The sequence below is a fragment of the Scomber japonicus genome, chromosome 5 (assembly GCF_027409825.1).
Source record: "Scomber japonicus isolate fScoJap1 chromosome 5, fScoJap1.pri, whole genome shotgun sequence".
Classification (NCBI taxonomy): Eukaryota; Metazoa; Chordata; class Actinopteri; order Scombriformes; family Scombridae; genus Scomber; species Scomber japonicus.
The window spans coordinates 12,863,470-13,007,648 of NC_070582.1; the positions used below are offsets into that span (position 1 = coordinate 12,863,470).

Sequence of the window (144,179 nt, forward strand, 5' to 3'; positions counted from 1 at the left end):
ATCAGATTGCATGCTCAGCTATAGCACATATAAGTAAATGAGTGATCCTTACAGTATATTTAAGTTATAGGAGGAGTTAACAAGGAGGAGTACACATGATTCAATTTTTAGCTGGCTTTTCAGAAGGCCACATGTCATCAGCCTGTTTACAATTAAAGCAGTCTATCCTAAATCACTTCTGGTATGAGCTCCTGAATCATCAGCCAATCACTGGAGTAAGTTAATTATGGACCAGAGTTCCAAAAATGAGATACAAGATGGGGATTTTCCAACAGGGCCTGTGTAGATAAATAAGTACCAGCAGTTAATACATCTCCCAGTCAGGGAAGACCAACCAACCTTTTAATATATAATCCAGTGGTGAGTGTTGTAATTACCTCCAGTAATGAACCTGAGAACAGGATGGTAAACCAAATGTCAGGGCCTAAATGCGGAGGCGGCTTCATATGTTTAAAATTACATCAATTACAATATTACAGACTTCTTTTGTTTATAAAAGGAAAGGGTTTTATTGAAGTGTACCAACAAGATGTTTATATAAAATGTAAACTTCTCATCAGCTCAGTTTTTTTTTTTTAGACCTTCATAATCATATTAATTGAAAACCCTCCTGTTGAAGCACATTGGACTTTACTTAGTCTCATGTTACCATATTTTTGCGTCTAGTGAGTGGCTTAACCTTTTCAAATGAAATACAAAATTGCTAAATACATTTGCCAATGCATCGCTAAATCAAGCATGTACAAAGAAGAGTTGGAAAATAACATGATTTCATTGGCTGCAGCCCAACTTCCCTCTGAATGACGGACACTGACACCAACCTCACGCTATTTTTTGTCATACTAAAACTATATATATACATATACTGTATATGTGTGTGTGTGTGTGTGTGTATACATACACACTGAATACCTGCGTATAGGTTGTACTACACCCTTGGCCATGAATTTTAAAGGCTTACCTTGGGTTCAACCCAAAGTCAGTGAATGAAATCACATGATGTCAATGTCTCCTACAGAGCACACTACACAGCAAGTGTGTTTCTCCTTCTGCGTGCAATGGAAACTCCATACAGCTTCTTTGCCAGTCATCATGGATCAGCAGAATATCCAGCCAAGGAAACTTGAAAATACTGAGTATGTTCTTCCCAGATGGTGTGCCGGCTGTATCAGCCAAACATGATGTGCTTGTGCCCTCAGCTGCACATACTAACAAATAGAAAATGCTCTCATACACATGCAAATGTAGCTGCAGGCTGGATTTGTCACGCACACTCAGCCATGGTTACATGCTCATACATCCATCCACAGGCAACCGTTGGCTTAACAGACTTTATCTTTGGATTCCTGAGTGGTTAGTTAGTCTGTAGCCTTATCTGGCTGCTGAGGCGCATGTGTAGAGGAAGGAGCACTTTCCTCATGCACTAGAGTAATAACAAGCCCTGCTGGGTTTTCTTGCCCAGGACAGATTAGATCAGAGCCAGGGCCCGATGGTTTGGTCTGTCTGAGAGCTCCAAGTCTTTGGCTTTTACCACTTGGACTACATGGAGGCCCTCTCCCCAGGGAACAGTACAGTGGAGGCCAAGCGGAGTGGAGTGCTGCAGGAAAAGTCCAAGTCCAACACACACTGGCCTGAGCACCAGGAAGTACAGACAGGAAATGGCCTGGGCCTTTGGAAGTCATTAAACCCTTAATCTGATACCACAGGGATAGGACACGCTTCAGCGGCTCCCATCGCCTCTCCTGTGGATACTTTATTCAGTCTTTCCAGTGCATTTTTCAGTTCGTAATGTTAGTTTTCTTTGCTTCACAGGGGACAGTATTTGTTTGATTATTGCTGATGGCTGAGCTAAACTATTAAATCCATGTGTTTTATCTTAATATTTTAAAATCCAACATATCGTAACACAGGCAGGTAAATATGTTGGCAAAGACACATTTCCAATGGAGAATTTATCATTATTATTATTATTATTATTATTATTATTATTATTATTACTTAGACAGTCAAATATCGATCAAATAGAATTTTTGAAAATTTAAATTACACCATAGTTCAAAATCTTAGACTAGATTTTCTTTTACTCGTTTTTTTTATTGTACTTTTTTTTAAATCTCATTTTTGGGTTTTTTTTGTGTGAGGGCAATGTTTTTGTATCCTCTTTAAGTCTCTATATGACACATCCTCCATGAACATCAAACTGGTAGGATAGTGAGAGGAACCGTGCAGTGCACAAGTCTGGCAAAAGGGGGTGTTTAAATTTTTAAACATATGCCATTTTAGCACTTTAATTATTGAAAGCTCCCACTGAGCCGTGAATAACTTGTGCATAATGCAGACCCAGAGAAACGTTTCTGCACCATATATTCTGCAGAATTTGGCTCGTGTCTGTACTCAGCGTAGTTACCATTTACTGAAAGAGAAAGGCAGGGGAAAAAAAGAAAAAAGAGACAGGTCAGGTGTTTGTTGCATCACAGCACTCCGCCCTCAGCAAGAATGTTTTGTCAACAGAAAAACAAAATATAGAAGATGACTTAAAGCTTAATAATTTATTCATCAGGGCTGGTTAGGTGAGTGAATACCATTGTAAATGTATTGGTACTGATAAGAAAGCATGTCGGCACAGATTACAGGGTGACACAGAGGAGAGTCCCACTGATGTCCTTTGCTTCACCTTAGACCCACAGAATCAAGCAAACATACACAGTGTGATATAACATAGTGTGTAAGAAGTACATGATGGCAAAGTTATTACTTTTCTTGTTAAGTATGCTGATAATTTCATTATCAAAGTTCAGGTCGGGGCAACTCAGACCAAACATGTGTGACCCCCCCTCCCCCACCCCCCCTATCCTCAATCATTATTTAAACAATAACATGTATTACTGCTCGCTTTGCCTTTAAAGGCCAAGAGGGATCTGCTGGTACAGAGTGTCTGTGTATGTACCCAGCTCTTATAAACACTCCTGACACACGGTAATGTTCAGTGTATCCTGGGGCACAAGTGCCTTCTGTAAATTGAACCAAATCTCTTTAGCTCTAAACAACAGAGGAGTCAGGAAAAAAAGCTTAACATCCAGTAACAGATGAATATAACAACTTTGACTCATGAAATTTAATTTGTCTAATTTTATGCTTTAAAATACGTCGATGAAATCTCGAGTTTTGTGGTAAATTAAACACACGTCCGCTCTCTGTGCCAACTCTGAATATCCGTTTAAACAACATCAATCAGAGCAATCCTGTTACCAACAAAGCACTGCATTTATAGATTAATCCATGCAAATGCTTCTGCTAAGGGTATTATATTTGTGTCAATTTCCATGGAGATAAAATAAACATATTTGGAATTTGAGTACTTGACCAACTGACAGAAAGTGACTTGACACTTGAAGAAAACACATTCAGGAAAAAATTAAGTACTTCAACAAACATGAGAAATTTTTGCAACCATAAGTTTGGCCGAAACTTCTTAAATCTTAAATTCTTTTCTCTGCAGCAACTTGTGGGTTTTTTGGTGATGCTTAGATTGCAAAAAAAAAAATGGAATATGGGATAATTACATTTGTAAAAGAAGCTTTGTTTTCTGTTCTACACTACACATGTGAATTTAATTCCAAACTGTGAGTGGTGTCCTCACATTTTCTCTTCCTTCAACCCAGTTCTACAGCACATCTGGATTTGCAAAGCTGGTCTTTTCTTCTGGGATCAGACTTTCACTTATCAATGACATGTTTTAGGCCATGTTGTTAAGGCATTAAGTAAGACGAATGTCATGCCAGTGTTATCAGGTCAATAATTAATAGCCTGTAAAATTCTGCTGTTAAAACTTAACTTATAGCACATATTGTACTCTGCAGAGGCTCATGAGCGGCAAGGATCATGCACGATTTTTTCCCTGATGTTTACAGTGATCAGGCTTAACCACATGACAACTGTAAGCTGTTAGAGAGGTTTCTCATTTTTGTCAGTTTACTTAAGACTGCCTTTGCTCCATTAAATGACGTCAAACAGCCACTGCAAAAGACTAAATAGGGCTTTTTAAGTCCATTGCAGTCTACACAACTGTCCTTATGCTGTTCTTAATGGGAGATTTTTATGCCAACCACCCCCCTCCCTCCCCGCCTCAGTTGATGAAAGGAGAAAAGTGAAGGGGCGGGGATGCTTTATATTCTCAATTTAAGAGCCAAAGACTTTGCCTTAAAAGTCTCTGTTTAGGGTATCAACTGTGTAGGTGTTTCCCATAAAATGTTATTGATAGAGGAGGGAACAAGGGAGAGTGAGAGTTTGTGTATGGAGGCCTCAATTCTCCTGCTTCCTCTTCAGGGACCACACACTTTATAGATCACTTCCTCCTTTTCTCTAATCCAAGAACGGCCTGATGTCTGCCGGCGCCATGCACTGTGATGGCAACCAGGATAAACGGTACAAACAGCGGGGGATACATGGCAGCTTAAAAGCTTCTCCCCAAATAAAAGTTACAAAGAAACAGAAGGGGAGAAAGGCTGTCAGAATGAGGAGATGAAGACCAGCCATGTGAGATGTGACCTGATTGGACAGAGCTGGGACAAGGCTGAGTCTGCTGCTGTTTCTTTCTTAGGGACAGGAAGTCTGCTGTGGTGTCCTGTCTTCCCTCTCCTCTCTTTCTGTTAAGGTGCCAGTTTGCCCATCTGCTCTCTTTGTCTGTCTGCTTCTTCTTTTTTCTTTTTTTTTTAAGCGCCAACACTCTACAGGTCAGCCAACATTGCTCTAAAACCTCATCTTTCCCTTTTCATCACAGACCGAAATCGTGTTTTACAGTAAATCACCTGACAAGTGATTCAGAAAAACTGACTTTTATGAACGTTTGCTGAAGTTTTGGAGGATTTGGCTTTGAGAGAGGAAAGTTGACTTGCATGCTTCACTGAAAGCCCACAGCTGTTGGCTGATTCTGAGTGGTACCCTAAATTGTTCCGTAGGTTTTAATCTTTGATGGTTGTTTGTGTCTGGCATTTGAAAGACCAATAGCATGCACTTCAGATTCTTCTGTGTATGAAATCCTCCATATGCAGCCAGACACATTCTCCAATAGCATATTTACACCCCAGGAGGATAAAGTGGATAGCCAACCTGGCAATATCACCAAATTATTACTGTATGCAGTTTGGATAAGCTGATAGTTTAGCCCTTTATTCATGGATGTAGTCAGTCCAAATTCTTCTCTCCTGATTCCAAATCCTAAACTCAGACTATCTGCTGATACAGAGTACTGAATCAGTACCAGTGCTCTCTTTTCCTCAAATATAAAATCTGTAATCCTTACTGCCTGGAACTTATTTTGATCTTTCATGTAAGGTAACATGAGGCTCTAACATCACATCTCTCCTTAACAAGTGGAGACATTCATACACCGACAGCCTTGTTTGTCTTTTTTTGGTCTCCAACAGCTTCTGAGGAAAATATATGGCTCCACTATATTCACCAGCTAGCTGCTACTTTTGTCTGTCTGCTGTTTGGGTGCTGGACAGGTAGTTTATAGTGGGTTTTGTCAAATATTTCTTTTTTCACAGAAATTGTCTGCCTGCTGCAGCCAAAAACAATGCTGATGAGAGTTATAAAGCTCTGCAGAGATGAGGGGACCTTCAGAGTCAGATAATAATTATCTGTGGGCTCACATAAAGCAGTACCTTTCACATACAAGTAGTTATCTGATCCACTGGTAATATAAAAGTATTGGTTATAGGAAGTTTATGGCATTACATCAACCTCTTTTAAGTTTGTTTTCACTCACCAAAACCAGCCAGCTAGATATTGTAGCTCCTCCACTGTGTTTTTTACTACAACTGCTCAAACTTTAACTTATGTAAGATGAAACTTCAGTCGTTTTTTCTGAGCCAATCTCTTTTATCTCATTTACCTGTTAAACATATACTAAAAAATATGTGTCTTAATGTCTTAATACATAAACTCTTAGAAAAACTACATTGAACCACACTGAGTGATCTTTTGGTAATGTTAGCTGTTCCTAAACGGCACTGTCGACACATTTGGTTTTAACAGTGAAGGCCTACTACTTTCTTCACATTTAAAAGCATTGTTAGTGACTAGCATGCAGACATTGATGAGTTGATATCCACTGCAGCTGTAAGTTGGTCAGTGGCCTGCTGTGATTGAATGAATGTAACTAAAAAAGCTGGAACACTGAAGTTTATAATGACATTGACAAAAAAATGTGGATCGGATCTACTTAATAAGGTCATTATCATATTTGTGCATCCCTACCACTGCTATCATATGTCCCCAGATAAACTGAGAAAGCTGGGAACAAAGAACCACAGAGATCACTGCATTGGCAAAATTTGATATTTAAAATTCCACTTGTGTGCTCATCAGTCAGATTTTGATGGTGCAAAGTGAAAACTTGGTTCTCCAAAATGTCAGCTGCTCAAAGCCTGAAAAACAGGCTTGTTTTTAGGTCGAGACTCATGCATTTTTGAGCTCATCCAGTTGGCTCGGAGAGAGTTTCATCAGCCCAAGTATCATGGGATTTTGTCATCCCACAAAGATCCTTGTGATCCTTCAGTTAAAGAAAATCAACGAGTTCCACAGTTTTCCTCCCGACGACAATAATTCCTTTTGAAGGTTGTTCCAGGTACTTAGAGAACAAGGCTGAAGTATGCTCCAGTCAATAAGAATTTGTCTGATTGTTGTTTGTGATTATGCTTTTGGAAAAGGCTGTCCATTACCCTCATCCTTTTTCCTGACTGGAAAGTTGCCGTGAAGCACTTTATCCATGACCCCCTGTTTCCCTAACAAGTGAATAGAGCCTAAGGATCTGTTTCTGGGCCTGAGCTCCCAACAGCATTCCTCATGTTTAGGAAAACATGTAAACTGACGTAGAAAAAGTAAAAGTGAGCAGTCAGCTCCCTTGGCCTTTCTCGCTTGCCCCAGATGCCCATATGAAAGCTGACTTTTGTGTGCTGGACAACTCTCATACAAGGTGGATGGCGGGTGTTTTTCCTGGCATGTCTTGAACAAACATAGACCAATTACACTGGGCTGCCTGGTGTGACAAGCCATGATCTACAGTTTTATTTTGCATTATTTGAGAAGGCTTAGGAAGTAAATCTGCACTCCGCAGAACAAGAGAGACAGAGATATATAACACAAGTTCCTGCAGTTTCCCTGGGTTAGCATAAATCCCAGGCTCAAGCAGATATCTAGTGTCTAAGACAAGCACCATGTCCCATGCCAGCTAACTGCCACATGGTCTGAGCGTGCTGCGGTGGCAGAACAGCTTTGAAAACTTTGATCTGAAGTATTCCAAACTCATACATGCAACTTTCCTAACTCTCCTGAATATATATGCAATAAAATGTGTGGCTCCTTTCCCACTCAAACCTTGGAATTGCATTATTCATCTGAGGCAGTGTTTCAACTTTCTCTCTTTCTCTGCCCGCAGCTCTCCCACCCACACCAGTGAATTAAGTACCCGTCTTCTAATTCAATCTCAATATTCTTCCCCATCGTTCTCCAAAAAATGAGCCCTGCTAGTGTGCACATGTTCTGTCTGGATGTGCATGGTGGAGACACATAAAGCTCTTTTACCTGAATATGCCAGAGTCTTGAGGCAGATTGAGATTATATGATAAATGGAGGAGTGACTCAGTCTAAAACTTTTTTCATGTGTTAGACAGATATGCAGCGAATATGACCTACAAGTCAAGTACCAGCAGTATGATAAAGATTTCTCCTGAATTGTTTTGTTGAACATTTTATTCATTTAAATTGTTGATTTTTTTTTCTCCCTACACACTAATTTTTGATTTTACTGTAAGTCAATAAAGTTTGAAGAAATTAATTAGCATGGGTTTTGATTGAAACTTCAATTGTCCCTCTGGTTTAAATGTAATTTCAGAGGAAATATGCAGGTGGTAACACTTTTTCTGCCATTAAAATAAGCAACAACTAAGACACTGGATATCAAAACCAAAACAGCTATTGGCAGTCGTAGTACAAACTTATTTTTATTGGCATCAGCTTTCAAAAATTCATCTGCTAAACCACTTTTTTCTGTTTGTGTTAGTTCGCATGTCCATGTACCGTAAATAGAAACCTGTTTTGATGTGATATATTACAACCGTTCTGTTAAAGTCATGTCTGGAGAGTCAGCAGTGTTATTTATCAACAAGCACAGAAGGAAGGTGACAGACAGAGCATGTCCTCATCCACAGTTCACTGCAATGACTTGCAACCAGTGGTTTACATATTTTTGTATATTTTTTATGAAAATGTAAATGGAGTATGATCGGTATCAACAGTATTGCTTTGTCTCTTCATATTTGGCCCGGACATTTTAAGTCAGCATATTTAAGATTTATAAGCTTGTATCTAGACACCTAAATCCTATAGCTCTTGTGTGCCTATGAATCACTTGATTCTACTTGATTTAAATGGTATTGATGAGAATAGTTTGGCAGATGTTGATATCATTGACCCAGACTTATGCATAATGTAGTCAGCTCTTGCTGCAGGTTCCTGCTCCAATTTTTGTCTGATCGTGTAATACAAGATTGCATGGAGTAATTACAGTTTGGTTGTCAGGTCACATGCATGTTTCTAAAGAGAAAGGACGCTTGTTGATTCCTCTGCTGCTCAGTGTGTGAAGCCTCTGTTCTGCAGGCACTCGCGCAACTGTATGAACATGCAAATGAACAGATGAATGACTGTGCCAACAAGTGTGTGCACATGCATATCTGTGTGTATGATGCTGCTGGCATGTGTGTGTGTGTGTGTGTGTGTGTTTGTGTGTGTGTGTGTGTGTGTGTGTGTGTGTGTGTGTGTGTGTGTGTGTGTGTATAAGTGTCCACAGCACCTCAGTGGAAACTTGGCCTTGCGCCGACCGTTGCCAATGAGGGCTGGTAAACACGCAGGATGGATCTCACTCTCTGCACACACAAGTGCCAAACACAATGTAAACTTGTTTCCATCACTTCATTCAGCTACTCCTTCTTCTTTTTTCTTCCCTCCCACCGTCTTTCAACTCTGAGATGTTCTGTATTTCATGCATAATGTATACAATAATGCATGTCATGTATGGCTATTTGAACATTTGATGACTCCATCTGCCTTTTTGTTGTCACTTACAATTTTTGCCAGCGTGTAATCAAACAGACAGCTGTTTGTGATTGTTGTCAAGATCATTGGAAGCTATTTACATCCAGATTTGCCTAAGGTGTAAATCAAGTGAAAGGTTTATGTCATCAGTTAATTTTCATATTGGATATGAACAGAGCATAGGGGCTGTAGGGTGATTCAGTGGTAAACAACTCTGTAGGAAACTGGACCTCAGATCTTCACACTTCCTCCGTATACATCAGATCTGTCAGCCGCAGCCCCAGAGGCCAGCGTAGGTCTGAGTGAGGTCACATCAGATGACTGCCCCCCATGCAACATCCAAACCAGATGTCTGATGAATTGCTCCTCATAAAAGATTCCTCTTTTACAATGGACCGTGGCATTGCCAAATAGGGTAAGACGGTTACATGTGCTTTCCCCAGTCGTTAAAATTCTTACGGGTAATTCAGAATGGCCTCTGGACATGTTTGTAGAGACAAGCAAAAGGAAATTTCGCAATGATCCCTGTTTTCTGGATAACTTCATCTCTTTTCTCTTTTGTCTTGCTCTTATCTTTAGTTTGTGAAGAGGTAATGTTTCTGTTTCTGTCATCATGAAATAAACCAGTCAGATGAAGCAGTATTGTTTCAACTCCCTCCCAAAAAATGTCAAAAAACAGGCTCTGATAAGCTGAAAAAACAGATGTTGTCGCAAAAATCTGCTCACACTTGGAGCCGGCAGCTGTCCTGTGTGATACACTGCATTGAAAGGGCGGTCTGGCACTCAGTGAATATGTGCTAAGAGGTGATGGACAGGACCTGGCCTCCTCCTGTTCCTATCGTTCCCTGTTAGCGCTTCTTCTCCTCCCCTGCTCCCTGCTAATCACAACTGACAAGTGATACACAGGACTGTCTACACAGATGGGTAGAATAAGTCGTGCTGACCTATCTGGGTCTGGGAAAATGAGCACAGGTATGGAGAGGACTGAGGGTGAAAAAGCCAAAGACTTAACAGGCATGAGTTCTGCTAAATATGCTTCTTCTCAGTTTTGACGGCTACAGTATTTTCCATAAATTAATAAAGAGCGTGGGGTTGCAGAAACAAGAGCGTGGCATGACCGAGCGTTGTCTGTTAGAAAGCTCTGTCTTCATTTAGATGCTGCTGTGAGAGGACCAGATGTTGAAAAGCTTCAGGGTTAAATGTACAATATAAAAATGTGTGTGTGTGTGTGTGAGGGACAGAGAGAGAGAGAGAGAGAGAGAGAAAAGGAGAGATGTAAGAGACAGAAAGTCTGACTACACAGTATGTACGTCAGCTTCTCTGTATGTGCATCAGCAAACGTGAGTGAGCCTACATGTGCTTGCTTGGCATTTGCATATGGTGCATATATTCACCTTATGTGAGAGGCTGCAATCCCCTGAGAGCGTTACATGGACATCTGAGGAAACACACGTGTGCCCCCTGAACTGTGAACACATGTACTTATGCACACAGAAGATCTGCGTGCTGAAACCTTGATGGAAACGGTCCACTGTGATGCAACACATCATCAGTGACACTTAAAGTGAGATGAATATTTCAATGACCTGGTGGAGTGGGGACATTTGGAGTCAAGCTGAAGGGCAACCACAGAACTATTCTGGGAATTTTTCAGCAAAACAGAGCTCCCATTCCTCACGTCAGCATCCACACACTTCTCCCCAATTAAAAATGAATTTATGTCAAGGCAGTTTAAAGCCCTCAGCTTGGCTTGGTAACCTTGCAAAAACATATTATACCAAAACCACAAATCAAAATGCACCCTCTGAGATTGAATATGGCCTGAAATGTTTGTTTCTCAAAACACCATCACATTTAGAGAGAAAGCCATTAAAATAGGTCAGCCCCATTTTATACAAGAACAGGGTTTTTGCAGTTTAAAATTAAAACAAAAATGTAATATATCTTATTCCTTTTTCAGGGGAAAAAAATCTAAACATAAGTTAGATCTTGTGAGGACAACGCCTGCTGGGTTGGCTGAGGAAGGATTTGGGGGTTTCTCTGCTACTGCAGTATCTTGCTCCCAGTGTGGAGTCGGAACTCGGGGGTGTGAATGAACTGAGACTCACGGCTGGTTGGAGAGCTGGTGACAAACACTCCGGATTTGCCCCTCAAAACGCCGAGTTACACCCTTACGGACACTCACTCAATCAGCTTAAATTCCTGAGCAGCGTTTATCCTGGAAAGTATCGGGAGCCTCTACCATTTCGGGAGAGACCGGGAAGTGGCTAAACAATGAACACAGTGAGCGCGTTTTATCGCTGAATGTTCACAGGACGGGACTGATGTTATGCAGAGACTCCTGCTGCTGCTGCACGGACCGGGCCGTGGAGCCACAAAGCAAAGAGGATGACAGCAGAAGTCAAAGAGACGGTGCGCCACAAAGGAGGGCAAAGCAGGACGCGTTTGTGCAGAGAAGCAGTGCCCTAGATCTGTACAACATCTGAGTTACTTTGTCATTCAGGCTCCTCTCATGCTATTAGGGCAGCAGTTCCTTCACTCGCACCTGGGAAAACAAAGAGAATGCACCCAGTGGCAGCACATCTCCATGCGTAAATGGAGACGTATCTGTGCGTATTCGCTGTACTTTTTCATTATGCGTACAGTAAATTATGTTTGTTTTGTCACTAACTTCTGTCCTGTCCCATGACCACACTGGTATAGATGCATTATAGACTTCCTCATACTTCATATCTGCCATGAGTGATGGCGATGCCTGCAGAATCTGACAGTACCAGTGCGCAGAGCAGCACTCATGACAAAAGCCTCAGCGCACCAGATCGCAATGGTTATGTGAAAACATGTGTCATCCCACTGTGCCGTGACCGAGAGTACGAGTCGTGGGTGAGGCTGATGTTCACAAAAATATGGAGTTCCCAGAGACTCCGGAGTGCGGTGTGTGTGGGGTCGCTTTCGGTTTTTCTCGCTCTGTTGGTCAAATGTGCAGACTGGAAAGCTGAAGCCAGCAGCAGCAGCAGCAGCAGCAGCTCTGACAACAGACTCTCACATTCATCGTCTCCCCTTCACTTCGTTTCAGGCTGCGCGGCGGAGCTGTTGCAAACTTGCTGGAATGTGGTTTCGCCATTGTTCACCCTTGTATGTGCCTTCTTTTGGGTTGGTGTGTACTTAATCCGCTGTGGGGTACTTATCCAGACCGCCCTCTCCCTCCTAACCTTGTGCCACCTGGGCGAGGCAGCGGCGTGGTCTCTCCTGGACGGGACAGATGAGCAGCTGTTTTCATTCAGTACAGCGGCCGTGGTCGTGCTCATCTGCGTGGCCACCGGCGCACTCATGGTAGCACGGCTGAATCAGGGCATATCTGTGATCGTTTTCATCAGCGTAGTCAGGACTATATCACTATTCTCGCTGCACAAAGTACGGGCTACTTGGAGACCGTACGTAGCGTACCTCGTTGGAGTGCTGGGCATCCTGCTGGCGAGGTATGCTGACAAGCTCCTTCCCAACCAAGGGAGACACAAGGAGGGCTGCACCCCCGTGACTGGAGCCAGGGAAGAGATCCCTGTATTTAAAAGGCGCAGGAGGTCCAGTTCTGCGATAGCCTCAGACATGGCACACAGTCAGTCCAACAGTAAGTCACATCGCCGGACCTCTCTGCCATGCATCCAGAGGGACCAGGTAAGACGTTTCTGTCCCATTCAAGTTTTCTATTTGTTGTTTTTCTCTTCCGCTGTCGAGTTTAGTGTTTGAGGCGCAGGGATGACAGGATGGAGCAGCTCAGTGGCAATACAAATAAGAACTATTGGCCTTTTATGACTGAGGTTAGAATTTTCAGGTATATTTATTTATTATTATAGCTGACATTAATATTAAAGGTTATATAATTAAAATAGTAATGTATGTCATTTATAGTACACCCTCACAACAATAGCAATGACAACCATTTATTATTATTATTATTGTTATTATTATTATTTATATCTTTTATTATTTCGAATTATAAGAATAATGATAATAATAATAATATGTTATTATACATTATATATTATAATAGTTGTGTTTTACATTGCAGTTTAGATATTACACTTGCTTAGATGTGCTTGATGTTCTGATCTTTGACCAGATCTTATTATTGCTCTGATCTATTTTGGACTGATATCTTGTCATTGTAAAGAGAAGAGCTATCCTTGCAGATATTGGCAGGCAAACAGGCCATAGCAATTCACTTTTATTTTTCTAATTATAATGTCTTATAATGTCTTATTACAAACATATACTTTTTAGATAAAAATGACACATTATTTACTATTAAAATAGTCAATTAAATCTAGATTTTCCATGTTTTCCTCTGAAATGTTGCGTCTTTTGGAGCAAGTTGATGCTTCTAATTTATGTACACAGGAATTGTTGCAAGTGTAGCTCTCTTCTCTTCATTGGAAAATAAAGTACCAAATTTGGTATTTTGTCGCTGAGGGGTTACTATTTTAGAAACAGTGCTTTCAAGTGCTGATGAAAAAGCAAAGCCGAGGATATGATGTCAGTGATTCATTTCATCCCTAATTATTCATGTCAAACATTTTCCCAAGATCACCTCTGAGCCACTGCCACAAAACTGACAAATGCCTTTTTATCTTTGTGTCCTAGACATTTAAGCCACTTGCCCTTCACCACTTACTGGGGCTTTCTGTCTTTAAACCTCAGGAACGTAGCAGCTTTTAAACCTCCGCTTGACACTCATACACATACATACCTGTGCAGACTCATATCAGCTCCTCAGCCCTCCTTATGGAAAATCAATGAGCATGCTGAGCATGTGAATGAGAAACAGATTTTTGGAGTGGTCAAAGCTCTCGTTGTGACCCAGGAGTGCGGTTAGGTTGGGAGATGAGAGGGTGCACTGTCAGCTCGGCCACTTGAAAGGTGCCCTCAGCTCTCAGGGCTAGTTAGCGTTGTAATGTGCTTGTTTGTTTTTCTTTGTGGTCACACACACACACACACACACACACACACACACACACACACACACACAAACACATATAGATGCATACATACACATATACATAAATCAAATATGAAAGGACTTTTACAAATATTTTACAGATTTGACACTTTATTCTGATTGAAGTTCGATGTCTCAGCCGCCTATTAGAGTGCCAATCATTATTAATTTGATATGCAGTAGTTGAACTGCTGTGGTAATGGAATGAGGATGTATCTTTGTTTTAGATTGACTGGTGAACTGAAAAATGTCTGCCCATATAATGTACATTTAATATTTACCGTGTGACTATAAGCACGCATTTGTAGGCTAATTATTTTACACTCTGCTGTGTTTTAACTGGCAGCGCTCCAAATTATTGAAAGAATACCTTAACAGTTCACTTTAATATTTATTATATATATGAATATAATTATGCATTTAGTGTATTGTACAATTTTTGCTTTTATTCATTTATAAAAAATAAAGTTAGAATCACAAGGCATACTCTATACACATGCATTAATGCAAAAATAAATACATTTGCTGAAAGTTATTTTTAAAGGAAATGCAAATATGATTTTTTTCCTACTTCATCAAAGTTGTTTTTGTAACTGAATTTTACCGAGCTGTGATAAATTAACTTTTTTTCACTTGAAGCCATATTTGAAAGACATTAACTGTGTGCAAAACAAAAAGGCAGGATATCATTGTGTTTGGATTCAGACTCTATTACTGTAAGGGGTTCAAGATGGAGGTACTTAGGGAACAATAAAAATAGTCCTAAAATCAAGACATTAGTCATAAACAGGTCTCATTGATGCAACTATGGCAATGAACCCATTTTGTTCTGCTTTAGAATTTTGTTCTTTCAACAATGTCCCAATAAAAGCTGAACAGGATAAAACTGCCAGGTGAACAAAGTGGGCAATATCATGCAAAGATGCTAACATTTACAATATCCCTGACTCTCCTCTGCTCTGTCACCTCGGCCATGCTGGAGCCCTCTGCTGAGAGATGATCCCTACTGCATGCTTTTGTTCTGAGACAGCAGTGCTCACGCTGTCTTCATAGTGTGTTAAAGTGAAGTTAACAATACACCAGATTTTCTGTAACAAAACCTGAGTGATCCACCATTCCCTCTCATCTCTGGCGGTGGTGCTAAGCAGTTGACCAGTTGTGGCTTGCCTGTAATTGAGACACACATGGCGTACATATGCTGTCTTAACTGTGTCTTGTCTGTGTGGTCTGTAATGTGTAAACAAGCCCATGCTGACCCACACTAGTCATCACCTTGCTCACACAGGGATCTGGCCTCCCTAAGGGGGGTCAGACGCACGTTTGGGGGCTACAGTGCAACTGCCACATGGTGACGGGAAGAGGAGAGATGCCAGACGGCTAATTGACTCTGCCTGGAAGAACAAAATATAGACTAACTGCACAGCCGCGACATGGTCATAACTTTCCAGGTAGAGTCTCTCAGTTACAATAGATGACTTAAAGAGGCTGAGTGAGGGTTTAACAGTTCTGCTCTTTTATTGTTTTCAATAGAGTTATGATGTTTAAAGGAGCAGAAAGAGAGCCATGACAAGGAGTAGATCTGCACTTTATTGACCCGATGATGTTTGCATTAGTGCTATGTGTCTGAAGTGTTTGAAGAATTGTGTGGAGTTGGACGACACTTAACTCTGTTTTTCTCAGGAAGCTTCTCCCACAGACCTCAGAGTCTTATATAAAAGCCCTTCAGATTGATAGTCACTGTGTTAAAAACAGTTTATTCAGAAAATAAATAGAGCAAAGAGGAATCCCTCTGTCTCTTCGTCCTCACAAGCCTTAAAGCTGCCATGTTGCCCTCCTCCGCTTTGCCAAATCCATGCTCCGAGGCTATTCTTCAATCTGCACAACTGTAGATTTAATAAACAGCCATTTTCCCTAACCCTCCTTTTGATTACAAATTGGCTGCCAGCATCTATCAGCTCACTAAGTAGGTGCATTTCACAACGCTGGGGTCATCCTCCCCATCACGAGCGTAATAAAAGAAAGTCATTATCAGCTGATCTGATAGCGGTTAGCGGGTGCCTCTGCGGGATAGTTCTTCTTCTTGGTTTAATACAAAATGACAGGCCAGTCTTCTGTGTTTCAGCTGGGGATATTGAACTGGAGGAAGAGGTGTGGTGTGGATCGCTTTTCACAGCGTGTAAGGAAATTTGAGCTCAAAGTTCCCCTGCTGCAGACATCAGTGCTGTCATAGAACTTTCTCTCCTTGCGAGCAGAGCAGTGTGCCGTGCTGCCAGTCTAGTACATCAAATGTTTGAGCAGAAGCTGATTAAGCAGGGGGGTGGGGGGGGGGGGGCTGCAAGGGGGGACTGCAAGCATTAGCAAGGTGCCTCTGCTTTACAGACAATCATCTTTATGAGGCATTGAAAGCCACTCCCTTTTCTGTCAGTAACCCCCCCCCCCCCCCCCCCCCAGCCTCCCACCCCTTCTTACTGTGCTCTGCTCTCTGTCCTCCCACTGACACCAACGCAAATATTATCCCAACCAGAAGAGGAAATTCTTTCTTAACTTGGATGATAAAGATATTCTTGAAATCTATGATAATGACTTCCTGTGGAATGGGATCCAAACACAATTACTGTTGCTGTTGTAAATGTTTCCTGTTACTCTATTTTTGCTGCACCGTCCATAATTGAATTGCGTTTTGGATGAGGGAGGTTGTTGATAGCCTGTAGGGCAGTGATTTACCACTGGGCCACTGCGCACTCTCATCCCAAACAGCTTGTTTGTATTCTAAACACATAGCCTCGTGGGATATGATGTTTTTTGTTTTTTTGTGTAACTTTCTCTTTTTGACTGGACTAGTCTCTGGGTTAGAAACGGTCTCATTGAAAGCCTCTCCCTGCATTTGGAGAGGAAGCTGATATCAGCATGGGGTTGTGTGTCTTGTGATTGGGCAATCCACTTCACACTTTCAATCCCCATTCAGTCCCAGTGTATTAGCTGCACTGTGCGTGTGTAAGGAGGCAAGGGGTGGAGGAATTGGGGTAGGAAAGAAAGTAGGTCATTCGAGGTTTTGTTTAGTAGCCAGGCAAAACAGCAGGCTTACTCCTACCCCCCTGAATGGTGGAAGAGTCTTGCATTTGACCGATGCAGAGTAGCAACTTTTAGCGTGCTTGTGCTTCAGATTTGTATGTGTTACCTCTGCCATGTTGGCTACCCAGCATGAAGCCACATTACACAGGGCTTTGGTCTGCGGCCATGTAAACAGAGGCTCCTTGCCCACATTTCTTTGTCTCACCAAACAGACAGGTTCTGGACAAAGTGCTGCAATGGCCAGCTCCCAGCTGTTTAAAGGATAATACTGGTTTATTACAACTTGGATCCTGTTTTTATAGTTTTGGCCATCATGTCTATCAGTTGTGATAACACTGTACTTAATAGAGAAATTGCTAAGATCTGGAAACGTGCTGTACAACAAAGTCTGATGCAGCAAGAAGCAGAGCAGACAGATAATACGACAGGTTATAAACAACAGATTAGCCAACTTATCTGAACCACTTTATGTGGAGGTAAAATGTCAGTGAGTTCAGCTGAAATCTAGGTAATAATCCCTCTTTGCACAATGAAACTACGGAAAGTATGCTAGGTCAAATATGAACCAACAAGTTGGTCTTATAAACTGTGGTGGAGGTGTACAAAGGACAGTTTGATAGTTCTCAGCTTCCAAAAACTGACTAACCTTGTCTGACATTTTGGGAAATTAACTTATTTATTTCTTGCAGAGAGTCAGATGAGAAGATTTGTAACACTTTCTTGTCTGCTAAATATGAAGTTCGAGTCAGTGCACCATAAAGACTGGAAACAGGGGGAAAGAGCTTGCCTGGCTCTGTCCAAAAGGTTAAGAAAATCCACTTGTTAAATAATGAGATATACCTTTGGACAGAGCCCGACTAGCTGTTTCTTCCTGCTGTAAGAGCCAGTTTAGTAAACGGAATTGTCCTTTAAACTCTACATTACATGGTTGTCCCATCTGTGTCCAATTCTTTCATTACCTTAATTTAGAGTAGCTCATATCCTGAATGTTGCCCCATGTCTCTGATCACCTAAGCCAACTAAACCAGAGGTCCAGGACTCAGTTGACCCGTCTTCCCTCTTGTCCCAACCCCTGGCAAGACCATGATCTGGCTCCCTACTGATTACCATGGAAATTATGGAAGGACGTCTGTGTGTGCATGTAAGCGAGAGTGTGAGTGTGAGTGATGTGCGTGTGTTTGTGTGTGTGTGTGTGTGTGTGTGTGTGTGTGTGTGTGTGTGTGTGTGTGTATATGTGTGTTGCCAGCAGCTTGATGGCTGCCAGCTGCTGCAGGCTGAGAGGTTGAATCGCTCGGAGAAACACGGAGGGCCTCAAACCACAGACACAACCCAACGCAGCTGGAACTGCTAGACAGACACAGGCCTCCAGTCCTGACACACAGCACACTTATTAACACCTCAGGATCCTAATAAGTGCCTCACATTTGAATTGAATAGCCGAATTCTAAGAGAATTATGGATTTTTGTGCGTGTGTGTTGAGCGGTAGATTACTTGCTGTACTTTCTTATGCTGTCTGTTCAAGACTAAAGTAATTATGTCACTCAAGTTTTCTGTGTTACCATAAGAGACCGACTATTTCAGCGATGGAGGTGAACAGAATGTTCCTGGCACCAATGTGTGTATTCGTGCAGTACGGGTGTGTGTGTGTGTGTGTGATGCAAAAAGAGAAAGAGAGCGTATTTGCATGTTTGTGAAGAACCCGGTGCGCTTGTACTTATAGGTGTATGCATGAAAAGGGTTAGGTACTGTTTGAAGTTTTTTTCTGATATGATATCTGACACCTTACCGTTACCTCATGCTGATAATTCACTTTGAGAAATACAATATAAACATGTTTTCTACAGAAACTTCTCAAATCTTAGCTGCTTCCAAAAGACAAGCAGCCACAAAAACAGCGCCAGAGATTTTTGTCTTACTGGGGCAAGTTTTGGGCTTAATCATTTATTAGAGAACTATGGAATTTGTTGTAAATACATGAATATACAAGGAGAAGTGCAGATGTGCGGCATTTAAAAGTCAATGTTAAGTATCCTATGCTGATTAGTTCTGATTCTACTAAAAGCACTACTAAAGCCTTTTACTAATTTTACTGTACGTAAAAAAAGTTTTAAAAATATTGATAGCATTCAACACTCTGAGACAAGTGGTTGATAGGATACAAGTCAACATTTTAAAAAATCCAAAAAACAGAAATTCAGAAATTAAAAAAACAGGCAGAATAACTTCCACACATCCACATCTCACAATTCTGCAAACAAGCAACACAGACAGGAGTAGTAAAATTGTGAAATGGTTGCAGGGGTTTCATTTTCAAGGCTGGGCACTGGGGCCCTTCCTATGGCTGCCAGTCAGCTAACAGCTAACTAACAGCTCTGCCAAGAGTTAGCAGCACCAGAAGGACTACTGTAGCCTGTCACAGGTGGTCTCCTCCTACTTTTCTAACTATCTGTTATATGTTTTATCTATCTGAAGTGTCTGATCTGATTCAACGCCATCTTTCTTGGTCAGAACCAAAAAGAACTGAGGTTTGATTTCTAGCTTTAAGTGTAAAACAAGTATTCGTGTGTGCAATACTAAAGAAATGTTTTTGTCCATTAAAGGATGGGCAGGTTAATGGGTGCCAGTATGCATCCGGTACGGCAGCACATCACTTTGGGGAACTGAATGCAACACGTTTGCCTTTCATCTCTATTTATCCTCCTGAAGGACCTTTTCAATCACACGAGGAGCCCACCTTTAAGACAGTGATCCCTTACATGAGGGGACATTCCTGCGCTTGCCCCGGTGCTAAATGAACTGGAATGTGCAGGTTGAGCAGGCCCTGAAGGACAGGCCTGTGGGCCCATTCACCCAACCCTCCCCTCCCTGGCCCTCCTCTCCCACACACCCTGACCTGAGCCAACACCACCATCCTGGGCTGTCACCAGGTGTGCAGCTGGCCTCTGCCGAATGAATAGACACTCTCACATCGCCCTGGGAAGTGTGCTCGAGTGTGTATGTGTGCATGTTTATGAGAGGGAGGCAGAAGCAGAGGGGGGAGGTGGGTGTAGTGGTGTAGTCCTAGACGTAAATAGCTGCAGTCAGTCAGTAGAATGTGTGAAAAACAAATGGAAGAAACAACTGTTAATTTCCCCTTTTAAAATGTGCATGTGCATATTTGGGACAGCAGTGCCCCAAAAATTGATCTCATGGCCTTTGATTGGTGTGTGGGTTCAGAGAGGAAGTGCAGCTAATCCCTCAGGTCCAGCCTGGCCATTGTGTCTCCGCTGGAAACAGTGCAGGCCGCAGTCACTGCTGCTGCTGCTGCTGCCATGATTCATTTAACAAGCAGGAACATTTTGAACTCCTCTGACTGAGGCTGTCCAATAAATCCAAACATGGTCAGCTATTAATTGATTATTTATTTCAAGAGTATGACAAGGAAGGTTGTTTTTACTGATGGATGATTGTATTTAGGTATCCATTACCTGCTTGTTTTTGTATGACTACAACTGGATAGCCTATTGCATGTTTTTTCTATTCATATTGTTTATGTAAAATACATTTTTCCCTCAAACATCACAGTCACAGGAACGTTGCACATTATTTCCAAACTACACACAGTTTTATTATTTCTTACACTATACTTTTAAGAGCAAATTGTCTGAGATATTTGATTATTTTTCCCCTTATGAGCTTCTCTAGATAAATTGAGTTATCATAGAGATGTAACTTGCTCAAGCTCCTACTTTGAAATGAAATCCTTTGTACCCAAGTATGACTTTCAGCTAGTAGGCTGCATGTCTGTCTAGCTCAGTGGCGTGGTGCGAGGAAATGTGTTATTGTAACCTCTGCCTGGTGAGCCCTCCCCGTCCGTCCAGCCCGCTGCCTCACTGGCTCGCCATGAGCATGTCTGTCCCTGCAGCCAACAAGGCTTCTGCTGTTCCCTGCTCAATGCTATGTTTTACTCTCTAAATATGTTAGAGAAAAAAAAACTCTGTCTGTACAGCTGTCTGTCAGTTGGGTTATTTCGCCCCATGCAGGGGCCGGAGTCTTAGGGTTTGGGTTGAGGGCTGTTTTCTCATAGTCACTTTCAATTAGTCAGACATTAAAAGCACAATCTATAGCTGTAGTTCTGTGCTGGATTTACATGACGTATGAAGTGTCTATATGATTTAGACTTTTATGGACACACCGTATACTTGCAAATACCGAAATAAATGCTGGTTATGATGTTCAGTTTAAAAGTGTGGAGCCGTTTTGGTACCACTTTGGTCACATTTCTGAATCCACTCTGCAAACAGAAACCCCTAACGGTGTGCTCAAGGAAATTTGTTATTTTTATTAATTAAAAATAGCAATATTTGTCGAGGGAAGTGAAAAATAAAAAAGTATTCAGCTGATTTAAAAAAAAAAAAGTTTTAGAAACATTTTTACTCAGTGATTCTAGTGTTGCCTATTTGTCTGAACATCATTCCTTGTAAAAAAAAAAAAAAATAAGACTAGTGTCTGAAGTGTGAGGAAGTTTGCACATTATTACTTATTAATGTAGGACACTAGAAGAATTCTTTTTTACTTCAATGTGCTAAGTGCAATAAATATTTGATTTTGTTTTTAAAGAAAATGTCATCTCAAGTTGACATTCACTTGTTATGTACATTATCGGCCTCAAGTTATTCCCACATACTGTATGCAAGAGTTTAACCACACTGTATTATTCAGTTTGAAAGTGCAAGTCTCTAAGAATTGGTGAGACAAAGGGGCTAAGGCTTATCCGCAGCCGGCTCTCCCAAATCCTTGTTCAGGCTTTTCTCTTTTTGTCCGTGAGGATTATAATAAAGTGGTGACCAACAAAAGTGGTCCAATGCTGCATACTGCTTTAACCACCTGCAAACACACACACACATGCTCCAGCAGACAAGCTAGGCAATGTCTCATTGATTTGTTTCTGCTATGCTCTGCCTGGAGACACTAAACGATGTCAGGGCTGACGTGTACTTTTGTAGGTGACATCCGTTTATACTCGGCCACAATCGATGGCTATGAAGAGCTGGCTTTTCTGTGCGCGCATGTGTGTATGTGGTCAGACAAGTCCTGTGTCGTGGAGATAGTGGGATGTTGGTTCCGAGCGCCCCTTCCTGCCCAAGATAGCCGAGCTCACCAGCTAAATGCTTTATGGAGCACGATCCAACCCTGATCCACCGACACCAGTTCAGGTCACTTCTTTGCCTGGATACAGGCAATACAAAAAGTGAGAATGTGTTAGCCTTGTTGATAAGATGCATGGCATTGTCTTAGAAAATTGCAAATGAGTCCCCACCCACAGCCCACGCAGCCACACAGATAACATGTACCCTTATGCCCTGTGTGGTTCTGAAAAGTCTTCTCATGTTGTAAAGAGGGGGTGAAAATTGATTGGGGTTGGAATAGGCATGCAGGGCCTTTATTTTAATGGTTAGGTGCCCCGGGCTGCCTCAAGTTTCTCTCTCCATAATGTTTTCCATTAGCTGCTGTTCCATTCATACTCTCGCTGATCCCTGCGTCGTCTCCTCTGGGGCTGGACAGCTTAAATGAAATCTCCATACCTACTGTAGCAGACACCTTACCTCTCTTCTCTTCTCTTCTCTTCTCTTCTCTTCTCTTCTCTTCTCTTCTCTTCTCTTCTCTTCTCTCCTCTCCTCTCCTCTCCTCTCCTCTCCTCTCCTCTCCTCTCCTCTCCTCTCCTCTCCTCTCCTCTCCTCTCCTCTCCTCTCCTCTCCTCTCCTCTTCTCTTCTCTTCTCTTCTCTTCTCTTCTCTTCTCTTCTCTGCCTTTTTCTTGCTGTCTGATCTGTCCCCTCCTTTTGTCAGTGGAAAGAGTTAAGAGTCAGGTCCTCAGGCTCAAGGCAGTTTAGCAGCCTCAGATCCTGGATTACAATGATGGCTCTGAGACCACATTGGAAATTCTGTCTTTTATTGAACAGTGCTACAACGTTGTCTGTAATTCAGCACCTCTCTTTCATCTTTCCTTTTTGGCTTTCTGCTTGAGTCGGTGTTAGTGTGTGTGTTGACATTTTTTATCATGTTTTTTCCTCCGTGAATAATGAACCCTTCACCTTCTGTCTCGCTGTCATGGTCAGACTCACTTCAGTGTCAAGATTTAAGAATTGTGAGAGGTTTGGCAGGTGATTCATCAAGGCTTTGGAGAGAGCTTTTCCATTGTAAGGATGAGGAATGGCATGTGGTGGTTTTGGCAATGCTCCACAAACTGGAGAGGCAGAAGGACTTTTGACGTCATCGGGAAACGTGACCCACTTCTCAAGAGGCGAGGAGCCTTGGGCTGGTTGAGCAGATGTTGCACAGATGAGCCTGCGCGTACGCACACACATACACAGAGACACACAGAACCACACACATGAGCACCTACCCTGTATGCAGACTTTCTACTCAGCCTTTTTCTTTCATTAAAATACCCACAGAAAAAAGAATCAACTGCACGGGAACTTGAGTGGGGGGGTGGAGCAGGAGGAGGAGGAGGGAGGGGGGTTGTGGTTGTGCACAGGCGTGAACTGATGTGGTCGATCTTTTGCGCTTTCTGGCAGAAGAGGAAAAACACCACAAAAGAGAGGGTGTTTGTGGGTCATTCAGGTCATATTTGGTGGGTTTTCTCTAAATTGGTCCTGGAGGGGAAGAATAAAGCCTGAAGCAGTTTCTAGGGTATGTCTTTCAGCTGCATGGCTCCTGTTATGTAAGGTGGATGTTGAGAAGACGAAGTGATGTTAGGCCCAAGAGAACTACTCATTCAGTACTCCACTGGATCCTTCTTGCCCATCAGCCAGAGGCAATGTCCTCCTCCACCTCCTCTCTGCCATCACTCTGGCACTTTCAGATGTTACATAAAGCTTTTTCTTTCTGGTCTGTCAGTTAGTTAGAAGTGTGACAGTGCAATAGGCTCTCTTTATTGCTCTGCTATTTGCAGCTTTTATTGAAAATGCAAAAGGTATAGAGCTTAGGTAGATCGTGCATCTCTAGGCTGACATGCATTCATACTGGAGCATTGCAAAATGCAACTCAAAGCTTTCTGCCCCATGTCTCCTTTTATTAGGATTTTAAGAAATAGTTGAGAGGACCGCCCTCTTTTTCTTCTCTATTCCTCTGTTTGTTGTCAGGTTATTGTTTTTTCATGTGCCATCATGTGAATCTGAACTCAGTCCCCTGTGGGAGATGATAATGTTTCATCTAATCTGATTTCACCCCCTAAACCTGATACACACATCAGGAGTTGTGGTGTAGTGGATCTGGTATATAATTTGTGGTAATGAGGAAAAAAAAACCTCAAGCATTTCACAAATTTTAGTTGATTAAATCAAATCGTGGACACAGAATGTTTGCTCACAGTGCTCGAAGCAATTCTTTGAGAACCAGAGAGGGTAGTGGGCAGAACGCTTCAGCCAGCAATCTGAGAGTTCTTGTGGTTTGTATACGAACATCACAGGCTTGACTATGTAAACACCTCATGTCAGGGCATTTTTCCTGCTAACTTTCTTTGTGATTATACGTGGACCTATTTTGATATATACTTTTGGATTTAATCTATGTTGCATATACATGTCTCTGTCCATAACGGGGTCAGAGCATTTCTCAATTTCAAAAAATTGCATCGCTTGGTATCTGCCAAGCCGCAGCTGGCAGGGAGTTCCCACTTTCTGAGAAAAATCTGCAGAATACCCCAGATCTATGGAAAAGGGAAACATCAATGCCTATTGATCACAATCATGGCTGTGTGCTATTGATACTGATATTACTGATATGTTGATATGTTGATATTGTTTAGTTTTGATCTTGCCCTGTTTTGGCAGCTAAGTCCTCCACTTTGGTTATTTTTTTCCCTGGGGAAGAATTAGAGGCTTTATCATTTTAGACAGATGTTGGGTTGGACCTTTTTTTCTGTGTGTTTAGAATGCAGGCAAAGTCCAGAAAAGAAAATGGTGGCTTCTCCAGCGAGAAGCTGCTCGCACTGTCTATGATGAGCTCATTATTTCTGAAATGTCAGTGGTAATGAAGATTGGTCACCTTCAAGAAGCAACTCAATTTACTGTGACTGAGGTCTTTACGTTTCTCGTCACGCCCAGTGTACTCTGTTGCTGAGGGACGGTGAGGCGAGAGCAGACCTGACAACATTATATGGTCATTCCTGCTTCGTTTCACGAGTGTCGATATTGTTGCTTGACAGGCAGGAATGCACATGGATGTTAAAGGAACTACAAACAGGCAACATTCATAAAATGCTTGTAAATTCATACACATGCGCGCACACACACACACACACACCTGCGCAAAGGAGGCTGGAGCTTGTGATGTTGCCACAGATGTAATAAGCACTCATTCATTTCCATGTTGGCAGAATGTTAAGACTGATTCAAGGGTCGGTGGATGAAAAGGTCAGTGGGCTTGTTTTGAGTGAGTGTAAGATTTCCATCATCACGCCGCACGCTCTTCCAGGCCTGCTCCAAACTACACAAACAGTGTCTCTGAAGCCCCTGACAGCCTCAATTCTGCCATTAAGTCAATAATCTGCCCTCACTCTCCTCCTCCTCTCTCCATCCCTCACGACTGAGCTGCTGTTAGTTTACGTACTTCCCTTTTTACTTACCCTCAACAAAGCTTGTCCAAACAGCAGCATAACTTTCCCCCTATGTGTTTCCCTCTCTCCCACCGTGCCATTTTCCACCATTCTTCCACTTTTTCTCTCCCCTCCCCGCTTCTCACCCAGCACCTTTCATTGTTTCCAGACAGTGGTGAAACATATTGAGGGAAATGTGTGGAACGGTAGAGTCTGTTTGCACGGAGACAGACAGGGACATACACACATGAACACACATACACACACTCACGGGAGGATTTGTTCCAGGAAAGTGGCATCTGTGCAGCCCATTAGACGGGGATTCAATGGACCTGTGCAGGCCTTTTACATATGGTGGTCAGCTGCAGGAAAGGAACTGGAACCAGGGGTCACATTTGAGAGAAAACATTAGGGGAGATGATGCATGGTGGACACACACACACACACACACACACACACACACACACACACACACACACACACACATACTCTTCAAAGTCCTGTAGTGCCCTTTCCCCCTGGTAGCATTGCACCGGCCAGCTAGTTCATATCCACAGGACCTGGCTGCTGGTTAGAGCAGCTGGCTAACCTGTGGCTGTAAATAAGCCCTCACTCTCACACATTTGGAGCCTCCACACATTCTTACACTCATTTCCTTGACATTTGTTCTTAGGAAGTCGTGCATTTAGGGAGGGATGCGTTAAGGGTGTGGCAGGGTGCACTCTGAGAAATCTTTCATAAGTATCAACACAGTTATTATTGTAGGAAAAGTCCAACCTACGGCAATACTTGGTGAGATGAGTCTCCAGAGTGCAGGTCTACCCCCTTGACTTCAGTGAGAGAAGAGGATCAAGTGAATAAGAAAGGAGAGAGGCGAGAGAGTGAAGGAGTGTTTTGCAAAGGTTTTTGGGAAGTAAAGAAAGGAGGAGGCTGTCTGTTCGGGCCCTGCAGCTGCAATTCATTAGAATATTTGTGTTTCTAGGTCTGAGTTGACTGGACCAAGTATGGACCCAGACCAGACCAGGCCAGGATACTTCCTACTGGGCCAACACTGTTCTGCCCTCATATCTTACTTTGAACTTTTTTTCACAATTTTAATGCCACTGCGCCAAAACGACATTCCTATTACGTGTGTAATGGATAAAACACATGCAAAAACATTGTATTGTAATGTATGAATGGCTCATAAATTTTGGTTTTCACTTTTTCAAAGATATAAGAATTACTCAGGACTCCTTGTAATACTCACGAAAGAATAATCATATTTTCAATACAGCATTTATACCATTATGTGTGTTGCCTTTATTGTTAAAGGTATACTATGCAGGATTTGTTGGTTGGTGTTAGTAAACACACACACATGCACTGAGAGGGAGAGATACAGAGAGAGCAGCTGTGGTAGATCAACAGATTAAATGAAGAGAGTGAAAAAGAACAAAGCCATGAATCAGATAAATAAAAAGTTTTTTTTCTGATTGTGTCATAGCACTTACATTCTAAAGCACAAATAAACTCTCCCACATCCACATTGCTGGATTTGGTGTGAATGCAAAGCTTCATCCTGTCCGCTGTGGCCTATCTGCTTTGCGTGTATGTAGCTCAGCTCTGCCCTCGGTCAAGCAGACACGCAGACCTGCAACTCTTCATACATCCATGACACAGAGCCAGAGATGAAGAGCGGAGCAGAAGAGAGAGACAGGGACAGAGATGTAGCCTGGTTGCTACGCTTTGAGTCCTGACTTCACACCTTGCACCCTATGGACTGGTGGCTACACACCCACTGCTCAAAGGATGCCCATAAAGGTAGAGGGCTGTCTCTGTAGATACATACACAGTCTCACATTTCTAGTAGGTCATAAGTGATAATTCAGAGGGATTACTTTTGTATCTAGATCTAATTCGCCCTATATAAGATGACTATGTAAACTATGGTAAACAAGTCTTTCAATACAGTGTTTATATGTTTGGTTCACTACTACAGTGGTTAGTCATTTTAGTAATAACATCAATATCACTGAAGGAAGTTGTTCATAGGCCACTTTTTCTTGAACGGCTCATTTCCAATAACATTAGTAATGAAATTGGAAATTATTTTATGTATTATTGTTAAGGAGAAAAATACAAAAAAATCATCTTAAAGTAATTGTCCAAAAACATTCAGAGGATAAAGGCACTGACTGCGATTATAGTCACACATTTGACATAGAGTAACCCATATGATAGTCTGAAGTAACTTACATTACATCATTGCACTGTTGTGAAACTGGAGAAGATTGCCCATTTAACTTGATATGCTACCTTTTGTAAATGCAATTTAAAACAATATGATTACATGCAATGTGATTATAATTTTCAGAAGTTCGTCAGTAATGAATTACATCAGGAAAGTAACTCAATCATCTTACTTCAGATCATGTTTGAACGACCGCCTTCTATGCTTTTAAAAGTTAGTCATAGCCAGGTAATCTTATTGGAGTGAATTTTAATGAGAAAAATGTTCCTTCTGGGTGGTATGTTGTTGGTCAGGGTGCTATTACGAGAGGCCATCAGGGACCATCCCACTCATGTTGTTTGAAGATGTGTTGTGTCAGAGCACCTGGTCAGAGCTCCAGGCAGCGGATGTGACTGCACAGGAGGCTGCATGAATACGAGACTCATTAAGTTTACTGGCCTGCCAGGTGGACTGCAGCTTACTATAGCACATATACACACACAAGATGTACAAGCTCACACTGTGATGCATGAATGTTACATGGTTTCTTGCTAATAGGTGCACAGATAAGACACGTTCACACACTTTATAGGACAGACAGAGAGAGGGAGAGCTTTTGGGCTTGTAAGCCTCTAATCAGATCAACTTAGATATGGTATCATTATAACCAAATTAGTGATGATGCAGAGTATAGTATATCAGGTTTTGGCCAGAGCTCAGTCACATTTGTGGCAGAGAAGTGACATGGAGCACTTGTCCCAAATGCAATAACTGAACTTGCGTCATGCACATTAAGGACAGTCTAAAATGCAGATAGCAGAGTGGAAGAGTCAATGACGCCTGATGAAGCTCACGCATGTAACGTCTTGTAAGACCATAGAGAGAGATAAATTTGCACATTCACTTCTGACTGGAGTTGCTGAAGTCACACAGCTGCAGTCACAGTGTGTATTTTGATCAGTGCTAATCTAGTCTCCAGTCTCACTCCTAGCACACACTTTTTCTAGAAAAGGTAATCAAGAGTGTTTTTTCAACAGGAGACATCAAAACATTTGCTTATAATTTCTAGTAAATACTTATTACTAATTTGTGTCACTCCCTATAGTTTCAATTGAAAATGGCAAATATCTAGCAAAATACTTAAAATACTTTAAAATGTACTTATGAAAATCAGGACTCTCACTCATGATGGTCATTAATTAAGGCTTCAATGCCAAAATACATTTTAAAATCAAAATCTATATAATACCACTGATGCAGCCTGTAAGAGAACAGAAAACACTCCTCAGCCTACAATTAGGCTTTTTTTCATACGTCTAAAATGAAAAAACACAGATGTAATGAATTCCACTCAGCTTACTTTGGTTTGAGGGTCCTAGTATTGTGCACACTGTGTCACTGCCATGCTGTCATGGCTAAGTGGGACACTTGCATAGAACGGAGCAACCGTTAATGTCATTGGCAACACCTCCGCTTTTTCCTACTGTGACAAGTCAAAATGCCTCCTTTTAAAAAGGCCTATTCTCCAGTAGTAACACCGCTCCCTCTCACGTACACGGACTAAAAATACATAAATTAAACTACAGGTAGCTGAAGCCCATAATGTTACTCCTTGTCTTAGATATTATGTGAATGTTTATCAAGATAATATATATGTTTTATTTGTTTTCATTTTGGCATTTTGTGTCAGAAAACATTCTTTTCTAGAAACCAGAGATACGCAATTCATTTTTGGAGTGGAAATGCAGTCAGTGCTGTTGTTGAGTTGAAACTACTGGAGCCAGTCTCTGCTTTTGTTGGTTCTGGTGACTCTTGCCGTCTGTCTGGACTCACCTAATGGTCTTTGTGGTGGGAATGCGCAAGGCCTCAGTAATGGAGTCTGGATCACATGTTTGTCTCGGCATACTCTTCTCTGATAGGTCCATGGTTCTTAATTACCAGAGTGACTGTTTATCCACACTGTTTGCTTGGATCCTTATCAGCCCTAACAGTGTTTTAACTCCCAGCAGAGAATGTGTGGGAGATGGCAAGAGGAAGTGTGCGTACGTGTGTGCATATGTGTTGTGACGCACAATAGCAAAGGCCTACATGTCACCGTTCATGTTTGATGTACTTTGTCAGACATGGGTCGGGGTGTGTGGAATGCAGAACAGGCAGATTTTGCAAGTGATATCCTGGTGGTGGTTGTGCTGATGAGGCAGTGTGAGTGCTCCTTGTTGTTGGAACGGAGAGTCATGGTTGTGCTCTGCCATCAGAGAGGGGACACTCGTGTTGAGGTTTTAGCGCTGAGTGTCAGGTTATTTCCTCATTCCTCAGCACTCAAGCAAGCGTTCAATTTGCACGTTTTGCATTCCAAATCAGAAGCTCTTGTAAAATTGTGACGATTTTACAGAGTCTGGACTGTAAAAATGCTCATAAAGTGTATCATCGGTCTGCTGTTTATTTAAGGCAGAGCTGAGTTGATACTTTGTGTGTATACATGGGTGTATGCATATGCTTTTGCTTGTGTGTGTGTGTGTGTGTGTGTGTGTGTGTGTGTGTGAGTAATGGTCCCTGTTTTATTGGCCCGCTCCTCAACAGAGTCTATGAGTAATCACATAATGCCTGCTCTGACGTCAGAGCTGTTTCCATGGTAACACAGTGCTCCCCACTCTGGGGAGGTGCGTTCATTTTTTTCCTTTCCCCCACATCTCGTCCTATGTGCGCTCAAAGCTCCGGCTTCGGATGGAGACATTACTCCTCAAGCTAAAATCACCTCCCCCTAATCTATAGTTTCACAATGTGCTTGTTTGATTAGAGCCCCGGACTTTGCTCTCTTTTAGATTCTGCTGCCTCTTTTTTTTTTCATTTCATCACCATCTCTCTACGTCTTACTGTGAGCCTCTCCTCCCTCTTACTTCACTGTCCTCTTTTTTAGTCATCCTCTGTGCCTTGCCTCCCAGCCCTGTCTCTTTCATGATTAGCCCCCATTTTACTCTCTGTCCTCTCCCTTCCCCTCGCCTTTCTTCTCATCTCCAAACTCCGTAATGCCCGACAAACCACCTCTCCTATTTCCATGCCAGATGTATTCATTTTTCTCCCTGCCTTTCATGCACTGTTGAATTCCACTGAACGGCCGACCCCTATTTTTTTTCTACAGGCTCTTCCTCTTTACAGTTTTGCCTTTTCCTTTCTCTTTCCTCGCTCTGGTGAAAGGGCAGTCTCGGATGAAAAGGAAACATACTCCCTTGTGTATCCCTGCCTACGTAAGATTTATATAGCTCCAGCCATCCCCAGAGTGCCAGAAGACAATAAAGCAAGTTTACTTTCATAACTCATTTGAAAAGGGGAAATGTGTATCTTGAGGAATCATCCAACAAAGAAATCACCTGTCTAATTTTATGGCTGCTGGAGTGTATAGGTACTATATTAATTCATTCTTAATGAGGCTCACATTAAGCCAGATACGTTTGGTTGTATCACTCTAATAACCAGTGTATTTGTGTACACTAATTATTGAAAAGCCTTTTAAGCGTGATAGCCAAAATCCATCAGTGTCCCGTAGAGTCTGACTTTTTCCAAGCCTGAAAACCATCAAAATGTCAATAATGAGGCCAGCCTCAAGCTCTAGCTAGCAGCGGCTGGACTGTCTGGCTAGCCAAACACTCACACAGTGAAGCAGTTAATGGCTCTGTGTTATGTCTGTTGTCATTGCTCAGAGAGACTGGGGCTGAAAGCATTACACTGCCCATTTCCAACCCATTTCCTTCCTCAATTGAAAGTGGTGTATCACTGCTAGGGACAGGGGTATTACTGTGTCCCAAAAACACAGCACTGATCCACCGTCGCCTCTCTGTCATGTTGATGCTCCACTCTGTCACTCATCTAGTCAGGAGTGTGATTTGGTGGCTAACAATGAAGACTAACTGGTTGTCTGGGTGACGTGTTTGGGTCGGGAGCAGGGCAGCTGTAATAGACTCTGTGTCTCTCGCTTATCAACAGGGCTCAGCTCGCACAGGCGTCCGTCTTCATTTTCCAATCAATTAGACTTCAGTGGAAAACAGGCCATCTAACACAGGTGTGTGTGTGTGTGTGTGTGTGTGTGTGTGTGTGTGTGTGTGTGTGTGTGTGTGTGCGTGTGCGTGTGCGTGTGTGTGTGTGTGTGTGTGTGTGTGTGTGTGCGTGTGTGTGTGTGTGTGTGTGTGATAGAGGAAAAAGAGGCAGAAAGCATGAGGGGTGTTCACAAGTAATGTTGTGTGTGACTGTGCAGTTTGCCAAACAGGCAACCATACCAGATGATGGTCATAAAAAAGGGCTGTCTTACAGCTCAGCCCGGAGTCATGAGTGGGTTTTTGGTTTGCTTGGCCTTGTTTCAGTGGCCCGGGGACAGACAGAGCCTTACCCATTAGTGCGTTCTTGCATGTGACTGGAGAGTTTTGACCTGAAACACCGGCGGCGTTATTGAACCATCACCCAATGAGCCATAGTTGAGGGTGTTATTGCTTGAGGCGAGGCCCGTTCTGTCAGCACAGGTTCCCCAGTTGCCTATAGTTTAGTGTGGCACTGCCAACTCAGCAAAGCGATCGAACCCAGTCAAGGACGGGGACAAGGTGAGGGTCAGACCCGGGCTAGATTTGCGTACTGCAAAGAGGATGTGCCATCTAAATACAACTTCATGCAAGAACAGAGCCAGACTAGCTATTTCCCCCTGTTTAGAGTCTTTATGCTAAAATAAGCTAACAGTCTCCTTGATGTAGCTTCATATTTAACAGACAAATATGAGAGTGGTACAAGTGTATCCCAAAATAGCAAACTGTGCCTTTTAAGTGAATCAGTTTCATCAGTAATGTTGTAATGTTACAGCCCATCAGATGTTAATCTAGCAGTTGGTATCACACTGTATAAAAGATTGGAATGAAATGTGACACATGGAAAATGCACTGGTCTACTAAAACAATCTCCTTACATCCTGACAGGTGCTCTTTAGCTACTGGCTTCCAACTTTTGACAGTTCATTATTGATTCTGTGATTAATTCTGTGATGTTATAATCACTGACAGTGAATGTTTTGGATGTGTATGGTGAAGTATGTATATGGCTTCTTCTTCCACTCTTGTCTTCAGTTTTACAGAAGGGCCTTTTCACACCTGACATTAAAATGCATCTCGGGTGACCCAATCACAAGTGGACAGCTGTAAATACAGATGTGAATGAACCCAAGACACATGGAGATCAGATCTGGAGTACACACGCAACATGCTGCCTGATTTCCATTTATGCCGAAGAGTTTTGATTTTGCCAGTGCGCCAAGGTCTTTGCAAACTTCTTTTAATTTCCTGCAGACTAGGCACAGGCATTGCTGCCTCCCACCGGTTAAGAACAACAAGGCGTTTGGTCTTTGAAAACTGAAATGATATATGTATATATTTTCATATAAAGCAGGAGATTAAGATACAAGTAGTCAATTGAGACTACTTGTGAGACCAGGTGTGAAGTGACGTACTTAGAGCTGTCCACTTGTGATTGGATCACCTGAGACGCATGTTTCTGCCAGGTGTTAACATCACGGCCAGACCTGTAAGCTCTATTTTCTCACCCGCTTCCCTCCTCTATCCCCGCAGGTTGTCTGAACCAGATCCATTTGGTTCAGGCTGGTACAGTAGTACTAATCAGATTATATGGGGAGAGCTAATTTGTTTTGGGGTCTGCTTTGCATTAGATTAATACCCACATGCAGATAATAAACATGCAGATTTTTCAGATGGGGGAAAAAAAGACAATTTTCCCAAAATTTCCATAGTTTTTAACTCCGGGGTGGCCATTTTGTATTTACAAGTCTTACAGAGTGAACAGTACTGCCTGTTTATGGCTCAGTTTTATGATACCTCTCTTATAGTCTGCCTCCTTAATTAATTGAACTACTTCCCATTATACTGGATTATCCCTTCCAATTGTTTGAGCCAGGATTGTGAAAACAATCTTCGCTGATGGTCATCATTTATCCAGAGTTGCAGCAGACGTTATTTGTTTCTGCTTTTACATGCTCTACGGAAAGTGCAATTACAGCAATTACAGATGAGAAGTCACACTAGCTTCAGGCTACAGACCCCCTATTTCAGACATATGCACATATACAGTACATGGGGTGAACTTCTCCTCAACACAAGCTTAAAACCAGGATTCATCTTCCTTGTCATTGTTTGATTAATTATTCTGCCATCATTACTGATTGGCCAATTAACAGAATAACAAATGGAGCATTGGACAGTGCAATGACTGAGTGAGGTTAAACACAGCCTCCATTCTGTTTCTATTACACTCTCCATCATGTTGTCTTCGCCTCTTCAGATGGTAGCAAGATGAGCCTGCTGTTCTGTGGTGTGTTTGGGCCATGGCGTGGGGAGCAGAATGTAAAAGGCAAAGGTCTCAGCAAATTGTTTCCTCAGCTGTGCTGCAGAGCGGACTGTTTAGGACATGTTAAGAATTTAGAAGCCCTTTCAGAGTTGTGTTTTCTTAAACTTTGTCTGTTTTGAGAGTTTTTGTGGTTTTCAGCAACAGAATGCAGAAGTTTGAAGGCACCATTTTATCAAGAAGGAAAACTAGACAAGAAATAAAAATATGCCTTTTTTTCCCTAAACAAACACAAAGTGACATCACGCACACTTGTGTTCATGCTCATGATCAAGTTCACAGACAGGACACATTGAAACAAATCACTTTCACAGCACCTGTGAACATAGGGTGCAATGTTAATACAATGTGCCAGAATGTTCAGACTAAAGAAGACTTTACATTCTGACCCTGTCTACTAGGAATTACAATTAAGTATTGAATTAGGTTGCAACAGTATGCATTTTAGAGGACATGTGATCCTGCTAAATTACACTTTGTCACCCTAATGATGAAATGTTAATTAAGTCTCTAAATGATAAAATGTTCACTGACAACATATTTAGTTTGTGTTCTGCCAAAATATCAGATCTTACTTGGCAGTGTCCACTCATGGCAAATACCGCATTAATAGACTTGTGTATGGTTATGTTGAAACACTTGCAGCATTCATTTAAAAATCACTGTCTTTGTTTAATAGGGAACAAGTCCACAGTGACTTCAAACACAAGACACATGTTTATTAATGTTTAATTGAAACCACATTCTTTCACTAACCTTAACCAATGTCCTTCTGTTGCCTGAAGTTAACCACACGCAAATCCCAGTCTGCAGTGAAGTCCTGCGCTTTGTATGCTCACCAGCCAACCTCCCCCCCCGCACCACCCCTCTCTCCCCACGACTCCAGTGCGGTACAGAAATGCAGAGCGTCATAACTCAAAAAATGTTCCCTGTCAACATAATCCAGGCAGCGATTACATTTCTCACCAGATCAAATTATCCACATCACTCATAGGCCTACATATATGCACTGAGCAATAAATATTTTTGGTTATAGCTCGTAAATATTGTAGTCTAACAGCAATTTTGGGCTGGTAACTGACCATCAACAAGAAATTCTTTTCTGTTATGTTGTTTTCTGGTAGGAGGGGAGTTGGTCAGTTTTGGGACACATCATTCACTGTAAAGTTTGTATCCTATTTGCTGGACAATTCAGCACAGTGGAGTACATCACACAGACCAAAATATGTGTATTTCACCAGAATGAGATTATCAGTTTAAGTAAAAGTTAATATACTGCAGGTACTGTAGTAAGAGCATGCTGTACTAGAAATAGAGTGAGATAATTTAATCGCATGCTTTACCTTATCATACATGCATTATACTGTTAGATCCTTATTGCTACTGTTGTCCTGTTATAGAAGATAGAGAAATGCAGTGATTTAACAATAAGCTGCTGACTTAACAAGCAAAGGCACAAAGTAGTAGTTTAAAATGGAAATATTCATGCATATTTATGTAACGAGTTGTTTGTTCCCTGTATCCATCTCTTGACAGCAGTTTTGCAATTATTTATGGATTTCATGTTTTAAGTGGAACAGGAAGACTATTTCAGGCGATAGCTGTTCATGAGCGCAGATGGCAAACACAAAGTAGTGCTTATTTATTTTATTGGGAAAAGATAAATATAGCAAACACAGGGCCAGTGAATGATTGCTGGCTTGTATAATGTATGATCTCTGCTCCCACTGTTCCGCAGCATCTGAGACAGTATCAGTGAGAACTGAGCGTGATGAATGTGTGGAATGCAAGCTGACGTCACGGTACGAACCGTAGCTTGAGTCACATGGCTAGGTAAACACAAGTAGCCATTTGGCTTGGTGTGTGCGTGGGTGGCACCAGTGGCTCTGATCAAGAGGATCCAGGAGCAAAGTCTTCCTTCAAAAGAGTTTTGCTCCATATTGTTGAGTGTGAAAAAAGAAACAAATGCTTTGTGTATTTTTATAAGGATTCCTTCCATGTTTAAACAGCAGACTAACAAAGATTTTAACAATGTTTTCCTTACTTGTGGTTGGCCTGATACTGCTCCAGATCCTGTGCACACATGCAGACATGGTCATTATTACGCATCTGTACATGCAAGCGTGGAAACAGAGCCTTGTACAGTAGGCTATATACTGTATGTTTACTGCACACTTTTACATGGATACACACATGGAAGTACAGTATAAACAAACAAAAGAACCAGTTCTTGATGCATGCAGGCATTTACTGAAAAAAAACAAGCATTCATTTACACCCGCTCACGTGCTTACACCAGTGGTGGAATATAACACAGTACATTTACTTGAGTACTTGCATTTTCACTTAATTTCAGAGACAATTATTGTACTTCTGCATGTGCAATTGCACTTTTATATTTATGTAACAGAGTAAGTAAGTACATAACTTAAAGTATGAAACCACAGAGAATCACCCAGCTCCGCATTTCCCTGCAGTTCTTGCTGTTTTGGGTTTACGTGCCACAGTGTCACAGTATTGGTTCAGTCTCACTGTTGTAATCAACCCCATTTTGAGAAGCAGCTGTTTACAGTAAGAAAGCTCTACTACCCACTGCCCACTACCCACTTCACTACTTGAACCGAGCCAAACAGCAGACAGACATAGTTTGTGACTGTGATCTGTGGTCAACATAGTGAAGTATGTAGCAGCTAAAGAGCCACATATTTAATTCAGGAGGTAGTGGGAAGAAAAACAGAGCTAAAATTAGAAGGCATATTAGATTTACATTCATCAGGTGGACACAAACATGACTCCAAATGATGAATTCTAATAATAAGTTAATAACAGTCAACTGTTATGTTTACAGCCTGTCCCTCCAACTGGGAAAAAACCCCTATTAAAGCTGGGTTTTTTAATGCAGAACTTTTATATTGTGATATTGCTACTCAAGTAGGATCATAATACATCTTCTGCCACTGGCTTACACATATGTAAACACAAATACATCAACACACACGTTTACAGTTAGAAATAAATGTGTCTCTGCAGTGGTCCGGTGGATGAAATACTGGGTGGTCCCGTCAGAGAGCTGTTGTCACTTTTCAGCGGCGCTCCACTAAAACCATAGATCATGATATACCTTTGCCAAAGGGCGTAACTGCTGCACGACACAGTGACATCATATTATTACTGCACAATCTCTGGTTATTATTACATCATATATCATTTAGGCAAGCGGGACGGAGAGTTTCAAGATAATACATTGTTTATTGCTTGCTAAGCCTCAGTGAGCCTCGGCGAAGGTGTTGTCCGAGAAGATGGCTTTCTGTCACTCGTGGAACCTGCAGGCTATTTGCCAGAGGACAACCAGCATCTCCTTTATCTCATATGCCCCTGTTTGCTTTGTTTTAACCCAGGATTGTGAACTGACTATCAGCATGACGGCCTGTGCTTAATGGCTCTATACTCTGCCTCATAAAGAGAAGAGAAACCTACCAGAGTGTGTCAGGGAAGGCCGTCTCCTGTTCCCCTGTACCTTCATGGTCCCTGCAGACCTTTGCATTCCTTCTACATGGGGGAACTAAAGCCCTATGGGAATTTCACTGACAAAGCAAGCATTTTACAAGCTAATGGTGGAAAACCTGCCCATGGGGCTGACGAGAGCCTCTTCTAGGGGAACAGGCTTGGTAATGTAAGTCCTTCCACCTGCAGAAAGAGGAAGCAGAGATTTATGCCCCCACACAGGTACACATGCTGTTTATTAGAGGCTGGCATTCACACACTTGGATGCACGTACACACACACGCTTTTAGTACATCAGTCAGTGCATAGGTGCTGTTCTGAATGTACGTTTGTTTCTACATCAGTGATTTATAAAGGATGTAGGGATGTGATTTAAAGGCATATGCTTCAGCGGGCTGTCTGTTTGTTTACTGGAGTCCTGTGGGAATCTTGATGGGATTGTAAATGTTCTATGTGCAGCTGAAGTACTGGGGGAGATGTGTGTGTGGTCCTCTCTCTGATGAGCACAGACAAAACACAGAACACAGACCTTGCTGAGTCAGACCTGTGAATAAAAGATGAAATAATGTATGCACTGGAGGCAGCATGCATGCAAACATTTCTATCCTGCTTTCATAACATTGCCTTTGACTGAACTCACATTCTCGTTGTGCGTCCTCTGAATTATATTACAGCAAAGCTTACGTTTAGTACTCAAGCTAGAACAGTGTAACATCAAAAGCAACATTTCTAATACCAACATTCAGCCAAAACCATAATTAATACTCCAAAGTGCACCACATTTGCTTCAGTTTTCTTGTCAAGGTCATGTCCAAATTGTTTTGTAATTCAAGTGTTCATTAACTTTGAAAACCCTTCTTGACGTAGATCGCCTCCTCCAAAAGAAATATTGCCTCCTGTCCCAGTCAGACTTATGGCTTCATAAAAACATTTTACAATGGAATTTTAACACCCAGCCCTGTTGTCTGAGACTTGTACTGTGGACTATAATAGCCCAAATCTATCCATTTTTCATAGCTTAAACAAGACCTATGAGCAACAAAATAGAGAAAAATGTGGCATATCCTGTTTTGTCTGCCCACATTCTTAATCCTCCTGCCTTTTCATAATGTAATTCATAAATGCTACAGAAGGTCTTTAAGAAGACACATAAATCAATATTACCATTTCCATTTTATAATGAAAGCTCAGCTGGAAAATACCCAAGTGACTGAAGCAGGCTGAAGGGCAGAATCACCGAGTTGATGGATTATGGGGAAATGCACTCTTTATCTCAATGCTGTCCATCTTTTTTGATGAACATGAAACTAGGCCAGTAACACACACAAAAAACACACAAGAGAGAATTTGTTGGACTCTTGATGTTTCTGATTAGCCAGTCAACAAGCAGGTGCAGTCACCTTCGGGGTAATCTATCCACCACAGAATGAGTGACAGCGCAAGTTGTATTTCTTTGTATTTTAGGGGAAGAAAAATCGTTAGCTTAGATTTATTAAACAAATTGCAGTGTCATAACCAATTTATTCTGACATAACTCTTTGAAACATGTGCGCGTGGCCAGAGTGTCCCCCACTATTGTTGACATGCTGTACACTATTCGAATCAACTGTGAATTAAACCACACAAAGCCCACTGGCACCTTGCAGACTGTACAGAGCAGAGGCTTGTAAAACAAACAAACAAGTGAGTGCTGTGTTCCCTTCTCGGCTCTCCAGGCCCCAGCAGTAATCCTGACTGGACCATTATACACTAATGGCTTTGGCATGCTGTTTTGAGGTGGGCTGCCAGGTCTACCCAGCCAGATCCCCTCTTTTTCACCCAGCTGAATGTGCGGAGCTGGGAATCTAACTGTTTGAGAAGGAGTCGGCCATAGCTCATAAGCAAGGAAAGACAGTGTGTGCACAAATTATTACAGAAAAATCAATGACCATATTTGGAATCATGAAACCACATGGATATGTTTTTAAAAATGTTTTATACTAGCCAAATAGGCTTTCATATTCAGAGATTTTGGCTCCGTCAGTGACACATTTTATCTCGTTGTGTTTGACAGTTTTTGAGGTCAGAATATGGGGTACTCCCATTGAGGTTTTCTCTGGGCCATGGCATCCTTTTGGCCTGTGCTTTCACCCTTGGGAGAGTGACAGATCTATCTCTGGTAGAGACTCATTCACTGGGATTCTTCTAGGATCAGGCTAAGTCTCTCCCAGGAAACGTAAAGACAATAAATCCCATTACAGTAGTCACACTTCAGAAATTAGAAGAGTCTTCGCAAGAAAGTGTGAGGAAGAGATGAGGGGTAAACAGAAGCCAGAGTGCACATGCAGTGCTGCTCTGTGAAATATTTAATGGGATCATATTTGAGCATGTGAGCGTTATTAATGCTTGTGCAAGTGTAGTTTTATTCTTGTATGTGTGTGTGTTTTGCAGGCCGCTGTGTGCGCATGAGACCGAGAATGTGAGAGTGTGCTGATGCCAAACAGCTTTTAGATGTGCGTGCAGTAATCTTCGCATACACACAAGTGTGTTCCTCATTCACTGCACACGGCCCATCCGCTTTGGCAGCCCACCTCAATAGTTCCCTTCCCTCCAGCGATGACGCAAATGACCCACGATGACTGACCCCCACGGTAAAACCTGTAAAACATTAGCCAGCGTGAATAGAAATGGCTCTCCTCTCAGCAAGCAGGCAAAGGGGGATTTATAAGTGTCCTCCCAGTGGACAACTGCTGTGCTTGAGGTGGATGTAGCAGAGGAAGAGGTGGGGCGAGGTATTTGGAGTCACCTGGATGTTGAGCCAGACAGTTTGGGTCAGAAATTGGTGTCAGCCTGGACTCGAGCCTCTCCACATTTTTCTCCTAGAGTTTTGCTGTATACACATCCCTATTCATTCTTAGGATTTTTATTTAACATCCATTTTCCTTTGCTTTGCCTTATTGCCTTGTACACGATTGAATTCAGGGCAATTTATGTAGAAATGTTCCATTGGAGATGATAAAGTTTGTTTGATGTCAATGTAAAAGAGACAACAGAGTGTAAGATTTACACTTCAGCTTGTCATTTGTATCAGTGATGTTGAAAATTTACATACCCAGCGTAAGCTGTTTATGAAATCCAAATGTTAAATTTAGAAATCTTTAAGGTTGACATTATAAAGAACGTAACATGAGCTAATGTAATGTCCCTGAGCGCCCTGTATCCGTCAGTTCTACAAAGGGAGAAATAAAGAGATGTTATCAAAGCTTCCTACAAAACTAAAACAATGGAAATGGTAAAATTTATGCTACGAATTATACTGAATCTGTTTTCTCCAAAATGTTTTTTATTCCAGCTGGTTTATCATTATTTTTACCATTATCTAACAAGAGAATCCTGTAAATATACATTGTAATAGTTCTTTGCAAAACTGTCATCAGACAAAGGGAAAGTTTGCCACAGAGCGTCCCTAGAGAAAACAGCTATATTATCCTAATCATGAGAATACCTCCACCTGCAGGTGGAAAGCAAGATTACACTGCATTCTCAAAGCTGTGATGAGCAATATAGAGTTTAGTGTGGTTCCAACACCCATGAAAATAAGCACAAGGATCTTTGATTGGTGTCCTCATGGCTAAGCCGCTGTCATTTCTGAAGCCTTCATATACTGAGACTTAGTAGAATCTGACCTACTTTCTTTCTGTCAGCTGAAGTGAAAGTGAGTACAGGGATGTCTGAGTCAAGCACTGCAGACGTCAGAATATCTTTGACAGAGAGCAGTGATAAAAGAACAAAGGAGGAATAAGTAAGAGAATATTCTCAGACCTTGAGGCAGTGGGTGTGAGTCTAAGTGCATGAGTGTGTCTGTGTGTGTGCATTCACATAAGCAGGCATATGTGTAAATTCATGACTTTGCAGACCTTACTATAAGCAAGAGCATAGTGAGTTTAATTGGACAGAGAGGTGGTGCATAAAATCCCAGGGTCAAGCTGATCAACACCAACTTAATTAACTGAACCATACTGTAATATCAGCACTTTCTTTTTTTTCTTCCTCCTTTCTCTAACCAGAAGATCTGTACTCTGCACTTCCCGTAACTGTGTCTTCAACACAAACTGAATTTAGGCCCCAATAAATCCAGTGGACTAACAAGCTAACACACTTACAAAAGATCCAAGTAGACACGCATCAACTCCTCTCATGTGAAGTCATGTAATGAGCGACAAAATAGGACACGGAAGGCAGAGAAAGAAAGATCCGATCGTGAATGAATGATTAAGAAACACTAGCAGTTATTTGGCGCTAAGATATATTAGCACGAGGAAGTTTCCGGCTCTCTTTCCAGACAAATTTGAAAAAACATTTTGGAGTAAGTTGATGACAGCAGGACGAGGCTTCACACTGATCAGTGTTCAAGTGGAGCTTCACCGTGGGTGCTACTGCTGAAGCTCCCACCACTTCACACTCACAAGGAAGTGGTTCTCAACTGGTTATTGGCGGGAGCAAGTCAAACAACAAGCATATTCCAGTAGTTTGTTTGTGCTTTGACACCATGGTGTTTACCCAGCACCTCAGAGGCATGGCAGCTTGCTGTGGGCTGTGGCTCGGAGCCATGGTGGTGGACAGGGCATGGCTGCATACTGGCATCCACACTGCTGCCCTCTTAACACTCTGGGTGAGAGGAAGGCTGGGAGTTGACTTGGCTGGCACTATTTTGAGTCATGAGTGTGCAGCTCATTTACAGAAGACGGCAGGGATATTTTGGCTGGCACTTTCATATCGTCTACTTATGAGTCACCATCCCATTATGTACCTTCCTGTCTATGAATGTGTTTTAACAGAGCTAGAGTGTAAAAGACAGGACACAGAGAGGTCAACAGACACTAACTTAGGAACTTTGTAGGATAGGTTCTGATTGTTTCAGTCTATCTTAATACAGCAATCACATGCCACACATGTACACTGACACACAGACATATTATCATTGTAATCACCCCTCCTCTCTGTACTGGCCATGAAGCGATCCCTTTGGGGTGACTACACTGTAAGAAATGAGGAACAAAATCCACAGTCTTCATTCTGTGAAAAAAGACATATTATAGTTCAGCTGATGACTGCTGAAGACTTATATTAGCTCCAGATGAACTGCCAATATCACCAAATTAGCTCTCTTGCATCATGGCGTCAGATACCCTTAAAGGCTCTGTTGACCCAATTTGCTAAAAAAAAAGATTGTAATCTCAATAGTGGTATCTAACCATGCAAAAATGTTGGTTTAAATTGTTTTGAGATATTCATCTTTGGCATTTCTGCCTCCACTCGAATACAATGGAGATTAATGGAGTTTTGTTTTTGGTGCTCACAGCACTGAAACGTCCACACCAACACCACTTTCCAGGAACACTGTCACAGTGATTCTGGAAAATCCACATACCTCACAGTAAACAGGCTTCTTAGGGATCTCTCTGGTCGCAAGCAGTTCAAATAAAAACTGTAAACTATTAGGTCTGCAGGACATTCATAGTAACCAGGACTTTGTTCCTGGAAAGATATGTTGCTGACACATTGACACACCACAAACCAAATTCCTTTCATATCCATTGTGTTGGGGGCACAGGAAGAAATCTCGGATCAATTAAACAAAAACAGAAAAACTGCATGGCTAGCTAAGTGGAAAACAGTGGAAAGATTGTGGGTAGCTAGCTTAATTCAAGAAAATTATTTAGGTTTACGGAGGAAATAAAACACAAATTGGTGTGATCACAATAAGCAATAAGCCACCTGCACAAGATACACCTCCCACCAAAATTAGTTGTAACACCTTAACACCACATGCTTCCATTGAGAGTGTGTGAAAGTTAACAAGCAAACAAACTAGTGAATATTAGCCCTTACAGCAAATTACATTTATTAACATTCAAATGACAAAGGAGAAAATTGAGTGAAGTTACTATAGAATCACAAAGTGAGGAGGTTGGGCTGGATCATCAAAGGGTCAGTAAAATATGGTGCTTTGCCTGCTTTGTACCAACAGCCAACATCTGTTTCTTTAAACCATAACTGTGATTATTCCCTAACGTTAACCAAGTGGTTATCATTGTAACCATCTTATAACAAAGGTCCTCAAACTTGAACGAAATAGTAATTTTAACCCAAACTTAAATGTTTGTCTAACCTTAATTAGATATTTATTTTAACCCAAACTATCCTTTTTAATCATTTCTGATCCTTTCTAATCAAGTCACGTTTGTTCTTTAACCTAACCAAACCTTAAACAGAACATTTTCACATAACAAAAGGGATGTCTCTTTTTCGGTACTAGTTTGCAAATGTTTTGATGTCCTGACGATAAGGTTGTCAAATCAGAAAATGCCTATATGTGTTGTTCTTGTTACAAACAACATATGTTGTTGGTATAAATGGTACTTGAGTCATTTATCATTTGAGTAATAAATCCTATAAATTCATAAAGCCTCAACAGCAATAGATAGATGAGTTAGGGTTAGAATGCTGTGTTTCTTATTTAGTGGAAATACACCTTTACTTGACTGCTCTTTCTATTAACATGCAGTGCAACTACACTGTTGTCACTTCTTTCTCTTGTTTGCTTCTTGAGAGTATTATTCTGGATTATGAAACTACAATAAATCTCCAGAATGCATTCACAATGGAGCCACAGTCCCATAAAAATGCCTCAGACCTTGTTGAGTGTGTCATGTTACTCTGGTAGCTATAGTGCTGTGATTGAAAGACATACTTCCATTTTCAAAGACACAAAACATTTTTTTCTTAAGAGGACTGGTTTCAGTCTCATATAAATCAAGAGTATTGCTATAAGTGATGGAAAGCCACTGCGAGACCTGGCTTTTTCTGTGTTATGGGGCGGCATAATGAATCTAGCAGAGGGTGAAACAAAGGGCATAACTTCTACAAAGTTGTTATTTTTCCCAGTAGGTGCACTGAAGCTTTAGGACAAAAACAAATCCATTTTGAAATTTTACTGCTTCAGCTGTGTTATGCTGCCTGGAGGGTATCCATGAAAAAACAGGAGATATCTAAGAAATCATTCATGTGTGGTTTTACCTCTTCAGACATAAAATTGGCAGTGAGCCATCATGTGTTTAAAGTATAATTTTAGACCGTTCTCTCTACCATCGTCCCGAAGAAAACATGGCTAATAAAGCAAGGCGTTTGTCATTATTGTTTGAAAAGGATTAACAGGCTTGACCAGAAGAGGTACAGCCTTTTCAGCATTGTCATATTTCTTTGTGTCTTCACCTATATGTCATTTTAGTCTTTGTAAGATTATTGTCAGCTATTTTATAAAAGTAGTTTTGTAACTTTAGGTGTTGCTTTTTGTCTCTGACGCAATCATAATGGTTGTGTTCATTTCTTGTGTCTATTCCAACACTGATGGTTTGAATCTTAAAAAGCAGTAAAACCAAACTTTGAAATTTGTTTACTGATTTTACACATTTATAAAAAAAATTGAACATAGTAACACCAAATCGCTGCTCCTACTCTTTGCTGTTGTAAACCTACATGTATTTGTTGATAACATTTTTGAGCTAGTCTCAGAGGAAATGAACTCCGCTGTGGCCTGTAAAGTCACTCTGTGCAAGAGGCTATCTGCGCTGTTCAAATTTTATGCTCAGCTTTGATTTTGTGTGGGTTTTTTGTTTTGGCACATCAAAGGGGCGCTTGTAGACTTCTGTGTAGTCTGGGTCTGTCTCTCAGAGCACAGAGATGAAAGGTTGGGTTACATAAGACTGTAAGACCGAAAGGCTGTTTATGTGTATGTGTGTGTATGTGTGTGTGTGTATGTGTGTGCCTGGAGAGCTTCACTGATACTAGGACCTTCTAATGGAGGAGGACTCAGCCACAACCATGGAGGAGCCCGCTGTCAGTTCTCATACTTTAAAAGCAGTAAAGAAGCTAATACTATCATTTACAGTCATTTACATCTCATATACAAGCATTTTTACACAGCTGATTGCTTGTTGACTTCCAAGAGTCATCAAGTATGCTTATTTAAATGCTTGAGAAGGTATCGTGCACGCTTGAAGGAGCTTAAAAGTGACTCACAGATATTAACGTGCTGACGATCAGAGAATCGTTGCTCTGTTTAGAAAATGGAGGATGAGAGAAAGAAGATGTTTCTCGAGAAAGGGCAAACTGCTCATGGTGCATTTGTTTTGTTTTTTTAAAACCTCAGCTGACTTAAATGTCAAACTGTGTAAAGCTGTTACACTTTATGAATGGGTGTGTGTTGATTTATGTGTGATTGTTATGTCGGTGACTTTGTTTGCTTTCTGTCAGGGTTGCTACATTTTTATAGGGAAGTACCCACTGCTGCCACAACTCTGACCAAAGGATGAGGTTTACAGTAGTTGCCCCACAAAGTAGCCAACAGACCAGGCTTTTCTATTCTGCCCAACTAAATATGTTAAGAGCACAATTAAGTGATCGAAATGTAAATAAAGGAGACGCCACCGAAATTTAAAACAAAGGATTGAAACCTGCTACGGTCTTTAAAGGCCCTAACAACCTATTTTCTCTCTGAATGCACAACTTCCTCCAATAAGTTCTGACATTTGTGGTTATTTTACATGACACACACACACAGTCTGGATGACACAGATTGGCTGGGACTGTTCATAAATAATACTTGGGTACTACTGGGTTTTAAATATTCAATGTTTAAGAGAAACATTTAAGATGGGAAATTTTTAAATACAAGTAATAACACTGGACAGTATATAGGATTTCTATTTGATACAGTTAAAGGTTTCTTTTCTGCAAACAGAGAAGTAAAACAAGCTTATATTGTCCAGTATAGTATAGATAGATGATAATATAATAAACACATTTTTATCACCATTAATCATTTTTTGTTGTAACTACTTTCTACTACTAAACAATCCCTACTAAGTGTTAACAGTAACTTCTCTGCAGCTTGGTTTCTCTTAAGGTACATTGCTATTGATGTGTTTTTTACATTGAATTCATTGCTGCAAGGAACACAAATAAAATCCCATTAACCTCCATTTAATTGGTGTGGAGGCTGACGTATCAGATAATTTAGGTAAACCAACCCATTACAGTAAGACACATTCTTCAATTTTATATACAAATATACCCGTTATTTATTTGGTCCAAAAATGACAAATTAAAAAACTTTATGTAATGGCTAACAGGAACCATTACCCCAATATTGTGTTTGTTTAGAGCTCAGCAGCACGGTGGGAAAATACTGCACAAAAAAACACTGCTGTCCAGACAGGCTCATAGCACTGGCGACTGAAACCCACTGTTTTCCTAATGTTTTCCCTCACAGCATGACACAACTCAATGACCTCCACTGACACAGTAAATTACACCTGAATTATCAATTTGGCTCTTATAGTGAGCCCCTTGCCTCGGTGTGTGCAGCAGCAATTTGTCACAGCAACATACTGGGTTTCTCAGGGCTTCTCAGTTCTGTGGCAGGAAGCCCTAACAGAGGCAGGGGGTTTAATGTTGATTTGGCACTCCTGCAAAATGTTTGCCAAAAATCAGTGACAGAGCCACAGTGATGCATTCGGTGACTCCCAAGAAAGTGGAAAACGGGTTTACGAGGCCTGTGGGAGGACACAGTGGCTGGTAATTAGACAGCGTAAAAATCCTCAGCCTCCACCAGCCCCTTAGGCAGTGAATAGGAGCTAAAGTAAACCAAACCTGACTGTGAAATTGCATTAGACGTCTGCGCTTAATGGAAAGTGAAAAAAATAGACAAAACCCATTTTTGCATTTATGAGCGTTTCCATTCCCCCAAAACTTCCTCGACTCTTTGCATCACCATTCCTGCCCCTCCTCTTTTCTGCTACAGCACAGTATATCTCCATTATGGCTTTGCCTCTGTTATAGGATGCTAACTGAAACAGGATGTGCAGTGCTGTGGTTTGACCATGTTTCTGTCTCTGTTTTCTCACAGATGCTCTCCCGCTCGGATTGGGACCACAAGAGAGGCTCCCGGGGATCACAGGTTAGTATCGTCCACCGAAAGAGAGACACACTAGTAATAACAGCAATGATAAACAGCTGAAAGGGAAACACACTGGCTCCCTGTCACTCGCCTACACACACCTTATAAATGACGCAAATAGCACAAATCCTACCACTAACAGGCCTCTTCACCCGCTCATTTTAGCCGTGGTTAAACAGCATGTCCAGAGGTGTCACTTCCCACCAGAGTCCTTGTTATACTCTGTTAGTCGAAAGGACACGGGTCTGTGATTTGGCTGTAAGGCGCTGCACAAGCCATTAAAGGCCAGGGAATTGAAACTGGAAGGATTCTGCACAGGAGACACAGCTTGTAGAGGGCACACACACACACACACACAGCCACATCTTTGAGATTACCTTTCCCAGAGAATGTGTGAGTGTGTGTGCTTGGGAATTGATGTATTGAGCTGCTACAGAGCCACAGGGCAGGACTCTGGAGTACATGAAGAACAAACAATGTCCTTGGTGCTGGCATGGCCATATACAGTATGTGTGCGTCCTGTCCTGCATGTGCTCCTATCAGGAGGATATCCTCCTGAAATGAATAGATGGTGCGTCAATGCTGACACTGTATGCTTAGATAGCATTAAATGCCACAAAGTTGTGGTTGCAGGGAAAATTAGGGGATTTCTCATGAATAGCGATCATAACTGTGCAGTTCTGGATATGGCTTGAAATCAAATTACACACTATGTACTTTCCTAGAGATGCTAAGATTCATATAGCAGTGTATCTGTTCCCAAAAATCAGCCTTACAGTATTATCCCACAGCCCTCAAAGCTCAGAAATTTTCAAATAGCATGTTACCCTTTTGAAATATTGTCCAAGGCTCATATCAATTTGTTATGTGGGGTTAGTAGGCAAGCACATATTTTTTGATTGATGCATTCCCTTAAGCTGCCATTTAGACTCAGTGGTCATTTCAGTCTTTTTTTATTTGGATTGGTGCTATGTGTTCGTCAGTGGAATCCTGTAATAGTCCAGAGACTGACAAGACCTGTGAGAAGTCGAGGTTTATGTTGGCACCTCCGTCCATCTCGTGGCTATTTTCCCTTGGCTCTGGTGTCTTGGACCAGGTTGTCAGTCAGAGAGGCTGGTAGCGCTTCACTATACCATGTCACCTCGTAGCGTGTGTAAATCACACACTCCCCTCTTTAACCGGTGACCAGAGCGCTTGATTGATTTCCACTGTGTCGTATTCGCCAACATGCACACATTAGCAGCCTCATTTTCCAAACCACATCTTTTTTTTTCCCCGTCCAAAGCTTGTGGTGGATGTTTTAGCTTAGGAATTGACAGTGAAGTTATGTATGGAAAGAGCTATTTAAATATTTATATTCGACTTGAAAACACATTGGTTTTGGAACATTACCCAGGGAGATTATCAGAGAAAAGGGTGTTTGTAAGCCCAGATCTTGTGACTGTTATTCTAAATTACAGAATGGCTGGAAGAGTGGTCTGTGAGGCAGACAAGCCATGACATTGCAGTCATGTTGAAGATTTCTCAAAAATGTAAGTGTTGGAGATCAGCATTTCTAATACTGCTGGTTTGGGAGTTGAAAAAGTTCACTGCCCTTTTTCTGGTTGGTCCCGTCATAACAGTCTAGTAAAGTATATTTTCATTAAATTGAGTCCTGTGACAAGACTACATTCAAGGCCTGGGATGAAAACATTAAAGTATGTGCACTTTCTGACTGTCCTCCATTTGAGAAATAATTGGATCTGCTATAAATGATACAGAAGAATAAGCAATTATGAAGAGCCTACTTTTAATGATGTGCACAACTGAAACACTTTTGGTTGAATAGAATGAGTTTTTGGTTAAATTTATAGTATGCCTACTTAGTTTGCAAGAGTTTAAATAACCTGGGACTGTGCCCACTGTAGTGCTGATGATGGATATATGTTTAACCACTTGAATGCATGTGGTAAATCATCGCTCACTCATCGCCTGCCATAAGCCATCTGTTCTACCTCATGCATCTCCTTTGTTTGCTCTATCCCTCATCCCAGCATTCATTGCTTCTGTCTTCAGTATATGTGTGAGTGTCTCTCTACCACTTATTTTTTAATCATAGGTAGCTCTTTGCTGTAATCAAACACCCTGGACTTGATAGAAGGAAACACTCTCATCTCCTTGGAGATGAGATAGCTGCAAGGGTCAATTAGCCTGACCTTTCCCAGTAAATCTTTAATGAGGCAGTTATTCTCTTTTGTTTTGTTTTGATCCCCCCCCACACGCCCCCCCCCATCTCCCAACGCACCCCCTTTTAATAAAATATGTAATAGCGTGTAATTGTATCCTGGCTGCAGCAGAGGACCTGGCTCAGCACAGCTTCGGTCTTAGCTGACGGAGGGGTTGTAAGGGGAGTTGGGTCGCGGTGGGGGTGAGGGTTGGTTGGGAATTCTGGAAGTGCAGCACTGGGCGTAGTTTTGGCTGTCAGAGTTGAGGCAGGGAGCGAGGAGTGTCTCAGTGGAGTTTTGTGTTACGGTTCTGCTGTGATTCGCACTGTATCACTGCTCTGTTATTCTAAGTGGAGAACATCACCATCTCCCAGGCTCCTCTTCAGCTAATCCATCTAGACAGATGTAATCAGGGCCATTACACTAACTGCACTGCCACTGAAACAGAAAACTGCATGGTAATGATTTTTCAAACATGCTGAGAGTTCTGTGTATGAAATCAACCTAAGAAAAAATAATGGACAGACTGAAGTATTTTTTAATATATTCCCTAGTTTCTTGCTCAGCACATTCCTACATTCATGTGTGTGAAGGTTTGTGTGTGGGGTTAATTGCAAAATAAGCATGCACTGTGCATATTTGTGTGCCTTATGAGGAGAGCGAATTGCTTACATTATTGAAATGTGTTTACTAAGAGAATCAAATACCTTTCTCTCTCCAGTAGGCCCCTGAGGCATTTGTCCAGTCTCTGGATGCAGCTTTTAGCTCTCCTCTGGGGTACATTATATTCTCACCATTGCACAATTTTAAAAAGCCCACATATCACTGCCATTTTATCTGCAGTTTAGAGGATTGTCTGTTTAGATGAAGGAGCAGAGGAGCCATCTCAGATATTGCAAATATGTGACCTCTCTGTCTGTGTATGCCATTAATAATCATCATTAGACAGAAAGATCAGTGTTTTGTTTGTTGCACCAAATGCACTTCATCTGTCTTCTTCAGAGTTATTGGCAAAAACATGTGGACACAGCAGAAACATCAACAATTGTATCTCCATTGCTCCATCTTGTTGCAACAGTCTATAGTGTTGTTTGTTTCTGATGTTTCACATGAGAAATATACATTTTGTGCACGTATATATCTTAAGCTCCTACAAGTTTAGATCATTGGGCCACATGTGTGCACACCAGCATTTAAAAAATAATTGTCAACATTATTTAGTTGAGGTCTTTTTTATATACTTTATATTATGCATGTGAGTGGTTTGAAATTATTTAAAAAGACTGTCAGAAAAATGATTGATCAAAGAACACCTAAGTCAAAGGTTTCTTGTCCAAACTTCACTGATCTGGCACGATTTCCAGCATGAAGAATGATTTGCAAATATTATTTGGGCCATGATTCTTGCACATTACAGCAACTACATCTACAGACACAACAGAGCAGGGCCTTGAGTACAGAGAGGCGAGTGCAGACAAACAGCTTTTCACTCTACGGGAGTGATTGCTTTTTTTCTTTTTCTTTTTTTGACTGGTCCTCAGCTTAGTTTACATGAACTGTTGTGTGGGTGTTAATCTATGGCATGTCTATTGATGTACTGTTCCAGTCTGTGTTCACACAGGCAATTAAAGCCATTGATCACTGTTGTTATTCATAGTAAAATGTTATAACAGAATCTTCATGCACGGTTTAGTATATTACTTTTTATGAGTCATGAAAACTGTTTATAGATGCTTGTACTGTAGTTTTATCAAATGTACTGTAGCACGTCAGCAAAAGCTGGAGGCCTGAGACCAAACAGCACACAAATTAGGTAATTTTGTGGGATTCCATTAAAATGGTCAGATTAAGAGTTTCAGTCATTGTGTCAGGGGCATCAGTCAAATCAATTCCTCGTCTGCCTTTTAAAAACAGTGCCCCTCCTACTAGATTGGCCTTCCACAAAAATACCAAATGGCTGCAAGCAGGAAAGGATCTGCATTTTCCAAAAGAAATTACCTCTTGGCCGACACAAGGTCACCACAGTTATAAATAGGTACCTAAGTTTTAAAAATGGATATGTATTACTGTACTGTAAATGGCCTAAGTATTGCACAAAGTATTTAACTTCCTTGAATTTGTAATCTGATCTCTGAGAGCACCGGTCTGTTGGTTAAAGTGCATCATAGGTTGTTCTATGATTGATTTATTTAACACCTCTATAGTGCTGTTGGGTAATGACAGTCGGTTGTACACACACACACACACACACACACACACACACACACACACACACACACACACACACATATATACATATACATATGTACACACACATTTATTTGCCAGTGTATCAATCTGACTAGATTATGGGTTCTTACTTTCCCAACATGGCGGCCTACTCTTATAAACTGTCTCAATAAGCTGTATAAAATTTGATCCATTTTATTAAGAAGCAGAAAAACGAGGACTCATTTTAAAATCAAGGAATCTGTTGTTTCAATTATAAAACAGACAGCCTTTTTCTTTTTGCTTTATAGTTTCAAGTAAAGTAAGGTTATTCTAATATCTCCTTCATACAACTCTCCAAGGTGTTGGATCCCTGACTCACTTTGAAGGGTGTATTTCTCAGAAAAATCTCTACAGAGAGGAGTGTGAGCCAGTAGCAGACAGTTGTTGACAGTTCCCAGATGTGAATGTGTGTTACAATGAATATTGGTGCAGTAAAAAGAACATGTATGCTTAGGGAATAATTTTTTAAAAATAGGTAATTATGTTGAAATACATTGATTTTAATCACCATGTGTAATGGAATGTGTTGTATCCAAGGTAAGGACATCATCCATGGTACTGTCAGAGTAATATTGAGAAGAATTTTGAAATGCTCCATGATAACATCTGTCCAAAAGCTCTTTTCTGTGATACTCGCAATGCTTTTTCCCAGACAGGGGTCACTCCATTAGGCGTGGATGAGATCTATCCTCCCAGAAAGTGAAGCCTGCTGCTACAACGGTGGTCATTGCTGATGAATGAAACCAATCATCTAACCTGACAGGAAATGCTTATATAACCTTATGATATTATGTAACATGCTGAGAATTTGATTTTTTGCAGGATGACCATCCATGATTCTTGAGTTTTAGGTTGCAAATTGTTGGAAGATTAGGAACATCAGGAGATCTCTTCCAGCCAAAACTAAGTTTTTAAGGGATATGTAAAAGTTTGAGCCAGCAATGGTTTGAACTTTACATTCTTTATCTTCCCTTGCAGTCAGATTAATTTGAGAGCTCAAATCGCTAAATCCTTGTCTCACAAACATTCTGTAGATGGGTTCAGAGAGAGGATTTTTAAAGGTAGAAACTATATACTTTAACAACAGATTGTTTTTATTACAGCAAGGTAATGGCTTGTATACTGCATGAGACAGGTTTTGCCATGTTTTAAGAGTAGTAAAAATTCAGTGGAAGCAAGATCCCCTCTTTGTCCCAAAGCTCAAAAAACTAAAATACTGCCCATGCACCTGGAGCCTTTCACAACACTTTATTTTTCATGTCAGATTTTGGGCATTAAGTGGCTCCCAGAGCAAAATCAAACCCAAGCATTCATCATTCCCACCCCTTTTATGGCCACTCAGGTCCAATTTTGGAGTAATTCAAGATTAGTGACGCAAAGCCCTTTTATAAAGTGTGTTTCTTTGTGTGGTATGCTCATGATGAAACCTTGTGTATGTTTTTAATTGCAGCGTCACTGTATATTTGTGCCTTTTATATATGCCAAGTTGCAGATGTATGTCTGTGTGTGGGTGTGTGTGTGTGTGTGTGTGTGTGTGTGTGTGTGTGTGTGTGTGTGTGTGTGTGTGTGTGTGTGTGTGTGTGTGTGTGTGTGCGTGCATGCGTGTGCACGCACATGTGTGTTCCGAGATGCCAAGACCCCCTAAGGGTCACTGTTGTCTTTGGCCAGCCAGATGTTCTCCAGCAGCCATATTCTCTTTTAACCCCCTGCTTTAGCAAACTCTTAAATCAGCCTGTAAATTAGCTGAGAGACATGTGTTTACATCTTATCCTGACAGCATGCATTTGAGTCGAGCAAGGAAAGCCATGAGGGAGAAGAAGAGGAGAAGGTTAAGATGAGAGGGGGATGAGAGTAGCGCTATAGTCTTCTGCCCAGAAATGTTTCACCAGCCCTCCCACAGGACATCGTCTTATCTAAAAAAGAGATTAGTTTGGTACCAAGACCTGTCATGTGTCAGATATACCAATAAATTTGTGTCGTCATCACATGCGCTGGAATATCCTCGCACCAGGTGAACACACACCTTTTGTATTTTTGCAGACCAATGGGAAAATTGAATAAATACAGTGGCCTATCTGATCTGTCTACGAAAATAAAATGCGAAACCTTCACTGTTCCCACAAGTGGAGACGAATGAAAGGTGTTCGCACACGTGTTGTTCAGGTCAACCTCTTGCCACCTAGCCAGTGTAAACAGAATAATTCTGGGTGCCTGGCAGCTGGTGTCAAAATGAATGGGACATTGGGGGAGTAAAATCTGATAACATTCTTTGGGGAAAAGGGGAACTCATGAACCTATTAGATAAATTTGCTGGCAGCCAGGACTGACCTGCGTTTAGTTGTGGTTGTTCAACGGCTCTCGGCACTGCAATTAAGACTGGGTTGTGAACTTTTCACTTTTCTCTGCGAAAACAAGGCCGGCTCACACTACTCTTGTACCTTCGAAGCTGCAGGGCGGACGGTCAGAAACAGATGAAGGCTGTTGGTCGTCTAAGGGGTCAGGAGTGAGGAAGTCAAAGTTCAGATTCTAGCTGAGACATTTCTAATGAGCCCATTCATTAACCATCAAGTAATGCACAGCTGTGCTGAACATGTTGTTCAGATGTTTAAAAGGCTGTAAGTATGTCACTCATGCTGCTGTGAAGTACCACTCCCTGCATCTCTTTGCTTTCTCTGAGCTAAAAGGAACCATATAAGGCATAGAATAAAGCCTTTGATGCGTGAGTGTATGTATGTGTGCATGTGTGTAAGTTGGTGTGGTACCTCAACAATAAAACGCTGCACAAGGCTTGGCAGAATCTCAGTCCCTATAATAGCAGTAGAAAATCAATTGTCCATTGTTTTCCTTATTTTCATATTGTTGTGTTTGGGTATATGGGTATAATTTGTTTTATTTTGTGCCATGTTGGGTTTTCCCCGAAAAGTGATTTGGTTATGGCTGTATGTGCTGTTATTGTCCTCACACAGTATAATATATATTCTATTTACATGGACAAAGCTCCTGACAAATGTTAATTTTTGCAGCTGTACAATTGGTCTCCCCACATTATTTTGGCATACAGACTGCAGTAGTTTTCAAATCACTCTTTGTTGTGTCAGCCATAGTTGTGCCTGCTCATGATATTTTATGGTAGAAAAAACACTAGTGGTGTTGGAACTACTTATATCACCTATTTGTAAAGCGGCTATAATCAATATTTTTATAGTATAAACATATCAAATGACAATGTGTGAGAGGCATCACTTGTAGTGATGACCCAACAGAAAATTGTCACCCAACTTTGATTTTTTTAGCAACTTTCAGTTCATTGCTTAACTGTCCAGCTGAAACCTTTCACTCTCACTGCTCATATAGCATTAACACATTAAGATGTAAGCAGCATTTAAGAGTAAGTAAGTAATACTTAGCTGAACAACAGTTTCACTACTCTCACTGATTTTATGATGTGTGTTTAATCTTGAACCACACTCAGCATCACAGATGGGTATTGTTAGGTGAAGGCAGAAGCGTGCTCTGTTGTACGTGTAACCACACCCAGAAGTGATGTCACATTGTACTGACGACACCCTGGAGTACACTCCTACATCAGTTCAGTATGGTGAGAAGTTAAACCACTTGAGATCAGAGAAAACAAGATTTTCAGCTATTGTGAAGTTGCTTTACTGTTGAAGCTGATTGCATGTTATACATTGTTGGGTAGTTTGCATTTAAATCTGAAAATGTACAATCGAAGTACAACGTTTCGCTCTTAATCCCTTTTAGAATATGTCCCTCTCCTAAAAGTGCACATTTTCCATTTTAAAATGGACAATTTGCAGTTTAACGGAGGGGTATGTGCCAGACTATTTCCTGGCTGCAAGTCCAGCTATAAAAATGGTTGTTTTTACAGTTTGATTTTTGTATGCATCAAACAAATGAGATATAGCATGTTAGTGAGCTTTAAAGGTGCTGGTAGGCATTTTTTTCCACTTTTGAACAATCTAGCTGTTTTCCCCTGTTTTCAGTCTTTATGCTAAGCTAAACTGACTACTGCTGCAGCTGGCTCCAGCTACATATTTGCCCAATGAATGTGACAATGTAATCAATTTTATTATCTAACCCTCTGCGTTAAAATAAATAAGTGTATATCCCAAAATAGAAAAGTCTTGCTTGCATCACAAAGCTCATGAAACAATTGTAACAGTTGTTGTGGAGAATATGATTAAAGCACGATACGGCCTAATTACATATGATACACCTGTTTAGTGTTGTGGCAGCGCTAGTTTGAAGTTTACTCATCTACAAAATGCAGCACATTGCATTGTTGGATTGTTAACAGAAAGTGGAACTTTCTGTTAACAACTATATAAATATTTTTATAAATATTTATATAGTGGATACATTTACACACTCAGAATTCAGACACTCAAATCAAATGGCGGAGGCTAAATATAGTGGACAATATAGTGATTAGAGAGAGTCACTTTCCAGTATTGAAAAAGACCAAGCTATCTTTCTTCATGCAAGGACATAAACTATCACTGTGTATTCTGACTGCCAGTTCTGTAGGATAAACAGCACAAGTGATGTCAATGTCACCGTTAACCACATTATGTCCTCACTTGGGAGCTGCTGACATAGTTAATGCACCTGCTCTTCACACCTTCCACTAAGAAGCGGGACACAACTGCTTTCATATCCAGCCCTTAATTAGCATCAACCCACAATAGCTACCGCAGCAATGATGGTTATTTTTCCTCTCTCTGTTTCCCTGTCATCCCCACAGTCATCAGGCACCACTGTCATGGTAGACATAGCAGTGATGGGAGAAGCCCACGGACTAATCACAGACCTGCTGGCTGACCCTTCTCTGCCCCCCAACACCTGCACCTCACTGCGGGCCGTCAGCAACCTGCTAACCACCCAGCTTACCTTCCAGCCACTGCACCGGCCACGCCCTGCTCCCCTGCTTAACCCCAGTGATGCCTACACCTGCTCTGACTCAGAGGAGGGACCTGAGAAGGGAGAGAAGACATCTATCCACAAGGTAAGACAAAGTGTCCTGATTTACACTTCACTGGAAATATATACAGCACCAGGAAGTACAGTAGAGGTGAATGTGAGGGTATTTCACTCACAAGTTGTAATGGTGCAGGCACAAAACTATTTTTTGTGAAGTAGCTGAAATAATCCTTAGATGGAAATGTAGTCCACCTTATTAAGGCCAAATGATTTATATACCACACAGCGCTCCACACACATGTTAATCTTTTAGCCCATGTTTCGGCTAATGAGTGCTTCCTGCTCTCATAGCTTTTAGCATCAAATGAAGGAGTGTATTTTCATAGAGTTGAGTGAAGAAAAATAGTGTGCGTCTACTGCTCAGAGCACTGTTCTCCCTTTCATAGCCACAGCTGTGTCAACATGACAGATGTGCAGAGCCAGACAGTGTGTGTATATGAGTTGAATAGAAGAGGAGAGGCAACATGAAGGTGAATGCATCTCTCAAAAGGTTACAAAGAGGGATGAGTGTGTGCCCACATACCTGGACGACCACCACGATTCAATTATGGATCCAGTTATATATCTGAGTTATTTTTCTGAGGGAGATACCTGTCCTGGCTGTCTTGGAAGCTGGTGTGTGGTTGATGGCTGCCATTTTATCATGCCAATCACTAGACTGACAGGTGTATTTTTACATTGTCTGAACTTTGTAAAAGTAGCTAAGACAAACTGCACCTGTGGAGTGGCTAGTGAGGCTGCACTCATTAGGACTCTCCTCTCCAGAGACGCTGTGCCCGGCTCTAACTGCCTGGGAGGAGAATAGAAGGAGGAGTAAAGGGGGTTAGTGGAGGGGTGGAAAACCCTGCGCTTGCTTTTCTGCCTCCTGGCTAAGAATTTGATGTCCGTCGTGGTGCATACTGCTGCCTTTCAAGCACTTTTCCAAAAACTCATTTTATGTCCAACACAGGACTGCTGCAGTGCATTAGTGGCACATTTACAAAACATAAAAAAACATGAAAGTCAAAACACAAAATTGTATGTAAAATGTAAAAGAAACCATTACATTCATTACACATACACATAGTAATAAAGTTTCAGAGAGTTATAGAATTGAGTCAACACTGACAGCAGTAGGGATCAGCTGTATTTTTTTTTCCCTTTTTTGTAAGGATGGCCTGGTTTTTACCATGCTGTTGCCGACGGTGATGAGTGTGTGTGTTTCTGTGTCATGTGTGTTTCTCTTTTTTGGTGTGTCTGTGTATGTCTGCAGGGCTTTTAATAAAGAACAGAACTCCAGTGCTACAAAATTATAGTGTAGCACGACCACTCTACTTTCAAAATAAGGAGTTAAAATGCATGTTTCTACCCGACATTAGAAACATTGTACAAATACATTTTGTTGAAAATAATGCCACATGGTATCTGAGGAGAGCTTTGGTGTGTTAGTGTGTGCATTTATGTGCCTGTAAACCAACCATGGACAAAATGAGTGGCCTCAGATTTAAATGAATGCAGCACTAAAAATACACTAAAATTGAATTAGTATTTTGTTTATGTAATTTATTATTTATGTGTATAGTTATAAGTAAGTGAATGTAACTCCCTAACTTGACCTAAACCACCAGCATGTGTGAAAGTGTGCTTCCACTCAGTATATGACGCCTTGCTGTGAATGGGCTCATTCAGGATTCTGAGCCGATCTTTACTAGGTCACCCTGCAGAAGAGAGTGCCTGCCATGTTTAGCGCTACGCTGCCAAGCTGCTGCATGGCACCGAACAGATGGAGGCATCACAAGGGCACAGACCACTGGGAATCGCAGAGAAAGAGCAAAGAGAAGACAGATAAAGAAAAAGACGGAGAGAACGAGACAAAAGAGACTTACAGAGAGACAGAGAAGCAGAGAGGCAGAATCCCTCAGATGAAATGTGTCTGTGCAGTCCAATACTGACACTGTATCTATTAATAAATCATGAGGAGCATTATTGGCACAGCTGCCATGCCAATATCCTCCATTCAATGATGACCACAGTGTTGCCTCTATTTGGATCCAGCAAAGAAAATAATTGAAACGCTTCCAATCATGAATAAAAAATTCTAGGTTATACTGTATTGCCTGCATGATTTGTTTCATCTCGGGCAGATGCAGGAAAAACAAATGTCTCATCTAGATGATCCATCTGACTGGAGACAAAGTGAACAAGCATTAACTTTATCTTACAGGTGGGAGTACTTTTAGAGCTTTTATTTAAACGCAAACATAGTTAGAGCAATGTTTTTCTGACTCCTGTAGTTAGTCATGGGTGAAGATCATATTCTTTTATTTAAAAGAAAAATGAAGACATTTTTTCCAGCAGTTATAACTCTGTGTGTGTTTATATTCCTGTATTTGTGTGCATGCAGCGTCTGAGGCGGAGTCTCCACCCTGGCCTTCTGAGGAGGATCTCTTCTACGTGGACCACCACCACATCCGCCACAGGCCTACCCACTATTGAGCCTGGGCCCGTCCGAAGGGACCGCAGCGCCAGCATCAAACCGTACCATGAAACTCTCACATGCAGGTACCTGAGCCACAGCTGACTGACTGATGTCTCATTCTTATTTTATTCTTTTCTCTCAGCGTACATTTCTCCTATCCTCAGAGGCTTTCTTTTACTGTAGCTCAGGCTGTAAATTTAGCTAATGCAGTCACATTTTACATCCCCCAAAAGGAATTATATGAAAAAAGTTTACTATGTTTGAACCAAACCTCTAATACTCCCTGTTTTAAAATTTAATGATTCATTACTAATTAGGTCCTACTGTGCGATATTGTACTATAGGTAGATATGACTGTGGTGCTAATGCTTAAGGAGGACTCCAACAGTATAATGGAATGAATGACACATAACTCTGAATATTATGGGGTTTATTCCCAGCAGTGTGGCTGTAGTTGTACTGGAGGCATCAGCGTGAGTAACCAGTAATGGTGCAGCAGTTCAGAAAAGGGATGTGTGAGCAATGGGAGCCAGAATGGAAATATGCCCCGCAGGCGAACGCATTAACCTGAATAACTAAGACACACATCAACTCTCAGCACATTAGTGCTGAAGATAGCACAAGACTCAGTCTACACTGGAGTATTCAGAATTCAGCGGTTCAGCATGTGTAGGTGTTTTAAAAGGTTTTGTGCTTTTTTGGGGCTGACATTTTGTTGGATGGAGGGGGTTGCAGGTTCGTGTGAGTGCTGATAAGTACCTGTGTGCATCCGTGGGTGTCTGTGTGCATTAAAGCATGTGTGTGTGTGGTGGGGTTTGTGCTTGAATGAATTTTATTTTGCAGAAGCTCTTGAGAAATGTGACCTGATAGTTGCATTGTATTGAGACAGAACTTATACAGATGGAGTAAATCAGTAGAAATGTCATGACACAATTATCCCATATTGTTAGCAATAAAACATGTTTCTACTGTTTCTATTTTGCTAGTAAATCACATTGATGCATTAAGTCTAGAATAAACATAAAATCTTAATTTATTAGAGTAGTTATGATTACTAAGTGAACTATTTCAGAGTAATTTACAGTGAACTATTTCAGCCTAATTTACAGTGATCAGTGCAGAGATTGCATTCCTCACAATTATTTTGTGATTACTGTGACGTTATGTTTGGATTATCTTGGAACAGCTCAGGGGAAATAACGTTTTTTCTATGAATTTCAAAGGAGTAGAAGATTGAGATTCAGTTTGAAAGATTTCAGCTGTGTATGAGTGTGTGTGTACATGAATATGAGTGATTGTGCACGCACTGTTTTTATATAGAGGGTACACAAGCAGTACTCGACAGCACATGCTCCCTGTCTTTTTAAATATTAACTATGCCCCGACAAGAAAGAGTCTCTGATTTGTCTCCCGTATTTGATCTACCGTGTTCAGTTTCTCCCCTGTCGAGTTTGTGTCATGGGCACAAAAACCTTCTGATTGAGGCCAGCGTTTGTCTGTAAATACAGAAATAAAATACTTCTGAGCGACTCTTAGCTGCAAAACATCAACACAAACGCCTGTGGTGTGCCAAAAAGGGGCGGGGACAGTTAGTACACATGGTAGGTTTGTGTATATGTGTTTAGTTGTTGTTCAAAGTTTAATTTGAAAGTGTTACATAAGAATATTTGTCTGATGTCTAAACTGAAGTTGGAGCTTAATTATTCATGTGTGGAAGAACTTCAGAAAGCAATATCTGACTCATAGTCACACTGAAGACAGTCTGCATGGACTCAAACAATACTGGTTTGAAATGATGAATACCTTTGTGTTGCTCAGTCTCATTTGTGTGCACGTGTATGACCATGCTCTAGGTTGAAAAAATAGATGGCTCTTGTTTCTTCCCTTCTTTATTTAATACTGGTATTAAGACAACACATCTTGTCAATTTCCTTGAGCCTTGTAGAGACAGGGTAGAGCTCAGGAGCTTTAGTTTTCACTACAAGCTTAAAGTCTGTGTGTTGAATCAGCTTGTTCACTTTCTTACCTGACCACTCAGTGAACTCCAAGATAAAAAATTAACTTGCTGCCTTTGCAAACACTACAAAAATGATTGTTATGTGTTGTACATGTAAAATGAGGCATGACTCTGCAACTACATGGCCTATTTTCGTGGATGGTTCTGGAGAAATTTGACACTTTCAGAGCAGATGCCAAGCTTGTTTAGTATTGATGACTAAATGACAAGATCTTAGTGATCTGAGTACAGCTGGTATACATTTATGCAGCCTACTTGAAGTGCTGTCTCTCCAGTTAATTCATCCATGTTGCTGCCAGTGAAATAAGCCAGTTTGTCTTTAGCTGTGCATTGTGAAGTAATTTTTTTTCCATGAAGCTATTAATTTATTATCGCTCTACTGTTAAAATAAGCTGTTACCATATGTGGCTCTTGTCTTCCAAGGTAATGGTTTAAGCCAAACTACCTGAAGAAAGTACTGGTTGAGTAAAAAATAGCCATCCAGTCAATGCCTCCAGCTATTGGTAGGTACACTCACCTACAGTATTTGCATGATTTGAGACCATTTCCTGGTATCCATGTGGTTTTAGATTCAAATATCAGGTGCAGTAATATTTCCATGTTGTCGTTTATACCTTGCTGGAAAATAGAAGGGCATCTTTTTAAACATTTATTGAACAGGGCAGATCAGTCTGCTGCTACATCCATCAGAATGGATCATGTGACATATGAGCAAGAGGAACTTCAGGGACTGCACAATGTATAAATCTGAGCTGCTGTCAAAATAATGTGTATGAAAATATGTAGAAATTTGAACTTTACCACAATTAATGTAACAGATAGTACTTGTATTGTGCTAGTACAATAAAATGCCAAAGAATCGTAGAATAATTATTAAGTATAATATTTGCTTCCACATTTGTCCAGTTTGGGGAACGCCATTTCCTGTTTCAACCATAGACTGTTAAAAAAAAGAAGACAAAAAGGACATTGGGTTGTGGCTGTTTTGAAGCCTTGTGCTAAGGGATTTGGCCATTGCCTTCTTGGATGAGAGGGTATAAGGGTTGAGCTAAATGCTATTTTGGTTAGCACAGTGAATTTACAGTGATGATGCTAATGCTATTGCTAATTCTCACTAGTGAAAAGGAAGCCTAAAACCATAGAAAATAGATCAAATCATTTCTTCGTTCATCTATTTCTGCATATATCATCTGAGCTGAACATACTCATATGTACGGTTGTGTAGTCCACTGATGAATTTGTTTTGCATAGCAGAATACAAAACTGTGTGTGTGAACTTTCCTACACAATTTGCACATATCACTGCACGTGCACTGAATACATTTATGTGCGCTAAGTAAGCACTTCACTTGCAGATTCTGAGGGTGCAGGTAAAATGGCCGGCCCTCTAATGTAACAGCACTCAGCAGTCTTTAGGCAGCCTTCCAGTCACATGTACCAGCTTCTATGTCCAGTGTTTTTTTGGTGTTTTTTTTGCTTGTTTCATGAGGAAAATACTACTAAAACAACTTTGTGTGACATCTGCACTCAAACTTTCAGCACCCATTCAGCTGTAGGGCAAATTCTGGGATAAAATTAGGTTTGTAAATATTTACTAAAATCTGTTTCTTCAGAGTTAAATAAGAAGTAAAAGAAAAGATGATGATAAATAGAATCTGAATCATACAATATGTGCAGTGTGTGTGTGTGTGTGTAGAAAACGTGGCCATTACATTGTGTATCTTCCAGTTTATAAAAAGTAACAGTGACATTATATACTGTAAAACTGATACAACAGTCAACAACTGGTGACTATATTTTGAAATCTAACATCTAAATTGTATTGTTTACAGCACTGAGTGAGCGGTGCTGAAATGATTTCCTGCACACTGTTATGTTTTTTGTCTCAAGCCCTCCAAAGAACTGTGTGGGCTGCATCTGTCAGTGGCTTGTTTGGGTCTGTTTGCACAATGACAGTGTGATACTTGAACAAGTTCTGTAAATGTAAGCACACTGAGCAGCTTCTGTACACAAAGGCCCCGTTGCCTGGTCTTAGAGCTCAGCCCAGCCCAGCAGCAGGCCCCAGCTATGGCCACTTATGGTGGTGTGAGTATAAACAAACACCTGGGCCTCTCCCCAGTCACCAGAACCCCACAATTAACACACACAGACACACACACTTAGACACACTGTCACAGCTGCTTCTTCTGGCAGAGGATACACAGACACAATTGGAGAGTACAGAGAGTCTCTGGTTTTAGTTTACTGCAGCTGAGAGGGCTCTCTTCTGGGTAACACTTCATTTAAATTTTGTTTTAGGCATATGGCTTTAATCCAGATGCTTAAAATGAAAACGTGAGCTGGTAAGACTTCAGTATAACTAAAATGTACTTAAACAGAGTTCATGCCTACTGACAATGACTGGTAAAGATCTCTCAGCAGTAGGCAGCCTGCCAGCATATCATCTCTCAAGTGGGCTTTAACACAAGTTTTTAGAGAGTAGAAGGGAGTGTTTTTGTAGTTTAGTTAACCTTTATTTGTCAGTGTTATCAGGATTGAGAGCTGGCCAAGGGAGTAGTAACATATGAATTTATTTACAGATCAAACTAAACACCAATAACCATTGCTGATATGTAAGAGTCATCTCAGAAAAGCGAGAGCAAGAAATGTTTGGGGAAGAGGGAATAAGAGAGAGAACACATGGAGGGAAAAAAAACGAACACATGGCTTCAATTGCCTTCTCTTCGCTCCATCATCAAATCTGTACAATCTTAATTAGGACATTAGGCTTCTTTTTTTTTCTCCCCACCTTTTCCATCATGTCAGCTTTCAGTGACGTACAGTGTTAAGAAGGAATAACACCAACTTCAAAGCTACAATATCGGCTTTTTTATCAGACAGACATGGCAAAAAGGGGGCGATTGAATACCTTCCATTTCCCTCAGCCCCAGCCACTGTGCTGTTATCTTCTTCACGTCATCTGGCTCGAGAGTAGGTAGATTACTGGAAGCAGAAATAATGGCTGCTGTGTTTATCGTGGCTTGGACACTGTCCGCTTAGGCTCCGAACCAAAGGTAATCTGTCAACCTGCTGTGAGTGGTTGAGTATAAAATCTGGGAGTAAACTGCAGCGGAGAGGGGAGCGGGCAGAGGCCAGTCAGAGCTTATTGCATGCTTCGAAACATTAAGATAAGCAACGTGAGAGGAGGAGAGGCTGTTCTCAGAAAACGTAGACAATGTCGCAATTTATACAGTATTTCCTATTGCAGGATAATTAAACTAATTAAGGTTCATACTTAAGAATGCCAATGAGCTTTTGTTTGAGAGTTTGTGAGGACAGGAGTAATTTTCTACTCCAGTAACAGACTCACAATTGACTGTTGTTCAGCACTTTGGCTCTATCTAAACATCTGAAAATTCAACGTAAGGCTAGAAACCAAATTTAACCTTTGACCTTTGCATTTTAGCTAGTTTAGTATTTATAGGTAGTATTTATGTTCATGCCAAACATTTGACCTACCAGTCATAGGATTACAGGACAACATTATATATATATATATATATATATATATATATATATATATATATATATATATATATTTTTTTTTTTTTTTTCATTTTAATTTATTTTGTGAAAAAAATCAAATAAATTGTACACTGAATTGTGGAAGTATTCCAGATTCCATATTTTTTAAAAAAAAAAATATTTTTTTTATCTTGCTAAAAAAGAAAAATGTTGTATGGTTCCCAGTAAAAAGGACTATAAGAAAGAAATGAAACCCACTTTCTATATCACTGAGATGGCACATCTCCAGACTGAAATAATGTCCACATTGATCTTTACTTTTTCAGATAAATAAACAAAAGGAACATGTGTGATTAGTCTTTGAAAAAAGCAAACAAAACATACTGGAATGTATATTTTGTCTTCGTACTGTAGGTTAAGCCCACTGAGACAGTTAAATTACTATAACTAGAGTGCAAACTACTGTAGCTACATTTAAGAAGTTTTTGTGATAAAAGCAGAGTCACATGATACGTGACTGACAGATCCCTCAAGTGAAAATGGCCGGCCTTTTTATTTACATTCTGCACCGAGGGCTCAATGTCAGTAGCTGAGGTTATTCTGCTGCATTAGCAGAATAGGAAGAGTGGCTGCCAGTTCTTCAACTTTCATTAAAAGTAAACCTTTTAAGCCAAGCGCTGCTGCCTGCCCAGACCCCCCTGACAATAATGTACTAACTGTTCGCCCGCCAAACTATCAAACTATTTTATATTCCACACCTGCTAGGCATTACACACAGTGGTCCGACCTGGCCGTGCAAACACAACAGAACTCTCTTTGTTTGGGGCCTCAGGACCATTAGACTGGGTGGGTACAGCTCAAAAGTGTTCAAGAAACAATTTATCAGAAGGAGATAGACACACTACAGGCCTTTGTGCTCCCTGTGACACCATGCTCTAATGGCAGGCATTTCCTGCTCTGAGAAGGCAGGTTTTACAACATTTAGGGAGAGGTATTTTAATTGGAACCACCTACAGTCTGACAGTGGCCTCAGTGGAGAAACATGGAAAAGCTGTTGAGAGCAGATCGGGAGGCTCCCCATGGTGTCACACAGCTAACTAACCAGCAAAGGCCAGCTCAAGGCTCTTTGTGTAAAATATCATATTTGCTGTTTGATTTATAAGCCAGTCAGTAAATGTGAATATTTTCATCTGTCTTTGAGCGTGTGGCTAGAAGTATGTTGTTCCTTTGGCTGACACTGGTCTATCAGTTTCTAATGAGTTATTTATAACAGCGCCAATACCGGCAACTGTTTTGAATTTGTTGTTTTGCTTATTTTCATTGCATTGTGTTAATGTGTGCATCCATTAAGTTCAATAATGAGTATGTTTTTGAAGCATCTGCACAATGTCTGTTTAATGTGGGGACAACACAGTAGGAATCCCATTAAGGTTTTTCTTTCTTGACAACTTCTGCCGACTGGTTAGACATCAAACACAGATGTAGTGAATGGCATTATTCCCAATTCTTTGGCTCAGCTACAGACAGAAAAGGCTTGCACATTTTGCTTTCTACAAGCAAAGACAAGTACTATTCTTCATTTGCCCCCCAGTACATATGCTGTTGATTTCTTGATCTGGACAATCTGTTCTGCTGACAAAAAAATACCTATGTAGACTTCTCAACATTAGAAAACACACACTTTTATTATAGGAATAATTATATTTTAGCATTAGCATTAGCAATACACTTTGGATGTGAATCTCTGAGCAGAGGATATCATTTACCCCGAGCACATGTTGTTTTTTATGTTTTGACATTTCGCCATACAGCCTCTGGAGTTTGATCCTTTCCTTGCTTAAAAATCATTAAAAGTGATTGATTCTGACACATATATATGCAGCATTACAACAGGGAATGCCATATACTATCAAGTTAAATTAAACATATCCTCTTCTTCCTCTCTGACTTCTTAACTCCTTCTTGTCTACAGTTGTGGGAGACCATACATCAGACTGAGCCATGGGGAAGGCTCTATAGACAAGGGAGACAGGATACCACGGTCAGGTATGCTCTCACTGTTCTTTTTCCATCACCTACCTTCAAGCAGCATATTTTGAGTACTTGTGGGCATACATAACGTGTCATAGTGTTTCTCCTCCCTTTAAGGCCCATTAGTAAATGGGATTACTGAAAAACACAGAAAAAATAAGCATGTATGCGCCATAATATGATATATAAACAGAAAATTATCATGTCAGCCATTTATGGTGTCACATAGACAAATCCACACTAAGAACTATTCAAACAAAATAATATTGCCAATTTATCTTGGATGTCAGGATTGTTGTACTTATTATGGTTTTTATGATTTGTTTTTGTATTTTGCCTAGGGCTCATTGTTTTACATCAATAATTTGACAAACCTTGATGACATTGTGTCATATCAAGATGTAGTTCCAAGAAGAGCTAACCATAAACACCAGATTTTGGTGTTATTCCATCATAATCACCAAGGTTTTTTTTCTTACATTTAACATTATGTACCCTTTATTGAGCAGCCAATCAGTAAGAAAATGTAGACATACTAAATAGACCACTATTTTTAAAGTCACTGCACTGTAAGATACTTTTTAAAGGGTTGTGGTAGCTATTCTGAGAATTGCCACAAATAACCAACTTTATCAAACTAGTACAATGGAAAGTGGGTAAACTGGCAATGTTAAATCATCCAAAAAAAGAAAAATATTAACTGTGTATTTTTCCCTGAAGTCCAAGCGTGACGTGTGTTTCTGACTTCTTTTAATAGCGGAGGACCAAGTGGTTGTGTCATCAGACTACGACAGCACCCACGAAGCCAACCACAGTGACAGCAGTGATGTAGCACATATAGAGGAGGACACAGAGGAAGGAAAAAACTCCTCCCAGAATGTCATCCTGCACCAACTAATACCTCCAGAGGTAAGATGAGGCAGAATGAGTGCCTCAAATAGCCTCCAGTCACATTAGCAGACTCTGATACAGTATAACTTTGTGAATGAAACACAACACAACAAATATACAATCATGTACTGTATACTGTATGCACATCCTATCTATTTTTCTTAACACTTTCTTACTTTCATCATGTGTCACTTGTGCAGGACAAACCCATTGTGGCTCCAGAGCCGCTAATAATGGAGGACTTAGAGCCTTTAATGAGTCAACTAAACAATTGGAACTTCCCCATTTTCAGCTTGATGGAGAAGACCAATGGTAAATGTGGACGCATCCTCAGTCAGGTATGCACATCTAAGAGCATCAATGATTAAACTCAAAGGTCAGCCAGAGTGTCAATAAAACAACTGGCTGTTTACTTGTACACGCATAGATAAGATTTTGACAAAATGTCAGCAATAAAATGTGTGACAGTAATACAAACTGCTGAGATACATTTCTCCCCTTTCAGGAATGAATAGATAAACCTATAATTGCATAATATTATATGCAATACCATAATCTTAATCTCTGTTGATTGCAGTTCCATGTCTCTCTTACTTGTAATGTGTTAATTTCCTGAACCAGGTGATGTTCACAGACACTATGACAATTTTGGCTTCAGGTCTCCTACAGGCTCTTTGAAGACACTGGCCTGTTTGCGACCTTCAAGATCCCCGTCAATGAATTCATGAACTACTTCCATGCCCTTGAGAGTGGTTACAGAGATATACCATGTAAGCTTAAACATATCACTCCCTTTTATTTTCCTCAGTTTGCTTTAGTTTACATGCAGTGTGACTGTAACATTAAAATCAGCCACTAGAGGGAAATGTTATCCAGTGTTGGGTGACAAATTAATAGATGGATGACAAATGCAATGGATAAATGAATAGCGAAACATAACAAATGCAGATGCTCCAACGCAGGTGCATTGCATGGTACAATTAAGCAATTAACATCCAATCATGATCCGTGACATATATAAAAATGGTGAGCAGGCTCAGTTGATTCTGTTTTCCCATCAAGATGGCAAGAGGCGAAGGTCCAAGTGACTTAGAAAGAGGGTTCAATGGAGGCAGGAGCTTCAGTCACAAAGACTGCTCAACTGGCTGGTGTTTCACTAGGAACAGTGACTGAGGTGATTTCTGCATTTAAATCTAAGGAAAGACGTGTAAATAGGGTGAACAGCGCACATGTAATGTGTACATGTAATGCTTGTGCATTAGCATGTCATGGAAGAACAAACAGAAGATACCTCTTTCTAAGGTGACTGAGAATGTCAATGCAGGACGAGATCAGACTGTCAGCAAGAGTAGTCTGTCGACAATTACATAGAGAGGGATGTTATAATAGGTTTGCAGTGCATAAAGCCCTCATTACAAAGATGGATGCACATTTGAGAGTTCAGTAGTGCAAAAACCACATCTACAGAGATGTTGAAAAAAGTGATATGGTCAGATGAGTCATCCTTCACCATATTCTCAACAAGTCAGTATGTGCATGTGTGGCGTTCACCAAGAGAACAGTACAAGTCTGAATGCTTGACCCTTACAGTGAGGGGACCAGGCGCTCTGTTATGCTGTGTGGGACATTTTGCTGATGGCTCATGGTTTGATTCTACTCGTCCCTTTAAACATTTCTATCCTGAGGGGAGTGGTCTCCTCCAGGATAACCCCCACCTTCCATCCACAGGACATTATGGGTCACTGAATGGTTTGATGAGTATGAAAATGATGTGAATCATATGCAATGGCCTTCAAAGTCACCACATCTCAACACAATTTAACACCTATTCATGATTTAGGACCAACATGTCAGATAGTGCTCTCCACCACCATCATCAAAACACCAAATGAGGGAAGAATGATATCCCTCTGGTAGAGTTCAGAGACTTGTAGAATCAATACCAAGACTAAGGTACTAAGACACTTATTGTTGTTGGTTTTTCCTTTAATTTGTCACCCAGCTGTATATGACTGTATGAAGTCTTTATGTTGATACAAGAAACATGAGCAACCCAACAGTGTACCCTGGTGGAGAATTTTAAAACCACTGAACAGTGTTTTATATCCTGACCCAGATCACAACAGGGTCCACGCCACAGATGTGCTCCATGCAGTCTGGTACCTCACCACACAGGCTGTGCCTGGTCTGCCCAGCCTCATTACTGACCACGGTTCTGCTAGTGACTCAGGTGTGTTCTTTAGTACTTGCATACATGTTGTATTGTGTGTGAATCTGTCATTCCATAAAAGTGTGTCTTGAAGTTGATACTGTCAAGTCAAGTTGAACAAATGACTTCAAAAAAAGCTTTATTTCTGACTTTTATTAAGCGATTTATGGCTTAACAAAGATTTTCTATATGTAGGCCAGATTTCATTTCATTTAGATTTTTCCATCGGCCCTCAGCCTCACTGTGAGCCATTACATTAATGTCAGAGTATCAAACCTGCAGGAGTGTGTGTTCTTATCCTACTCACAGTTTGTCTTATCTTACTCAGGCTTTTGGCACTTGCTTTTACGTACCAAACACTATTTGAAGTCTAGAACAGCATGAAATTGCAGGCAGATTAGAGCTCCCTCTCACCCATATTTCCATAACCTCATTTGTATGCCTTACTAGGGCCATCCCTTTGATCCACATATAAGTGGATTTGAGTGTTCAAATGTGTGTTTCTGTGCGTGTGCTCCAGAGGACGTGTGTTTAAGCATATGCACATGAAAGTACAGTATGTGTGTTTGTGTAAATTGTGCCACCCTGTTCTTCACCCTCTTCCCTTTGTCTGCTCCCCTACTGCCAGACTCTGACAGTGGAATAACACACAGTCATATGGGCTTCCTGGTTTCAAAGACCTACACTGTGTCAGAAGATGGCTATGGCTGCCTGTCAGGTCTCATACCTGCTCTGGAGCTCATGGCTCTTTATGTGGCTGCCGCAATGCACGACTATGACCACCCAGGGCGGACTAATGCGTTCCTTGTGGCCACCAGCGCCCCACAGGTACTAAAGCTATTCAGGCTAGAGAATAATATTTTATTAAAGTCAAAGATAGACACAGCTTTACTTTACTTTCAACTAATTTTATCTCCCTGCTCCAATTTATAAGCATGTTTTACTTCATCTGTTTCATTGCCAAACTGTACTGGCAAAGCCTTTGACAGCAGAATCAGCCGCCAATCACCAGTTAGAGTAACTCCTCCTTGCTTGTCAGAAATTGACAGGTCATAAGTTTGGGAAATGAAGGTTTTGTTTGGATGGATACTGTTATTTATGTCTTGGAATATCTCCTAAAGTTTGCGAAACAAGGTGTCATGAGATTGAAAGGCTGTTATATACAGGACTACCAGTGTAGTGCAGCTGAAATGTTTGGTGTCGTTTTCCCATTTCTTCCAGGAATATAGTATTGTCCTTTAGCAATAGTTGAATCTTTAAATCTACTTTGTATGGGCATAGTATTTGGATTCATATATTTTGTATTTAATATACATTTTTGTACTTGTCTCTGCAGGCAGTGCTCTACAATGACCGTTCAGTTCTGGAAAACCACCACGCTGCCTCAGCCTGGAACCTCTTCATGTCGCAGCCAGAGTACAACTTCCTCGTCAATCTGGACCACGTGGAGTTCAAGCGTTTCCGTTTCCTGGTCATTGAGGCCATACTGGCCACTGATCTGAAAAAGCACTTTGATTTCCTAGCTGAGTTCAATGCCAAGGTAGTTTAAAAAACATGCTTATTTTGCATCAAATCTTGAAAATATTTAAAGAGTTTTTGGATATGCCTGGAAAATTGACAATATTGTGACACTTTGGGATTTTTTACGAACTTTAACTTCAGTATTTGGTTTTGGATTTTAAGTCAGTGTCAATACTGAGTTATGAATTTCTATCATCAGATACAGTGTAAAGTGAAGAGTTCATGTTTGGATAGATTTATTTGGTTGTCCTTGGAAACTACATTGCCTGAATAATGAATTGTTGGGTACAGATTGAAATGGTTGTAGTATTATTAGTTTGTGTGTGTATTCTGAAGAGGTGCTTTCTCAAATATTAGTATCACAGCTCTTTTAATATTGAAAAATTGGATTAATTGAAAGGAAAATGTCCAGTGGTTTTTCAGGAACAGGTCTGTTTGTGCAGAACATTGCAGCACTTGCAATATGTACAGCTTAACAACACAGCTCCCAGTCGCTTTTCAAGAACTCGTTTAGGTGCAGACAGAATGTTGGCCTTGGATTTGAGGGTCTTGGGTTTTTCCATTGTGAGTATTAATATAGTGGTGATGCTGCATGGCCAGAGCTTGACGGCTAGCATTGAATTTGCTGGCTTGACAGCAAAAGTAACAGCCGTGCCCTACTCTTCTTGGAAGCAAATGAGCTTTCTGCGAAGTACCCATCAGGTTTTTGCACTTGATCTGCTCAGCTTTATGGGTTATTAGGTTAGAATTATAAGACTAAGTGGTCCCCCCTTTCTAGAGCTGAAGCTCATTAAGCATAACTGCAAATAATGAATTCATTCACAGAACATTGGAATTAATGCACACTTTAACATCATGTGTTTGATTGCTTTCCAAGTCCCTTGAAATAAATTGATAATAAAAAGTTGAAAAAGTACCATTGATATAATGCAGAGAACTGCATAACTAGTTCTATCTTACAGAAAGATAAGTGGTCATAACTTATTTAAGCGTGGTGATTTGTAAATTCTACATTTCATTACAGGAAAAAGTCTGTCTCATTCACATTGCATTCAAGTATTACTGTATATTAGGGAATTTTCCATATCTATTGTCACAGTCACAAGGCTGCACTATCAGCTTGGCAGAGAGACATACTGTTTCTCTTCCTGACACAGTGAGGTGTCTTTGGTGTTTTGGTGAATGCAGGAGTCACTTTGATAATGGTGGGGCAGCATTGCTGTGGCATCCAAGGTCAGAGGATATAACTGTCTGACTTCCTAAACCCACAGATGAGTAACTGTGTTTCCTTGTTTGTAGAATAATGAACCAATAGACAAATCCTTTGATGTAGATGCATTGAGTACTGTATAACCATTTATGGGCATAAAGTCTTTGTGGTACTATGTGTGAAGGCTTAAAGAGTATCCATGGAGGACAGTTTCCTCTGGTGGTATCATGCATCAGACGGGTGTATTGATAATGTATGTCTTCTCACTGATTAGTAAATCCTAAATCCACCAAAATATGACAACATAAATATGACACAATCTTTAAATATACACAATCTTTGAACAGCAGATCAATGGCATCACATTCACACAATATCTACATATCACACGCTGTGTCTACCAACATGTTTGAATATGTTAAATGTCCTCATGTCTGTTTGTTGATCCCGTAGGTGGGGGACGATCCATCTACAGGTATTGATTGGTCCAATGAGAATGACAGGTTGCTGGTCTGCCAGATGTGCATTAAACTGGCTGACATCAATGGACCTCTGAAGTGCAAGGACCTGCATCTGCAGTGGACAGAGGGCATTGTCAACGAGTTCTATGAACAGGTGTGTGAACCGTCTTTGATGGGAATTAAGCCCTCGTCCCTATTCATTAAACTAAAGATCAATGTACTGTCATGTTTGCATGCCAGAAGGAAACACAATAACGCAAGTACATAGTATGCAACAATCCAATGCATTGCAATATTATATAATACATTGGTGGGGGGTTTGGTTGAGGTTTGTTTAGAATGTTAAAGTGTGTTAAATCCCACCACTGAAGCTATGGCAAGAAGAGTGTGTTTACATCTCTTTTCTTGACGGAAATGGTCTGAAAAAGAAGTTAGCCTCTGACCTATTTCATTCTGAAATATTGTGGGTTCAGTAAACAAGGAATAATTTTAAGCTTTAAATCGAACACTATAGGAAGGCCTGACAGCTGCAGTATAAACCTATAACATGATCTGAAAAAAAGACAATACAAGAAATGATGTAAAATGTTAAAAACATTCAAGTTTTCAAAACATGTATGCATATTTACAAACACACAGGTCCATGTTTGTATTAGTATACTTTTGAGAAACCTCAACATGATTTGTACATGAATTTCTCAATGATAACCTTAACATAACCCTAACCTTTCCTGAACCCTAAATCCAAAACCCAAACCTTGTCCTTGATCAAATCCTGCCAGAATGCCCTTACTGTGCAGAATTGCCACCACTCTGAGGATTTAATTCTCAAACTAGTGACACAAATACACACACAGCAAAGCATAGCAATACTTTATTTATGTGCCACATATCATTCCAAGTGGAAACACAATGTGCTTCACAGAGCGTGAGCTATCTTGGAAGTTGCAGCCACAAAAACAAAATTAAACATTTGACTTCAACAAACACAGTTAAAACAGATGATGTAAAAACCATTAAAAAAGTAAGAATAAAGTAAAATACTGTAGTATGATAATTAAGACCAGCAACCTAGACTACTTAAAAGTGCAGTTAAGAAGGAATATTTTTAGTTTAATTTTAAAAGACAAAAGTGTTGGGACACACCTGACAAGATCAGGTAAGATGTTTCATCAGCTGGGAGCGTAACAACTAAAAGCAGCTTCACTAGTTTTCTAGGACACTCTGGAAATAACCAAGATGTATTTGTTCAGTTATGTATTCTACTTTTCCATTGCAGGTAAGAACATCAACAACACTCGCACTCTGTTTGCTACTGTAGGGTTGATAAGCTTACAAAACCCCCTAAACAGATAGCTCCAAAACTCCTTTCCACAGAAAAAGTTCCAGTGAAAAAATCCAGTCCATAAGGTTAACTATCAACACAAAGCAACAAAACAATAAAATGATGCAATCCCTAATACCTCCCAGGAATAACTCAACTGCAATGGCAGAATTTAAAACAGTTGACCAAAAAACCATCAACATGCTATCTTGATACAAAGCCATCAGACTTTTTTAAAACTATTGTGAACTCTGTCCATACAGGTTTGCGACAAATAATAAATAGCTCACTTCAATCAGGCATGTTTCCTAAACCCCTAAAAGTAGCTTCAATGTTAACCAACTAAAGACCTATCTCAAATCTTCCTTTTATAGCCAAGATCATTGAGAAAGTGGTCTTTAATCAACTCAGCAATTTCTTGAACTCCAGTGGCCTTGTTGACTAATTTCAACCAGCTTCCGACCTCACCACAGTACAGAAACAGCTCTTATTAGAGTGTTAAATGACATAAGGTTAAACACTGACTCAGGCAAGGTGTCAGTTCTGGTTCTGTTGGATCTCAGTGCTCCGTTTGACACTGTGGATCACAGTATACTGTTGAACAGGTTGGAAACTTGAGCAGGACTCAGTGGAACAGTCCTAGACTGGTTCAGGTCCTACTTGGAGGAGCAGAGTTATTTTGTGACCATTGGAAGTTATGAATCCGATCGAGCTATGACAAGTGGAGTTCCTCAGGGGTCAGTTCTTGGACCCCTTCTGTTCAGTCTATATATGCTGCCTTTGGGTCAAATTCTGCAGAACTCTAATGTAGACTATCACAGTTATTTTTTAATGTACTGTACATGTTTACATAAAAGCAAAGAGAACGGGAGAATCATTTAAGGTATCTTGTAGTTTTTAGCTCTAATAATAGGGTTAAGATGGATTTATTGTCTGTAATGAAATAATGTGGCATATTTGTGTGTACAGTGCTGCTATGGCAAACAAAATCAAGTCATGCTTTCAACATAATGGCAACATAACTGTAACAAAGGTTACAGTATGTAACGAAGGCTTCTAATCTCTGCTAATTGCCTCTGGGTTAAGCACAACATGCTCAGGCCCCTGAATGTTCAGCTACTTCAACTAGGTGACACAACCAGATTATTACAAACCACTCTGAGGGCTATGGAGGAACACAGGAGCCTTGCAGGAGAAATGCTCTTCATTGACAATAGTTTTAGTGCTGCTACTGTAGATGTGGTGACGCAAGCAGGGTGCCCAGGCAACTGTCATTCAGGTGGAGCTGCCTCCACTGATTACATTGACAGCTTTGAGAGTCCAACGACCTTGAAAAAATAGCAGTACAATTCTTCCTCCTCTTCAATACAAAACATGTTCAGACATGTATACAAAGCATATACACTGTCATATGCACATACACATAAACACCAGATAACATGTTGATAGAGCCTTGAGGGTGAGATTTGGTCATGGTGCTTAGAAGCATTCTGAAGTAATTATGATGTGTGAATCTGTATTGTAATGCAGGATAAATCTCAGGGCTTGCAGGGGCTATCAATCAATAAATAACTGCAATTATACTGTATGTATACTCTATAGCAGACATTTAAATATATCAGATAATATAAAGTTGGACACTGTATTCATAACTGTTTCTTAATCCTATAACAAAGACATGAGATATTCATTTTCTTAAGTTAACCTTGTGATACTTCTGTTCCCCGCACATCTGTTCAGGATGTAGTCATGGGGATAGCTGGATCTCAGAGCTCTTACTCCCCTTCTTCCCCCTTCTTCCCCATAATTCACATTGGCTCACCTGTCAAGAAATTTCATCAAATTGCAAATCCACCTGAGATCCTGTCTTTTAATGGCTCTCATTGTGCTTTACATTAGCAGCTCGCTGATTTGGAACAGAGGCATTCTAGCATAAAGTGTATGGGATGACACTTGGGGTCAGTTACCACGGTAACCAGAAAACCTTGCAAATAGCAGTTGTTCATTCCCATTCACGCAGACGTCATAGATATCACACATGCTACCCCTCAACCTCTCCAGTATAACCATTCATACTTTAGGCCTGTGCAGTTTTGGTTGTTTAGCTTTAGATTCATTTGAGATACAGTTACTGAGGATTTCTTTGAAAAGAACCAATATCTAATTGGGAATTCAAAGGAAGTTTCCTGTAAAGGACTATGCAATTTGGTCAGCTAAACATGCAAAATGTAACACATATGTTTACAGACCAGAGGCAGCGATAGGATACTGAAGTTACTGCAAAAGACCTATACTGGCATGTCAGGAATGAAAGGTTTATATGGTGGGCAGGATTGGATCAGGATGTGAGGAGGGTGCAGTCTTGTGAGGAGTGGTGTCAAATACACCACAAGTCACCACCCACTTCACCATTGCATCCATGGGAGTGGCTGTAGTCACTATGGTCAAGAATCCATAGGGACTATGTGGGGCCTTTCCTTGGTGAGATGTTCTTTCTGATAGTGGATACTCACTCAAAGTGAATGGACCTAATGAAGGCATCCACATCATGGGCTACTATAGAGAAACTGCGTCAGAGCTTCAGTGTTTTTGATCTACTGAGAATGTGGGTGTCAGACAATGGAGCCTTGTATCACATGAATTTGAGTCGCTCATGAAGCAGAATGGCATCTGTCAAGGTTCGGTCAGCACCGTTCCACCCATCCTTAATGGGTTGGTAGACGGCAGTCCTAACCTTCAAGGAGGGGATGAAACTGATGAAAAATGATGCCTTACATGCAAGTTGTCATGATTCCTGTCCAGTTATCGCATCAAACCTCATGCAACGACAGGATTATCAGCTGCAGAGTTAATGATGTCACAGAGACTCAGATCAGCTTTTGACCTCATGCCAGATGTGAAAACAAAAGTGCAGCAAAAGCAACTGAAATAAAAACAGACCCATAACACAAACCAAAATATGAGAATTTCTCACCAGGGAATTACACACTCATCAAAAACTACAATGTGGTATCCTAGTTAGTGGAACTTGATAAATTAGTAAGAATAATTATCTCGCCAAGCCCAAAACATTTTTCAGTCTAAACTTAATGCACCGAAAAGACATTATTGTACAGTGCAAGCCATTGGAAATAATAGGATTCACAGTGCATTGGTGCTATAGTCACATCGTGTCTGACAGGGCCTTAAAGTGCAGTGGTGCACTGGTGAACTGTTATTTTCCTACAGTGCACTGAAGTTATTTCCTCAACTGCATCAGGTTGGTATCTTGGTGACTTGATGTTCACCGCAGTGGAAGGAGAGGTGCAGCAGAGGGTGAGGCAATGCAATCTTGAACCCAAGAATAAGTGTGTCTCTCGCCGTCCACCACTCGCCTGCTCAAAGCAGGTTGAAAGCTCAGCACACTTATCTTCCATCACTTTCGTCACTTTATTTGGTGAAGGAACATCCATATAAACCTCTCTGAAATCACATAAAACACCTTTTTTTGTTTTGCTCATCTCAACATTTTCCAGACATTTTTGTCTTGAAATGTAATAAATCTCCCCAAGACTCTATAAAATTAATGAGTGATTATTTCCACCTTCTGTCATCCATAACAACCACTGTAGCATCCTATATGGACAGCCTTTTTTCCACTCTGATGACTGTCTGTAAATACATTTGAAGGCAGCAGGAAGCTGTTACGTCTGCAGTCTCTAATTGGAAAGATGTTTCGCACTGTCAAGGCACAATTATGCACGCCAGCTCCTGTTGTTAAACTGTGTGCAATCAGCAGCAGACTTTTGCAAAATAACCACAGAAATCTCAGACTTATTGGTTTTGGTGAATTATTCTGTACAGTGTTTAAAGAAAATCAAAAGGTCTGGCCAGAATGTTGCTGGGGCTCTGCATGTTTTATTTACAATACAGATAGATGTGTGATGAGAAACATGTGATGTGGGTTACATTTTACAATTTACACAAAAGCAAACAATCATTACTATAATCACATGTGTTTTGAATTTGAGAATTAACCTCGCAACTCATTCCCTCCGAAAATAATTGTTCATTAATCATAATCGAGGTTAAAAGTTCAATTAATCGCAATTTAGATATTTGCCATAATCGCCCAGCCCTACAACATGCTAAATACCAAACCATGTTTTATATTAATTTTATGGCACTACAGAGGTATAAACTCCAGATGATCATTGTATAGATTGTTGTCACGCAGATCTAAATTACAAACTTTCGCACAGAAAATATGGTGATTACCAAATCATCAAGGTGTCCAGAGAAGTGAATTCAACTTGAGTCTTCATCTCTTGGCAGTATACTTTAGCTGCTGTATTCACATTTGAAACTTTTTACATCCCAGTCAGAAATTAGTTTCCTCTGAGGGAAACTCTGAGATTCCAAAACTGTCAGTGTTTCATGAAGGGGCAAGCCCTGGTTGAAAGTAGCAAATGTGATTGGCTGTGATTGTTACAGCCTCTGAGACGCCCACCTATAATATATGATAATGAATTCTTTCTGAGCCCACCCTGTATCCAAGTGCTCCACAGATGTGTATGGCAAAAATACCAAAAGTACAACCTGGGCACACCTCCAACATGCTTCACAGGGTGCACTTGACTGTGATCTGTGCAACGTGTTTATCTAGTATAGTATTTCTTAATATCAAGTGCTTTCATTTTGCTTTTGTTTACTTATCATTTATTACATCTATCATTGTGTTACCAGATAGAATGCAAGTGTGTCTGTTGGAGACTTGAAGCATTGGGTTCTGGGCTCAGCAGTTAAGTCTGTACTAAGAATTCCTCATCCTGGTCTTCTGGACCCATAGTGATATTGGTTGAACTGCATTCACTTGGCAAAGCTGGCTGGAATTTAAATATATGTGGTTTAAGGACCAGTGTTTGAAGTCACTGAACTGTACCCAGTTCTAAACTTCTCTCTTTTGTTCAACCTGATGTACTAAATGTTATAAATACTGACTTGGCCTCAACTGATTTTCTTGGGTTTGCACCAACATTCAAAATGTTACCCTATCATGACTCAAAACAATCCCTTACTGGCTTGATAAACATGGACATCGATCCTGCATATTCACAATGGCCTGAATGACACCGTTCTTTTGTAATAAATGTGTGGTGAAATGTGAAACTGCATATCCCAGTATTCACGCAGTCAGTAATGACTGTGGGTCATGCTTTTTATAGGGCGATGAGGAGTCCAGCATGGGCCTTCCTATTAGCCCTTTCATGGACCGAGCGGCACCACAGTTGGCCAAACTCCAGGAATCGTTCATCACACACATCGTGGGACCACTGTGCAACTCGTATGACTCGGCCTGTCTCATGCCTGGACGATGGGTGGAACCCAACCCAGAGGAAGAGGAGCCAGAGATCACAGAGAATGAAGAGGAGGAGGATGAGGAGGATACTGCAGAGGAGGACACGTCCACCAGCTCGGAAGCATCACGTAAGTATTGCATTGTAGTAAACAAAAGTATAGACCTGAAGTACTGGCATAGGAACGAGAAGCAATCAGAAATGTTTACAATAAAATAACTCGGTTATGTATGAAAGTTACATTTATTCCCTATATTTGGTCTTCATTATACAATTTAATGTATTGCAAGACATTTTGAATTTTAACAATTTTGAACATTAAACAGCTGTTTCTCCTCTGAAAGCTGGAAAATAAATTGGTTTAGCAGATTATGTTAGAAAAAAACCCCATTGCAGTTCACTGGTCGATTACAAAGTCTAAAATGCTATGGACAACTCATGGGAAAGTCAAAGGGAAGAGCCAGTGAGCTTTTAAACCCCTCAGGTTTAATATGATATTAAAACAAAATTGATAATAACAAAATTAACACATCTGTCACTATGTTATCTATTTAACATATGATTCATAACAATTACTTTAATTTCTGTACATAATACAACTGAATACTTTGGTACTATGCACTATTTCTAGTTTGAAGCAAAACTATAAAAGAAAACTAAAAGAATATCTTAAGTGTATGTAAATGCAGTGATTCAATGACAGTCGTAATGTTATGAGTTGCATTGGTGCATTTGTGCAGCTTCAGTCAAACTGTTCAGTGATTAGGAAATGGACTTACACATTTTTATTGCTAAGTGGCTGCAATTATAAGTTCATTTTCAGTTCCTGTGTAAAATCTGTCATCAAAGGGTTGTTAATTAAGTTATTTTTTCTTTCAGAGAAAGGAGGCACCAAGAAGAGGAGGAAAGTCTTTTGTCAGATCACCCATCACCTCATGGAGAACCACGAGATGTGGAAGAAGGTGATTGGAGAGGAGGAACAGAAGCAGGGCCAAGGATCAGAGTCCGTCCATTTAAACAATGTAGCTGAGCCAATTCTGGCTATTCATGAGGAGGAAGAGGAGCCAGGCAGCAGAGAGGAGCTTGTAGAAGGGGAGGATCCAGAGGAAGGAGTGGAGGAACCAGAGTGGGCCGTCTCTCCTCAGGAAGACTCTAAACCAACAGAGGAACTAGAGGAGGGGGACCCACAGTGAAAGAACCCATGGGAAATATGGTGTCAGTCAGGACTTGGACGTGAAGAAGTACTTCTTTTTTCTTATCCTATCAACTGACTCCTATTTTTGCCAGCACATCACTTAGACACAACACTGTAGATGTTTGGGAAATGTGTGCCTATAAAGAAAAAAAAACAGGGTGGGAAAATTTGTGCTTTACACATTTTATCTGAATATTTGGTTTCACCAAACATTTAAAGGAGCTTTCCATATTGCAATACGGGATTATTGATGTTCTTTGGGATAAAGACTCTTTTGCTACTGTCAAGAGAAGAGGAAGACTGGTCGCACAGACCTCAACCCCAATGTGGTAACACAGGACTGCAGAAATTTGCTGCCAATTTATACATAATTATTTTCTGAATGCAATTATATATAGACATCACAGTTACTTGTACTTGTGTTTCAATTTTAGCAAGGGTTTTTGAGGTCTCACATGCATATATATGTGTATATATACATAAATATATATGTATATGTATATATGTATACATACACACATATATATATATATACACATATACATATATATACACATATACATATATATATGTGGATTATAAAGGGAGTTAATCAAATGAGGAACATTGGCATATCTTTCTTCCTTTTAACTTCTGCCAAAATTAATTACTCACCCATGGGCTTTAGTATACAATCAAATTATAAATTTTATTTTTACATTTGTTGCCAAATTAACTACTTTATACCATTATGTGTAGCTGTATAAGTTTAAGAAAGAGACTTAAGGCTCCTCACACTCTGTATGTATGTGTGTGTGTGTGTGTGTGTGTGTGTGTGTGTGTGTGTGTGTGTGTGTACGCGCACGCTTGTGTGCGTGTGTGTGTGTGTGTCAGTGTGTTTAAATTAGTGTGCTCATAAGCATAATTCTTCAGCAGAAAACATGGATAAACTCAGCAGATTTTCTGCTATCTGTGCCATCTCTGTTCTCCAGGCCTGAGGTAAAAACATAATCAGGCACCACTCCCCCAAAATATTGTGGTCCAAAGGCATGCACTGACGAGGCAGTGGTGTTTTATTTTAATTAACAGGCCCACAATAATCTGTGTTGAATATGAGACCAAAAAGGGAATAAACACAACATACTGTGCATAAACACTACAGAGGTTTTATGAAAATATGAGAGAAAGAAAGCAACAAAACATGTTATGTGAGATCCATAGGTAGACTAACTAATTTTTGACTCCCTGACTACGGATTTATGCTCTGCATGCTATATAATACTCTGTATTTACTGGTCCTCATTATGTGAGCCCCTTCAACTGATGCTGACCTTTTATCCTCAGGAAACCCTGTTAAGATGAAAAGTAAACATCTTTATCACCTGTGTAGACATCAAGTTAAAAACATGCAGGGATAGTATGTTAAGTTAGACCATGTGTATAAAAGGTTTAGAACAAAGCTCAAATTTGTCCCTCAACTCCCACACTTTCCTGCTTTTTTAACATCTTTGCACATGAACACAGATAATCTGAATTCCTCTCCTGCACCTCAGGGAGACATTCATCATTTCAGAGTTAAGAGCAGATAGTACATGTGGGACTCCACAGTACACCTTCTTCTGCAAGTGAAAGTCCACCCTGATAATCACATCTGTTACAGTGATGATACACAGGGACATTTTTCAGGAAAACTTAGTTAGAAAGATTTTCCACACAAGAAGAATATAAACTGAAATCTAGTCAAGGCTGATAATAGAGGAGGCTATATTGGCATCAGTCAGTCATATCCAGTCAGATGACCTGTCCTCAGTTGGAAATATTCTCACAACAGTGGTGATGTATGACGATAAGAGCTAAACAATTCATCTGAGGCTAACAAGCTGCCCAATGCGTTTAGAAAAGATTGTTCTTTCTGCAAGGACATGGATATGCACTGAATGACCCAGATTAAGTATTAATGACTTTTTCAGTATACAGCCAGTTCAACAGACATCATGCAATATGTGTTACTTTATCAGTTTTACTCTTCCAAATGTCAAGTGTATCATTTGGTATCCCAGTAATCTGTCACTCATACTTAGTCCACTTGACATTTGCCCCAAATTGGCCCTACATATTTGTGTGCCATCACTTTTTTTCTGGTGGAAAATAATTAATTAGTAGCACAGTGTGACAAATTAGAAATAAGATAGAACAATGTGTAACTATGATTCATAAAATGTTTTTTAAAAAAGAGAATTTAAGCTATTAGCACTTTCCTCCCCAGACTAATAACCATTTAAATCAAATACAAAACTTTTTTTACAGTTTCAAGAATTTCCTGACCAAATAAAGCATTCTAGCTTCTAAAACATGACTTGTTCATGTGATGAAAGAAAACAGCTCTTAACATAATAGCATTACTGTAAATAACATGATATTGGTGTAAAGTTCCTGACCTGATGCGTGAGGTTGAACAAAACGTAAAAGAATGTTGCAGTGTACTGTATGACTCTAAGTCACATGATGGCTTTTTGCTTTCAACTAGAAAAAGCCATGAGATAAAGCAATTACATATTTGACTGTGCAGTAGCTTTTTTAGAATGCAAAAATGTCCCTGATGATATCCCACTTTCCTTTTAATTATTCACATTTACATAGACAAAGTGTTTTAAAGACCATAAGCAGATCTTGAGTTGAATAAGAAAGGTGCTCTATGCTGAGCTGGCGGGTCTGTTTACTGTCACGTTCGAGTGCAGTGAGGCAATATGTAATGAATTATCCACTGCTAACTTTGTCGAGTTCTCATGACCTACATGCACATCTGAATCTCTTATGCAAGGGTATCTCAACTTAGACTCCTCGATATTCTCATTTCTTTAAACTGATCTTCAAGGAACTTAGCAGCATGGATGTCAACCTGCAGACAGGATATGATTTCCTGTAATTGGTGATTTCATAGTAATACACAGATGAGGAACATCATGTGCTTGTATCCTTGCAGATTCTATATTAACATACTCTATTACCACACAATGTTCCTGGCTGAGGTGAATAATGCACTACATCCATAATGGGCTGTTTACTGCTGCCGTGTCTCTGTTACTGCGTGTGCCGGGAGGTGGAGGGAGGAACTCAGTCCACTGCAGCCGAGGCCACAGGAGTTGAGTAATAGGTTGATCCACTGATTAGAAATTAATTGGATATAGTAACCAGTATTAGACTGAATAGTTTGAATCCAGTGAACCAGAACAACTTCTGTTTTCTTTAGCCTCCAGTGATCTTATATTAGCTCACGCATTGTATCTCATATACAACATGCCTGCCAATTTATCTGTAATGAGCTACAATCATCATTACAGGCACAATGGAGATTTTTTATTCAGCTTTTAATTTAAAACAAATGAATAAAATGAGCTATCACCATTGTTTTATAGGCAAGCTATCAATGTAATACATCCATTTTAACAGAAAAGGCTTTGTTTCTGACATTCATTCAACTACCAGTTTCTATTTCAAGCTTCCAGATTGCAAAATGGCTTCAACTCAAACTCCACTGATCCTGCTTTGTGAATGTAAATACTGTATGCAGTGTCCAGTGTGTGTGAGAGAGTATGGGAGTGTGTTTATGTCTATTTGAAATCTTCCATAGGCCTCTCTAATGTGACTCTTTGAACATTTGTTAGATTTGCTGTTGAAAGAAGGGGGTGATATCTTTATTCACAAGTAAATGGAGAGTGAAGTGATGCAGTAAATCATTCTTCAATTCTTCTCAGATACTGATGATGAAATTGATGAAATTGTTATTCGCAGAAGGTCCTACAGCATATTTCTCCTTGCGCTTCCTCTTTGATCTGTAAAGTGCTTAGCCTGTGGATCGGAGATCCTCACTGGCAACAGGAGTTGAACATTCATCAGATGACATCTCTCATCTTTAAAGGATGAAAGGATTCTGTCCACAGTGTTAATTCTTTGGTGATCACATTATTATTTAGAGTGGACGATGTATGCATTTCGCCCCCAGTCACATCAGTTTACTCAGTTTTACTCAGTACTTGCATTTGAGCTGATACGGTATATCAGTTTTGTATTTTTTATGTCTTAATTGGTTTTACTTGATTGTCATACTTATTCACACATGTAGCATAATTGTAATCATGGGAACCAAACAAGCTTTACAATTATGTAAACAAAAAATGAGATGAGTATTTTTATATAGTTGACACATGATTAAATAATTAATTGCTTTCTTCTCACTAGTACCTTGCACTTACCACATGTACTAATACTTACACAAGGAAGATTACGTCCAAATACACAGTATTTGTGAAAGTAAAATAATTTCTTTCCAGGTTGATGCTCCATTTTGTACAATATACATATATGCTGTACAGTAAAGAAATTTTAAAACTACAAAAACTCTTTTAGATATACATTATTTATTTTTACCATTTTGTAATTTAGACACTATACTGTAGCTTCAATATTGCCAGACTTACTGGAAGTGCCTATTGGTATTATGTATCATACAATGAATATATTTGAAGATCATTAGAAGTCGTCACAAACTGAAACATGTGGATGTTGTAATGTGAATACATTGAATTACAAGACTATAATTTCTGTGGTATCTCTGTGTCTGTGTTGTTTCCTCTTTGGGTCGATAATGCTGATGCAGAATAGGTATAAATGTTATGTTCACCATCTTGGTTCAGTGTGTTAGCATGCTTACATTTGCAAATTAGCACTCAACAACAACAAAACAACAAACATAAAGTACTGCTTAGGATGATGCAAATGTTGTTGGTTTTGCATTTGGACAAAAACCAGAGTATTGAATAAGTTTGAATTTTGACCAGATAATGAAATGAAAAGTTTAGGGATCACCAAAGTAATTACTATCCTAACATGAATATGTGTACCAATCATTTTGTTTGATACTTTATTGAGACATTATTTGAGCCAGTGACAATATCTATACTGAGTGCAATGGTTATAGCTAATCATTAAAAATATGACAACTGTGCTTCACAATGGAAAAAGTAAATACATAAATATTATTATTACTACTACTAATAATAATGATAATAATAACAATAATATAAGCAGGATGAATCTGGGTTGGGAAAGTGAAGAAGCAGCACCTCCCCCTCCCTCATTACCACCACCACTTCACCCCACCTGCTCCAGAGGAGCTGCTTAGTGGCTGATAGATCAGACTGTGGTTGTACTGGGCAGCTTCCAGGTGTGTAACTTTGTGAATGTGATCAGGGCATTCCTGCATTCTTGCTCCCATGAATAAATAAAAAAGAGCACAAATAAATGAATAAATACTTTTTAATTTCTTATCAATACACTGGAGTCAGACAATATCTATGAATCAGACAAGTGAAATATGCTATGTGTGTTTTAGATATACACAACTCAGTGTAAGCATGCATACCTATAACATATCATCACATTAATACCCATCTATTAATAATAATAACAATAATAATACATTTAATGTATAAAGCACTTTACATTTGCAAAGCAACAACACAACACACACCTATCTCTATTCATTTACCAAATTTCATGGCAGTCCATCCAATAGTTATCAGTCTAGACCAAAGTCATGTATTGACTGACCAACCAACACACCAATATTCCCAAAACAGAAGAGGTTCCCAGGGTGTGAAAATAATCACTTTATGTCACATATTGTACATTTTGGTCAAAGAAACATCATTAGCACAACTTACAGACTACATGAGTTAATACAGAGACAACACATACATATGTCTGCACATACATGTGCTGCACATGAGTCTCAACCTCATGTACACTTATGTATACTTAAACAAATAAACAGCAATAAGGCTTTATGGGAAACAATTCCTCATTGTGACCTTGTGGATTCTTAAAGAAAACCCATTTGCTGTCTGATTTAAGTTATTTTTCTAACAGACAACTCTTCTTATTACATTTGGCTGTCATGCTTGATCAAGACTGACTTTGTGCTAACAATTAGTAAAAATCTTTTAGACAATTTAGACAAAGCTTTATGCATCTGGCCAGGATGTTTGCCTTTAAAGGCCAGTTTCAACACGGAAGAGCTTTGTCATATTTCCACTTGGTCTTCGAGTGCAGTAACACGTAAGTAATGAATCTTTATTTTTAATAATTTAATATCAAATTGTTGATGTATTGAATACTTTTTGGGAGTTATTGAGAACCAAACAATACAGGCAAATAATCATTATTTAAGTTTTACACAAGTTTAATTCTCAAATGTGGTACATTTTTCATACAAGTGAAATTGCTTGAAATGTTAGAACACTGATAATCCACATCCAACTCACTCTATAAGCACATACTGTACAGTATATCTGTTAATGTTATATTATAGCAGAGGGTATGAATAAAAAATATTGCCTTTTCCTTAAAATGAAATACATTCCCATTCAATATTTTGTACTAAATGAATACTGATTGTATTATAATAGGTGATCCATGATCATTTTCGTGGGGATGAATTTATAACAGAAATGACAGTAGTGAGTGTTTCCATGTTCAGATTGAAGCTAAAGGATGAACATGCACATCCTTCTACAGTATAAATTCTGAACTCAGCCTAGTTCAAGGTTAACTAGCCATCTAAAACATCAACACACCTCCATCAAAAAGGTAAGAAAGTATATGTATAAATAGAGTGAGTCACAAACAGTTTTAAGTTTAGTTGTTCATGCTTTAGGTATCTACTACACTGTAAAATCAAATTAGTTGTTTCAACTTATAATTACGGGTGAAAAAAGTAAAATTTAGAAGGTTTTTATTTTGTTATCTCAGCTGTTTTTTCAACTGTAGTGAGTCAATGGTCTGTTGGGTTAAGAAGCATGTTTTGTTTTGTGTGTTCATGATTTGGCGCCACCTGCAGTCCTTCTTTTAGATAGATACTCTACATATGACCGTCTGTTGGTTAGTGTTTAACTACTTTCCTCTGACACAGACAGGATTTTTTTTCATCTTTATTACGCTCTTGCCTTGATGACGACATCCAGTCTCAGAATATGACAAACAGGTCATTTTTTGTTTCTGTTTGCAAGTGATTTGACTTTTTATTATTCTAAATATGAAAAGACAACTAAAAGTTCATACTATTATAATATGTCCTCATCTATTTTAATATCTAATATAAACCATGTTTGAGTCAGTCTTCATATAGATTTATTTGTACTCTCTCTCTCTCTTCTGTGTTTGTAAGGTTAGAGCAGTATCCATTGCTGCCCACACTATGCCCGTGCAACAAAACATTTGGCAGCCTTGAAATAAAATGAATGCACCGCCAACATCCTTTTAGAGGTCTGTTAAAACCTTTGCAGACCATTACACTATATGTTTTTAGCTTATTGTGCTTCTTCGTGCCATTTAAAAAAAAAAGAAACACATTTTAATGTCTTGGCACCTTTGAGAAAAGAAAAACAAATAAAATACACTTCAGAAACCATTAGCATAACTCTTATTTTTAGCTTGGTTATGTCCATTTTGTGTAAATATTGGATTTTTTGCATGATATACAGTAGAGAAGTAGCTTATTGAATTGACATTTAGAGTTGTTATTTTTCTCATTTATCCAAAAATACAGATAGAACCTTCCAAAATCATGTTTCATTTTTTTTAAAAGACTAGTGTGAGAAACCCCTATAAGAATATGAATTGTCTGGTTGAGGTTTGCAGAAGACTTGTCTAAAAGAGGTGCTGGACTATGACTGTCTGTGTTAGCTGTTGCTTGACCCGCAGGTCTCCAGCCTATCAAGAACTCAACAACCTTTTGTCACAGTTTTTTTTAGCTTGAGACCTGCAAGATTCAGTATGTCAACCAGGCTATTTGTTGTTTTTTAGACTTTAGGTGTAGCAACTGACCTGACTATTTAACTCTGCTTGTAATAATTCAATTTCTGCATACTTTAAAATCTTATTAAGCACAAAGCACAGAAGTGTCATCTGTACCTGCCAGCAGCTGCAGGGGTTAAACACACAAAAATCAGAAACAAAAGAATAGAGCATTTTACTTAATAGGTTATGTTACAGACCCCTTGAGCCATACGGAGAGGTGTGGACATGTTCATAACAAGTGGATGTGCTGTATACATAGATCAGTTATCCCCATGGTAACAGAAACTTGAAAATGATGTCTGACCACCTGGCGTGTCAGTAGACTCAACATGGAAATTATGACCTTAACTAAAAATGCATTTTTATTAGGAGGCCAAGCAATGAAGGTGCTTAAACACCCTCTTGATTTTAGACTTCTTTGTTTCATTCAGCTTCATGAGAACTGCCACTTTTGGGTTAGGTGAGGAGAACGTGTGCATGCATTTTGACACCAATACATCAATCCCTTCTCGACAGCAGCCTCAGTCTGAAGTTGAACTCACACTTTGTCCCGTAATGTAACATTTCATTTGGGTCGACACATGTTCAGTAAATCGTCTAATTCATTTGCAAGCAGTGAACTGACTTCCATTTTGAAACCTGACTAAATTACCTCACCCTCACCCTCACAATTAATGGATCTTTTGTGTGCCTTCATGATCAGTTTTAATGAACTCGACAACAGTTAGAATATATTGGTTCACTCATCCATGGCACTACTGGAGAAGAGTGTGAACACATGTCAAATTCCACTTTTTTAAAAGTTTTTTCAGGATTTGGCAAAAAAAAAAAAAAAAGCAAATAAAGGAATACATCTTGTGCCATGGATGAATGAGCAAGAATATGCTGCTCATGACAGCAATGCAAGCCAGTTGTATATATGTGTATCTATCCAATTCAGTTTCAGAGAGAGTGAATCATTTAAAGTCATCTTTATGCACTCAATTTGGCTGTAACAGTGAGGACACAAACATGAGGTGGTCCACATTTTTCCAAGTAATGATAATATTTTCTAAGTGTACACATTTCCGAATCTACATGTGAGATATCTGTTTGATCCGTTTTGGCTTGGCATATTTTCTAATATTGGATTATTGGGGCCCCAATTGAAAGCTGTAAACTCTCCGTGAAGGAAGCAGAGGGGCATATTATCATTATATCATCATATAATTTATCATGCATGTATTTAAAGCAAAATAATGGGGAAAGATGATCTATCTCACTTATGGTAATTTAGTGTCACACGGTGTTACACGTCTAATTGATTAATTATTAATTGTGGAAATCAAAAATCACAGCTTTGTTTAATTTTACCCATACACTGCAGGTGTTTGCACATTTTCCCGCTTTCTCCAGCTTATTAGAGCGCAGGGAAGAGGGGTGGCATATGGTATGGCAAGGAGTTTTCGCAGCTCTCTTTAGCGCATCACGTGTGCTTCACAGTGCACACAGTGCTCTGTATCCACCCTGTCGTTTCCACTGAAAACAGTTTCATCCCCCTCTTCCCCGCCGCCGACGAGCCTGTGCAGTATGATAAGGTGACTTGATGGAAAGAGGGTCATGTTAAATGACTGAAGCTGATCTACAGAACGGTGAAGTGTTCCCTGCGTCTCTTTTTTCACCCAAATAATTGTAAATAGGAAAGAAGAAGTAAGAGGAGCCGTCGTGAAGGGAACAGGTTGAACCTCCGAGTTGGGTAAGTATCATCATGTTCTGTTTTGGAGAATACTTACAAAAAAATCATGCGTATATTAATTTCTTGACATTTTATGTGTAGCCGAGGCGCGCAGCAGTGAAATGATCTCAGATAATTTCAGAATCAAGTGATAGACCAAAAATATCCCAGTGTCAGTGAAGCATCAACTCTGCATCAGCAAACACTTCACCGGTGCAGTGCACACACTGCTGTCTGTGGAAACAGCAGGGGATTCGCAGAATCCAGTGGAAGCTGATCTCATTATTCAATATGCATTGGTTAATTAACCTGAGTGCATTATCACCAGTAATTCATCAAAAATCACGATTGTTTTTATACGTGTATCCCTAGTCCACTGAATATTAGCCTACTTAAAATTCTCAATGAACTCAGCACAAGTTTGTTTAAAATCAGCCAGTTGGTTTTAACGTCTTTAAACCCTTTCTGTTTTTCCCCCTAATTTGCACATCTGTGATTTTAAGTGTAAAGGCCATCTGGCTTTACAGCAGTCTAACACTTGTGGATTATTGTCCTGAATCCTGATCAGGCAGCCAGACCATGCTCATGAATGTATCATGATGTGAAGAAACAGGAGGTTGTAGTTGAAACCAGGTGCATCTCAGTGATTATTGATGTATACATTATATTTAGATTTAACACCATGCCTAAAATCACACAGATGCATACAGTAAGTGGACTTTTTTATGAGATGAGAGAGATTTGGACTCATAAAAGAGTCACAACTTAGATTTCCTTCTCACCTTAAGACAAGTCCTCTCTCTCTCTGCTGTCTGGACATGAATGGGCAGTCTTGTCTGAATCAGACAGTGACTCTGGAGAGAAGGCAGAGTAATTGTGCAGAGGGAATGAGGCCCATTAACCACCTCTCTTGGAGCAAAACCCTTAGACACAAGCTTCTGAACATATAGATGAAATATTTTTGACTATTGTCAGAAATACTTTGCTCATAGTCGCATGTGGGACGCAGTTTAAAAGGTTTGTTAACAAAAGGAAAGCCATTGCTGTCATCATGTCATCATGTCATCATTACATGACGATAAGATGGGATAAATAGCCTCCTCCATCCACGTGCAGCCTCAGTAGGTGGTAGAGTTAATTAGTAGGTTGGTACTACAGAAAATAAACACTTCCTCCTTGCATATACCAGGAATATAGGTCAGTATATTTGACAGTCTTGCTGCGCTGTTAGTATCTGTAAAGGTTAGAGCGTGAAATCCTTTGTATGTATGTCGTCAGCTGCAGCTACATTTATTTTCTTGCAGAGTTCAAAGCCACCCTGTGGTTTGGTGCAGGGAGGAAGGATCCATAGGGAGTTGTCATGTCACTGATTAAGCAGTCTGGATTTTAAACCGTGTCACAGCTCTGCTACGCTCTCTGTGTCTATCTCTCTCTGTTTCTCATCATGTCACCATTAATAAGTCACCGACACTAAACATGCAAATATCAGTAATTGCATTAATCACTGATATCTGATGGTTATATCTTTTTGCTCACATGCTCCTGCTGGCACTCGTTGCCTTCCTGATTTTCTTCTGAGATGACTTACAGTTTTATTCAAGATTAGTACTTGACACATCATGTTTTGTAGTGTGTTTATGTTTTTCCTGAAGCCTTTTTGTTGCCACATTATTACATTATATGACATGAGCATTTCATTGCAAAAGCAGCACTGGCCAAGTTCAACAGAAATCAAACCTGGTTGTTTCCAAATTTCTCCCAAAACCCAGTCATTTAAAGCCTAAACTTGTTTTTCTGTCTATCACTGAGTTTTATAATACTTCTTGAAGTTAACCATTGCCTTTTCTAAAAAGTTCATAATGAGCATCATCAGATCCTCATCAGAAATCATTCTAACAATCAGATACAAAAACATGATATAAAAGTACACCTCCCTTCAGGAAGATAATGATGCCTGTAGGACTTTTGTGTTTTTGACCTTAAGGAAAGAGAAAGGATCATGTGACCACAGCAGATTGTTGGTGGTGATGACAGATGATCAACAGTACTGCATGTGCATTTAAGGCATATAGTAGGAGTAGTTGGTAACTTGGTTTATCTATAAGCAGTAATCTTCCAGGAGCTTCTTCAAACCATGATACACTTTGTCTTTCTGATTGTTTTGTTACTCACAAGTTTACAACATCTGTTTAGTTTTTTTCACTGTTAACATGTTTTCACTGCAATCAACAAATAGTGCCTTTCCTATTCTCCCTTTGTGTGTGCTTTATATCACTAAGTCATTGTGACTTGGTTTCAACAAGATACGTTTTAATCAGTTTACGCTCCAGTATGGAATAGCCCATGTATTTAGTAAGCTAACCATAAGCTTTTTATGGCTGCTTATGCCCTGTTTGTTTCTTTTCTTATTTTAACAACGCACACAAACACTCACAAATATACACATGATGACTGTACAGTCTGATATACACAGGATATATATAAACATGACATCTGCTTAACCTCTAGTGGAACACTGCACATTTTTCACATCATAGGATCGTCATCTGCAATCATGTCACCAATGTTTGCTGTTTATTTCTAGGTCCTTCTTGACAACAACTATTGCTTTGGCTCAGGAGGTACAGTAGCTCAGGAAGTGTTGACTGCTAATCACAGGGTTGGAGGTTCAATAAGCAGCTTCTCCTGATGTTGGGCAAGACACTGAACCCCGAATTGCTCCTGATAGTTAGACCACCACCTTGCATAGTAGCTTACTGCTGTCAGTGTCAGTGTGTGTGTATTGGTGAATGAAAGGCAAATTGCAAAGCACTTTGGTTATACATGCAGCCATTTACTTTGAATTAGGTCAAATTTATGATGTGTGAGTCAGTCATGACTCATTGATTCAGTTTTTCATTTATTGTCTTAACTCACTTCTTATCAGGACTGCATGGGTTTTTGAGCAGGGAAACATATTATTTTTGAGAATTCAATGAATATTTAATGTCAAGCTTACAGTAAAAACAACAATACACACATGTACTATATATACTGTAAATTACAATACCAATTAACTCAATCCAGCCAATTTATGGTATGAAAGTATCCCAAATTACACCTTTATATTCTGTCATTTACCAAAATCTAGTTTGTTGTAGCAAAATGATCTTGACAGATCTGTTTTTATCTCTGAATCCCAATTCTTTCAAACAGGTTTGAGTGAAGACAACCACAATAACTCATCTAAAGACACATTGCAACCCAGTCAAGGCACAGTAGGAGGCTTCCATGAGGAAAATGGACAACACAGCCACAGGCAGCTGGACTGCTGACCCTCCGTCCTCAACAGTGAAGAACTCCTGTCACCCCAATCTGAAGGTACTGTACCCCTGACAAGCCCTTTATTTGAACTGAACTGAAGCTGATAGAAACATGTGTAACAGTTTCTTAGAAGTGTGCTTAGATGCATGTGTTAACTGGCTTATTTCAAGACAGAATTTGGGTCTAACTTTCATGCACACAGATTTAGTGAAAATGTTGGCGTACTGCAAAGGTCTTTGCTAATATCACAGTGAAAATGTTGCCATTGATGATTTTCTTTTTACGTCTTCATGTTTTTTTCTACCTACATTAAATTCCATGAACCTTTGAAAGCTGATATACACACATTTCAGAACAATGTCACTCTCAGTTTCAGAAGTGATACATACAGTAGTCAAACTATATCTTTATCTACGCGTGTTCCTCAAGACTTGGAGGACATTGTTTGACCATACAAAGATCTAGTGTTGAAAGCTGCAGAGAGGGGAAGAAAACCACATAATACTGTACAATTGCACAGCCCAGGAGGGACAGTGTTCTCCACCAGTCATAAGAACATGCATGAAGGGTTTCAGCCTGAAAGGACAGAGGGTCCACATTTCTTTCATTTTCAAAGTCATCTGACTGGCCTAGAGGAGACACACAAATAACTCTCCTACAACTTGGATCACATGTGTGTAAGAAAGAGAGGCACTGAGCGCATGTGTTGGTGAATGCACCCTCTTGTGAGTGTGTTTCGTGTGTGGAGAATATGTAAAAGCTCTAGCTCAAGTCAACTCTGCTGCACTGTGATTTCTTCAGCTAAGTCATTAAAAAAAGCATTTTTTATGGATGACTAGCAGAATAAAACCGCTTTAGACATGTTTATGTTTATGTAAATCCATGAATGTTTGAACACACACTCAAAGCTTGTGTTGAGCCTGCTGCATGTTACTGGTAGGTTGAGTTAAAGACCATGCAAGGTGTTAGGTGCAGCAGCTCTTTGTGCCCTTTGGACTGGATATTTAGTCGCCTTAAAAAAAGGTCAGGATGGAGGGTCTTTACCTCTTTATTGGATTAAGAAGCACATTGGACAATAATTAAAAAGCTGCTTAGTGAAATACTTGTGCAGCTACAAGCAACAATAATAAGGAATTCCAGTCATGCTGCCTTTTTCTCCATGGGTTTTCCCTCTGTGTGTGGTAATCCTACAATGAAGGTCTCAGCGTGGTGCTTTTGATACATTCATCACATTCGTTCAGTCTATGTCGAAAAAGGGTTTTTGTCTGCCTGCAGCACACGTGTTGATAATATCCACAGCAGCACTCTGCATCTTTATTTAGTGCAGATTAGGATTGTTCTACATACTGTACATGTACTGTATTGTACCACACATGCAAATATTGTAAAATACAGGTAGTTGTCAAGCAGTTTTTGGGTTCCTTTTCCAATGCATAAACCACATGGATCATTATACCCAGTTTTTAGTGTTTCAAATAGTTAAAATGTGTTAATATTATTATTATTATTATTATTATTATACATTTGGTTATTACTACAAAGAAAAGAATGATGCTTCTCTCACAAGATTTTTGTGATTCATTGCCACAGTGTAAACTATTACACAGAATAAGCTAAAACCTTGATGTATTTTTTTTTGATACAAAAAAATGCAAAATCATATAATGAAAGTTAAACTAAAAGTGCCTCACAGAACATTAAGATGCAGCCAGATTGCAAAAAAAAAGAAAGATTAGCAATGATAACATAAATACAAAATAAATCTGGATGGATGGGTGCATGGAGATATTAAAATGGTTTAATAATGTTCCTCATTCCAAGTTGCAAAAAGTGATGAAGGTTTCTCTAAATTATGGCAGTAGGTGGCACAATGATGTTGGAATAAGGTTGCAAGATCCCCAAATCAACATTATCAATGCAGTCATATGAGAACCTCATCATGTCTCAGCATTCCTACTGAAGAATGATATCCACTTATATTCTGCGGTATGAATAGTAATTATGCACTTGACATAGATCGAAGCCCATGTTTACACAGAGATATATTAATCGACAACCCATAGTGGTTGCCATAGTTCCTCATAGAATTTCTCAGATTTACCATGATTGACAGAGGTTGGAACAAAGTCTTTCTCCATTCTGACCTGTATCTTTGTTCTCATCTCTCACTCTGAGTCCCTGTGCTAATTGAGACTACAGCTGCAGAAAAACATAGATGGAGAGAGAGAGAAAATTAAATTGTTTATTGAATTTGACAGTTGTTTGATGAAATGTCTCACCTGCTTTCTTAGGCTGTATGCACATGACAGGCATTCACACAATACAGATAGCTTAACCCATGAGCACAAAGCTTTCAAGTTCAATATTCATGTTGCTCAGGATCGACTTCTGAATAGTTTTCTCTGTTTCTTTGGGTCACCGGTATCAAAGAGCAGATATATGCAGTATCTTCCAGGGCTTAATACCTAACCTTTATTATTTAACTTATCCTTACACTTGGAGCCATGATCTAAATAAATAACACCAGTTTTCAATGGTATGTGACGCCATGACCAACTATTTACTGCATTTGATTATTTCACCCAGTTTCTATCACCAGAGCATACTGAATGACTAATAGAAATGTAGTTTTTTTAAAATAGTTGGGTATTTTAAAGTAAACATGTAAAATTAAAAAATGTACAATGTTTTAGAAAAAATGTTGCTAGTATATCTGATGAAGGCTGCAAGACCAAAACTCCAAGCCTCTGTACTTCTAATATACTAATACTAATATAACAATAATATCTCAAATTTCCACATTAAGCAGAACAAAATATGAACATTTCATTTGTTTATTTGGCTCTCATCACATATGAGATGTGATGAGCCAAATAAACAAATGAAATTTTTGTATTTTGTCCTCCTTGATGTGGCAATTTGGGATGTGATACCTTTTCATATTTTTTGGAACATGCTCTCTGGATTTTGGATTTAGCACTCCACTGAGAACCCCATTGTTGAAGTGCAACCCTCTCTTCCAAACCATGATAATAATATCATTGTGTCAAAACCAATCATATGTGAATTTAGTTTACTTGCTTTCAAATGGCATCAGAAGGATTTAAGCTGAATACTGAAACATGAGTGGCTGTCTAGAATATGCATTTATATGGTGATAGATGGTGCGTGTGTCTCTTCTGAGCCCAGGCTATTTTCCATTCCTAAGAGTGCAGGCTATGGTTACCTCTCACCTGTTTCCAATTATGCTGCATGTCGGTCGGTCTGTCAGCTCATAGTGCAGTGGATGTGTCTGTGTCCTTGTAGGATTGGCTTCTCTAATCCTTCCTTTGTTATAGACTGTCAGTGTCCACAGGTGGCTGAGCAAAAGGAGAAGGGAGCTCAAAACACCCTCTGGCCAGCACATTGCAAGCTTAGCTTTTCCACAGGTGTATCTGTAAACTACACATATGCATGCACTCACTCAGAGAAATACATGCACTAAATGACAACCTAGTGCTGAAATAAATTACTGTACTTTCTTGTTTTGTTTGTGCTTTTTTGCTTTTTTAGCTTTTTTTTTTTTTTTGCTTTCCAGTCAAACCTCTAGAGTTTGATTTGATGACTTTCCATGTTTTCTTTCAACTGTGGCTGCTTTGAGTTTGATTTGTAAAACTGGAGACAAATAGTGAGATGTTTGAACTACAGCATCTAAAACATATTAGCCTATATGAGCCTATATATATATATGATTTTGAAATACAAATAGAGAAGCACTTTGTATGTGGGTTGTGCCACCTCATTTATGCAGTTTTCTGTCTTTTCTCTCTGTATCTTTGTAGATGTTCCTTGCTGCCTTGTCCTTTGCCTACTTTTCCAAAGCTTTGTCTGGCAGCTATATGAAGAGTACAATTACACAACTAGAAAGGCGATTTGACATCCCCAGCTATATGATTGGCATCATAGATGGGAGCTTTGAAATAGGTGAGTTTTCCGGTTCCTTTCTGTCCGTGTGTCTCTCTATTTACTGGCTATTCATGCACATGTTTTGAGGCATTTAGATGCTAATGCAAGTAAGCCAAGAAAATGTCCTCAGCGTGTCAGCAGGTTCGACACTATAGCCTATGCATCCCCTTTGAGCCTAGAATAGTCACTGGTCGCATACCTAATTGACTCTTAATAAGCGGAAAATCCTTTGAAGCTACATATGAAAGCTTGAAATAGAGAGATTTTGTAATGATTTGTGTAGTTGCACAACACATGGGGACACTGAATGAAATACATGTAATATTGCGCTTGTATAACTAAAATAAATGTGAATGCACACACTGACTTTGATCACAATGTACACAGCTCTCTGATAAGGCTGGTAATGGTAGATGATATACACACAGTGGAGCTATGAGACCTACATTTCTTTGTGAAAACCCAGTGGGCAGTGAATGAGCTGCTCTGTATGGCAAGCAGGCGCAAAAACAAATGTTATAATTATATTCAAAATAATGATATAGCTTTTTTATGAAGCACCTTTCAAACAAAGTAGCACATGATTTATAGTACAATAAGAAATAAAAAAGTATTTTATATTATTTAAAATCCTAATAAATAAAATCCTAAAGATAAAGCATAAAATGACAATGAAAAAAATATGTCAAACTTTGTAGCCCATCTTAGTCTATAGTCAGGGTTATTGTCAAAATAAGGATGCCAAAGCGATGCCATATAGGAAACCAAAAGGACCAGTTTCATGATAAGTAAGATATATTTTATGAAAAAGTGTTTTTCAGTATGTCCTTGCTTAATGTAAGGCATATATGTATGGTATAGCTGTATGAATGTAAAGCCTTATTTCCCCTGTATGAATACCTCTTCTGGGTAATGGCTCTCATGCTTGTCAGCCTGCTCAGTTTAATACAGCACAGCTCACGATTGCCTCCGTGGTGTATTCCCATTCAAAGACAGATCAGAATCAGGCTTTATAAGAGATTATAGATGTCAGCAATTTTAGATGACTGATTTAGATATTTTCAGATGCCTAATAAATCGTATAGAATAAAGTCTCATTTAATGACTTTGAGTCATCTCCATGTCCTCTTCTGATCATCTTAACCCTGTAGGAAACTTGTTGGTGATTGCCTTTGTGAGTTATTTTGGTGCCAAGCTTCACCGACCCAAGATCATAGCAATTGGATGTATCTTGATGTCTTTTGGGACCTTCTTGATCGCCATGCCTCATTTCATCATTGGCCGGTAGGCAAAATGCCATGTCTGTATGCTTGTGTCGTATTTCACAAATTCCAGCCATGTTTTTATTTGATCTAAGTCTTCTAAACATAATGTAATGCCAGTATTTGTCACAATTTGTAATTTTAGTCTCTGATGTATGTTTTGTGCTTCACATTGTGAATATCTAACAATACCTGATGCTTTCTCCCTTCCCTTGTTTAACAGTCACATTGGTATTTTGTACGCAGCTATAAGATCGAAACATCAGTTAGATCTTCAGTGAATTCAACAAATAACCTCTCTCCATGTCCAACAAGCTCACCTGAGTCCTCCAGGACAGGTGACAGACCCTCTATACTACCCTCTAGAGGTAAGACCAGGAACAGAAAAATGCTCACTGTCATCTATCAAGAAAACCATTTCTCTGAATTTTGGGACCCACAGAGGACATTTTCAGACCATACAGACATTCACAATAAATGTACCGCTGTATCTGCAACATATCCTCATAACTAAACAACAGTAAAGGTCTAAAATTCAGCTGGTAAAACCAACCTATAGTTATTTTGACACCATTTGATGGCCATAGAAATGCACTCCAGAATGACCCATAGGAGCATAGTATGCCACTGTTAAAAAAATAACAATATTTTATGGTGTGGTTAAGGTGTGCTTAGGTTTAGGGAAAGATCATGGTTTGGATTAAAATGAATTCAGATACAAGATTCCAGTGAATCCCTGATGTAGTCATTTTGAGAGACAGACTTACAAGGATTTATTCGATCATAACAGGCCAAATTTGATGTTTGAATTTGATGTTTTGTCAGTCTTGTAATTATAAATTCTCAGCTCATTTGTCTTATTTCATTTTTGAAATGCAGGCTGTGAGCGAGAGTCCAGTGTTTCTATGTGGATCTACGTGTTTCTGGGAAATGTTCTGCGTGGGATTGGAGAGACTCCTGTACAACCTTTGGGAATCTCCTATATTGATGATTATGCACAGTCTGAGAATGCCGCCCTGTATATCGGTAATACATCTGACTTACTGTCTATGTTAGTGGGTCACTTTATTTTGAATCCCCCTGTTAATTATTAATATCAGAATGAAATGATGGTATATTCAGGCAACCAGGAAATAATGAATATTGTGTTATTTGAGACCACAGTGCTATTACTGAGAAAATGTATGTTGTGCTTAACATATATTGTACACCATGCACTGTGAAATATTATACATAACGCATATGAAGATAGTGTTTGCACATAATAGAGTGATACTTCACTACATGTACTCAACACATTCACCCCTCCTTTCAAGACAGAATAACTCAAGTCAGATCAGATTAATTGTCAATCCATGCTGCACAAGTACACAATAAAAAAGTTTTTCTTTGTTGTTTATCACAGGTTGTGTCCAAACCATATCAATAATTGGTCCTGTCTTTGGGTACCTGCTGGGGTCGCTGTGTGCTAAGATCTATGTTGACATTGGTTATGTGGACATGGGTGAGTGACCTCAGGAGACTAAAGCTAACTGATACACCATGTTGAACTTATTCGGTTGTTACTGTAGATTTATCATTCACTCACAATCCTCAGACATTCACTCACAAGTTAAATTTGGAAACCGGCTGTTGTACAAAACAGCGTTAAAGCTGCGCATGCAACACACCTGCCAAGAGGAACTGAATTTGAACAGGGTAAATCCTGTGATACAGTGTAATCTGACTGGGAAGCAAACACTTTGAAGCTGTTGTAAACCTCTCTGTTCAACAATACAAGTTGGAAGACGTCTCCTTAAGTTATGAAATGTTTCCTTTGAACATTTACCACAGCCCTGAAGGTTAAGTGGATGTAATGCAGGTTGAAACTGCCTTGGCATATGAAATGTTATTTAAATAAATATTCCTTGCCTTTGAAATGAATGTGCTCATAAATGAGTCCACAGACTGTGCTGATTGGATCCTTATCACTTCACAGAGACTGTGACTATTACTCCTGCTGATGCCCGTTGGGTGGGAGCGTGGTGGCTGGGCTACCTCATTGCTGGTGCTATCACTCTGATGTCAGCAGTTCCTTTCTGGTTTCTGCCCAAATCGCTGCCCATGCCAGTTGATAAACACGATACCAGCTGCACTCCAGAGCAGACCAGGTTTATCAAGGATTCCCCATCCATGGAGCACAAATTCAGACCTGAGGAGCCGGCTAATTTACATCAGATGGCCAAAGGTGTGATTACAAACACATCAAGTTACAATTTTGGGAAAATGTTAATACCTGCAATAAATATTGAGTGTTGTATGCAGTCAGTGGAACCTTTAGTAATGTAATACATTTCCCTTTTACTGCCATCACGAGATAAATAGCTAGAGTGGATTGGGCCAGTAAATAACTAAATGTATTTATTGGCCCACATTTCTGCCTGAACTGCAGAACTTCAGAATTTTTATTTCTTCTAATGAATATTAATTGTCTTCAGATTCATGTAAAACCTTTTCTGCAAGAAATCCTGTCTTGGAAAGGTTGAACCATTTTAATTATTTCTGTGGGCCTAGTTGTGAACATCATATGCTTTTTATGAATGCAATAGTAATCTGTACATTATGAAAAGTTTTTGGTAATATGTAATATGTTCAGCTTTTCCTGCTAGCCCCTGATTGGTTGACACCACACATTGAAAATCACTGGATTTGGGCAAAAAATGTTATGCCCAAGAAATGTTGCCAAATGTTGCCATATCTTTATTAGATAACATTTACCCCCTGAAGGCAGGCCAAACTTAGGAGAATCATTGGTGATAGTTTTAACCAAAGGATACTTTTTTAAACTTTTAGAAACCACTAGCTTAGTTGCTAATATCTAGCAGCTGGCTCTCTGCTACATTGTACTGTGCATGCTTTCAGCCACAGAGCTACTTAGGGTTGTAGTCTTACGCAGTGGAAATGTCACACCACACCAGTGACCCCACCCCCTCTTTTAGCTCCAGAGTGCTCTCATTTCTTTACTAAAAGTTACTCTCTGCAGCTTTATGAATTGGTTTTAAGAGGAAACTCTTTAGTTAGGAACTTTTAGTGCCACATAGGACTTCTAAGGGGAAGATAGCATACTTTGTGAATACAGACCTAAATGTGTAAAAAAGGCATAGTCATTGGCTTTAGTCAAGTCATAGTCAAGTGCTATTCATAATGTTAATTTCCCCCACACAGAATTTGTGCCCACATTGAAGAGTCTCTTTGGGAATCCTGTGTACGTCATCTACTTGTGCGTCACCATCATTCAGTTCAACTCTCTCATTGGCATGGTCACCTACAAGCCCAAATACATTGAGCAACACTATGGTCAGTCAGCATCAAAAGCCAATTTTCTCATGGGTAAGCAGACTTTATTTTATATATAATTCATAATGTTTACTCTGGGAGACTTTTGTCTGGTCATTTAATCTTTGTCGATGAGTTACAAGCTTGTTCAAAACCTGTGTTGCTTCACTGAAAGGAAAATATTTAAGAATGCAAAGTGATGTGAGCTGGATGGTCATCATAAGTCATTCATGAGCCAGCTGAATCTTTTATGTTCCAACTCCCACATCCCTCTTAAGTAAATGCAGCAGCTTCAAAATGACAACCAAGTTTACCGTAATCGTTGGACATTGTGGAATGACAGTTAGGCCTTCATTTAACATAAACACAGATTAATGAGACCTACTATTAAGTCAATCTAATGGAATTGGAGACAGTGTAATAACAGATCATTCTATCCTCAGAACTGAACAAGTGAATAGGGTGTTGGATGATGAGAAATGCATTCCCTATCCCCTCAACCATCAAAAGTCATTTTCATCTTTCATGACATGACTTCAGTTCACTTTACATGAAAAATAAATGAAACTACTTTGATATGAATGAGCGTTCTGACTTTGATCCCTTTTGGGAAGAGATGTTGCTCGTTCAAGTCGTTCCCTGATCCTCTATCCCTGTAAGAATCTGTTGTATTCTGTGGTTTGGCTAGGAATGATCAACATCCCGGCTGTGGCCCTTGGGATGTTCTCTGGAGGAGTAGTCATGAAGAAGTACAAGCTAGGTGTCATGGGAGCAGCTAAATTTGCCTTTGGGACCTCTCTGCTGGGCTATTTCCTGTCGCTCTTTTTCTTAGCCATGAGCTGTGACAATGCCAAGGTGGCAGGCATCACAGTTTCATATACTGGGTATGTAAAGCCTGCATACATTTCCCTCATATCTTAGTTTAATATGTAATATTTAGACCAAGTAGCTAAGCTTGGAGTAATGACAATTTCGCAATTAACCATTACAGCTAGCACACTTCCTTGGGTTCTCTTTGTGTTGTGTTGTATTTCTGTGTCACTATTTCATATCCCATGCACAGTAATGGTTGTGGCTTCTTATTTAATTCATTTTTCATATGAGCTGTCAATAATATATGCATTTTCTTCATGTTGTCACATGCAGAGTGGAAGGCTTGTCTTACCAGGAGCAATCCCTCTTCTCCGACTGTAATTCAGGTTGCTTGTGCTCAAGGAGGGAGTGGGATCCAGTGTGTGGAGAGAATGGGATAACCTACATGTCCCCATGCTTGGCTGGATGCACCTCCTCCACTGGCTCTGGCAGAAACACGGTCAGACATGCACCACTGCCCATTTATTGATAATATGCAGGAACACAGTATAAATTCAAGGGATGCTGACCAATCTTAATATTATGTAATATTATAGGCATAATATTATTTACATTTTTATTATTGTTGTTGTTATTACTTTATTACATTAGTATGTTTAAAATAAATTTGACTCCAGCTCTTAATGTACTCATAACAATACAAATTCACAATAGTGTACAAATAGTGCAAAGAAGTAGAGGGTGCAAGGAGCAATGAGATAAAAAAATTAAATGGTTAAAAAAAGTTACTTTACATACTGTATAATAGGCAGTTGTTTATAGTATATACACCCTTCAGTAATGAGTGAAATATATTGTACATTTGGTATTTTAGACTAAAATAAATATATTTTAAAGGAAGGATTTTGCAGCTGACCCAGTGCAGTTGAGTATGGTGAGTGGGAGACCTCTCCTCACAGTTTTGAACTTGTTGACCGCACCACAGGGCTAGCTGTTCAGGGCTAGCTGTTCAGCCTCCTGTCTGTATGCAGACTCTTCTACATCTAAGATGAAGCCAATGACTGTTGTGGAAATTTCAGGAGTCTAAGAGAAGGGTCTTCTGAGATGCAGTCATTGGTATAGAGAGAGAAGAGCAGCAGACAAGGCATGCATCCCTGAGGGGCATCAGTGCTGACTGCCTCCTCCTTGCCCTGATAAAGCGGCCTGAGGTTTGCTGTAAAGCAGGGTTTACTGTAATTGAAGGTTCAGAAAGATACAGCAATGTAAGATGTGACCGTATCAGTAAGTTCATTCAGGTCTATAGATGCAGCATCAAAAACACTGCAGTCAAAGCCGGACTGTAACTCCAGTTTTGGCTCTCTGGTTCATCTCCTCATCGGCTTCATCATTTTTAGTCTCTGTCTGTCTTGGGAGAAGATGAACCAGACAGTAATCAGAGAGTCCCAAAGCCGCTCGGAGAACTTGGCGATATGCGTCTTTTAATATTGTGAGCAGTTGTCCAGTGTGTTCTTATCTGTGATGGACACTTAATATGCTGTCTGTATTTTGTCAGTTCGTGGCTGAGGTTTGTTCAATTAAAATCTCCAAGGATAACAAGAAGGGAGTCTGGATGTTTTCACTTCATGCTGGTTATCTGTTCAGCCAGGTGTTGTAAGGCCTCACTAACACAAGCCTCAGATGGGATGTAAACACTAGCCACAATTCGCAGTTGATGAAAATAGTCTCTAGGTGGGGAGTGCATATTTTCCCTGATACTGTGACATCTGTACACCAATTTTTGTTAAATATTCAAGCTGAATTTGCCTCCCCTCCTTTTTCCTGTTAACTCCGTTACATGGACCACTCAGTGGAGTTGGAAGCCCAGCAGATGTAGAATGCGGTCAGGGACGGACTCCACAAGCCAGGTTTCACTGAAACAAATGTAATGACGGGAACATTGTTCAGAACCTCCGCTGTCGCAGCTTAACCAGTGGTCCAGCAGTCTTTCCTCACCTGCATCTCTTCCAAGCCCCACAGAGACCTGCTGCTCCTCCAAGTCAAATATCTGAAAAAGTTTCTGGATGTGTAAAGACCAGTGAAAAAGTTTGTTGAGTGAACTGTCGAATATGCAACATTTCTATTTCACCATTTCCTAGTGAATGTGATATGAAAGTGCATACTGACAACTGGGCAAATAAACAAAAACAGAAAAAAAACTAGAGAGTGCAACACTCAGGCAGCAATCAGTGACACCATCTTGATCTTAATCTTACACCTTGATACACACCTTGGTACACATTACACATCGATCTTGTTAAACTCATTTTCTTTCTTCAACCCTAACCTGATTCCTCTTTTGTCAGGTGTTTGACAATTGCAGGTGTGCAGTGATGGCTGATACCCAACTAGGCAACCTAACGGCCACACTGGGCCAGTGTCCACGCAGGGACAGCTGTGACAAAATCTTTCCATATTTTCTGGCTCTGTCTGTCCTCAGTTCCTTCATCATCTCACTTGGGGGCACACCTGGCTTTGTGCTGCTCATCAGGTGCGTCAACAGCCCTCTTGAAAAAGAGTGAAATCACTACTCATTTCACATACAGCATATTGTTAAAGCAACACATAATCTTGTAACAATTACATTTTATGCTGCTATCATAAATATGATATCATACATGTGTGTTTAACACTTGCATCTTAAAGCATGTATTAATGGAATGTTTATAGATATGTTTTCCAGTTCAAATGTATCAAATATTTGTTTTTTAACACCACAGTCTTGTTTTTATAGGTGCATCAAGCCTGAGCTGAAATCCCTTGCTCTTGGAATCCACACATTGGCCACTCGCACTCTGGGTGAGAACCATCTTTAGTGTTCTGTACGTGACTGTCTTGTTAGTTTAAATGCAGATGGATATCTCTAAAGACGTTACATTCAGCATACTATATGTTGAAGCGAGGAGAGAGGAGTGTTACCGAAAATAATGTGCATGTGGTTGTGTCATTATATCATTTTGATTGAAGCCCATCATTAAGTGTTTCTAAAAATGTAAAGCCTCATTATAATTGTCATATCATATTATATTTAATATTTTACCGTTAATGTAAATCCCTTTTTTTTAAATGATGGATGTCTCATCTTGAAGAAACCCTGTCTTTATTCTTATGCTATAATTTCTTTAAATTGTACACCAGCTGGGATACCGGCCCCGATATACTTTGGAGCTATAATTGACACAACATGCCTTAAATGGGGATACAAGATGTGTGGAGGAAGAGGAGCATGCAGAATATATAACACCTCAGCTTACAGGTAATTTCATTTTTGAAGCTTTAGTTATTTTTTGGAGTTTAGTTTATTTGAATTCAGTTCACATTTACAGTATGCCAAAGAAAACACCATGAAGTACAAGACTTATTGCCATTGTGGTCTTTGAGTTTCACTGTGAAACCTTGTATGCAATTTTCATCAGTATTAAACACCTTTTAAACCCTAGAGTTCAGTTTGTAGCAAGACTAAAAATGTGTAACCACAGAAGCGTAACTGTGAGACTGTACAAACTTCTTATATGGATGAAAAATAGAGAAACAACACAGCTATTCTTAGATACTCGCCACTACTGGGGTAGAACATACAGTAATAAGTTTGGCACAAGCGGGATGGCATTGCAAAGGCTGTATTAGCTACAACCTTTTTTCATAAGCTGCCATTTAAGAAGGACACAGTTCATGAAAGGACCTGAAGGCTAAACTAAACCTTCAGTTGCAGCAAATAATATAAATTGTCCGTAGCTTTCTTCGACAGCTGGTATTTCTGCCGCTGTGCACCTTGAAAACTAGTGTGCCTGAAAGTGTATTGCATTACTGTCAGATACTACTGTCAGACTGTCAGCATAACTTTATATATAGTATTTTTTCTTCTGTTTTAATACGTTTGAAAGGGTTTTACAAAGATATGGCAAAAGTAAATGCTACCTTGTTTTTTGATGTACTAAAACTTTATTGAAAATGTACCACAAAAGTAAAGTAGGATGAAAAAAAAAATCTTGCAGCACCCTTGGCCTGTCCTTAAGGCAAAACATTTTTTATTGCTGAGTTTACTACTACTACACAATGTTTTTGGACTTAATAGTTGTGTTGCTAATAAGCTCAAGGCTTAAAATGTGCAGAATATCAACTTCTTTCTTCATATTGAGGTCTGAGTCATCTGTGCATCAATGGTGTGGAAATGTGTGTGTTGCATATACTTGTTTCTATTACTCCAGAAGTGTTGCTTGCTTCTGTTTTTTGCAGGATAGTGTACCTGGGTCTGACACTGGGTCTGAGGACGGTCTCTTTCTTTCTGTGTATTTTGGGCTTTCCTCTACTCAAAAGACATATTAAGAAGGAGGAGAAAGCTGCCATGACCAATGGGAGTGCAGATCTGGAGTCACTGAGGAAAGAGGAGAGCAGCTCTATACACTGTGAGCAGTTTATACTGGCTTTGGATTGCAATCCTAACAGAGAGACGCGCTTGTGAGCCTCAGCACAGCCTCTCCTCTTCTGATTCTTCTGGCTCTGTGGAGCACCTCAGACATAAAGAGGAAAACACACTGTGGACATTTTTCATAGCACACAGAGTATATATTTGTACAGGATTTGTGTAGACGTACAATATCTGAAATAAGAGTCATTTTATAAACGAAATATGCTATTTCTGGATTGTATAGAAATATGTTTGTGTTTTTCATGAATGGAAGAATTTTGTAGAAAAATAAAGTAATTGCGTGGTATTTTCTATGTTAGTCTTTGTTTTTATGATTAAACTTGATAAAATCTGATTTTTTTACTGGTCTATGTAAGGTTTTACACTGCGCTTGGTGTAGGATCTGTGAACATGGCTACATCACTGAGTATGAGACAAAGTAAGTGTTTCAGCGTGTAGATAAAGTCATCTGTCAGATCAAAGCTACAGGCAACATAGGAACAGGAGCTCTGTGAAAGATTATACTGATGGCATACAGAGCACAAACTGTCACTTACTGTCTAGATGTAACAAAGCATTTCTTCAGTAAGATCACTTCATCATTAAATATCTGTCTCTTCTCTCAATCTTAGCTATGAATGTCATACATTATGAGTTTTGCAGCATTAGCTTAACAGTCATAACACACAAACAACACATCAATGAAAGGACACAATATCCGGGGTTTCATTTGTTTATTTTTCATGCTCATTTATTTATCATGGATATCATACATGTCAGTCAGGGGGGGGAAATAATAAAACAGTTTTTGTCTAGTTTAGTACTTGTCAGGTATAACCCTAACACTATACCCTCATTATTAAACGTTAGCATAATGTAGAAATAAGCATGAGCCCCTGTTCATGATACAGAGTTTAGAAAGAAGATGTTTTATTCATTGAAAACCTGTAGCCTATTAATCCCATCAATTAAAAAATACACCTCAGTTCAAACTTCAAAGAAAAATGAAGTTGTAAAAGACAAACATGGCCTCTGGTGGCTTACTGCATGTAACACACAATCCTGTTGAAATGATATTCCTGTTGGTTACTGATCCTTTTTGTCTTCAGCCCTTGGAAGATTCTGTGGAGCAAGCAAAGGATTAAAAATATAATCACTGCAGTATTAGTAGAGTCAGTGAATAGTAAGTATTTATGACTGTGTTTGTATACACAAATATACTGCATGTGTGTGTGCATTTGTGTTTCTGTGTTACCTGAAGTTGATGGTGTTCACTCAGTAGTCTGTCATATTCTTGTGCAAGCCCCTTGGCCTGTCTCCGCATGGCTTCCACTTCAGCATTAGACTTGCGTACAGCTACACACACACACACACACACAATACCGCATCTATACATTGCTTCATCTTTTTCCATTCATAATCAATCACCTTTCATAATATCACAGCTAACATTTGTATGCAAGTATTGTTTTTATGAGTATGATTACTCACCTTCCTCTGCAGCCTTCAGTTGACCTTCCAGCCTCCCAACCTCTAGCTTCAGTTGCTGGTTTTTTGCTGACAGTATTTTTTCTTCATCTAGGATAGCCTGAGAACAAATGATTCTCTTTAACAGTGGAGCTTAAATCATTTATTTTTAAAGCAGACAATATAGCATGTACAATAATGAAAAAATACAAGCACAGAGGCACAGAAGCAATACTCAAAATATGTTTCAAAACCTATATACTTTCAAATATGGACATGAGCAGACCCTAACCCTAACCCTAAAAAGACAAAATTACACTGTTGGTATACAATACAGAATGTTACAGTATGTGTTGGGGAGGAAAAGCAAGTGAATTGGCTTTATGAAACCAAAGATAAACTTTAATTCTGTTATCAGTCCATGATTAAGTCGCTACTTCTCACATGTTTCAGTTTCAGGTTGTCCTCCTGACTCCGCTTGGCTGCTTTGACAGCACTGTCCACCTGTGCCTGAAGACCTGCACTGTTCGCCAAGGTGTCAGCAACCTGGTTTAGCAGGGTGACGACTCGACGCATGATACTGTGTGTTCACAGGACAGGAAAAGAAAAAAACGGAATGGAAGAAATAGCTTAGGACAGGTCAGGCAAAGTGACCTCACAAAATGAATGGTAAAACAAAAATAGCCTAAGCAGATATGTTGTGTTGACTGTCTATGTTTCCACTAGAGCAATTTACCAAACACTCATTTTAAAGTTACTCTACATAAACTGTGGGTAGACACTGACAGCCAGAGGAAGATAGAGAAACCAGAGATGTAGAGGTTCCTCTGAGCTCTGAACAGCTTCATGTGGACGTGGTCGAACACGTTAGGGTTCACCTTAGCATCTTCCATGGGCTGAGGATCTGAGTACTTCTGCACCTCACGGACAGCATCTGAGAGTGGACAGGTTGAAACAAAACACTAATAACAGACTACTCAATATTATGAAATGTATCACTTACAGCGGACTATTGCTCACAGCAGATTGCTCACCAAGGAAAAGAACAACAAGGACTACGACCATAGTTATGAAGCATTTGTTCCAGTATGGAGATAACCAGTTCCATATTCTCCAGTTGAAAACTGAACGCCATCTACAAAGGAGGTAATAAAGAGACATGATAAACAATCAAAACAATAATCTACTCAAAAAGACTGTGGAGACACTGCTGGTGATCTGTGTGACATCTTTCAATTCTCTTCTTTACAAACACTTGGAATGTATTCAATCAGAAAATTGTCCTCTGGACAGCCAGCTGACCGTGTGTTTATTTAAATTAACTGCTACCTCTGTGCTGATATGAAAGGTATGCACAAGATGATGTTGACAGCTATCTCTGCATACAGGAAGAAAGCCACTGCTGTCCACTGGAGAGTCATCCTGACAGTGATTTCCTGTGGAGATTAACAGGTTAAAATGATCTCTATTTATAGTATGACTAACAAGCATGAAATTATATATTACAGACCTTTCCACTTGGAGACACATACTTTCATGTTTATTAATGTAAGAGATAATTACTCACTGTTCACTCACATTTTGATTTAATATTTTTCTATTATACAGCATATACTATTATACTGCCTATATTATATATATTAATATTTCTTGTATACATACTATAAAAACCTTTTGTGCACATTTAAATACAAGCAAATTCTGTAGGCCTACTAGCAGCAAGCCATCTGTAGAAGATATTCATAGCCTTTTTCTATTTATAGGCTTCCACCTATAGACGCTCCTCAGTATAGTATCGGGTGGTGTTCTAGTTGTATTTAAAAGTGGCGTGCAGTCGATCTATGCCAAGTAATATACAGAGTTGTTAGCTTACCAGAAAATGTTGTACGATATTAAGAAGTCCGGAAAAGTCCAGTCACCCGCGCTCGAGCTCGAGCTCTCGCGCACACACGACAGCTGCTGGTGAGAAGCAGAGGATCCAGTCCTAAATAAAACTCTGCTTGACTCAGCGGGCAGTCCCTTTATGGCCTCAAAGCTGATCAAAAATCTTTGCAGTGTATTACTTTCCTTACTTTCTTTATGTTCTTCTTTGGGAATCTATGTCACAGCTACTTTTTCACAAGTTTATTACTTTTTACTATTTATATTTTCCACTTCATACTCAAAATGAAACCAAGAAAAAATCCACAAGAGGGCGATATTATCTCATAATACAATATAATGCCTGCACATGAGCAGGAAGTAGGAAGTGTTCTGCATTCAATTAATCAAATTCAAGAGTTCACATATACCTCATCTGCCATGTACAGACAACTAATAATAAGTGGGTAATGGGTTCAGTTTACACACTAGCTGAATATAATAGTTGTCACTGAAATAGCAGATGTAGGCACTTTCCAAAAGCTCATTCATTACAAGAAGACTTGAAAAGATTGCTCTTTGTGTCATTGTGTGATTTAAAAAAAAAAGGGAATACAATCAGCTATTGACTTGTTCATAAACACATAAGCATGGTGCATAGGCATTGCACCTCAACAAAACAAAACAAAAAAGAAGAGGAGATTCTTGAGCATAGCCTTCAGCACACTCTCTCTTTTGAGTAATGGGGTTTTTAGACCGAATTCAGCTCCTAGGACTGTTCTCTATATTTTGCCCTCTCTGCTGTATTCAGCTTGCAAAGTAAATTCATACAGGCTTCCTCTGTGAAAGAGACTGATAGCTGCTGTCCTCTTCGACTGCATGTCTCATGAGTGTTGAGGAGCAAAATGTTTACAGCTGCACCCTGTGATAGCTTTTTGAGAGCGGGGAAATGACTTTGGCAGAACTGAATGTGCTTTGATTGCTCTCCTCTCCGCACCATCTCAGAGGTCGCTGCTCGGGAGACTAGAGAGTCATCACAGTAAAATGCCTGCAATAAGCAGATGGTCAGGTCTATGATGATAGCGAGCTTGGTGGAGTGTTGTAACCTGACACCGTCATCCGTTGTATTTATTATCTGTCAATATATATTCCTGTCAGAACTGGAGGTCACAATGCATGCAGACTTCATACACGCTATCTCATATGTAATATAAGATGGTTTTGGCAAAATACTTATTTTTCATTATTTTTGTTGACCCAGTAACATTTAGCCATGCACAAACCTATGAAGTGCAGCAACAGACATCTGATTCTGGTCACTTGACAGTTAGATGCATTATTTGCATATACCAAGTAGTCAATCATTTTAAGTTCTTGTCCTTGTGGCATTATAGCAGAAAGCCAACAAGATGACCTCAGATAATTTGTTGTTCCTGGTTCTGCTGTTCCTGGGGATAGGTGTTCCCAGACTTGTCATGATGTAGAGGCCCTCTTGATTATTGTGGATGCAACTCTGGACCTTTACAGAGTGGTGTCCATATTTGAGTTCCTCATATCTGAGCCCCTCATCATGTCCCTGAGGGGTAGCACAGATACCCTGTAATGGAGGCTTATAATAGCTGCTTGTATTCAAGAAATTATATTTTCAGTTGCTGCCTAAACTCATGACCAGCTGTCAGTTGGAATATAAATTGAACAGTAAAATGAGAGCTTCGCCTTCAGGGTGAGGTGCATTTTCACTATAATGGTCCAGTATACTGCGCAAACACCAACATGCAGTTAGTGCACCTGTGAGTGTCTCCTGATCCATCTCACCCTCATTTCTGAGAAGCAGAGTCATGATGTCCATGTAAATCCCTGCATGGTTTAGCTCAGCCATCAGCTCCATTTACATTATTTGCATCTGCCCATTTGGATAAGTAATGGTTACAAGAGTGGGCTTTGTGTAGGGTAGCATGAGCAGGTACGTGAGGCCTTGAACAGGAAAACTGGGCCAGAAATAATATATGAAGTGGTGATCATGTGTATTAAATGTGATTCTGTCTTGTATGCCCTGACCTTCATTGCATTTAATTTTCAGAGAGCTTCAGATTGCCTCACTGGATGCTGGAGGTCAAGACTACAGTCAATGTCAGTACTTAAACATTGTCCTTGACATAAATTCAGGATTGAAGAGGTTTGTAAGCCACAACAATCTGACAACAACCAGTGCACTGAATATTTTAACTCCTCTGCCCTTGCATAAGGGGGTCAGCTGCATGCAGTTCCCTTAAAAATGGCCCTGCCTGACCAGCTGTGGTCAGTATTTCCTCACACAGCAAAACATTGTATCTCCTCCCTGACTAATTTGAAGCATTTACCAGAACTTTTTAAAGTAACTCAAAAGGCTTTTCTGCAACTACAAAGTCATTCTGCCTTGTTGCACATGCCTGGACAAATGAAAATCACACTCCTAACCTCCTTCTTTAACCTTCAGGCTTCCCTCATCCCTCAACATCCACCAGCATGCAGAAAACTCTTCTGGAGATAAAAGTTGAAAGTCCAACAACAAAGCATCCCTGGGATTCAGATCACATGGGTTAATCTTTCAGTTCACTTTCCTTAAAGCTTTTCCATCTGCCAATGTCAGTGTCTCCAGTGATGCCTGATAGTTACAAGATAATCCACATTAAAAGTGAGATATGAGTCACACTCTAGCAGGGATTACATTTTTATAAAAGAGAAACACATACATAACATAACATATCTATTCCATGAGATATTGCCCAGTTCTCAGCAAAGGCTGAATACTTACTATTTGGTGCACATACAGAGGTCAGATCCTTTCTGTCCACAACATGCTTGTTTTCTTTCTCTCTGCTCTAGAAAGGTCTCTCTAAAAAGAGATCTTTATCTCAATTAGATTACTTTATTAGCCTAGATACAGGCCTTCTTGTTCACTGGGACTAACCCCACGTCAGTAGCACTCAGTTGGGGGTTTGTGAGTAGGCGATTGCTATTTGAGTATTCCCAGATCCCCATTGTCTAGTTCTCTTTCCAAGGCCTAAACCATCAGGGAAGGGTTAGGTTCTGTTATATAAAAAACACTCTCCTCAGAATCACTCATCAAGCAAAAGTAATTGCAAATACACAATACTGTTATGATATACTATTTTTCTCACAACTTCAAAAGGCAGCACCTGTAAATCTACAGCACATTTTGGCCGAACATGTATAAAACTACTGCGGCTGTAATTCCTCTCCTGGCCTATTGGTGGCGCCATGTCTAGAAGTGCAGTTCAGAAGTCAGGCAGGTGATATTGACCCCACAGGTGTGTGAGGATGGATTCACATATAATCACGGTGCTCCGATTGCAATAGTTTTTTCCACTTCCATCCAGACTGTAACTGGAGACTGTAGATGAAGAACTTCAAACACATCCGACTAAAGGGTTCCTAAAGACACATCCTCACAGGTCAGTGGTGTAGCTGGCTGTTTGGCATGATGTAATATTTGTTGGTTTGTTTTGAATGAGTTCCTGGCAACGCAAAGTTCATCTTTTGACGTTACGTGTGCTGAATTGTGAGAGATGTGGCTAGGAACCTGTAACTCCTATCTAGCTATTGTTTATCAACTAAGATGTAGCTACAGTAGTAATCAGCGTGGTTATTTTGTTTGTACAGTATTGTAACACAAAAACATTGTTCTGTCCTCCAAATGAATGCAATACAGTTCACGTCTATTATATTCAGAGGGGCTTTATTGGCATGAGAAACATAAGTTTAACATTGCCAAAGCAAGTGGGAAATAAAAACAAAAAAAAATGGAGACGCTATAAGTAAAGATCGCACATTCACAAAGTTACCAGAATAAAGAAGTGTGTGAATAGAATGTGTCACATTGAAGCATTAAAAAGTTAATGTTACAAACGAGTTGGGAGTTTGCTGAATAAATAGGTATAAGGAAAGATAAATGTAGATTTTGCAGAACTGTGTAACACTGCAAAAATGTATTTATTTTTGTATTAATGTATTCAAAGATATCAGCTCTGTATGTATGAACAGTAGGCCTATGTATGTCTATGATCACTCAGTAACATTGACCATATTCAGAGCTTGGCAACACTTAGCAACTGAATTTTCCCCAAAATTGACCCAAAAACAGATAATAATCTGTACACCTTATGACAACTGCTATTCTTAGACCAAAAGGATAACAATTCTCAGCCAGGTGGTTGGTTGCTTTACACAGACTCACCCTGGGTGTTGTAATTAAGTTCTTTCCCAGTATGTACCTTTTTGACTCTCAGATTTTGTCTGTTGTATGTCCACCCAAGCCTTGGAATTGCTCCAACTGCCAGGCAACTCATACTGTAAATGGACAACTTGATTGGGAAGTTACTTCAGAGGCCTAAATGCTTAAAATAACTCCTGCTATTGTGACATGAGGGCAGTTGAGTCAATTTAAACTGTAATAGTCTGTTTTGTTGTTATTGCACACCTATGCTACTCAGCAGTGTGCGACTCAAGCTGCCAATCTGTGTTAGTGAGCTCTGTTATGGTGGTCCTATTCATACCTCTCCGTGTGGAGAGAAGAGTGGCAGCTTCACCAGACTGTAGTCATCACTGTGAGAAGAGCTGGAGGGCAGCAATCTCCTCTCAGCTGTCTCCCTGATCACACACAGTGGTTGACACTCTGTCTCTGCCTGATAAAACAATTGGGCTGACACATGGCTGTGTGCACATACTCTATGAGCATAGCTGCACATGCAGGAGTATGCATACACAGAATACACACAGACAGGCAGGTGCACACATGCAGGGACTGGGCTTGCAGCCATGTAGGCACAAAATTAACTGACTTCTTTTTGTCCTTCACATTTTTGGTTTAGTGAGATAAGAAATATGCTACTTGCTCCCTTTGTCTCAGCCACATTTCCTGGAGGATAATGAAAAACAGTATTTTTCCAATTTACATCAAATGTAACATTCTAAAATATTTTATAACCATGCTTGATGACATAAGCTTGTCATATGGCCTACTTCTTCTCATATAAAAAACATGATAATACTCTTTTTTTTGTATTATAACACCACACTATGCTATTTGCCAACATTAGCATGGATCTAGCTGTAGAAGTTGCTGATCCCTGTTAACACTCCAGGATTCCTTTATACTCTGATGTAGGGCTGAACAATCAATCAGAATAACTATCAAAATCGCAATATGGCCTTCTGATATTTTCAAATCATAGGTGGCGAAATATTATTTAAATGTTTGTGCAAATGTCCTTAAATTACATTTTGTGGTGCTGCAGAGACGTCCGGGCCTGCACATTGTGTTCTACAGAGTTCAGAAAACATCTTTGTTTGGTTCAGATTTTTTTTTTAAATGACACTATGATCATTTAAATATGTTGTTCAATGAAAATGAGAATAATTAAATAAAAATGATCTTTCCCTCTAACATAGCAAATCATATCGCAGTATCAGACAAAATCATCGCAATTAGATGTCCAGAGCCTTACTCTGATGTAAAGTGGATGATAAAGGAGAGCACTTGATGTGTCGTTAAACATCTGTCCTTCACTGATAATGACAGAGAACAGTAATCTACACAGCATTGATTTTAAAGACAGACTGGTGTGTTATTTCCTCCAATACCGCACAGTGATGCTGTTAAGGTCATGGCAGGTAGAGGTCATGCTCCATTGTGTCTGTCCTCTTTTGATTCCTGTTTTCTGTCTCAGCCATAGATTTTCCTGTACAAAGATTATAGGTTGTATATCAGAGTCATATATCTTCCAACTCTATAAAACGTCCTTCCATCTCTCTAAATGTGGCTTGGTGAGAGTAACATTTGGAAAATGACCACAAGCAACAATTTGTCAAGCTGTACTGGCTGGTGTGCTCAATTCACTTTCTTCTTCTCTACGATAGCAGAATTAGAGTTGAGCGTTCGCTGACCTAATGCAATAGAGGATCCATACGGGCGGAGTAATGTGATTTCCCAGGCTTTTATTCTGTGTCTGTGGCTGGATAGAGAGGGACCCTGAAGAGATGGCATCTGAATTGGGGATGGCTGCTTAAGAGAGGCAGCCATTGAACGAGAGAGGGAGAGACATAATGCTTATGACACAGACCGCAGCAAGTTATTGCAGAGAAGGATAAGGACACACCATGGTCAAGTGATTGTAATGATTTTCACAATCAAGCCTCATTGAAGCTCTGGTATTGACTATGGCAGTGTATTGACCTATTTTCTGCCCTGCAGGTCACCTCAGGTTAGAGGTGATGTAGTGCTGGCCTGTTGACTTATCAGTATGCTAACCAACAATGCTGACCTTGGGATTTGTAGCCGTGGCAGCACTTTGTAAATGTCGACATCAATGAAAGCGGTCCCAGATGGGCAAAAAAACATGGAACTACATACAGTACAGTCATTACATTGTCAAATGCCTACCTGTCAACACATTGCTGAGTCACTTGGAGAAGATCAAAATGATTTTTTAATATTTTAAACTAAAAGCCCAGTGTAGCTGTACAATCTTCCCACTGGCTGACATTTTTGGTGTTTTTATATAAAGAAGAAATAGGAAAAAAGGAAGACACGTGAGACTAACAGAGTGCAAATTGTATAACTTTGTAAGTTATTAATCACATGCTAAACAGAGCATGTTTATTGTTGGTTTTAAGCTCCATTAAGTGCTGCGTTTCATATATTGAAACATTTAAGTCCCTGTAATGAACTTGACTCTGTTGCCCTTTTTCCGCCTTGGGTGGTCAAAATTATGCAAAGCAAGTTGAATTATATTTGAATATAAAGATGACATTGAGGCAAAATTGAGGTCACACATAATCACCTAATGTCCACCAGAATATTTTACAATATACTGTACCCTTGAGCTCTGCTTTAGAAAGATATTTTGGTACAGATCTAGGCAGTGTGTTTAAGTATTTCAAGATTACAGATAAAAGTGCAACCACTCTTATCTTAAATCAGTGTTAGTTATGGCCTGGCTCCAGACCTCTGAATCGCTGAGTCTTTCATAGCTCTGGTTTTGCTGTTGTGAATGGCTTTTCTTCCAGTTGGAGAAACTACTGAGCTATTCAGCACCTTTTTATAGGTGAGGCCAAGGTTAGGAACATCCCCTAACTGTGTCGGAGCCAGAATCCAAACAAATATAGAAACAAGCATGGTTAAAAATCGGTGCAGCTTTCAAGGCTGTAAATGAAACTGATTTAAATAACAGCTCTCATGTCAGAGAAACACCTTGCATTAAACTAATTCCCTTTTCATTTTTAGATTTACATGTAAACCTGTAAATATCAAGTTTATCTTAAAAATTGTCCCTCTGGTATTTGTGGAAATTCAGCAAAAGGAACGATTCAATGGGCCTCATGCAAGAGAATTTTTTCGCACATATCATAATACCACACTATGCAACTTGTTTACATTAGCATGGATGTAGCTGTTGCTGATGTTGCAGATGTAGCTGTAGAAGTTGCTGATTCCTATTTACACTCCAGGATTAATCTGCTCTGATGTAGGGCTGAGCAGTTATTCAGAATAATTATGGAAATCGTAATATGACTTTTGGGCATGAACAAAATGTACAAGTGGTCTAGACCTGTCATAGGGGTTGTGAACAGACAGTGTGCCTTTTCGTCACAAGGGGAGAAACTTTGTTTGATTTAGAAACATAACATCTTAATCTGAATGAATTAGGAGTTTAAATATGACACCAAAATCAAAGTAAACCAGTAAAATGTGTGACTAAAACAAATAAATGGAAAATGAATATGCTGTTCACCATATTATAATCATCATGGCTACCAATTTACTGAGATTTTTTTGTTTTTTATCAGTATATTTTTGTGCAGCAACTTTTACATTTCAGTTGCTAGGAAACTTCTCTCACTCTGACAGCTGCTTTTTATGTCTCTCTGCAGGTCTGTGTCCATGATCATCTTCTGTTGCAGCTGACAGTGTAATAGCACCTACTGTAGGCTATAATATTCTCTCCTCTAATATGTCTGTGTCTATCACATGACTGCCTCTCACATGGACCGCTTTGCTTTGGAAAGATGCGTGTTTACCATCTAACGTCATGTCGAAGCATTCTCTCTTTAGTACAGTGCTGCTCTGAAGAATCGTTGTCTTAATATTTTCTAATTGTTTTGCGTCCCTGACTACTGGTGCTCCCAAACTTATTACAAATGGAACAAATCACCCCATATGGACATTTTAGAGGTGCTGAATGTGCTAATGATCAGATCTTATAAATCCCACCTCATCATAAACAGGTGGCATTCATCAGGCTGAAAGAAATGATTCATGACAAATCAAAAGAGTTTGTTAAATCTAAGGTTGAATCTCAAGATCAAACCTCAAAGAGACAATTTTTGGATAAAAATAGTAATATGTTCTTGTGTGAGGCCCATTATGTATTGTTTCTCCCTTGATTGTAATAATGAAGGATTAAGTAAAAGGAAATAAGAGGCCTCTGTGATTCAGTGATAAGTGAGTGAGATACCCTCTTACAAACAAAATGTTGACAAAATGGCAATTCAGTCAGAGCATCATGCTCTGTTGCGTGTGCTTAAAAAGGCTTTTTGGCTTAGATCAGCGAGGCTGCACCTCAGAATGGAAAACAAATTGAGGCCTCAAAGTCTGGTTGGTGTAAATAGTATTGGTCTTTTAGAGGTAATTTTAGAAGGTAATCAATTTAAATGATTTTTTTCTGTAGCACAGATGAAGTTGTTTTAGTGCCTGACATTTGAGCAGAGATGGAATATGAGCAGGTAGTTGTGTTATAATGCAAACAAAAATAAGTCTATATTCTTATATTATATTTGTATACTTGTAAAGTCTGCCTTTTACAGATTTGGACTGATTCATTAATGTGTTAAATTTGTCCTCTGGCATAATGTTTCATCTCATAGGTCATTTTCCATCCCCTGTTGGCTAATCTGTCGCTGGCTATGATCCCATCTCCACTCTCAATCACAGACGTGCCCTCAAGGCACCGTGACATCCACACTGCCTGTTTACAGCAGGGTTATAAAGAACCCTGCCTGCATCAATATTCCCATATCAGCCCCCTCTGTTGCACTACAAACCACACACTGAAAGCCAGAGAAGCATCTGATCAAGGTTGTGTAATCATCCCGGTAGCCAGCAGCTCAGTGCTGTATGGCTCTTAAGGGCTCTTCAGTTTTCTACTGTACCTGAGACAGCAAAGGCATAATAAGCTCATTACTGAGATAAATACTGCAGAGTATAGTGTGCATAATGTCCATGTCTGTAATTTTATGCATGCATTTGAATGCATTGTATATATCCATATCAGAGAGAATGTAATCCTTGACCCAGGGATTATAATGAAGTGAACCGCAAGGCTAGCTAAACATGGCTTTATATGCTAATAGATATTGTAACTACATTTAGATTTGGTATTAGTCCATCAACTGAATGTAACAAGACATTTTTAAAAATTGTAAATCCATATTACTTAAAATTGTCTGCTCTTGTGTTAATAAATTATTCCTACTTATTTAGGGCAAACTTGCTTCATAGACTATGGTAAGCAAAAAACAGAAGGCTGGCTGCATTTTAATCTATTACCAGCAGCCAATTTCACAGTCTTATTCCTTGACAAACAAAGGAGGACACACACTACTGGTAGACATACACTGGCAGGGAAAAATAACTTCATTATCCGTTATTGTGTATTGTTAATAGAATCTTTTATTAGGCTTTAAGACCTTTGCAGTAGTTTTAGTCCTTATTGCAGTTATGAATTTGCGTATTTGGAGAGCATTGTTGTTGACTGGTGTTATTAAAAACAGACAATTTGATAATACAAACATTTTCCTTATTTTCATTAAATAACTTCCAGCAGAAAACATGTCATCTGAGGATACTATTCTTTTTCAATTGAAGCAATATTGGTTTGTTTGTTTGTTTTTTTACTCTGCTCAGTATGTGCTCTTCCTGTCACAGTCCCTGTCCTACCATGAGGTCATAGTTAATTAATCACATCAAAATAAGGCAAATGTAGATTTTCCATTTGGCTCAAGTGACTGCTAAGCGAAACAGACTTGGTTTTGATTACATCTGGTTTACGTCAAATGAGTTGATGAGGACCATGGTGTTCCTTTGTGTATGAGGAGTGTTCCTCTTTTACCCTAAAAGCAGTGATTGTTAACAGCAACCCCATAGATTCTGAGCTATTGCAACATATACACTACTTTACTACTTCCTTTCCTTTCCTATCACTCCACGTCTGGCCTGTCTTTGTTGCATCCTCGTACCCACAGTCTCATTTCAGTCTGCGGGCCTTTCCCTCAGAGGGCTATCAGGCAATAAGGTCAGTGTTCACAGGGGAATGCAGGGTCTGGTGTCAGAGCAAGTGGCATGGTGATGAATGGGAGTAATCTCACAGCTGTTACAGAATCACAAACACTTTGCTTGGGGGAGGGGGAATAGGAAACCTTTTGCTGTGTTAGGTGAGTGAACACAAAATTTATTATAAATATACATATACATAACAATTCCTACTTCTCTCTTTTTTTTATATATATATATATACATGTACAGTATTTCCCCTATACTGTACATGTATTTATTATGTACACAGTGTACTGTATGTTGCTATCGTTACAAAAAGCCATGCAATATCTACAGTACAGTATATGGTATATCTATGAAACCTACTTTTGTTTTCAATAAATAGTAATAAATTATCCACCTCTTATTTTTTGTACATTCTATTGCACATAGTATTTACATAACTGCTTTGGATTAACATTTTCCCTTTTTTCATCATGACCTGATGTCAGTTTTAGCTGCTTTTATTGACTTATCCTAAAGATATGAGTTCCTTCACTCCACATCCTCAGAAGACAGACATTTCTGTCGGGTATCTTTGTCCTCAAATGTCACTTTTTTGTTCCTCTTTGGGTCGATCCAAGAGTTGTGGATAATGGCGTTATTAGGAGTAGGATCTGCCTCAATGATTGACACCACCCTCTTCTTCATCTTGCTTTTCAGGACTTTCTGGAACTTCTGCCTTGTGAAGGCATAGAGTAGAGGGTGAAAGATAGTGGTCCCATATGCCATGACCAAGAAGCCTAGTCTCAACTTGACCATCAGGTCACTGGGGCCCACACTGAGGATGACTGTGTTGAGTACTGTAATGGGTGTCCAGCACAACAGGAAGGTAGACACAATCAGGAGGGACATCCTGAAAACCCTCTTTTGGCGCTCTCGCCTCTCCCGATGGCGCTTAACTGCTCTGCGCAAGGCGATGATGACAGAGACAGAAGTGCGCATGCCCAGTGTGGGGTTGCGGCTGCCGCTGCTCTGGGATCCATCTGTGGCCTCTTGCTGTGTTGTCATGGCCGTCATGGACGGACGCTTTTTTCTCCGAGCCTTTTTCTTCTGTGAAGCATGGAAACGTGTGCCAATGCGAATATTGAGTGCCTGCAGGATCTTCGAGTAGGTTATGAGCATGACAACAGCAGTGAAGAAGAAAATGGGAATCTGAGCCAGCAAGTGGTAATAGAGTCCAAGTTCTGTGTAGTACTGGTTAGTGTGGACCACATTCTCCACCACTGTCTGGTTGAGCTCAGCATGGCCCTGGGCAAAGAAGCCCACCTCAATAAAGGGAACCAGAAAACTAACGAAGGATAGCACCCAAATGGCGGCCAGTAGGGCAAGAGCACGGCCCATGGTCAGAACCCGGTTGGCTGGTTTGACTGAGATGTCATAGCGATCGAGGGTGATGGCGAGCACATTAGCAGCAGTGGCAACACTAGCAAAGGAGACACAGGCCTCATGAAAGCAGCAGACGAGGGCAGTGTCTCCCTCCAGGGAGAGCAGCACCACCACAATGGTGAGTGGGATACAGCACACACAGACCAGCACATCTAACACATGGAGGTTCATAGTGACAATGTTACTGACGGAGCTAATGAGGTTCGACTTCATACAGTAAAGGGCAAGCACAGTGAGATTGGAGCTCAGGCCCAGGAGGATTTCCAGCATGAGAAAGCCAGTTAAGGAGACCTGGAAACTAACAGGATAGGGATACGGACTGGGTGTTGCAGGACTCATGGTGCGGGTGATGGGTTCAGTGTTGTCGGTGACTGTGACGTTGCTCATGGTGGCTTCTTCTTTAGGGCTGGGAAGGATATGCATTATCCTACATGTAGAGAGAACAGAGAAAGATCATTTATAAGGAGGAAAAGGAAAGAAAAGAGGTGTGTGTGTGTGTGTGTGTGTGTGTGTGTGTGTGTGTGTGTGTGTGTGTGTGTGTGTGTGTGTGTGTGTGTGTGTGTGTGTGTGTGTGTGTGTGTGTGTGTGTGTGTGTGTGTGTGTGTGTGTGTGTGTGTGTGTGTATCTTTAAAATGTTGCAATTAACATACTTCTGAGAAATGTTGTCACAGATGTACTGCCACCAGATATTTGAATGAGAAATGCTGAGAGACAACACTTTAATTGAGCTGGAACTTTTTTTTCTGCCATGCCTTGCCGATAGATTGTTCACTACACACTTGGCATGACTAACTAGTAAATGTCTGCCCCTATCAGATTTTGCTTTTGTTATAACCATCCTAGATCAGGAAATTGCATCTATAGTGGAGGCACACATACAAGTCATGGTATGTTTTGGCTTAGTTGTGGCTTCATGTACTTTTTGAGCCTTTACTAAATGATGCATCCAAACTAACGTAGTTGTAATGTATTAGCATTTATGCATAATGAATATGGACCTGAGGTCATGAAGGTCATGATGAGGAATCAGATTTTAGCCCAGTTAATAGTCAGGGGGGAGGCAGGAAATGAAGTGCTTGCTTTGTCCTGTCTAACAAAACTTACACCTTTCTGTAACTAAGTTACAGAAGGCGGTTCATAGCTGACAAGAATATTCTGCAAGAGAAATTGTGTTTACTTCATCCCCAGCAGGCCTCCAACTCTCACAGATGAACTTTAAAAAACAACCAACAGCTAAATAATTGAAGAACTAACGAGTGCACTGAGAAACAATAGATATTTGGGACTGTAATTAATATCAGGTAGGGGGGGATTGGGGCGTGGGGGGTACGATGGTTGAATACTCATGCACTCCAGACTGAATTAAAATAACTGATTAGCACATGCAATATTAAAATCATCCAACCTCCCCTAGAGAAATAAATCCAATCTGAATGAGGCTCTAGATGACATGGAGAAAAACAAATGGTTTCCAGTAGTATTTACCCTTCCCTCCAGCACTATCTGAGTACCAGGGCTGTGTAATCAGGCCATAGAGTCCATGTTAGATCCACAGAGACGAGCATCACATCCAAACATAGCCAGTGGGAAAGTGTTTCCGCTCCAACAGAGCCACCAGCGAAGCTTTTCCTTTCACTGCTAGTCCCTCCCAGAGAGGCTGACAGCCAGAAATGCACCTGTCCGTCTCACCAGAGACTGTGTATGGGCTGCCAGCTTTGTCTTCCTAAACTCAGTGACAAAAAAGCCAGGCAATCAGCCACCTGCATCCAGCCGAGGTGAGAGAATATAGGCTAATGTCCTTTACAGACTTTTTCTCAGACCGTTTGCTTTGGTTATGGTGGGAGCATTGATGGATGAGTGGAACAGGGATAAAATGTCGGAGCCACCTCCTGTTTATAATCTTATGATATTCCCAGGCAGGAGAGACACCGCCAACCAAGAAAACAAAGAAACACAGACTCTTTCCTTTGCACAAAGCTGGAATGCACTACTCATAGTACGATCCAAAATCCTTGCTTTTTGCTTTTTTTTGTCCCCAGTGAGAAGATAGTCAGTTCTGTAAATATAAAAAAAATATTACATCCATTAGCATGTATTCCAAGAAGCAGAGTTTGTCACTTAGCCATATATTCCCCAGCACACACCATAGTAATGTCCAGAATCTGTCCAGGAGAGGTCAACGCGTCCAGGAAGCGTCCGGGCCCATGCCTCCCCTGGGAGCACTAATGGAACAGGCCTTCACTGTCCACCTTTCTCATCAGTCTCTGTACGCCTGGCTCCAGCCGCCATTGACTTGTAAATCGAGCACAGGTCTCCGGTTTGCCCCCCGACATGTTGAACCCTCAGTCACTGGCAATTGCGTGAGTGAAGCAGATTATTGCAGGGCATGTGTGTCCAATCACCATAATGTGTGATCACTGTGACATTTGTGACCACCAGTATTTATACATGCATGGGAGGGGGGTTGACACAGTGATTCAGTAGAAGGTCATCCTCATGAGGAAGTGGAAGTGAGTTTATCAGACAGAGAGCCTGACGTGTAGATTTGTACAAAGATGCTGCAGAAGACTCACACTTTTAGGCGTACACTACATCATCCGTCTGTCCTTCGATCCCACATCCCTCAACGTGGTGACCTGAGGAGAGAGAGAGAGCAAGCGAGAGAGAGAGATGATAGGGTAATGGATGATAGAGACAGGGAGCGAGTAGGAGGAGTAGAAGAGGGAAGTGTGGGGGATGTGTTAGTGAAAATAAACATATCCTAAGTAGAGAGGCGACAAAGAAAGTCTCATTAGCATAGCAACCAGCCTCTGATGTCTTATCGTGTTCCTGTGCATCGCCTCATGCACTTTACATCTCTGCTATTGCATTAACATAACAGTAGCACTATTAAGGGGCTGCACGAAAGCAACTAGTATTTCACATCTCAGCCATCCGTTTTCAGATTGAAGATGAACTGGTTATTTTTTGCTTTTAGTGTCGCGGGGAAATGTCTATTGTAAATCATTCTGTGTTTCTCATACAGCCACAGTGGTGATGAAATGGTCATACAATTTTCATGATAGGGCAGACTTGCTTAGAGCTTTAGCGCAGTGTGATCCTTGGGGAACTTGTCATAAAGACAGGGATGCCTCCTCGTGTGTCAGTATATGTGATACATGTAATCTCTTCAGAGGAACATGTCGGTCATTCTTCAAGGTTGTTTCAGAGTGGGATTCTATAATTTAGTGTGCCACAATGTCAGCACATATGAGCAATAAGTACCATGCTTTTATTCCATGCAAAAGAGATTGAGCATGCAGGCTAAATTCTGTATGAATATAAGTGCATTATCGTATATCATTTTTTTTATTTGGCAAAGCCTCACTCTTTTGATTATAATTTTTAAATTTAATCACTGGACAGTTTACAGTGATGACAAGTTTAAGGCTGAGCATACAGTATTTAAATCAGTTATGTGGGTAAATTAGTAGGTTTTCATTGAAATTACAACCATTTGTTTCTATATTAAAGTCTTTCAACGTAAACTGAAGTTATTCAGGAAATAACCGTGGTAATGGTGTGTAATCCCGTGCATTTGTTTATTTTTGTTTGAAGGACATGTTCGTCATTGAGTTTTCTTTGCTGTCACACTTACTGCTCAGTTGAGTGCTGTAAATCAAACCAATAAGTAGAGTGCCCCATCAAAACACAGCAGAGCTCACCATGCAGGGTAAACAGAGACGCTCCGGAGCTGGTCCATACACCACGCTGTCCCCTCTCATCTCTCTGGCTCTGCAACAATGTAGGTCGACTGATACCAACTGCTGGTTAATCTTCTGCTCCTTTCAGCAGTAATCCAAGAATTAGGAATGAAAAATGATGAAGATACACGGGTCACACAACTGACAGATGTTCCTTTCCTTCTGAGTCTCGCACAGAGAAAAAAAACAAGTCCATAGAGATTAGTCCTAACAGGGATGTTGGTGGGATTCTTCTTTTCCTCCTTTTGTCCCCCCTTTTTTTTCTCTCATCCATCCGTATGGACTGGTGTGTGAATACTCCTCATCTCATCAACTCTCTGTTGCGCTCCCTCCTTGCCTGCCTAACTGTCTGGATAGGAGTAGAAACCATCACACTCCTGGTATCTCTCAATCTCCCGCTCTGCTCTTCTCTCTCCTCTCTCTTTCTCACCCCCCCCCCCCCCTTCTTCCCCCCCACCCCTTTCTCTTACTGCGGAGGTTTGCAGTGCTCCCCCATTCCTGATTGGTCTTCTGTAATAGGCTTAACCCTTTCCTCTCCAGCTAGGGGAGGTATTTCCTATTGTTCTGACTCTATCCCCTCTTCCCTGCCAGTGATTGTGACATCCCGTGTGAGGCTGTAGTGATTTGGGGAAAAAAAGCTTCTACTACGCTTTTGCTCAGGGACTGTAGGTGCCACTGCGCTAAACACACAACCTGCTGCAGAGTTTCATAGGCAAGACTGTTGAAGGCAAATCAAAAAATGTTGGCATAATGTATTAATTAGCTTTGTCAAAACGTAATGAACAAGTAATGTGTTTGTGCACCATAGGGGGAATGATGAGGATGGAAAGCCAACAGAGAAGCATTATTTTTCATATTGATTCTGTGCACATACATAGGTCTTAATATGCATGTGCCAGTGAGCATGAGAGGCAGTGAGACTGACAGAGAGAAGATAAATTCTTGCAGCTGTAAGTGGGAGAAATGGATTATGCAGAAAAGAATGAAAAGTCAGAAAAGAAGAGATAGAGGATGCTGGCTTAGATTGATAGTTTCAATTAAGTTGCTCTGTCAGATCAGTAAGAGGTTGACCACCCTTGATTCCTTTGTCAAGGCTCATTTGTCAGGTGCAATTATTGCCAGAGGGCATCCTGGTACCTGACAGCCTCCAGTAAAGAAGAGGGGGGCATCTGTCGCTCTGGCATGGCTACCTCGTAAATTAGTGATTAAAATCCACAGGAAATACATCAGGTGTTGTTATTCAGATGGTGACATTTTAATAATTATACTTTGTCACATTGGTGTTTCAGTTTTTGTTTTTTCAAGACATTTAAAGTTGACTTGCTGCTGTTTGAAACAGAGATCAAAGGTCTAGAGGTCTCAATTAAGCAATCAACAGAAAATTAAGGGAAAAATTGGTAATCAATGTAGTTAAATTATTAATTAAATTACTATCAAGTGATAATGTCAAACACACATTAGCTCCAGTTTCTCAAATGTTACAATTTGCTGCATTTTTATATTTTTGTAAATTAAATATATTGGTCTATTTGCTGGACAAAACAAACAATGGCAAGAAATCAAAAGGCTGACAAATTGTAACATGTTTCACTGTTTTCTCACATTTTGACTAAATTGATAAAGATAATAATCATTGCTCCTTTAGATGTTGACAATGTAATGTCTCCGCATTACATGGCCCACGTATTGTTTAATTTGGAAATTCCTGAAGGAATCTCTTCCTCCACAGCAATGACAACCCCTTAATGTAGAACAAATTGGAGGTCAAGAAGAAGACCTGGATGGACGGGAAGGAAGAGCATGTGTCTGCAGTTGTTGGTGTGTGGTTTGTCAGATCTTTTGCATATGTACAATCAGTGAGTTTGTGAGCATATCTGTCAGACGGTTTGTATGTGGACATGTTTGTGCTCTGACAGATGCACCCTGTGTCAAGTACCTGCTTCTTACACAAGATCCTTCCACAAGCCTCTGGCTGTCAGACTAAAATTACACAGTACATCAGTGAAAAACAGACTCCATGTCAATGCACGCTACTCAAAGCACTCTATGTTTCATAACTAACATCCCGAAGAGAGTGTGTATGAAAAGACTGGACCGACAACTTGACAGCCTTCGTACTGCTCTTAGGGATCTTCCTAAGAGTGGTAAACAGTGCTGCTGCAGAACCACTGCATTCACAAAACTTTAGAGTTCAATAGAAGAATGACGTTAATATTTCATTCCAATTAATATTTTATCCAGCTTTTTCTCTCTGTCCCCAGTCTCCTCTGTCTGATATTCGCAACATTTTTTCCTCCCATTTCAGTCTGAGTGCCTGCAGACATCCTCGAATATGCTGTATGCATATATGTGCCTGACGATGTGCAAGCGTGAGCATTTCTTTGCTTATACCACACATACAGTGTGTTCCCACCCTCCTTGGCAGAGTGTGTGTGGTGCGTCTATGATGAGGACCCTCTCTGGCCTGGGCTCATCAGATAAAGGGGATGCAGATGTGCTGTCAGAGTCCGTCTCATTTCAAGTCCGCGCTTTGCATGCCAAACATCAGCAGGCAATCATGCAATAGTGGGATGGAAGCTGGCAGGCCCAGAGGACCCAGTGCACAGACTTTTATCTCCTCCCTGCAGCAGGCATCCTTGCACTTCCATTTGGAGCCACTGTGATTTGCTCCAGATTGCTCCAGAACAGAACAAGCCCAGCTCTAATGGAGTGGCTGGTTTCAAATGTTGTCATAGTCTGTTGTCATCTGATCTATTAAAAATGCCATATTGCAGGTCCATTGAGCTGGGCCGAAATATGGAAATGGAAAAGACAACTGACATCACTTGAGCTGTCCCTGCTTTGTTGGAAATCTATTTTTCTTCTTCTAGTATTTGGCAATTCTCTCTTCTTTAACTGTCCATGGAGCTTCACAGTGAATGCTACTACTTATGTGAAGGATTTAGGTGGAGAGGGAGCCAGAGTAAGGTGTTTTTGACTGGGGTTTGACCACAGGGCACTTGGCCTTGGCCTCACTCCCAGTGTCCCTTTTGGATTCATGCTCAGTTGGTGAGAGATGAAAGTGCCTGGATCAAGTTAGAAGGAGAGAAGAAAGAAGGAAGACTATCCTCACCTCCTCCTACATTAAACACTCTAGAGATTGATGAACAGAAGCTAAAGTTAAAATGCAACCTCAGTCCTAGAGGAAATGTTAATGTATCCTCTTCCATCCCCACACAGGTCCATTAGTGGTAAAGTGGCTTCATTTGTGCATGACATTTACTGCACTATATTGTGTAAGGGTTTTATGTTCTATCAACCTATTATTAAAACACCAAGTTAATTTTACACAATGGATTACAACCATCAAATTACTGTCTATTTTTAAATTACATTTTAATTATGGTGCACACATTTCTATGGAGTCAATATATTTCATAGTAAAAATGAGTGTGATTATTTTTAGTTTTCTAAAAATCCTGAGAATGTGATGTAGCAAAATGTAGGGAGTCAGAAATATAAAAAATATATGATGTGTTTGCATGGGTCCAACATGTAGACTTAGAGGTCTCTACAGTTGCCATAATATTCCTATAGGGACTGATGTCTGTTTCTGTGGTCATCAGCAGTCTGGAATACAATTATGAAAAGTTAAATGTGTGATTTTCAACAGGAAAAACTACACTGTGACACTCGTTGTAAAATCCAGCTGATGTTAGTCGACATGACATTTCCTGCCGTCACTAGTCATAATATAGCAAGCAAGAATGAGTTGACAAACCTCTCATACACGCATCAGGCACGACTCTCTCACTGCGGTGTCCCCAGCATGAGGGTGCGCGTGCCAAAAATGAAGTCATCTTATCTCTCTGCAATACACACAGCAACTGTCTACCTGCTTTTCTACCAATAACATATTAGATAAATTGCCCAGTGAAATTGGACAGTGAGAAGAAAAGGAAGGGTGGAGCAGAGAGGGAGAGAATAGAAAAGAGAAAGGTCCTTCCTACAGATGCAGCTAAAAGTGGCAAAATAAGCAACATGTTTGCCAGTAATGGGCCAGGTCAGTCCAAAACAGGCATGTTTTTTGGACTTAAGTGCTTGCAGTTTCATTGACTCAGTGTGTAGATGTGTTTAATTTTTTGCAGTTTGCTTTATGGACAACAATGAGTGAGCATGACAATCTAAATATGTTTTGCAGTGGAGTACTTTTTGGACTTTTGTGTTATACTTACATTACTGTAGCTTATGCTCAAGTTCTGTGAAGTTTTGTGATACTTATGATCAGTGATGGGAATAAACGAGTAATCATATTAATTACTGTCCCCCGTTACAACGCTGTTACCGTTACTGCCAAAAAAATGTGGCGTTACTTCTTCAGACCTCACTGAAGCGGTTTTCTCCCGAACAGGCGCTTCTCTAAGAAAGAGTAGGACACAAATTAGACACAATCTCCTGGAATCTGGAGCGAGGGAGCAAGAGTGCGCTGTAGAGAGTGACTGCGCGCGTGTTTGTTTATGTGACTATCAATGAGAGAAAAGCCTCCTGATATCTGTGTTGCTGCTTATTAGACCAATCGCGTCCACCCGGACCTTTTTATTTACGTGTTTTGGGCCAGTTGTTGTTGATTGGGGCAGCCAAGTAATTTGACATATTTGAACTTTTTTTTTTTTAAATTAACGTAAAAGTTACTTTTCCTTGTAATTAATTACTTTGCCATTGATGTAATTCAGTTAATAACTCAGTTACTTTTTGGGAGAAGTAATGAATAACTATAATGAATTACTTTTTCAAAGTAACGTGCCCAACACTGCTTATGATATGCTTGAATATAACAGAGCTGCCAAATTTTGACTTCAGTTTGGAGTGAGATTTAAAATGTGTGCTTTGTAATCTCGATAACTTTCCTCCCAGATGAACAAGTGGCCAAATTTAAACCCTAACCCTAACCCAACTAGTATGGTACCCGTTACATCAACAAATAGGGATAGAATTATTGTTTCAGTCCATCCATGAGTCAGTCCCTCCTGGAAATTGCAATTGTAATAATTAACACAAAGTCAAGAAATCTCTGAAATATTTGCCAGAGCTTGCAATTTTAATGACTTACTGCAACTTTTCCACATGAAATGGCCATATCAACAGACTGCTTGTGATTAGAACAATTGACGCATTTTGTGTCATGGTAACTTGCGTCATGGTAACTTGCGTCATTGGAGTGTGCAGCAAGCTTTGATCTGGAAGATTGACAAATCTCACCCAATAAAAATGAATAACATAGACCGTGCAAAACAATTCCCATATGTTCCCAAATGAGGTTTGTATTCAGTTAGTCAGAGGAGTGCAAGTTCAGACAGCGATGATGGGTATAATCTATCCCAGAGATAATAATGGGCACTTTGGAAATGAAACTACTGTAAATTGTTATGCTAATCGATTTGTTTTAATGGCATTAAGGACTGATTGTATTTGGTGCTAATGTTGAGGTTTATCTAATAAAGGCTTATAAATGGAACTATTTTCTTTTTTCTTATATAACTTTGAGTCCATGGTTGTCATGCTATGACAATAAATTAAAGAATTAACTCTGAAATATATTTTTTCTGTAATATGCAGTATGCTTTTTATTGATGGAAGTGATTACATATGACCCTTCATTGGTAGGGGTTTTTATCTATCTATCGATTGCAATTTTTCCCAATTTTCAAGCAATAAGAACACATACAAAGTTGCAAATTTTTTGACAAAAGCTGCAGCAAAATCAAGCATTTGTGGCTGCAGTAATCACAAAAAACTGCAAAATACTGGAGGGACTGGTTAGTCAATTGCTGTTTTTCTGTTGAGGTATTGAAGAGAGAGCTCGCATTAAGTGCACTTTACATATTTATCTTGTTATTAATTTCTTTCAATATCCTTACTACCATTCATTGTTACAGTCTTACAACTATTACTCAATTGTTGACTCTAGTAGTTGCCAAAATTATGTAACCTCTTTTTTCTCTCTGGTTGACTCCCTCTCTGTATTACTCTATCACTCATCTTTCCATTTGCTTTGGTTAGACATCAGCTCCATTCTGCCAGTGATTTACAGTCCTGGTGGTACGACGGGTCCATAAGGTTAGAGCTATAAAGCAGAAGTAGGTGAAGTCAGCCATTTAACCCTGACCATGGGGTTTAGGGCTTGTTCCTGCAGTTTCCTCAATCCTCCAAAATCTCCCCCCATCCCCCACCACAGACACACACTCGCTTGGGACTGTTTCCTGCTGTACTGTGACCTCCTCAGTGTGCTCTGTCACGGAGACGAACAGCTTCTTTTCCATCAGCCCCTCAGAAGTCCGCCACTTCCCGTCACGGCGCAACAGCTGTTTACGTTAGCCATGTCAGAGAGCGGCGGCCAAAGCGTGGGAACGCAAGGCATACACTGGGGACTCCACACTCACCCAAGGGGAGGTGCGAGTGCAATGGAGGGCTAAATCTTGGGGGGAAAGCACGTAGAGGAAAACCACACACAGATGGACACATTTACGCTCCTCCCATTGCACTAATGCACTCGGCCGTCAGAGCACTCAGTGTTTGTCATCTCATTTTATCTGTTCATGCTGCTTCCCCTGGGAATTCATGTTACTGGAAAATGTGCCATTTTCTGAAAGATCCATTCTCCTTCTGCAGCTAGTTTAAATACTTCAGAAACCACTTTGTTAACTTTGACTAACTTGAGGGTAACTGGGTCAGCTGATTCTGAATTGCCCATGTCTTAAATGTGCATCAGGATAATTGATTATTTTTCTTGCATGCTTTGTGCAAAGGGCATTTTTGTCCCTGAGGCTGTATATCTGTGTGTGTTCACATGTGTTTGTGTCTGTATTGGTGAATTTGTGTTAGTTATTAAGAGCTGAGACTGCCATGCTGTCTGTAGTCTAATCCTGTCACCCCCCCTTGGCTTTCCTGACTGACTGTCTACTAACACAATGCCTTATCCCTGTTTCAAGTGGCCTGCGGGGACCAAACAGAGAGGGAATTCCCTTCTCGAAAGAAATGACCTGCCAAAGACTACAAAGACCATTAGGATTGGAAGGCCACAGCAACACAGACAAAAGACTTCTTAATGGAGCACAATGACATTTACTGCCATTTTATGCTATTGTCAGAGAGTAGTATGCCATTATGGAGCCATGGTTGGCATTTACATCAAGTAATGTGTCCATGTTTGGTCACTTGACTATTAGTAAGATAGAAATAGAGCTAACTTTGAAGCATGCTTTTTTCTTTTAAAGAATTATTTTAGGCTTTTCTGCCTTTGTTTATGGTAGAGATGCTGACAGGAAACGGGGAGAGAGAGAGGGGGGAATGACCTGCAGCATAGGTCTCTGGTCAGATTCAAACCAGGGATGCTGAGATTATGTGGCATGCGCTCTAACCACTCGTTCCAAGCATGCTTTTTTTCTCCCACTTAAAGGGAAAATGTAATATGTTACTCTGGTGTTGGATGTTGGTCTTATTCTATAATGTGCTCAACGTGTTGGCTGCTATATGGTAGGGACTTAGAGGTCCCCATTAGTCTACAGTGACAGTGACATAACATGCATGTGTATTTTTGCATTCGAGGGAGAATACGTGGAAATGGGAAGACGAGAATACGGATGTACAATATGTACATCACGTACTGTACATGTGCTGATCAGTCTTCACACTAATGTAAAGAAGGCTTTTTGTTTGGGACACTCTGTCCTTGTGGTTGCTGGCGCCAAACAATGCTTGTTTTTTCTCTTCTGTATCTCCTTTGAATTTTAGTCTTTAGGGGGATGGATGGATTAACCCAAATAAATGGGCCTCTGAACACTAACAGGAGGCCTGCTGATAAGCAGAGTTACTCTTCCTTGTACACGTACGCACGTGTTCTCATACATGCCCATACACAAACACACAAATATGAAAATATATTTGAGTTAATACACAGATCCACGTTATACTTACCAGGACACACAGTATTATTCATTCTTTATAAAGAGACTCTACTGCTTCACAAAAATGAAAAAAGACAACTATTACAGTATTACAGTATTCCAGCTCACATATTTTCATATGAGAGCAGCTCCCCTGTACAGCAATTTATTTGGCTCTTGACAACTGTCCTGTTTTAAATGAAATGCCTGCAGGTGAGTATTCCAGTATTAGACCTTGACACACAGATGCAATCACACAAGCCTTTTGCTGTTTTTCCCTCCCTCAAATTGCCCATTTTTTCCCGCCTCCTGTCTCATGCCTTTGCAAGTTTCCCTTCCTTCTCACTTTCTTCAGTAGCACCTAACGATAATTAGCCAGTGCTAGCTGTCGTCTTGTGCCTGTCCCTAGTCACACCTTGTCAGCGAGGCCTCTCCTGTCGGCGCTCCGCCACTAATGGGTCGCTGCCTTGGCTCTGACAGCTGAGGTTGAGCCTATCTTCCTCAGCCGCTACCTCTTCATTAAGGCCTGCCTCCAGCTACTGTGGCACAAAGATCAGCACCTTTTGTCTCTGTGTCTGTCACACCAGCTGGGGATCTTCAACAGCACCTCTGTTCCTCCCTCCACCCAGGTCGACACACAAGTTCCAATCCACACAACACAGGGCTTATCAACCTCAACACTCATGCACATGGAGGTATGCTGGAAGTGTGGATGTCTCCTCTCCTGTTCACAGTGTGCACTGAATGATGTTGATAATTTTCAGCCATATAAATGCAAAGCCTTGATACCAGCTGCACTTCTCATCCAAGGTTAGATGTCAGGAGGAGTGTAAATGTGTGCCACAAAATGTGAAGACTATCTTTTCATGTTTCTTCTCCATTGTTTTTGTTGAATGGAATAGATTATACAGTATGTCATTGGAGTTAAACGTGGCACTGAACCTCTCATTCTGTACACTGTAGTGACGATATGTAGCAGTGAATTGATCACTTTCTAACTCTGACTCTGAGGTGTGAAATGAAAGATAATCTATTTTACCATTCATGCCCTTTTAATTATTGTAGATCATTTAGCCTTTTTAGAAGATCAGACACACCAGGTGCAGCTTGGTCCAGTCTCCCATGTGTCAGCATGATGACATTCTGTGTGGGTGGCAGCAGTAGGGTGTTGGCCCTGCCTGTGGGTGTACCAGGCTGTTGCCCTTGATTGTCTGGCACAGGGTCAAGGTAGCAGAGGGCTAGTCATCACCGTCAGCACTTCTCACTGTAAAGGCACATACTGTAACACCCCTGGGATTTGTGTGGCTCAGAGTGTGTGTATATGCATGTTCAACGGAAGTGGGTTGGCTTTGATGCTTTTAGTGCTTCTCTGTGTATCTCTATGAGTCATGTTTAAGTAGATTGCCAAACTATTCCTATGTAATCAATTCATCCTTGCCAGTGACATAGTGGCTGACTCATACACTGTATGCGCTTAGTTGTATCCGATAATACTTCTATCCGGTGGCGTCACAAGATATCGTGCACTAATTCAGTCTAAAGTAGGAAAAACCAAGGATATCATTCAGATCTCATTGCAACTTTGAGTTATATAGTGATCATTTTCCATTAAGTAATGTTTGTTTCCTCTGTGAATTAGTGTCTCTTTCGGCATGGAGAATGCTGATGCTCTCAGGCTCTTACTCATCTCTGCAGAATGTGAATTGATCATACTTTATCCAGGCAGAAATCCAGGCAGGGTGACTTGGAAATTAAAATGAGAGGGGGATAATGCAAGCTAGTACTACTGTAATGTAATATTTATATATCTTTTTAGAAATATGAAAAAAAGTTTCTTTATCACATTAATTTGTTCATTTGCAACCCCAAAACATTAAAGGGATCATTACCACTGTATAAAAAAAATCTATGTTGTGTATTTGTCACACAGTGTACATTGTCATACCACCCACACTTAGTGCAAAATCAAACTGGACACCTCTTGATTCAATTATCTTCAGTTTTCAATATATTCTGAAACTATAACAATAATATACTAAGACTGTGTTAATGACAGCTATGAAACTGATGGATATGTTCTTGGGGGTATTTAAATGTTGAATGTGATAAGCCATGAAGGCAGAGGGACTTATAAACAGGCTGTTTAGTGGGCCCTGTATAAAGGAGCCTCGTATCATTAAACAAACAGATTAGATTTTGGTTCCACTTGATAAATTGACTGTAATTTCTTTTGCTGCCTGGATGATCGGTAGAGATTGGATTTCTTCTGGGTGCAGTAAGAAATTCACAGGGAAGCATTAGCAAACACACATCCAACAACTTCTCAGGCTGATTCAAACTGTCTTTTTGCATCACCCAGAGACTGGGAATCACTTTTGCAAGAATGAAACAATTTTTTGGGGGATCTCCCATATGAAACGAGGAGCAACCACGTTGTTTTTCTCACAATTTAAAGTGTCAAGACTGATTTTCTCCGGAGTTAAGAATATATAACAGAGAGTTGTGAATGTGATGTTGAACTGATTAGCACGATGAAGATGTAAGTTGTCTGTGTGACATGAGTGTCAGAATGAGTCATCAATGGTGTCCCCAACAGGAGAGATCTCAAACAGGAAATGCATGCTCTGGTGCCAAACATGGCAAGCAGATGGCAAGCAACAGGGCCCTGTCAGTCCAGTATAACATGGAGGCTCAGAGTTGGTGGGGTGTACAGTTTGGAAGAGAATGCAGGAGAAAAAAAGCGGTCAGGATGCATGATATCAGGCCATCTGTCTGCATTACAACAAGGTGTCATTTTTAAGAGGGTGCAAAACTCGCTCCCACTCTTTCTTCAGATCTTGTCTTTGCTGCAGATAGCACGTAACAACTGTGCTTTCTCCTCCTCTGCCTTTGACTTTTTATGCAATCAAATTCCACAGTGGCAGTTGCATAATGATGTTCCTTTTAACAATTTCAAATTGTTTAAGGATAACATGTTGTGGCACAGATGTTCTTCTACTATCTCCTCATTTTACCTTTACTCTGCCCTCTTTTTGGACATCTGTTTTCTTCTATACCCTCTCTGTCTGTGTCTCACTTCACCACTGATGAAGTGATGCTGATATATTCCCCCTCTCTGTTATAGTAAGGAAGCTGCCCGGAGGAGGAGAAGGCACTGAAGTTCACACACACACACACACATGTAGGGAGACATTCCGGCTGTTACCAAGTGCATAGGAGTTTGTCCGCCTACACGCTCAGAAGACCAGGAGATGTGTGTCTGGGCCTGGCTTAGAGGCTGCTGGCTTGCTCTACTGTAGCAGGTGGTGCACATTTTCCATTTACGAGAAAACACTAAGTGTAGGCAGCAAGGAGGAGGTGCTGTCATCTATTCTTGCATCGAACACAGTGCCACTTCATGGCACAATCAATGGTCACGTTGTATGGATGCAGTTTATCTGGACACAATATTTGTAATCAGTAATATTTCCAAAGTTATACAAGCACTGGTGGGGGAATCAATCATTTCTACGATTGTGTGTCAATTCCAAAACTCTGTTTTGTGTATTGTTAAAAATGTGATGTTGACTGAACAAAGGTGGAACCAGCATGGCACAGTGCAGCACATCCAAGCTCATCTTCATCTTTCAAAGAAGGCGTTTGGGTTAGGGTTATCTCCATCTTGGATTTGATAATTAGTTGTATAAGACAGAGGTGAGATATTTCATGAATGCTTAGTCCCCATTACCCAGAGGCTACAGTTAGCAAAGTGGAGCACCGAACTTCAGTGCTAGCAGAAAAAAATGCTGTGCCTGTGCAGTGTTTTTGATTGCAATGAGTTTCCCTGGTAGCGTTAAAGCAGAAAATATTCTCCACTGCGGGAGAGATAACATTAGTAATAACACAGTGAAGCTCTCTTTTTCTTTCCGTTTCTTATTCAAGAACACATAGATCAACTTGTGTTTCATCAAAGACATTTACTGTAATGGTGGTACATTTTTATTATTCTTACACAGGCAGAATACTGTAACATGCTTCCAAATTATTGTGGTTAATTTTTCAAATATAAAAAAGCTGTGTGGTCTTAGATACTTTTCTCCACTTTTTTATTCAGTCTGACACAGACCTCCATCAAGACTAGTTAGTTTGTAAGCAATATTTTATTGTGAAATCCAGTGGACTAAAGCAGGAGTGAGTAGTTTTGTCACACGGTGCAATGGAGTAAGAGCCTGAAAATAGTGTCTCATTTACTGTTTACTGAATTGAGAATCAAATTTGAATCAAAGCAAATTGGTTCTGAAGTAAAGTGTGACACCAAGAATCAGAGTTAAATCTAGCTAAAGGAGATTCCTAAACATTCCCACACTTTAAATCATGAATAGGCGTCAGTGTCCACTGTCCAGACACAGTGTCACATACTTTTCCCCCAGAATTGATTGTGCACATACAGTCACTCCAAGTCCCTTTTATCTCGCTGTCAGTCAGCAGAAGACCTTTTTGTTAGTGATGCTGTCATGGCATAATCAAAATGCCATAGGAGCATGCAGACCCAGTCTTGGGAATTTATACAAAAGCGGTCTTATCACCGCTGAATTGTAGCGTCTGTCTGTAGAGCAGTATTCCATGTGGAGCCATGTGGATCATTGTTATATTGTTATATTTTGGGGCCAGTGTAAGACGGTGTTCTTTTTGTTCTCAAATTACTTTTGATATTATAGAATATATAGAATAGGCTTAGACCTTTTAATACACATACATGTGCACCTTTTTATGAGTAACATTTAATAGAAGCCTTGAATGTCATACAAGACATATTCAACTCTAGATAAGAAAAACAGGCTCTGTGATGGCTCTTATCATCATGACCCAGAAAAGTCAAGGAGAACTCAGGGGGGTATTGCCCTGATTCAGGTGTATTCCACATGCAGGGCCGATGGAAGGATGAGGGACGAGTAGAAACGTAGAAGGGGAAAAAAATGCATGGAGATAATCCCTGCATTCATCCAGCTACTGCAGAATTTTAGATATTATGCAAATTATGGAGATTATTCAGCCAACCATTGGTTTCCGCAATTAGGATTAAGGTGGGGCTTCTAGGGATTCATAGTCTTTGAGCTGTGCTCTCGTGGGCCCCGGATGGGCTGAACGGTTGACAGGCATATCTCAAAGTTAAAAGCTTAGTTGATTCTGGCTGTTGCACATTATTCAGTGCTATAACCAATGCTTTGAGCCATACTGTACTCCATCGAGGCGTACAGTATAAAGTAGACATGGGGTCTGTGTTGCATGGGATTATGCCTATAGGTGCCATTTCTAAGTCTTTACTCTCTGTGTGCAGCTCAGGCACTAGAATACACCTAATCTGCCCGAGGTGTGCAATATGTTCTATCATGAGCTGCATGTTTTCTAAATACTTAATACATGAGCTGTATTACTCACCTAGAGTTCAGCGTGTACACTTATTACACATGTGTACTGTGGACTGCACAATACTACAAGTTAGTAACTGATTTGACACTGTATACTTGCTTTAAAAACTTCTACAACAACTTCAGCATAATCACAGCTGTAATAATAATACTTCAGTTTTATATTGTATAAATGCAAATGAGGCATCACTTGGAGGATGGCACAGGCTTTTCTGTGTGCCCCCGCAGTTGATATTTACACTAAACTGAACACTGATGCTGAGTAATGTTTGATGATGGGCCAAGCTTGTCCAATTCCCAAAATGTGATACGCTCCAGTGGTTCAGGTCATTATACTCAAAGCCAGCATCCTTTAGAAAGCACTTTTAATGATAGGAGTTCTGTGACAAACCGCCACCGCTAGACATTGCATTATGGTCACGTGGAGTTGTTATCATCAGATGTCAGTCATCATCAGTTCAATTCTTACTGAAAGTAATATTTAGTTGTTAGTGTCACCATTGTGTAACAAAAAACATTAGTAATTTAAATACTTCTGTGTTTGAAAGTGTGTTTTTCAGTGTTCCTTCTGTGGGGCAGTTGGAAAGTGATGTTCATTGTATTTTTCAGTGTGAAGCAGGGAGAAAAAATCCATCTTTGATTCCAAAAATAATTTACCTCAGGTTTTCTTTTTACCCTGAAACACTGTTCGATGAAGACCTCTTATTTCTATTTTCTATTTCTGGAGCCTCTCCTTCCTGTTGATGTTTGTGTTAAGTGTCAGTGTGGTTTACTCATGCAAGCATTCACCTCACGCATTGCTCAAAATGACAGATTGTTCTGAATTGCATCTTTCTTTTGTTTTCTTCTTCTTTCTTTCTTTTTTTTTACCTCTTACACCCCACCCACTTTCCTTTCACCCCCCCACCACCCCCCACCCGCACACCTACCACCTCCCCTTGGGCAATATAAGCTGAGATGGAAGTAGAGATGGATGATGTTGTTTTGAACTGTGACATGTTTGCATGCAAGTCATTCCATTATTATTCATAAATAATTGGCCAGGACCGTCTGTGGGAGCTATTTATAGAGCTGATTACTATTTTGCCAAGGAGCTCAAACTCTTACAGCTTTATTTTTTTAATTTTCTTGTTCTGAGTGTCAAACCCAAGAGAAGGTTCTGTTTTTGTAAAACTCTTTATAAAGCACTCGACCTCTGGCTCAAACACTGGTCAAATGCTGGAGTTTCACCAGTGAGGTGAATCGAGATCAATGTGTGAGGTATTGATTTAAACTCTGTCATCTCAAGCTGAAGTCTCTCAAACAGTTTAGAGCCGATGTTTAAATATGTTTAATTCTTTCTCGCTGGCAGCCAGAGATATTAACTCTATCTCTTGTCCAAGGATGTATCTTCTACTTAAGATGAAAATCAATAAGGACCGGTGAGGCCCGTCAGTTATAGTGGATTAGACAGGAGCACTGATCCTGCTCAAACAATATAACCTGCAATCACATGAACTACTGTTCATTTGTTCATCCTGGCCACAACATTACAGGCTCCATTAGTTATTTATGTGCATGAGTGCGTGTGTCTGGATGTACCTGCAGTGCTTTAGCATGTACTGTTAAATCGTTCACAGTGCCCTTGACGGTTGAAAGTGTGAGTGAGAAAAAGAGAGAGGGAAAAAGAAGGAAATAATCAGATGGGGAACAAAAGAGTGGATTATTTAGCCCTCATGGTTCATTAGGATAAGCCCAGAGCCTTCTGGTGAATATTACATGAGAGGGTTAGATTAGAACAGATGAAAGGGAGACTTGCGCAGCTAAATTGTGCATAAACATACTAACTATTTAATTGCACTTTGTTTGAACGATGCATTTTACGCAGAAGGAAGAGAGCAGAGGGTTAAATTTGATTATATTGGAAAGGATCCGGAATTAATGCACCTTGCACATGCATATGGGATTAAGCAGGTGTAAGTGCTGGCAGTGCTTTTGGGCCAGGATGCTTTCACAATCATCCTCCTATGTCAAGTCACTCTTTCTGCTGAATCAGGATATTGTACTGTGGTGTGTCGAATTCGTTGGGGGAAAAAAAGGACAGCCGGTGAGGTCTAAGCCTATTTGTATGACAATAAAGAATTAGATTCTAAACACAAGTCGCAGCTCAGCACGTGCCGTAGCAGAGCAGAGCGTGCTGCATCCCCTCATGAAGCGCTCCATCTCCTCCGCAGCGTGACAGCATGAGAACATGGCTGGAATGCAGGATGACAAGACTGTGTGGTAGAAACAGTCGGCTGTCATTAGTATGCAGCACAGACCCGTCTTGTCTAGCTGGACCCTTGCAGAAACACTCTCCCCCAGAACAGTAGATAAATTGTCTGTACTGAATGGAGCAGCTGATGTAAATCTGTGCTCTGTGCACAAGATTTCTCCTGTGTTGTTGGATCTGCTCCACACACGAGACTCACAAACAGTCTAAAATACACCAGTCGAAGGGTCAAAGTTTAACCTTCCTATAATATTGCCATGAGAAAGAGAAGCAGAGAGACAGAGAGAGAACCCTATTAAGACCTGTGCTTCAGCGGCTTAGCTCGCAACTCCTGAGTGAGTTTTATCAGAAAGGACCCTTCGAGCATGACCACAGTAATGAACCTATTAGCCATGAAATTGACTTTTCGGATAAATCGCGAACAGATGAGAGTTTAAGGGAGCATTTTCGCATTTCAACTCTTTTGTTTGAAATTCATAATTACATTTGAGTATTTTTTTTTTTTACTAGCAGAATTGCACATGTGCACACAAGTTTTTCATCATGTTTCCCGCTGAGCTTTATCTTTTAAATATGCTGCAGAATATTAATTGGGCCCATTTTCTGGCTAAAAGCATTAACTGCTCTCTAATTTAGAAAGCGTCCAAAATGGAATGCTTACATTCAATGCAGTGTTTCAGCAAATGACTCAATCAGCAAACATACACTTAACTGCCTCCTGAAATAGCATTTTAATCAACAGCTGTGAATGAAAACTTTAGGACCTCATAGAACAAATGTCTTCTGTCTGCCTTTAATTACTGCTTGAAGATAGATAGATACTTCGATAGATAGGTTATTTGTCCCTTTGGAGACATTTGTTTGCGGCACAATCACAAGGCATTTCATCACAACATCACAAAAGTCACCAATAGACATACTCGTACACACACACACACACACACACACACACACACACACACACACACACACACATACACATACCAGGAGGAGCAGGATGGGCCAGACCAGCTGGACATCCTTTATGACCAGGAAGGAGTGATCAAAGTGCATAGGGGATAAGGTGCTAGTGTATTACCTGTTTAAAAACTTAATGGCTTATTGAATAAACTTCGATCTAATTTTAGTGAATGGGGGGAGGGGGGGGGGGGCAATATCGTCGCCCAGATGGCAGCAATTAAAATTAAGAGGCAGGAGAGTGCATCTGATCACCCACAATGTTCTATCTCTGTAGATGCAATCCATATCCATACTTAGAAATGTAATCCCTAACACTTTACTGGCTGTTATTAGTTTTCCTGACAGTCTTTTTCTGTTCCTTAGTAGCACTGCCAAATGAGCAGATGATGAAGAAGGTTAAAACGCTTTCAATAAAAAGCACAGTAAAATGTTTGGAGCATTTTGTTGTGGATCATCAACATCACAGTAGCAGCCTCAGCACTGTTGACACTCAAAGCAACAGAAAGCAGGTGTTGAGCTGGTTTGCCATCTCCAGTCCCTCACTACCATGCAAGACAAGGATAGATTTTCCCCTGTCCTTGTGTGGAACATTGGTCATGGTGTTAATTCCATGTCATGCCTCTCTGGGATTGCTGGATGCTAGAAGAGCCTCTATCTCTTGTTTGTAGCTGTACTTGTCCAGCTGCATTTGT

At 40.1% G+C, this 144,179-nt stretch overlaps 4 protein-coding genes across 4 annotated transcripts; 2 read left to right on the forward strand and 2 right to left on the reverse strand.

The window, feature by feature from the left end:
• The first annotated feature begins 11,841 nt into the window (after positions 1–11,841).
• On the forward strand, positions 11,842–81,481 carry LOC128359201 (cGMP-inhibited 3',5'-cyclic phosphodiesterase 3A-like). Its single transcript, XM_053319640.1, has 14 exons — positions 11,842–12,771; positions 47,800–47,850; positions 57,091–57,351; positions 59,710–59,867; positions 67,278–67,351; positions 68,094–68,245; positions 68,428–68,565; positions 68,886–68,997; positions 70,344–70,457; positions 71,065–71,264; positions 71,773–71,976; positions 73,621–73,782; positions 80,157–80,418; positions 81,168–81,481. The coding sequence occupies exons 1-14, from the start codon at positions 11,842–11,844 to the stop codon at positions 81,479–81,481; spliced, it is 3,132 nt and encodes a 1,043-aa protein (XP_053175615.1).
• Positions 81,482–94,313: 12,832 nt separating this feature from the next.
• Positions 94,314–108,169, forward strand: LOC128359202 (solute carrier organic anion transporter family member 1C1-like). Its single transcript, XM_053319641.1, has 14 exons — positions 94,314–94,393; positions 98,158–98,299; positions 99,433–99,565; positions 99,790–99,911; positions 100,423–100,569; positions 100,949–101,047; positions 101,522–101,770; positions 102,748–102,912; positions 103,547–103,742; positions 104,005–104,170; positions 106,014–106,198; positions 106,442–106,506; positions 106,846–106,963; positions 107,944–108,169. Exons 2-14 carry the CDS (start codon positions 98,158–98,160, stop codon positions 108,167–108,169), a joined length of 2,013 nt encoding a protein of 670 aa, XP_053175616.1. The 5' UTR covers positions 94,314–94,393.
• Positions 108,170–108,839: 670 nt separating this feature from the next.
• On the reverse strand, positions 108,840–111,515 carry LOC128359206 (B-cell receptor-associated protein 29-like). Its single transcript, XM_053319646.1, has 8 exons — positions 111,456–111,515; positions 110,912–111,018; positions 110,617–110,717; positions 110,369–110,516; positions 110,027–110,162; positions 109,607–109,703; positions 109,371–109,471; positions 108,840–109,237 (listed from the first exon to the last, which is right to left on the reverse strand). Exons 2-8 carry the CDS (start codon positions 111,001–111,003, stop codon positions 109,202–109,204), a joined length of 711 nt encoding a protein of 236 aa, XP_053175621.1. The 5' UTR covers positions 111,004–111,018; positions 111,456–111,515; the 3' UTR covers positions 108,840–109,201.
• A 10,597-nt stretch (positions 111,516–122,112) lies between these two features.
• On the reverse strand, positions 122,113–124,819 carry LOC128359205 (G-protein coupled receptor 22-like). The gene is made up of 2 exons (XM_053319645.1): positions 124,689–124,819; positions 122,113–123,630 (listed from the first exon to the last, which is right to left on the reverse strand). The coding sequence occupies exon 2, from the start codon at positions 123,624–123,626 to the stop codon at positions 122,310–122,312; it is 1,317 nt and encodes a 438-aa protein (XP_053175620.1). The 5' UTR covers positions 123,627–123,630; positions 124,689–124,819; the 3' UTR covers positions 122,113–122,309.
• Between the last annotated feature and the right edge of the window lie 19,360 nt (positions 124,820–144,179).

What these genes read in the sequence shown, in the direction of transcription:
- LOC128359201 (XM_053319640.1), top strand. Translation starts at nt 11,842, where the DNA reads ATGGCGATGCCTGCAGAATCTGACAGTACCAGTGCGCAGAGCAGCACT. An exon ending in GTGGACGCATCCTCAGTCAG is followed by an intron (nt 68,566 to 68,885) that starts GTATGCACATCT and finishes TTTTGGCTTCAG; the next exon opens with GTCTCCTACAGGCTCTTTGA. An exon ending in CACCAGCTCGGAAGCATCAC is followed by an intron (nt 80,419 to 81,167) that starts GTAAGTATTGCA and finishes TTTTTCTTTCAG; the next exon opens with AGAAAGGAGGCACCAAGAAG.
- LOC128359202 (XM_053319641.1), top strand. Translation starts at nt 98,158, where the DNA reads ATGTTCCTTGCTGCCTTGTCCTTTGCCTACTTTTCCAAAGCTTTGTCT. An exon ending in CTCTATACTACCCTCTAGAG is followed by an intron (nt 99,912 to 100,422) that starts GTAAGACCAGGA and finishes TTTGAAATGCAG; the next exon opens with GCTGTGAGCGAGAGTCCAGT. An exon ending in ATTGGCCACTCGCACTCTGG is followed by an intron (nt 106,507 to 106,845) that starts GTGAGAACCATC and finishes ATTGTACACCAG; the next exon opens with CTGGGATACCGGCCCCGATA.
- LOC128359206 (XM_053319646.1), bottom strand. Translation starts at nt 111,003, where the DNA reads ATGACTCTCCAGTGGACAGCAGTGGCTTTCTTCCTGTATGCAGAGATA. An exon ending in ACTGAAGGCTGCAGAGGAAG is followed by an intron (nt 109,472 to 109,606) that starts GTGAGTAATCAT and finishes GTGTGTGTGTAG; the next exon opens with CTGTACGCAAGTCTAATGCT. An exon ending in GTGAACACCATCAACTTCAG is followed by an intron (nt 109,238 to 109,370) that starts GTAACACAGAAA and finishes CTTGCTCCACAG; the next exon opens with AATCTTCCAAGGGCTGAAGA.
- LOC128359205 (XM_053319645.1), bottom strand. Translation starts at nt 123,626, where the DNA reads ATGCATATCCTTCCCAGCCCTAAAGAAGAAGCCACCATGAGCAACGTC.